General features: G+C 41.4%; 4 protein-coding genes across 12 annotated transcripts; 2 read left to right on the top strand and 2 right to left on the bottom strand.

Moving 5' to 3' along the window:
• Nucleotides 1-5,043: 5,043 nt before the first annotated feature.
• Nucleotides 5,044-6,017, bottom strand: LOC109413993 (vacuolar protein sorting-associated protein 29). Its single transcript, XM_019687720.3, has 2 exons — nt 5,856-6,017; nt 5,044-5,793 (listed from the first exon to the last, which is right to left on the bottom strand). Exon 2 carries the CDS (start codon nt 5,684-5,686, stop codon nt 5,138-5,140), a length of 549 nt encoding a protein of 182 aa, XP_019543265.1. The 5' UTR covers nt 5,687-5,793; nt 5,856-6,017; the 3' UTR covers nt 5,044-5,137.
• Nucleotides 6,018-7,037: 1,020 nt separating this feature from the next.
• Nucleotides 7,038-57,661, top strand: LOC109413961 (serine/threonine-protein phosphatase 6 regulatory subunit 3). 9 transcript variants are annotated; one of them, XM_062854098.1, is made up of 15 exons: nt 7,038-7,388; nt 17,911-18,034; nt 31,533-32,023; nt 43,249-43,328; nt 43,386-43,830; nt 43,896-44,043; nt 51,628-51,772; nt 51,829-51,970; nt 52,035-52,153; nt 52,214-52,379; nt 52,479-52,817; nt 52,878-52,969; nt 53,037-53,735; nt 53,795-54,217; nt 55,261-57,661. In XM_062854098.1, the coding sequence occupies exons 3-15, from the start codon at nt 31,967-31,969 to the stop codon at nt 55,604-55,606; spliced, it is 3,201 nt and encodes a 1,066-aa protein (XP_062710082.1). In that variant the 5' UTR covers nt 7,038-7,388; nt 17,911-18,034; nt 31,533-31,966; the 3' UTR covers nt 55,607-57,661. The 9 variants fall into 9 exon arrangements, with proteins under 9 accessions (XP_062710082.1, XP_019543240.2, XP_062710083.1 ...); XM_019687695.3 differs by having other exon boundaries at nt 17,914-18,034; XM_062854099.1 differs by having other exon boundaries at nt 17,914-18,034; nt 53,040-53,735.
• A 17,731-nt stretch (nt 57,662-75,392) lies between these two features.
• On the bottom strand, nt 75,393-87,198 carry LOC109413962 (all trans-polyprenyl-diphosphate synthase PDSS2). Its single transcript, XM_019687696.3, has 4 exons — nt 86,618-87,198; nt 76,409-76,735; nt 75,922-76,331; nt 75,393-75,861 (listed from the first exon to the last, which is right to left on the bottom strand). Exons 1-4 carry the CDS (start codon nt 86,959-86,961, stop codon nt 75,590-75,592), a joined length of 1,353 nt encoding a protein of 450 aa, XP_019543241.2. The 5' UTR covers nt 86,962-87,198; the 3' UTR covers nt 75,393-75,589.
• Nucleotides 87,199-111,711: 24,513 nt separating this feature from the next.
• LOC109413964 (all trans-polyprenyl-diphosphate synthase PDSS2) lies at nt 111,712-133,345 on the top strand. The gene is made up of 4 exons (XM_029870720.2): nt 111,712-112,418; nt 121,784-122,110; nt 122,225-123,668; nt 133,031-133,345. Exons 1-3 carry the CDS (start codon nt 112,075-112,077, stop codon nt 122,907-122,909), a joined length of 1,356 nt encoding a protein of 451 aa, XP_029726580.1. The 5' UTR covers nt 111,712-112,074; the 3' UTR covers nt 122,910-123,668; nt 133,031-133,345.
• Nucleotides 133,346-144,179: the final 10,834 nt, after the last annotated feature.

Genomic DNA, 144,179 nt, shown 5'->3' on the forward strand with positions numbered 1-144,179 from the left:
CCGCCATGGGGCCTGCTCATCCACTTGGACACGCTCGGTATGACTCTGTGAGTCCATCTACCGTTGCTCATCCCATTCGCTCTACCACTTCAGCATAGACGAGATTCTGGCGATACGCCTCGCGCCTCTTATGCCGCGTCGCTCGAAGCATTCTTCATCCTCTGCCACCACTAAAGCTATGGGCATCATGCCCGCTAGCACATATACCGCGTCCTTTGAGACCGTGCGGTATGCGCTCACCACCCTAAGCACATCAGCCTGTGGATACTCTCAAGTCGTTTCACGTTTCGACCACTAGCGCCTTCGACCATGCAGCGGCGCCATATCGTAGTATGGAGACCGCTACTGCCACGAGCAGCTTACGCTTACTCGAGACTATTGCCGAGCTATTTGACATTATCTTTGACAATGCCATTATCGTCATGCTTGCCCTTATGCAGGCATATTCTACGTGGCTTCCGAATTTCAGCTTATCGTCGATCATGACCCCCAATTGCTTCAGTGAGCGCTTAGAGTTGATCGCGCATCCACCTGTGGTGGTGACCACTGCCTGCTGTTCAGACTTGCGGTTGTTTACCACCACCACCTCCGTTTTGTGGTGCGCGAGTGCCAAGTGTCTCGACCTCATCCAGTCCTCCACTATGCCAATTGCATGAGTTGCCGTCAGTTCCACTTCCTCTATCGACTCGCCGTATACCACGAGGGTAATATCATCGGCGAAGCCGACCAGCTTTACGCCCGGTGGAAGTTTGAGCCTCAATATGCCATCATACGCCACGTTCCATAGTACCGGGCCCAGGATGGACCCCTGCGGTGATATTGTAGCTCCTCTCGCCTTCCTCGGTGTCATAGATTAGCACCCTATTCTGGAAGTAGCTCTCCAGTATCCGGCATAGGCTAACCGGAACTCCTAGGTGGTGTATTGCGCACTCAATTGCGGCCCAGCTGACGCTGTTGAACGCATTCTTAACGTCCAGCGTGACGACCGCGCAATAGCGGATTCCTGTTCGCTTCTTTTGGAGCGCTATCTCGGCCGTTTTGGTTACAGCCCTAATAGCGTCCACCGTCGATCGACCCTTCCGGAAGCCGAACTGGTTATCCGAGAGACCAGAGTCATCGGGTTTCTCGGTATAGACCATCAGCCTCGACAGAATAATCCGTTCCAACAGTTTTCCGGCAGTGTCCAGCAGACAGATAGGTCTGTACTGTATGCCGACGGATCGCCAGGTGGCTTCCCGGGTTTGGGCAGTAGAACCAAGCTTTGCCTTTTCCACCTCTCCGGAAATTCGCCTCTGTCTAGGCACATCTGCATAGCCATTCTGAACATGTCAGGCTTAGCCTCGATGGCCGTCTTGATGGCTAATGTCGGGATACCGTCCGGACCCGGAGCCTTGTTCAACTTAAGCGACTTCGCTACCGCAATGAGTTCGTCGTTCGTCACCGGGGCTACCTCGCTATGGCCGGTTTGGCTATTGGGAACGGGGGCCCAAGGCCTTGTATCGTGGCACGGAAACAGCGTTTCCACGATCTTTTGCAGCATCTCTGGGGAGCGTTCTGGGGGTGCTGACGCGCCCTTCGTTTTGGCCATGACTACTCTGTAGGCGTCACCCCATGGGGTCGTGTTGGCTGCCTGGCAGAGATTTTCGAAGCACGCCCGCTTACGTGCCTTAATCTCTTTGTTCAGTGCCAGTTTAGTCGCCCTGTAGGCCTCGCTTCGTTCAATTCTATCCTCATCGGTACGAGCCCTTTGCATCCTCTTTCTAGCTCTTAAACAGGATGCGCGGAGTTCTGCGATTTCTGGACACCACCAGTACACCGGTTTGCGTCCATTTCTGGGTAGGGATTGCCTTGGCATAGCTGCGTCACATGCACGGCTTAGGGTTCCGACTAGATCATCGCTGGATAGATCGTCGGTGTTACTCTCCATAAACAATCGCTCCACAAATGCCGGCTTATCGAATCGCGAAGTCAGCCATCCCCGATGACCTTCGGCTGTGGCCGTCTTCCTCCGTGTTCCACTCTGTATCGAATCGCCAGATGGTCACTATACGTGTATCCATCGTCGACCCTCCAGTCCGAGCTAGGGTTTAGACCCGGGCTCCAGAAGGTCACATCAATGATGGACTCTGCACCATTCCTACTGTAGGTTTTTTTGTCGCCTACGTTCGCGACATCCACGTTCAGTCTAGCCATAGCTTCGAGTAAGGCCCAACCTCTCGCGTTAGTCAAGCGGCTACCCCACTCAATCGCCCGGGCGTTGAAGTCTCCACCGATGACCACGGGACTCAATCCTACTATTGCGCTTGTTAACGATTCCAGCATAGACGAGAACTGGTCTATCGTCCACTTGGGAGGGGCATAACAACTGCAGTAGTACACCCCGTTGATCTTCGCTATTGCGAAGCCCTCGCGCGACGTGGAAATTATTTCCTGGACCGGAAAACTACCGGTTGTACAGATCGCCGCTAGCTTGGCCTTATCCGCTACCCAGTTTCCGTTATCGGGAGGGATGCGGTATGGGTCCGATAGTAGTGCGATGTCTGTACTTGGCTCCGAGACTGACTGACAGTCAGTCTCACAGACCTATCTGCCTTCTGGGCACCGTCGGGAAGCTGTTGGAAAGGATCATTCTGTCGAGGCTGATGGTCTGTAGAGAAACCCGATGACTCTGGCCTCTCGGGTAATCAGTTCGGCCTCCGGAAGGGTCGATTGACGTTGGACGCTATGAGGACGTTCATAAACCACGTAGACTTTTTGGGGGACGGTCTACGTCTACGCTCGTCTACGCTACGGGGCCAAAGTCAAATTTCAAATTTCAAAACTGTTGTATGGAAAAAAGTCTTCGAGGGGAGAGGGGGTCTGAGATGACCAAATTTTGGTCTCCGTGGTTTATGAATAGCCCCTAAGGGCTGTAAGCAAACCGGCCGAAATAGCGCTCCAAAAGAAGCGAATGGGAATCCGCTATTGCGTGGTCGTCACGCAGGACGTAAAGGGCACAGACAAACAGACGTAACACCTTGAACGATTTTCATGAAAATCCATCGCTCAGTTCACACTACCCTCACCTGGTGGAAAAGTTGCACGAATCACTGTGTTGTGCAATATCGTCAACAGAAGGCGCTAGTGTGAAATGTCAAACGCAGCCACAACTATGAAAATTTAAAAGCATCGTTAAAAGCGTGGTCGATGGAAATTTCGCAAGTGTTACGTCTGTTTGTCTGTGTAAAGGGCGTTCAGCAGCGTCAGTCATCGCATGACGAATGGCTGTTTAGAGCATAAAATGAGAAGCGTTTTGTATTTAGTAGTGCATAAATTACGTAACAAATAAAATAACAAACCACTGAGAAACTCTAGCACAAAGAATACGAACTGCTAACTTGTAATACCAATCTATTTACGCAGATCGCAAGAAATTTCTTGGGCTATCTCGATGCGTGTAAAATTCAGTCAAGAAAATGCGCAAATGTCGATTTATTCCGGACCTAGTACGGAGCTGAACCGAAACGTCAAATCAAATGGGGCTTGCTGTGTTAATTTTCTTGACCACTCCGGTCACGGAAAAATAATGCACTGAACGAAAATTACTTGAGCGATTCCGTTTGCAGTGCATACCTCGCATTATTTGGAGGGCATAACAGTTCCGCAGCTTTCAAACTTCCTGTCACGGTCGCCATGTAAAAACTTTAAAACTCATTCAAATTAACTGGGAAGAAATTCAACACGATTGTAGTAAAAGCAATCTTGAGTGCGGTACTACAATGATTTCAACCGTTGTCAAACCGTCACAACTTTGCAAGACAAAGTTTGCCGGAACAACTAATTGCATTACTAATCATAATAGTATACAGTCGAGTCTCTTACTAAACGAATTCCTATTAAACGGACTCCTATTAAACGAACTCCTACTAGACAGGGGTGAGCGTTATAGGAGACTAAGAGCTTATGGGATTTCGGCATTTTGGGGGTGTGGCCTATTATCTCGGGTGTGTTAAGAGTTAACGCAATACTTTCTTCGGCAAAGTTTTAGGGCTTGATAAGATCTACCATTTAGAACTTTGGTTCATATGATTAGTTGGCAATTTGGCCGCTAGAGGGACCATCAACAATTTGATGCTAAATTGCACTACGGGAGCCATATCAGGTTGTCAAGCAAACGTTACGATATGCGACAGCTCAAGACCCTGATAATTTGGAAGGATAGTGTCTTCGGGAAAGTTGTTGGGTACGCCAATAACTTACTGACGATGAGTTGTGAAGTTCGAAATTCCTCCACTGGGCGGCGCTAGTGAGCAAGTAAAATTTCAAAACCTCATATCTCAGAATCCCGATAACCTCGCCGATAACTTAGGAAGATGGTGTCTTCGGCAAAGTTGATCAGTATGACATGAAATAACATAAAAAGTGTTTATTTTTATGTAATTTCATGTCATACTGATCAACTTTGCCGAAGACACCATCTTCCTAAGTTATCGGGATTCTGAGATATGAGGTTTTGAAATTTTACTTGCTCACAAGCGCCGCCCAGTGGAGGAATTTCGAACTTGACAACTCATCGTCAGTAAGTTATTAGCGTACCCAACAACTTTCCCGAAGACACTATCCTTCCAAATTATCAGGGTTTTGAGCTGTCGTATATCGTAACGTTTGCTTGACAACCTGATATGGTTCCCGTAGTGCAATTTAGCATCAAATTGTTGATGGTCCCTCTAGCGGCCAAATTGCCAACTAATCATATGAACCAAAGTTCAAAATGGTAGATCTTATCAAGCCCAAAAATTTTGCCAAAGAAAGTATTGCGTTAACTCGTAACACACCCGAGATAATAGGCCACACCCCCAAAATGCCGAAATCCCATAAGCTCTTAGTCCTTGTCTTAGTCTCCTATTAAGCGGTTTCCTATTGCGCCCCCCGACCAGTGATCTTATAAGAGTCTCGACTGTATATAAATTGATTGTAGAAAGCAAGAAAACAAATTCTTCATACTTGATGCATTATTGCAATTTTAAAGACCATATCAGATCAAGCGGCCAATCATTCGTATCATTGTATCAGTTATAATCCATCGTTTATTCTTGGCGTATTAGGTCAAATACAGTAACATAGTTCAATAATAATATATACATAGATCATAAAGGCTTCAATTTTTCTTATACTCAATCCGCTCCACCTTGACATCGTCCCCAACGAGCTGATAGACGTACGTGACGACCGTCGTGCTCTGAATGTCCATCAAAACGAAAGAAGGAATTACGGCCGAGTCCAGAGCCGAGTAAGACCCCGTGGCCGAACCCGGATTGATGTAGAACTTGTTCTCGTGTTCGTACGCCTCGAACTTGTGGGTATGCCCGGAGATCAGTATATCCACATCCAACTGCCGCTGGATCAGAGCTAAGGCTTCCGGATCGCCCCACGGAACCACCTGATGGCCGTGAGTCAACCCCACCCGGAACTGGCCCACCGTTACGACCTTCTGCTCCGGATAGTTCATGTTTTCGTCGAAGTCGCCCCGCACGATGTGCACATCGTTGGCCAATGTTTTCAGATAGTCGAATGACTCCTTGCTGCACAGGTTTCCGGTGCACAGGATGTGATGGATTCGGCCCGGAACGAGTAGCTTCTTGAATTTGGCCGGCAAACTACTGCATCGCTGCGGAATGTGTAGATCGCCCAACACTAGCACCAGCATGATTGCTTTTGAGAATGGAAATGGGGCGTTTTGTTGGATTACACGGGCGGAATTATACCGAAATTCGGTCTCAGTGTCGCGAGAGATCCAATTTGAGATTTTCCAATCTGAAAGTTTCGCGGAGTAAATAAACGAACTTGGCTACGAAAACCATGAATTGAATACTCACCACTAGTCGAGAGTGATTGAGGACTGGCTCTGAGGATGCAATCAAACTGCTCAGTCCCTGAATCACAGAGCAAAATTAAAATTGTTTAGTGATAACAAAATGCAGCAAAATATTACTCCTCCGCCCTGAAACTTTTTCTTTTGCATCCAATCAGAACAGCAATGATGATTAATTTAATGATGACAGCTTGCCATCAGCGATCTGTCAAATTTAAAATGTTCCCAGTGGGGCTAGTTCAAAGAGTTTGAAATTGAAAATGGTTTCCGTCTTGGATATTTTTCATAGGTGGCGCTGTCATGCAATGTGGAACACCGAGAAAAAAAATTCTACTCAGTAACTGCACCGGGAAGAAAAAAAAACATAGGAAAAGATTTTTCTATTTCTGAGTAACTTCAACTCAGTCACTGAGTGAAAATTTTTCACTCTTCGTTTTAAATTAGTTGTCCCACTGTTAGGAGCAACTTACTGAGTAAGAAATCAAAAAAATAAATCGATTTCCGAGTTGGGTCAGCTCAGAGGTTGAGGATATTTTTTTCTCGGTGTACAAATCAAGCATAACTTTTCAATCCGACGTAACTCGAGAATGTAAACAAATCCGGGTTTACTGCTGCATGCATGATTCATAAAGCAAATTGAAGAATCCACATCACTGTTTGATGATTTATTGCTTAATTTGTTTAACTAAGCATATTTTTCGAAACGACGTATCTAACTATTTTGATGTTTACTTCTTTACTGATAGATACACCGTTTTGATATATGAGAAAACCAAACGACGTATCTAGCCAAAATCAAAAGTAACAGATACACCAAACTGGCACCATACAAAAGCGGCGTATCTGGCATGACGTATCTCTAACCAACCCGGTGTATGTGTATGTTTGTCAAAATTCATTGTGAAAATGATATGTAATGAGTAGGTTTTGTTTCTTACAAAGTATTTAAAATAACTATTTTAGTGAAATGGTCGTCAACATTGACCATGAATTTACTCAGATCAGTGAAAAAGTTAGATACGTCGATTTGAAAAATTATGCTTGAAATATTGTTTGTTTGCAATCCATCCAGGTGTCGCATCGATCGCAAAAGAGCAACGAATATTTTGACAGCTTATCTCACGCATACTAACGCAAAACTGACACGATGTCGAGAAGTGTGTGTGCGTCTTTCACCGCGAGATCTTTCTCTCATCAAACTGCGAAGTGAAACACGGACGGACGGACGACGGACAAACCTTGTGTCAGTTTTTGCAGCCAGTCAGTCAGTTTTTAGCTCGCCATCATCATTACATTATTCGATAGTACAGTAGCGCAGCAAAAGTACAAGCGAAAAAAATAAAATCCACACGGTCGGGAAAAAGACACACAGGAGAGCGATCCCCCCGCAATCCATCGACGACGGTTCGAAAGCTAGCTGCAGCCAGTGAAAGAGGTGAAAAAAGTGAATTTTCTTTCTCGAGTTTTTGTGGTTGCAATCGAACGAAGACGACGACGGAACGTGTTCCGGTCGAAGCAGCAGCAACAGCGGGACAAGGTAGAACCGTCACCGTTTCCGAGCCGCCCCCTAGCTGCTCTGTGTCGTGAATCACTGTTGCTCGTCGTCGCGTTTGCTGTGATCGATTTTGCGGTGTTTGTGCCTGTGCAGGAAGAAAGAGCTCCGCGGCGGAGAAAAGTTTTCTAGGATTTCGGATGTTACGGATGGACGGATTGTGGTGCATGCTGTGCAAATTACAGTTGAAACACATTGACTATGGGGGCAGAAGCTGAGCCGCCGCGTTTTGAACGTAGAAGTGGACCGTTTTGTGCTGTTACAAAGGAAAAATTTGCTAAATATTTTCTCGCATGCCAGCAGCACCTTGAGCAGTGGTTCCCAATTGTATCAGTTTCGATGAACAGTGATGTCTCCCTGTTTATTATACTGCGTATTATTTTGTTTAATTTTCTTGTGTTTTTAAGATATAGCTACAAAAAATCGTGTTTTATCTAGCTTTTACAATAAGTATTCTACGAGCTTCATTCATTTCCTCTTTTTTCTACTGAACTCTGCGTTGTATTGCTTTATAAAAGATATACTTATAGGTAATTACATATTACGGTCAAAAATTCGATTATGATGAACCAAATTTTACATAACTCAAGTATGTCGAATCATATAAAGTAGAGATTTGATATAGTGATTTCCTCTTAGCCATTTAATCAGTAAGAATCAATAATCGGCAACAACAAACAAAGTATTATACATCATATAGAAGAGTTATCCTGTAAAAATCACACATTTTCAAAAAATGTGATGAATTGTAACGATAATTCGAATCGTCTCTAATTTTCAAACTTAGCCCTCCTTGTGCATTAGGATCAATTTTAACCCAAACACCGCACTACGTTAGCGAGCTGTTCCCTTCCCAACGTGATGCGTTTAGAAAAGGTAATGAAAATTGGGAGCCATATGAGTTTACATGAATAGGCATGTTAGCCAGACGAACATCACAGATGTGAAAATCGACAAGCATTCCATAAAAAACGAGGTAACCACATAAATCTAAAACTCATTACTCTTTTATACAACGCACGCACGTAATTTCTCGCCCTGAAAATACCAGACAACTACAAGTGTTGAAAACATGTTTGAAATACTCAAATCCCTCTGGAGAAAAATAGAACAAACCCCCATTTGCTCCTGAAGATTTAAAGTATCTAAGCAGAGCTTTTTAGGGCCCACTAAATCGATTCTATATCTACAATCTTCGAGGCAAAAGCTAGAGATTTGTAGCTGTATAAAATACTGGTTTATCCGAAGATATTCTGAACTTGAATAGGTAAGAGTTCCATTTAGGAATATCTCTTGCGGTCCGCATAGACCACAGCAGGACAAGCTTATTTCAAAGCAATAGTTAACTATGGTATACGACAATGGAGGGCGTTGTAGTAACAAACCCACAATAAAACTCTCTTGGAGTAGCAAGTAAAAAAATGTGCGCTGCGAAAGAGACGAACCAGCCAAGAGCTGAAAGTCTTAAATAAAGACAAATCAATCAACCAAATATGGTCGCAACAAATTAGTACAGGTTCCCAAGTTTGTTAGGCAGGGACGCCTGAATACGCAAAGTTTTGCGAAGGAACACTCAAAAGGTCAAATGGAGACTTCTCATCTGACACATGCCAATCAATCAACTCATGACAAATTCTGTTCATGCAGAGTTGGGCTATGTGTACCGTGAGGTCGCCATTCACCGCTCATTTAACGGCATTTTCGTAAAGTATATGACATTAAAAATCGAAGTTTGCGAATATTGCACTTTAATTTACGTTAACAACTCAACAATGATATTGTTTTTATAGAAAAAATATAAAACGATTGTAAAATATGTTTACAGCCGAAAAAATAAAAATTCAAATGTGTAATCTCTTGGTTCCTATTACCGCTCATGCATCCATTCACCGCTCATAATGGATCCAATCACCGCTCACTGGATTATTTTTTCATGGAATCACAGAAACTATTAATTTATAAAAACAGAATAACTTTTATTTACCAATGTATTGATGATTCATGACGTTCAGTTCATCCTGTTTTGTCAAAATGGAATCTTTAACGGGTTTTACCTGTTGGATATTTTTTCCACTGCTTGCCCTGAACAGTTCCCATGTTGTCCTGCAGCGCAGTGTGAGAAATATTTTTTGAGAACGTGATTTCAGGTACACCCATATAAATACTTGGTGAAATGAAAGTTTTTTATTGTGGCAGCATGTTACATTCACTTTTGTTACGATACTTTACTAACATTTGAACATTTGTGTATGATTGACCCAAAATGAGCGGTGAATGGAGCATGAGCGGTGAATGGCGACCTCACGGTAGTTCTATGTTAAGTTATTCATGAACTGTACCTAAGACTTAGGTATTCCATCAAACTGAAGCATCTCAAATTAATGTTTGAGCTTCTTCAGATGATATAATCATCGTAGCAATACTGCCAAATATCAGCGAAAAGATGCTGAAAACAAGAGCTTGCTTGAAGACATTCATAAGGAAAGGTTGAAACATGCTGTTAACGTTATTCTAAGATATAGCGTGCTCGAGGCACGACACTTCTATTTATAATGAAAGAAGCAAAACTGGGTTCACTAGGTAACTTATACAGAAGTTACCCTACGAAAATGAACGAAGCCGCTTTGGCTACGCACGCTTTTTTCGCTGAAAAATGATCTGAGGCTTCCTAGTTGTTGCCACTAACCAAACTAGACAGGTTTAAACTCTTCACAAAAAGAAAACATCAACAACAAACCAAATCGGTGTCGATTGAAAAACGCAAATGGCGAATACGCATTAAGCGAACCCACATCCTAGGTGGTAATGTAAGCTAATTTACAACATTTGAATATCCTGCCCTTATTAAGCCTCAAATTTGCGACTTAAGAAGGGCAACTATCTCGGAGAAACACAAGGTCCACTGCACCATTGCTCCGGTTAGCGCAGTAAGGGCAAAATATTGTAGAGGACGCCCTAATTCTCCACAGGCTCCGCATAACACCATGAATTAGGGGTCACCTGTTTAGTGGAATCTTACCACTGGATCAGGCGGTCCGTAGTGTTATCCTTAGCCAATTGAGACAACCGCTACCGACACTACACAGCTTTTAAGGCTGATCGGGAAAAGAAATTAGCATTGATGGTCAACTTCCAAAACGAGCCCGAACAGCCCGAAGTAACAATCAATAATCGGTAACAACAAACAAAGCAATATGCATCAGATAGAGGGAGGAGTCATCTTGTAATAATAAACATTCATTTTCAAAGAAAGTGATTAATTGTAATTTAATCATTTTTAACCCAAATCCTGCTCTACGTCAGCGAGCTGTTCCCTTCCCAACGTGATGCGTTTAGAACTGGGCACAGCGGAGAGTTGTGGGATCTAAAGTAAAATCTAAATTTAACTTTTGACAGTATAGTTAAAGTGAAATTTGAACAATTGCACAATTAGTTTTTTAATTATGATCTCCAAATATTATCAGTGAGCGAAATTTGGACCCGCGCGAAATTAGGATATCCCACGGTACTTCTGTCTATCTTTTCTGCCACATTCTTTCGAAATTATGAAGATTAATACGTCGCACGGCATGTTTTGATTGCAAACCATAAATGTCCCCGTGGAACCTGTGCTAGATGTTCTGGGGTGGCCATATTAGTTGATACAAACTTCAGTCTATCGTTTCTGGCTCAGTCGTTCGAAATCTCGAAGATTGATATGTCGCACGGCATGTTTAGGTAGAATACCAGAAGTGTCCCCAATGAGGCCCGGCGGAACCTGTCACGGTGATCCGAATGGGTCAACTTATTCAAATCTGGTTATCGCAGCAGTTGTGTGTCACTGTTCGCAACAAAAATTTCGCTGAAAATCGATGGTTCAAACACAGTAACACACGAAATAATAACATTTAGTTATTATGGCAACCCCCTGGCCCCAGCACAATCCAGAATATCCCCGGAATGGTTCCGGATATTGCATGGCCACTTGAGTGTAATAAATTTACACCAAATTATAATCGATTGAAGGCAACTTCAAAACAAACGGATAAAAATTGACGAAATGTCATCATTTTGAGACCTTTATTAAGGGGAAACTGGACTATTCCTGAACTGTGTTGTATGAAACTCTGATCAAATTTCTGCAGGAACCTCTGGTGGTTCAAGAATCTCTCTTAAGAGAGATCCCTGCAGAAACCTCTGAAGAAGTCCCTGATTGGGATTTTAGAGGTATTCCGCAAAGAATTCTAGGTGAAATCCCCGAAATAATTCCACAGGAATTCCGAAGTTATCTCTGAAGAAATTCCAGGAAGAATCCTAAAGGAATTCCAGGAGGAATCCTCGATGGATTTCCAGGAGAAATATACGAAATAATTTCAGCAGTAATCTCCAAAGGAATTCCTAAAAGAAATTCGAGGGGTTTTCAGGAGCAATCATCGATAGATGTAGAAGAGGAATCCCCGAAGAAATTCCAGGAGGAATCCCCGAAGGATTTCCAGGAGGAATCCTCGATGGAATTTCAGGAGAAGTCTCCGAAGGAATTCCAGGAGCAGCCCCGAAAGAACTCCTGGCAGAATTCCTGATGGATTTCCAGGAGAAATCCCCGAAGGAATTCCAGGTAGAACCCTCTAAGGAATTCCAGGAGGAATCCCCGAAGGAATTCCAAGAGGAATCACAGTATGAAGTCCAGAAGAAATCTCCGAAGGAATTGTAGGAGGAATCCCCGAAAGAATGCCAGGAAGATGCCTCGGTAGAATTCTTGGAAGGATCCCCTAAGTAATGCCAGAAGGGATCCCTGAAAGAATTTCAGAAAGAATCACTGAAAGAATTCTAGAAGGTATCCCTGAAAGAATACTAGGAAAAATTCCTGAAACAATTGCAGGAGTGTTCCCCAAAGGAATTCCAGGAGGAAAATAAATTGGGATATGCAACTTTTTTCTCTCAGAAAAAATTTCAACGAGCTGTAATTTGTCATAGAGAGCATCAACAATTTTCAAATTTTGACAGTTTGTCAACCTATTATTATATGTGCATAACTGCTACAAATTTATTTTCAATTAGTTAATCTTTCGCGAAGCTAGATCCGCTCTAAAACTGAGGTCTTCAGCTAGTCTAGTGGTTAAGGCTAAAGATCGCCAATCCGGAGATGGCGGATGTCGGAAATCATCGTGAAATTCAATTAAAAGAACACAAGCATTCAATTATTATTTTTTCATTTATTACTCAACACACCACTAAACACAACATCACTTCACAACTTCATTCTCAAAACTGATTTTCTTTTCCGATTTGCTCAATCAACAACCCTATCATCATTCTCTTTCTTCCCTTCTTCCAAATGTCAGTCGTCTCTTTCTTGCCATCCACCGGCGCTCAATGGAGAGCTGGATTTCGAATGCTCGCTCACCATCAATCGTATGCGTTGGAGCGGGATTTCGTATGCACAGTTACACTCTAGGAAATTGTTAGGCTCATTTTTTTTACGTTACCTGAACCTATTTTTTTTTATTATTCCAAATGCTCTATTTCTATAGCGGGTTCGATTCCCGCTCCGGTCGGGAAAATTTTCTCGACGCTCTGGGCATAGTGTATCATTGTACTTCCCTCACAATATAGGAATTCGTGCAATGACAGGCAAAGAAAATCCTTCAATTAATATTGTCTATCCGGTTGGAATCAAGACAGACATTCAATCAAAAATTGCCATATTCTGTCGCAACTGTTTAGCATCTAGTGCGCTGTGCTGTTGACAACAACGGGAAGGATGCGCACTACTTTTGACATGATTAAAAAACGTCGCGAGTTGGGTCGCGTCGCGACTTGATTGTGCGAAGTCCGGTTTGGTGGCGGCCCGACAATAACTGTGGAAATGCTCAATGAACACGTGGAAGTGCTCAATGAGGACGTAAAGCCATAAAGAAGATGAAGAAGAAAACCCGCTCTCGTTAAACACTATTTTTCGTCAACTAGTTTTAGAACTGTAATATCTCGGAAACCAGTGAATCGAATCGAATTAACTTTTGAACGTTTATCAATGCTTCAAAAGTCTTCAAAAAATGGGCACTTTTTGGATCTTTCTCATGAAAATTTCAGTTTCTCACCTCAATGTTATTACAGTTTAACTTTGATATCCAAAGATTTTCTACTTCTGGGCCCTGTAGCATAATCGGGCTAATAATATTAGCTACAAGTTACAAGCTACAAGTACTAATATTACAAGTGCTAATAATTTGTGTTGCATAAAGGTTCGGTTTTCCACTAGTATTATTAGCACTTGTAATATTAGTGACCATGAAAATGCAAGTTATTTTGGTTCATTTACCTGTCAAAATTCATCCGACAGTTCACTATTAATTTGAAATGGCAGTTGTTTGCTTATTTTCTGCATTTTTCGAGTAACATCCGAAAGAAAAATGAAAAAAGTTAACAGAATGTTTGTTGAAAAATAACTTGTTGGGCACTATGTACAGTCATGACTCCGCTGGTTGGGGGCTTAATAGTTGGGTGACTTTTTAGTTGGGGCCCCGTTAGTTGAGCTGTCAGCCAACTAAAAAGTACCTGGATGTCATAATTCAATGTCAAACTGAACATGACAACCAATCTGTAATTCCGAGGGGCGAGCTAATGAATTTTTAGTTTCTTAAACTTTACTGATAATCGAAAATAATTTCTATTTCATATTTCTTAAAAAAAAAGAATATGTACAATTACTTCGAAACAAATGCAAAACATCGGTAATCTTTATTTTGTCGATCATTGAAAGCGTTTTGTGCTTGCTTTTGGTCCGGGTGGTTTCATAAACATCTATATTTTCACTTCACCGACTAAAAATGGGTGAAAATAATTATTTCTCGCATTGGCCATATATGTGTCTTGCAAAACGTATCAGTTTTGCTTTAAATGTGAAACAAATTGAAAAATTTTCCTTTTTGCTTCCAACCTAAATATGATTTAAAAAAAAAACAATGCGCATGCCCCTTGTGCTGCTGTCACTTCACCCAACTAGCGAATCGAATTCGTTAGTTGGGTGAAGGTTGTGGCTCAACGAGCGGGTTCCGACTGTATTATCATTAGTGTGACAACGAAGTAACAGTTTGTTTCAGTGTATATCAGTTTTCTTATATTTCACTAATACCATTGTATTCAGTACCAGTAGAATAAAGATTCATTTTGAGAGTGTCACTTGTCAGAGAAACACGATTGTTTCATTTACTCTGCTATCCGACATAACTTCATCGATTACGAAGTTTTGCATTCTCTATCTATACCATACATGAAGAAAAGCATGTGTGGTTTGGATCATTTTCGGCCGCTCTAACAATTTTTTTACAATTTCCAAAAAAAGTAACACATTTTTTATCATTTTACTATTATTGATTATTATGAGTTTTTTTTTTTTTTAATTTATTATGGCTTTTTCATAGACAAATAGACGATCATAGCGTCAAAGACAATATAAATACAAATGACAAATTTACACACCCAAACATGGAAAAACATTAGTGAATATGCTGAACAAAGTACCTAGATTTTGGAAAAATTTCTCAAAGTTACAAAAGTACCGGTTAAAAACAATGGATATAGATTTAGCAACAGGTATTATGCTTCTTGTTAAAATCCTAAGTGACCTGGGATGCGATAATGAGCTTTACCTACTTTTATATGTCGAAACTCGATTCGGATTAGTGTATATTTTAACTCTTAATTAGCTCAATGATGCGCAACAAAAACAATTGATTCAAATGTCCCGCATAATCACAAACTGTAAGTGCAACGTTTCTCATACTGTAGATGACTATTAGCAATTGACATTCAACCTTTTCTCAGACTGTCCGAGATAACAGTAAGATAACCATCCCATGTACAGATTCGCCACTTTGACAAATGGTAATCCGCCAAATTACAGTATGTGGAATAGGTGGTTAAGATTGGTTACCATAAAAAATTGCTCGTTTTCTCGAACAAATTTTTCGCAATACAGTAAAGGATATGGTCATTATATTATCCAGTTTTTCACACAGTTCACTGACTAGCATATGGTTAGAGAACAGTTTAACAATAAATCTAGAAGAATAACGTGCACTGTATGAGTTATTATTGATTTATGGTTTTCCATGGTAATTTAAGCTTATGATAAATGGTTCTGCTCTATTTGAACCGTTCAAACAAAAAGTCATTAGGCTTTCATCGGATTTTTTTATTTACAAATTCAATGCCCCATACTGGGCTCGGTAGCACCATGGCGATTATAGAACTGGATCTTCCTCCGGTGGGAGCGAATTTCTAATCGAAAGGGACACTCACTTTCCGCCGCTGCAGAACAAATCCTTCGCTACTTCCTACTCTTCTGCAGACGTAGTCAGGCCGGATCCAGGTTTCTGTAGTTGACTTCAAGAATTCTGAAAATTAATTTGCATCCTTTGAAATATAGCTCGGAAAACAAATTAATAAGTAATGCAAAACTTACCCTTGTTTCATCCAGACCGCTCCAAGCGCTTCGAACTGTTTATCGAGGCAAGTTTTCACCAGCTTGCAGACGAAAAAAATTGTTTTTTTTTCTACTAAATGAAAACTGCAAAGTTCGATCGCGGTACAGACACCAATGTAAGTTACTATTTGGCAAACTGTTGAATTCAAGTGACATACATTGAAATGCACATGTGCGCAAATAAAATTACAAACTGTTTGAGAAAAGGTTATTATATATTGCCACCATGTCTCTTGACCTTTCATCGCTATATTATTCGACAACTTCTGCACAATATAACATACTGTTACAACTGGATATGCGTTACATAGACCGTTCCTTATGATCGAATGCTTAGAGTTTCATAGATTTAACAGAAAAGCACCTGTTCGAGGAACAGTAACAGTAACAGATAAAGGAGACATACTGTTTGGAGATTAACACAAATTGTATTTTACTATGCGGGGTATCAAACGAATCTGCAACTACACGTGTGCTTCACGCGCCTTCGAATTGATGCAGTGACAATAATACATAACTTCACCAAGAACCACAAATCAAAGATGGGTATTGTAGATACTTTGGAGAACTTGAGAGACTCAGCAGAAATGATATGTTGTATACAAAATTACGTGCACATCAACGCAATTTTCTCTCAATGAATTTCTAATACATATTGCTAAAATTAATCGTCGAAAACTAGAATTAAGGTTGAAATGATAGATAAATAATATCTTTCGAGTTCATCAAAATGATAAATCAATGTATTTCAAACTAAATATAACTTTTGCAGTAATTTAAATTAACTTGTAAATTATTTTACAAGACCCTTGCGACTTGTAATCAAAAGTACTAATATTTTATACTTGTAGTTTGTTTATGCAACAGACACTTGTAAATTCTACTAGTATGTAGTATTAGTCCAACCAACTAATAATATTAGACTTGTAATTTGTACTTGTAGGATTTTTATGCAACAGGATATTACAAGTTACAAGCTACAAGACTAATATTATTAGTAAAATTTTCATTATGCTACAGGCCCATGGTCTCAAGATTGCTGTAATAAGATATATTAAAGCCTATTAACGATTAAAGGAAGAACACATTTAGTATTTTTGTGTGGTGTTAACGATACTACTCTGTTCGTCGTGAGAAAATATTTCATTTTATAACGTCGTATGAAGTATCAATATTTGCTAATAAATGCTCAACATTTCATTAAATTCGCGCCACTGGTTTCGGAGATATGGCAGTTAAAAAATTAGTCATGCCAGCTTCGTGGAAGATTTACCAATCCAGCACAAATTTGTACCAATGATGAACATAAATAGGTTGACAAACTGTCAAAACTTGAGATTTGTTTGTGCACTCTATAAAAAGTGACAGCTCGTTGAACTTTTTTGTGAGAGAAAAAAAAGTTGCCTATCCCAAACATTTTGACCGTCCCCTGTATGTTCATTTGTTTTAATGACTTTATTATGGGGATTTGCAGCCCGTGGCAGGTTCATGCCTGGATATATATACATATGTTCATTCTCATTTGTTACAAGAAACAAAGTTTTTGTTAGTTAAAAATCTAAAAACACAGACAGTAAGCGACAGTAAAGTATAATGTTTCAAACTGATCGTTGGGAACCCCTGTGCTGCGCTGCCAGAGAGACCAAAGTGAATCGCACATTTTTTTTTCGCCCATCAGCTCTGCCAACCAGCACAGCACAGCAGCACGCACATTCTCGAGGAAAACAGTGCATCAGTTGTGATTTTGCAAGTGTCGTGTCGAATGGTGTTGTGGTGGGACCGTCGTCGTCGCTGTCGTTATCAGCAACAGCAGCAGAAGAAGCATCATCATTCAGACCAAGACGACCAAGACGTCGAAATTTGAAAACGCCTTCTCTTTCGAATTCGGACGTGTCGTGTCGTAGCGGTGTGGTCGTCGTGATTCGCGAAGGATTTATTTTTTTTGTCGGTGGGAATTGTGGGGGAGTGTGTTGCTTTGATGGAGACGGGGTGGTGAAAGTGTCTCCTCCAGAACCGTGGAATCAGGTGTTTAATTTTTATTAGCAGCGGATGAAAAATCGACAGAAAGGAAGGAAAGCCTGAATCGGATAGTGTTTAATCATCGATTGTGGAGTCGGGAGAAGAATTAAGTTTTCCTTTTTTAGTGCTTATCTGTGATCCTTTAAAGGTAAGTGATAGTAGCTAGCTAATGTACACAAAGAAATCATTGAGCGAAAATTTAACTCTCTTGTGGCCTCATCCGTTCGGGTTGTCCAGTGGTTTACAACTTGTTGCCTTGTTTTATGCGATATTTCTTATGTGATATGATCTGGAGATTATGTACTTTTAAACAGATCTTGTACATTTTAGTTTTCTTTCAATATGCAAATTGTTCCAAAAATGCCAAACTTAAACCCAGTTCTGTTAAATTGACTAGTCGGTAATAAATTGTTTACAGAAGAACCAGTTTGACTCCAAATACTATCTACCATGAAATAAGGTCTGGTACGCTTGTCATAAGGCCATTCGGAATAAAGGTCGTTTGTCAAACGTCATTATGTCAAACGTAGCAGACCCCTAAATTTTAAAATGAACTCACCAATTGGAAACCACTGGACTAGTCAGTTAGTCTGTCCCGTGGCTTTGCCGGAGTGGAGTTTTTCTTCTGTTGTTGTGGGGCCAAATGCGACGACGGGCGACCCTCTCCCACACCCGTTCCCCTCCCGTCGTCGCAAGCCGTCAGAAGTTTTCACTGGTGGGTGGTTTCGTTGAGGGCTTGCTGGTTTTGTGTTGGCCCCCGTGCTGGTTGCTAAATAACAGAAAATTGGTTTGTTGTGCTTCTTTTGCGTATATGTACCTACAGTACAACAACACATTGCCTTGCATTGCACTCACTGACTGGTGGAAGTCAGCTGGACGTCTACAATAATGCATGATTATGGGTAGTTAGAAAGGGTCAAATTTCTGCGGCGAAATATCGTTGGTATCGATTTGGTAGTTTTGAGGCCTGAAAGCTACATGTTAGCTTCTTAGTTGTTACTTGTTGGACTGCAACTCGTTCCGTGGAATCTACGCTAAATAAATTCTTCTAAATTCTTCTCAACTTAATTCGACTGCGGGCGCCAATCAGTTCCAGTCCAGATTATATTTTCTTCAACTGCGAACAACCACCATCCACTCGGACATACTTCCCCTTTCACTAGAGAGTTTGTCAATGTCAAACTTTCTGCAACACATTTGTGATAACACATAATCAACAACATTACACCAAAATACTCGGTGAAGGAGACAACCTTTCATCGTTGTATCAATCGGATCGGATCGGATGATGAATAGGGTCTGGAATCGTTTCAGCAGGGGATCTAATTTGCTGCTATAGCTCAGTGAATTTTGAACCAATTCATATGATTCATATCATCCACCTACAACACCTATCGTTCTCCTGCACATCGCCAAAGATCGTCTTTAGCACGCGTTGCTCGAAAACTACGCGTGCTTGCAGGCCCTCCTCGAGCATCAGTAGGTCGGCTCCAGAGGCATGTTCTCCTCCATTTGGCAAATTTGTGTCCTCGAGCATGGTCCATGTTTCGTGTCCGTAGAGGACCACCGATCTTATTAGCGTTTTGTAAAGGGCGAACACGATAAAATTGCCACACAGAAAATATTGTATAACTTTTGATTGCGTTCATCAAAATAGCTATTTTTTACCATGAATAGTATATTATGTGTAGCTAATATCATAAAATTTTCATTAAAATCGGTTGAGTATTGGCGCATATATTGTCGATATCATAAAATGAGATTTTAGAAAACTTGTACATTCATTTCAAAAAATTACTTAGGCTATAACTTTTTTGTTACCTCATCAAAACGTTTGAAAATTTCACTCGATATTCTTAACATAGTATCAATTAAGTGGTAAATTTTTTAACGAAATCGGTTCAGTACTTTTTCTAGTAAATATCCAAAGCTCAAATCGCTTCAAGGTAAATTTTAGGTACTTTTTGACCATTTTTAGTTCCGCGTGCACTATTTTGACTGTAGAACTGGTAACACTGTCCCGATTTTCATAAAACTTTGACAGTGTAAAATTGTTGTGTTAAACTGTTTACAGTGAAAATTTCAGCCGTTTTTGTTGAGTACTTTCAAAGTAAGAGCAGTTTGAATTTCACTATACCAAAAACCACATCTGCTTATTGTGATATAGTGCGACATATATGGCTATAACTTTTTAACGGTATGATCAAATTGAATGAAATTTTGACAAACTACTTCTACATACATACTTTACGTACAAAAAAATTTTCATTGAAATCGGTTCAGTATTTTTGGCGCCAGCGTTGAAACGGCAAAAAAGTGATATTTTCCAAAATGTTTGTTTGCACAAGATTCTCAAGTGGCAATTTCCTTGTTTCAACGATATCTCCGCCATTACTCAACCGATTTTAATGAAAATTTTATGGTATTAGCTACACATAATATACTATTCATGGTAAAAAAATTAGCTATTTTGGCGAACGCAATCAAAAGTTATACAATATTTTCTGTGTGGCAATTTTATCGTGTTCGCCCTTTACATGGTGCATTTGGTGCGTTGGTGAATCTGTTTAGACCGCAGCTTCTTCTGGAGCCTGTACATGAATTCCTCCACTACCTCGAAGGCATCCCCGTCTATCCGAGCTCGGAGCGTTGTTATTACTTAGACGAATTTCTTTCGTGTTTTGTACTGCATACTAACATCTGAAGGCCGGCTTCAGGCGTTATCCTTAAGCATGTACTCTGTTTCCGATGCATTCGCCACTAATCCGCCCTTCGCCGTTTCGCGTTTCAGGCGGGTGTACATTGTACAGTTCTGCCACCGTTCCAAATGTTCTGGCGATAATGTCCATGCCGTCTGCAACGCACACAAATTGATCGGATTTTGTACAAATCCAATCCCGGCTGTTGAACCCGGCACGTTGCATTACACCTTCCAGCGTAATGTTGAAGAGTAGGCATGAGAGTCCGTCACCTTGATGTCCCGGCGAGATTCGAATGAACTGGATAATTCATCCGAAAACCTTACGCAATTTTGCACAGTGTCTATCGTTGCTGTAATCAGTGTAGTCATAGCTTCCTAGAAAATCTGTTTTCCTCCATGATTTTCCATAGTTCTGTGCGGTCAATACTGTACGGTGTGGAAAAACAGGGAAAACCAAGAATACTCAGGGAATTTTTCCGTAGTTCTGAATATTGTTACTGGAAGCTTAAGGTACCGTGAAATCGTTGTCAATTCCGGATGATTATTCGAAATGCCAGCTAAACCAAGAAGAAGTCTGGATAACCACGCTAGAGCAACAATAGGAGATCTGCTAGATCTAGCAGCTGTTTCCTACAAGGTGTCAAGCCGACGATTCCAATAAAAAATTACTAGTTACATGTGGTCGTGGATTATTCTGGAAATTAAAACCCAGATATAAATTCCGGTAGGGTAAATTGCCAATTGTTGCACGGCTAAAAACTCGCCAATTGTTGCACACCCCATAAGAAAAACATGGAGTGTGCAACAATAGGCGAGTTTTCAGCCGTGCAACAATTGGCAAATTATCCTACTCGAGATTTGATCCAAAATTACCAGAAATTCCGCCAGGATTTCTTTGTGGAAATTCTATAGAAATACCTCTTGGAGTGCCTTCCACGATTTCTCACAAGATTTCTTCCGTATTTTTTAAGGCAATTCTTTCGAAACCCCACCAGCACTTTTTTCCTTGATTCGAACAAATTTTTCCAGGAGTTTTCCTTATACATCTTTCAAGATTCTTAATTTTCGATCGATTTCTCCTGGAGTTTTTCACGAGGATAATATATAATTTCAAGAGGTTTTCTCGGTATTGCTTCCGAAGTTGTTCGTGGGATTTTTGAAGCCTGCGTTTTGTCCCAAACTCTACAAGAGTTTCTCTAAGGATATATCGCAGCTATTGTCGCGGAGTTATTCCTGGATTCGGTGTTGTTCTAGGGACTTTCCTAGCAGATCTTCCCAGAATTTCTCTCAAAGTTGCTACAAGATCCTTATTCTAGTAATTCATAATAGAGCTCCTCCAAGGATTTCTTCAGGAGTTTATCACGAATTTTCTGCAAGAGATTTTCCCGGGATTTCTTCAGATGTTTGTACCGTATTTTTTCAAGAATTTTCTGTGAGCTTTCTTCCTGAGTTTCTCTATTGATTTCTACTGGCGGTTTAACTGAGCCGCCGTTCACAAATTACGTAACGCTATAAGGGAAGGGGGAGTCCAGCTAAGCGTTACGGCCCATACAAAAATTTTATGGTTTTCATATAAGAAAAAACGTTACTGAGGGAGATGGGTCGAAAAATTCCGATTTTTGCGTTACGTAATAAATGGATGCTGCCTGAGATATGTCGAAAGGTCTTGCGGGACTTGTTTCGAAATATCACAAGAGATTTCTCTCGGAGTTTCTCACGGGACTTTTCTCAGCAGATTTTTCCCGGTGTTGGTCTTGGGATATCTCTCAGAGTTCACCCTGGAATTTCACTTATTCTCTTTTGGATTTGATTCCGGAAATTTCTTCTGCAGAAACTATTGTTGATATTTCTCATTAAGTTCTTCTGTGATTTCTTTTAGAGCGTTTCCCATACTTTTCCTTGTAGTTGCTACCGGGTTTCTTGCAGTGATCTACGTGAGATTTGTTTTTCAGATTTTCACTGGATTACTCTCAAAGCTCTTCCCGGAATTCCTACCAGAAATTGACCTTTGATTCAGGATGCTCCTTTTGGGATTTCTTTGATAGTTCCTGGAGTTCTTGCAGGGATTTTTTCTTCGGAATTTCTCCTAGGATATCTGAAGAAATTCAGGTGAATTATGGTAGAAACTTTGCAAAGACTTATTGATGAAATCTCGAAAGGAATTTTAGACGAATTTCGCCCTAAATCGTATTCGGAGTTGGCAGCACCCTCTCAGATTACAATGAAACTTTCTGGGTATGTACATCAAGACTAGATAAGCCACTTTGCATACTTAGTTTCTTCAAAATTTATCTGGACTGACTTTTGAAAAGGGCAAAACTTTTTTTATGGATTTTTTAAAAATGTTTTTAATCAAAAAATGACTACTCCTACAAAAAAGTGTTGTATGGGTGATAATCACAAAATAAGTCAAATTTTAAGAAAAAAATACTGAAAAAAAATCCAAAATGAGCCCTACACTGAAAAAAATCATTTCTAAAAATTCAAAGTTGATTTAAAAAAAACACCATTTTTGATTTTGATGAAATTTTGTCTCAAGACAGGTAATTATGTTCCCTACCAACCGTCCATACATCACAAGATGGGCACTTTTAAGGAAAAAAAGTTTTTTTAACAAAAAACTGTTTCATGTCCAAATTATTATTTTTTCAGTGTCTTTTTTTAAAAACAAACTAAACCAGTGAAGGTTATCTAGTAATCTTAAAATGCAATGAAACTTATTGTGTCATATGCGACAATGCAATGCACCCATATTCACGCAGCAGCACTCTAGAAGTACGAAACAATATACAATTAGAACACGCATTTCATACGTGCTGCTGTAATTTCTACCCAAACGTTTCTACCCCATGTTCTTACCTAATATTAGGTAAGGCTATTTATTAGATTCGAACTACCTAATCGAAAAAAAACAAATCAAGAGTTGTACCTAAAGCAAATATGAACAAAACAAGAAAATGAATCGGTATCATTCAACGTGTTACTTCTCTTTGGTTATTAAAGGCAGTTCTGAAAAGTAATGGATCAATCGTATAAATCAAAATTCAACAAATTCAAGTGCAGTGCAAAAATAAACAATCCAAAGTGCAACCGTCATAATCTACGGGGCATGTCATTAAGATTGATAGATAAAATTCATTCCATGGGATAAACACATGAAATCGACGAATCGATGAGTATTTGTGAGTCATGTCGTGGATTGATAAGTCACAACAGAAGCCCGAATACGAAAAAACGCCGATCGGATGGAAACGACGAAACTACGCAACCATCATTTAGTGGGCAGCAACATCATGATGTTCCAGAACCAGAACCGTCAACGAGTGGTCAACAAATCGAACATGAGCTGGGTAAGTAAGCCTTCAACGTGTTAGCTTCTTTTATATAACTCATTTTGCAGCTCGTTGCAAAACTACATTTTTCAGTATTCTTCGTATTTATCCAACCCGGCAAGCCTCGTTGGATAAATGTACTACTTGTTCGGAAAAAAAATTATTTTTGCAACTCGTTGCATAAATAACTATCATTAACTTTCCACTGCATTCATTATTATATTGTTAACCTTAACTTTTATCTTACAGATATGGTACCATCTATTCCATCATTGGAGTCAATTCCGTCAACAGATCAACTACAGGGTCCCCATAATATTGAGAAGTTTAATACCATTGCTGAAACATTGAGTTTATCGCCAATCTCATCTAGAAACATGAGAAGTATGGAATATCGCATAAACAAATCATTGCAGATTACGAAAGCAGTTCGAAAAAATATCTTCGGAATAGATTCAACGGATGTTGGCAAAGTGGAGGCGTATGACGAGATAATTATGCAGTTAAAGGATAAGTTCAATCACCCTACAACTGACAGAAGCGAACAGATTAAATTACTATTTGTACTTCCTAAGTCTTGGTCGGTAAATAAAATCACAAGAGAGTTTAACGCACCAATGTATATGGCGAGGCAGGTGAAGGATCTTGTTTATGAACAGGGTATTCTTTGTACCACCGAAAAAAGAAGGGGACATGGTATTGATGACGATACAAAACAAATAGTAAGAGAATTTTTTGATGATAATGATATCAGCAGGCCAATGCCAGGAACAAATGATTTTGTTTCTGAGGTTCGAAATGGAAAAAAAAACAACAAGTTCAAAAACGACTTTTGATGATGTCGCTCAAAGAGGCTTATATGATTTTTGTAGATATGTACAAAACTGTGAATATTGGTTTCACAGTATTTACACAGTTGCGACCAAAGCATTGTATTTTACTTGATTCTACTGGTATACATAATGTATGCATATGTACTATTCATGAAAATGTAAATTTAATGTTCAACAGTATAAGAATTGTGTCACAAGATGAAATAATACAAAAAATGCTTTGCGATATTTCCACCAGAACAGATAATTGTTTTTTCCGTGCTTGTGAAAAGTGTGCTTGTAATGAACACATTGAAGAGGAACTTACATTGATATTAGAATCAAATGACAAAGAAGAGATTATATTTCAGCAGTGGTTGAATACTGATCGCTGTAATTTAGAAACGATTATTAAACCTGTTGATGAATTTGTTCCCTATCTTGTTGATAAAATTGACAAACTTATAACACACGACTTTATTCATAAACAACAATCATCATTTCTCAGAAATAAAAAAGATACATTAAAGGATGATGAAATTCTTGCGATTTGTGATTTCTCTGAAAACTATTCATTCATAATTCAAAACGCTGCTCAAGGATATCATTGGAACAACTCGCAAGCAACAATACACCCATTTGAAATTTACTATATGAAAGATAATAAACTTGTAAATGTTAGCTTCATTATCATATCGGAAGTAATGGCTCACGATACAGTTGCGGTCCAGTTGTTCATCTCAAAAATGATAGATTTTATGAAACAATTAACGAACTTTTCTAAAATTTATTTTATGTCTGATGGGGCAGCATCACAATACAAAAATAAGAAGAACTTTGCTAGTCTATGTAGATTCCAGTCAAAGCATGCATTAAGAGCAGAATGGCATTTTTTTTGCAACGTCCCACGGTGAAGGTCCATGTGATGCTATTGGTGGCACTCTCAAGCGAATGGCAAAGAGATCAAGTCTTGCTCGAGATTATGGAAATACCATAACAACTCCACGAGAGTTATACACTGAAGTTTTTTTTACGCGGTTTTTTTTACGAGGTTTTTTTTACGCGGTCCGTCCTAAAAAAAACCGCGTTATTTCAAGACCCGTCGTAAAAAAAAAACCGCGTTATTTCAAAAACCGTCGTAAAAAAAATCCGCGTTTTTTCAAAAACACGCGTGAAATACTCAGCACCACATCTAACGTGACTTGATTTTTTTTTCGACGTTTTTTGAAATAACGCGGTTTTTTTTACGACGGGTCTTGAAATAACGCGGTTTTTTTTTACGACGGGTCTTGAAATAACGCGGTTTTTTTTTACGCGGTTTTTTTTTACGCGGGACCATTACCGTCGTAAAAAAAACTTCAGTGTATAACTGGGCAGTTGTACAGACAGATAAAAATATAACTAAATTAAATTTCTGTTACGTATCCACTGAACAGTACATTAAAATGTCAGAAGATCTCGAAGAAATATATAATAACGCCAAAACAATACCAGGCACTCAGAAATTCCATAGTTTTTTGCCTATTCCTGGCGACAAAGTAAAGGCAAACAGGTATTCTAATTCAGAAGATGAACCAAAAATATTTAGTATGATCGGAAAAAAATAGAAAAGAACATGTTTGAAATTGGCTCTAAGACATATATATATATATTTGAAAAATTCAATATTATAAATAATTGTATATTTAAAAGTGCACTTCAATACACATTGCGATCAAACATTACATTTCCTAAGAAAATACATTTGTAATATTTTGAAGTTGTTTATGTATAGGAAAACCCTTCCAAATGATTGAATAAATAACACAAAATCTCCCAGAAAATTGAGTTTCATTGGATTCTGGGATTGTTATGGCCTTCACTGGTTTTATTGTTGATAACAAAATACACTGAAAAAAAAATCATTCGAACAAGAAAAAGTTTTTGTTAGAAAAACTTTTTTTTCCTTAAAAGTGCCCATCTTGTGATGTATGGACGGTTGGTAGGGAACATAATTACCTGTCTTGAGACAAAATTTCATCAAAATCAAAAATAGTGTTTTTTTTAAATCTACTTTGAATTTTTAGAAATGATTTTTTTCAGTGTAGGGCTCATTTTGGATTTTTTTCAGTATTTTTTTCTTAAAATTTGACTTATTTTGTGATAATCACCCATACAACACTTTTTTGTAGGAGTAGTCATTTTTTGATTAAAAACATTTTTAAAAAAACCTTTATAAAAGTTTTGCCCTTTTCAAAAGTCAGTCGAGAAAAAAAAATAGAAAAATGAGTATGCAAAGTGGCTTATCTGGGCAAGGTCTACACACCAAGAAAGTTTCGTTGTAATCTGAGAGGGTGCTGCCAACATTTGTTCGAGTTGGCGCGAAATCCGTCTTTAGAAGAAATCCTGAGAAAAACTGGGATATCTCGGTAAAAAGTTCTTGGAGTAATTCCGGGAGATATTGAAGAAATTGCAGAAAGAACTCTGACAATCTCTAAAATGAATCATGAGAGGAACTACGAGGATATCCAAGCAAAATGCCGGAAAAATCTGGAAGAAAAACCTGGAAGAGCTTCTATAAAAAAAAATACGAGAAAAATTCTTGGAAAGCTATAACACTAATAGAAACTCCTGAAAGCACTTTGAATACATTTCGAGGCTATCTCCGGGAGGAATCCAGCGAGAAACTCTGGAAGCATATCGGAGAAACCTTATTGGAGGAAATCCCTGGTGGTACTCCATCAGGGATTCCGTGATAAACTCCTGCTGAAATCCTGGGAGGAACTCTGGTAGGAATCTAACCGTAAACATCTCGGAAGGTGCTATTTATGGGAGCAAATATGTAAAAGATCAGTGGGTGGAAACTTGGGATAACTGGAGAAAGCCAGAAAATACGGACGCCGAAAAAAACCTTTGATAAATTCAAGGAATGTGTCCAGTTGCGATTGAATTTGAAGTAGGAATAGCGATAGATATCCAAGGAAGAATGGTGAGTAAAAGTTTTAAATCTCAACATTACTACACCACCAGCACAGGAAGAGACATCTAAGTTCGGTTTCTAAACTGTGTAAGCAATTCAACGGTCATATACATAGTCTGTGGAATTACCTTGAACTCCTGAATGTTTTTTTCCTCATAATTTTCGAATGTTGTTTAATTTTAAAATAAATTTTCAGTGGAAATGTCAAAACTATTTCTTGCAATTGACCCAAATGAACTTTGAGAAAAATCTGAAACTATACCTTATCCGATTTTTGATTTATTTTTCGAATAATATGACGCATTCAGTGATGGAAATACTCTCATCATGAAGCAACTCGTGAGTGAAAACCCAACAAATGGTTTACTCACGGTTCCGACAGTAAGCCGTGTGTGAGTTTATTCGCACCCGCTTGCTTCATTGAGTTCTCCAAATTTTATCTCACGAAACCTATCACAAGCCTATCCATATACGGGAAAACAAAAGATGTTTACAAATTTCTTACCAGTGCTGCAATTTTTCGACAGGCCTTTATGATAGCGATATTTTTTTTTTTTTTTCTTCGTTTTGTTTTTCCTGTCAATGTTGCTTTTCGATCAGCAACACGGGAGCGAAATGAAATAGGTCGATGTTAGTGCCACGATAAAGTCAGAGAAGTACCGTCTATCAATAAGAATGTGGTCGAATTGCGATTCCGTCTGCTTTAATGATCTGTAAGCATGAAGTAGGTTGTGTTGTGAAATGGACCTGTGATGTTCTTGGAGGCGATGAAATCCTTGAGTTAGGCCGTTTTCGTTCGTCAGATAGTGAGCACTGATCTTTCTAACCGTTGGTCTGAATACCTCTTCCTAGCCTACCTGAGCATATAGACCTCTAGGCTAATATTGACGTCGCGACTTGGGCAGTGTTCGAGCTGCGCGAAGAATGCGTCCTTTTCATCATTGGTGCTTCCGGCGTGTGGACAGCGCACGTTGATTATGCTGAATTTGAGGAACCGGCCTATGATCCTCAACCTGCTAATTCTTTTGTCGATCGGCCACCAACTGATCACGCACCTATGCACAACACGATGAAAGCTGTTCCCAGCTTCCGTGTGTTGCTGCAGCTGTGGTAGATGATATGTATGATAACATCTAAACGTTCATACCATGGATCCTGTCCAATATGACTCCTGGAGCGCTACGATTTCGTACCCGTCTATCAGTAGATCGACGAGTATGCGGGTGCTCCCGGTAAAGTTAAGAGATCCACAGTTCCTCGTAACCAGCTAATTTTTGTTCGCTAAGGTCGTAGTCATTGGTTTTGATTCGTATCATTTGGTTTCTGAGTTTCCGTTGCTATGGCTTTGGCACCGACCATTTTGGAATAGGCTCTGTTCCTCCGCTCCTCCTGGAGAACAGATGCTCATGCTTGCAGAAGCAAACCCCTCCCCCTTCCCTGTCAGTCTTCGATCAAAGTTCCTACCGGGGTTGGCAACCCGATATTTCCTAAGATTGTTCCCAACCTGGCCGGCTAACCACCTCGATAGGATCTGTGTTACGCGTTACCGAGCCTTTAAAGTGCCTCAATATTCATTCTTTTTCAACACTTTCTTAACAATCGTGGTTTCGATGTGTCCGATTTTATCATCACCATGAGTACAGTATGCGGCAGGAAAAAATGCGAAAGTGTTTTTCAACTTCAAACCTCGTTTTCGTCCATTTGACGTTAACCAATCTATGTTTCAACGTTCCATGATCTCTAATAGGCTAGTTTTCTGAAAAGTTAATTAAAAATTTTCCCATTTTGGTCACTAACCTTTACAAGGTGGCGCCTGAAGCTGAAGACTATCAGAATTTTCAAACCGCAGAAAAGTACACAGGTCGCTAAATTTCGTATCTGATAAAACAAAATGTTTAATTTTCTCTACAGTATCATCAAATATATGTACTTATTTCATCTAGTATGTGAAACTACATGGCTCTCGATCAGTGTGTTCTGGTTGTTCATCGAATTTAAGCTAATTTTGTTACTGTTATAATCATTTTGTTTAATGACCATTGGGCGCGCAGTTTATTGATACCCGCTTATTAGGCTTACATTATCACATGTTAAACATCAAATATGTTCATTTTTATTTTTCAGTGCTAGAATATAGAAATTGACTGATACACTGTCATGAAAAAATAGTCATATATATCCCATATTTAGCGTGTAATAGCGCCTTGAACTTTTCGCATTTTTTCCTGCCGCACCCTGTATAATTTTCTTATCGCACTGATTTGTTATCGAAAACTGAAGCAAGCTCAATACTATTCATAACGTACAATTTCACCTACCAGCAAAGTCAGACGTAAGTCGCATCTCAGCAGAAATATTTATTTGGGAATTTCGAACATTCATCACTTCCTCCGACGATCCTCGACCAGGTCGAGGTCTTTCGTTATTTGCTCACACTTGTTCCATCCACACCACATCATATCTACATCTATACACCTGGCTAGGTGACACTGAAAATGCCATTCTGATTTCGCGACTTCTATCCGGGTCGCCGCTGGCCAACACGACGGTGGTTGCGGGGGGATTCTCCCGGTCAGGAAGAGTCGAGAGCAGTCACCACCGTGCACCGCCGCTGTTCGATAACGAAACGACACAACAACCGGTCGCGATTTTCGCTGAATGATTGATAAAAATGACGTCATTACGGGGAGAGCGCACTAACGAGCACAGTTTCAACGCCCGCCGCGCGCCGGTTTCATCGTTTTGCCTTTCTCTGTGCTCGCTCAATGCTCTTATTGTTGTGGTTGTGCTTGCTGTTGTGATTGTTAGCAGTACATGATAGTGTTATTTCTGTAATTTCATTCTTGACTGTTCGGGTTCGATTTTGTGATGTTTTAAAAATAAGCCCAGAAGGTATTTCTTTACGCTTTGTGGCCCCGCTTCCCGATCAGAAGTGGAGAGCTGAATACCAAGCGCTATTTGAAACTTGGTAGTAATGATAGATAAAATGCCAGAATTAAATATTGAACAACATACCTATATGTCAAATAATTAGCACATAACAGCATCTCTTATTACCATAACGAACAAATAACAAGTTTGTAATTGATTCAGATTTGACATAATCGATTATATTGTGGTATTCATTTTTGTTATATTATCCCTTCTTACTACCAAGTTCCTTGCAGATGTGAAAACCAATAATATGATTTGGTATGCTTGTAATATGGTCTTCTGATCAGGTTTTCCCATCGCACAGTGGATTACTTTAGTAAAAAAGTTTTTCCACGAGTAATATTTTAAAACAATAATTGATCAGCAATGTTACAGGTAGACTGAGGGTATTATAGGCAGGTTTGTTCTCTTCGTCATGAGGGGTTTTTGTCGGCCAAATCGCCTGAAAGTTGGTCAATAATTCAGCTTGCTTGGTAAGAATTTGAGGCCAACTCTGAGTTCTACAGACTTAAAAAAACCCCATGAGGAAGAGAACAACAAGTGTAATAATAACATTTTTTCTTTATTTTTGGAATCGTTTCGGATTCTTAGATTAAAATAAATAGCAATTCTTTTACGATTTTGGACCTACGGCGGTACTCTCTGTGCATCGCCACTTCCTTCAAGCATGGTTGAGATCCACTCATTAGCTCTGCTTGTGATCGGACTTCTATGTTGTTTTCTCAATTAGCAGTGTCAGACTATCAACTTGACGTAGTAATGTCTCTTTACTGTTTCCGCACCATCCCGACAACCCGACACGGAGTAAACGAACCTGGCCAATATGAGACGTGGAATCGCTCACTATCTCTGTTTAGTTCACCGATCAACTAATCCAACTATTTTCTGTTTTCTTTCTCTCCTTTCAGTGCTGTGTTATCACCATCAACGTGTTATATTGAATGAAATTAAAATTTAAACTAGTTATATCATCGCAAAGAAAGTGCGTGTGAGATAGTGTAAAGTAAGCAGAGAGCAGTCGTATAAAAATAAAGTTTGTGTGTGTTCAAAATAGTAGCTTAAAAGTGCGACGAGCGTATTGTAGATATAAATATTGGAAACGGTATCCTCTCTCTCTCTATCTCTCTGTGTCCATCCAACTCTTCCCTCGGGTTTTATTTTGGGGTGTCGTCGGAAAGAAGTGCAAGAACATCTGGACACCGACACCGAGCTAGGCCGTTCGAGACACCATCAGCGGCCAAAAGTCGTAGACATCACTTCTACTAGCATCAGCCAGCAGTCGACTGCTAGCGTCATCATCACTACCGCCGCCGGTTAGCCGGGAGGACACATAACAGTCGTCATGTTTTGGGACTCGGCAAACTCCGGCTCGAATATAGACAGCTTGCTCAGTAAAGAGGTGAGTAATGCTCGGGTATGGTGGGTGATTCAATTAGAATGAACAGTGATGTTCAACTCTGGTTGGTTTTGGGGGTTGATCATAATTCAAATTTAGTTAATCACAATATGAAGTAGGGTCTGGGACCATTTGGGCAGGGGGACCTATTTTGGGCACTTGCTGCTATAACTCAGTCAAATTCAATCCGATTGACTTGAATTTTTGATCATGGCTAGATACTGATCGTGTCTCAAAAATCAAGTCAATTGATTAAAAATTGACTGAGTTATAGCACCAAATGCCCAAAAAAGGCCCCCCTGCCCAAATGATCCTAGATCCTTTTGTATCTCCTCAAAAGCAACATTTCATCAGGAACCGATAACGCATCGATTTGTTTGTACAGCCACTGCGAAATGGTCACTTATTGTGATTAGTGACCAAAAAAATAAAGAATATCTGTTATAATTGATGAATTTTATACTCGAAAAACATAAAAGTAAAATTTATGAAATACTAAAATAATTACCATTTCAGTGCGCATTTGATTACATGAAAAGCTTTTGCTTACAAGAGCAATAAGACATTCTTTTTGGCTTGAGTTTATAATAATAACAGCGCCATTTGAATTAAGTTTACAGTGACGTTGTTGTTTCTGAAGAGTGAGGTTTCTGAAGTCAGTTTTACTTATTAAGTTTTTGGAAACTCAGTTGCGCAAAAACAGGACAGTTACTTATCAAATGACGCAAAGTTCCACAATTGGACTCAGTACGCTGTATATTTGTCATGCGATACATAGTTGAATCGGCAATGACAAGCTGGACAAAATCTGCTTGGGCAGATTTGTTAGGTACAGCACGACCCTTGGAGGTGGTTCTGTATAATTCGACATAATCCCAAACTCTCTCTCTCTCTCTTCTTGGCGTAACGTCCTCAGTGGGACAAAGCCTGCTTCTCAGCTTAGTGTTCTATGAGCACTTCCACAGTTTTTAACTGAGAGCTTCCTCTGCCAATGACCATTTTGCATGTGTATATCGTGTGACAGGCACGAAGATACTCTATGCCCAAGGAAGTCAAGGAAATTTACTTTACGAAAAGATCCTGGACCGACCGGGAATCGAACCCGGCACCCTCAGCATGGTCATGCTGAATACCCGTGCGTTTACCGCCTCGGCTATACGGGCCCTCAAACCAAACTATTCCAGTATTTATCGCAACAAATTGGCAAAGTCATAAGTAAACCGCTATTATTGACTTGCCTCAAAATCGTTTCTGCTACGAAATTCCACAAAAGAGACAATAAGTCCCCCACCCCCCTCTCCCCTTGGAGGAATTCAAACACACTCAATTTCCTAATCGCTGCTTGACATAATGACGAGAAGAGATGTTGATTTTGAAGAATTTGGCGAATAAATTTGGCAATCATTTGAGATATACCATAACTCCGTGCGGCAAATATATGCCATCAAAAGGCACGTTGTCAAAAGCACCCTCGATATTTAAGAAAACACCCAAGCAAGATTGTTGCGAATAAATGTTTTCTCGATATCGCAAACAATTTTGTGGAAAAGAGTCACAGTGGACTTACCAGATTGGTAGGCATGTTGGTCCACGTGAATGTTTTTTCAGCATTGTGAACGTGTTTCATGAGTTCCATGTGGGATACCCATGAGAGCGAAGGTGTATAGATAGCAACCATACGACAATGTAGTCGATCTAAATAAATATAAAGCAGTTGATTTGTAACAGCTGACTAAGCAACATGCCTTTGATTTATTTCCTCTTCTCCCTTTCGCTCAACGTTTATCGTTGTTGCCGATAATTCGGCAGTTATTTCAGTGAAGAGGAACGTTGGTCAAATAAGCGTCATAGATGTGGTGATCTATAATGCGTTCTAAGCAATTCAGAAGAAAAGAGGTCAAACTGATAGGCCTGAAACTCTTTGCTTCTCCATACAACACACGATCCACTCTCAGAATGACCTTTAGAGTAATATCCCGCCAAGATTTTGGATTATACCCTGTCGCAAAACTGCAAAAAAAAAATTATTTGGAACAATCACATCTCTTCTGAAGCGAAATATAATATAACCTATCTGCTCCAGGAGTTTTGAAAAGAGCGAAACTATATGTTGTGCCCACTCAATCGATTCTAAAGTTATGATACTCCAAGCCGAAGCCAGAGATTTAGAGCTAAAAGAAAAGACATCAGATTTATCCAAAGATGTTATATCCACACATCCAGGGAAGCGTGAAATGAATAAACATTCCAGAACTTCCTCATAAGAGGAAGCGAAATCGCCATTTGGTAAACGAAGTTAGTTCATTCGGAAATCCTTAGATTTCGCAGGAATTTTGTTCAACCGGCTGGCTTTACTCAATCTGGACAGATATGTACAAAGGTTTTTCCAGCCGAATCGTTCAGCAGACCGGAGAGCTTTTTGATAGTCTTTGCGAGGCTACCTGAAGGTCTTCGATCCAGCCGAACCAGTACTTAAAATGTCATTTTAACATATCTAAATTCAACAACATCCAGCTCACTTTAGAAGCTCAACTTGACACGGTCAACACACGATCGCATATGATGTTATATAGGATGCAAAAGTGTAGGCGGTATACGCACACTTTACACGCGGTTCAATGGGAGCATGTACGTATATGGCCTCCACTTTAGCATCCTATTCAACTTGATATAAGACTTAATGTTAGCTGGGGAGAATATGGTATATGAAAATTTTGTGCGGCTAGACCAGTTCTACAAAAACGTCACGGAAAACCGCTCTTTTTTGAATATTTAAGGTAAATGTCATGGACTACCTTCGAAAAATTCCATTTGATATTTGAAATGATTTCATATTCATTTGATATTGTAGAGCTGGTCTAGCCGCACAAGTTTTCCATATACCATATTCCCAGGTTGAGCTTCTAAAATGAGCCAGATGTGGTTGAATTTAGATATGTCGAAATGATCTTTTCAGCACTGAGCCGAAAGTCGTCTGTTCCAACTCTTTCTACCTTGTTTCCTGAGCTTGGCCACATCAGAGTTCCACCAAGGGGTTCTCCTTGTGGTCTTCACAGATCGTTGAGGGCAAGCTTCTTCAAAAGCTGCCATGATGAAGGACGTATTAACGGGATAGCCTAAATCACTTGGACTTTAGAGTATCAATTCGTGATTAATTCTGCTAATGCAAAGCATTATGTCTCGTCTAACACTTCCTCTCTAGCAAATACCGTGAAGGTTGAACGGTTGCCTATTTATGTTGACTATGTCTTTTTTTCTTCTAAACCATGGCGGGATAATCTGCTCAACAGACAACTGGACAGGGAGGTCCAGGTTGTGTGGGGTTAAGGACCGTCTTCTACAAAAAAAAAAGTAAAAAAGGACTACTCTTTCCTCGATCCACTAAACAACATTGGCATGGTCTCCAAACCCTCCGTCTTTTCGGAACCATCAAAAAGGTATTGCTTCAGAGTGACGGTAGCACACATCACACCCTCAACGTTAGCTGCGTAGCCTGCAGCAATGAACCAAAGCAGCATGCTGGCGCTTAGCCAGTTTCCCGAGTGGTCCTTACCACTCCCTTTGTCCTCGGAAGGCAGGCAGGGTCGACACCACGCGTATTTTCCAGACTTACACAGCAAGTATCATCAACTGCTATCGCGTACACAGCTATTTGATGTTCCCGTAAGGAAGGGGCCCTATCAGCCAGCACACAGAATGAAGTGCCGACATGGGGCCTTCACCTTCCTTGACCTTGCCGAGGACCCCTTTCCAACCGTGGGCTTGGATACAACCCAGTACACCGACGACAAGCCAGAAACGCTACCAGGATGTTTTCCCCGCGGTCACTTAATTGCTGTAAGGGTCTATTTCGACCGCAGGGCACCTATGACCTACGAAGCCGACTCCGAACTCTTGTACCACCTCTTGTACAGCATATAAACGCGCCAGCACCTCTGTAGCTACACGAAGATGTGAGTAGCCGTTGAAACGACATTTTCAGTTAAACTCATTCCTACACACCAAAATTTTATTGCTGTAAATCAGCAAAATTTTGCTGATTTTTTTTGTGCTGTAAGTTCAGCAATCCTTCCAGCAAAGAAAATATTGCTGGTCATCCAGCAAAATTGATTCTCAGGAAAGTGACAATTGTATTGCTGAATATTCAGCAATGCGTGATTCATGTTGCTGGTTGATCAGCAACTGATTGTTTATCAATTTTACTGATTTCCAGCGATTTTTCAATTACTAGGGCACCCGTATTGGAAAAAATAGGATTTTGTTTAAACTGAAAGCCAAGTATTGTTTGTGTAATGCATTTTTATTATGAAATTTGAAGACAGTTAACAAATTTACGCAGCTACTTGACTATTACGTCGCCGAGTCATTCCGCCGCGTTCATGTCACCACCGTCCTAAAAATAAATGATCACTAAGATTTATTCTCTTTGTTTCCAGCTAAAAAATCAATCATACTTACATGTAAGAGTGTTCAAAGATCCAGCTCGAGGCAAACAATCCCTTTATTAGCGTATAACACGCGGATTATCCCGATGAACTGATTGAAAACATGACACACAAAACTAAACCGAATGGGAGACATGCTGCTTGCTCATACTCCATGTATTTGACAGTTCAAATCGTTTGCTGATTATCAGCATTAAAAGTTATTGCTTATATATGTTCAGTAATAAGAATTGCTGATTTTCAGCGAATTCTAAAATCGATTGCTGGGGCTTCAACCATCTGTCAAATCGATTGCTGATAATCAGCAAAAATGGAAGCGATGACATATGTTCAGCAATCTACAGTGCTGAACTCCAGTATTTAATTTGATAAATGCTGTACTTCAGCAAACCGGTGTGTTGCTGAACTAGTTTCAGCAAATTTTATTGTTGGAACGTGAATCGAAAATTTGGTGTGTTCACATCCTCTGGACAAGATTGTCCGGAGTTGTGTCATCAACAAAAAGTGTTCCGTCGTTTCCTCTAAACCAGCACAAACCGGACATTCTGGAGAATCCGCATGACGCAAAACGATGTTGATACTGTAAGAAGCAACCACCGGCCCGAAAGTACCTGAGCCAGTTGGAATGTTACTTTTTCATGGCGCCTGTTAACGCAACTATCTACCCTCAGAATCAACCTGTGGGTGCACCTTTCTTTGGTGGAACTGTCCTACGCGCGCTTTCATTCGACTGCGTATGCCTCTTGTGCCGTGCATTTTGAGGCACTCTATATCCTCCCCGATAAGGATACTGAAAGGCACGGTACGGTACGCGCTCGCAACTTTCTGGCTTACTTACCGATCAGACTAAGGCCTGAATGTCTTCTGCTGTACGTAGAAGTCGTCTCCAGTCTACTCGGTCCATGGCTGTGTGCCTCCAGTTCCGCACTCTGCGAAGGGTTCGCAAATCGTCCTCCACTTGATCGACTCACCTAGCCCGCTGCGCACCACGTCTTCTTGTACCGGTCGGATGACTCCCGCCCGAGAACCATTTTAGTCGTCTTGCTATCCGACATCCTGATGACGTGACCCGCCCATCGTAGCTCGTGGTTCATTGACCTTCTCCAAGTCCCGTCTTCCATCTGCACTCAAATGATACGCAACACCTTCCGTTCGAAAACTCCAAGGGCGCGTTGGTCCTCTTCACGTAGGGCCCATGTTTCGTGCCCATAGAGGACTACCGGTCTAATCAGCGTTTTGTAGATAGTTAACTTCGTGCGACGGCGAACTTTGTTCAATCGTAGAGTTCTGTGGAGTCCAAAGTCAGCTCGATTTCCTGCCACAATGCATCTCTGAAATTCTCTGCTGGTGTCGTTGTCGGCGGTCACCAGTGAATCCAAGTAGGTTATATACTCGAATTCTTCAACCGCCTCGATTTCATCACCAACAGCCAGGCACATTAGCCTATAAGTATCAGCTCACCACGGTAGCATTTGGTACTTAGCGCTGTGCCTCAAGCAGAGCCAACATTTTTTTTTTCTCTCTGTTCGGGACATAACCACTGCCACCAATATTTGATCTATCTAACTAAGGCCACCATACCTTAGTATGGACGAAGCGAAACAGGTCAGAAGCTTGCGCTTGCTCCACATGTCACATGTTACATTTCGACATTTTTGAGGTTTTTAAGTCAAACATCATATTTTGATACGTATTTTTGAAATATTTTATCAACATATGAATTTATATGTTTTTTTATTAACCTTTATTAGTATATCAACCAATTTTTACATTCTCCAACTTAATCTAGGTGTTCTGCGTAATTAAACACACTATCATCCTAATTTGGTAAAAGAAATTTAAACTATTACCAATACTAATTAATAACACATTACATTTCATTTGTTGTAGCAGTTAAGATTTTTGCAGGCTTTAATTTTCACCTGCGTGTCGGAAATACATTTTTTTTAACTTATCCTAACCCTAACCTAACTTAAACTAATTATACAAAGAACTGATCGTAGCAATAGAAGACTGCAACAATTTTTGACGAAAGTTTGCAATGATTTTAGTTGACATCTGTTCCAACGTTTCAATATTAGAAACTTGATTATGAATTTATATGTGTTTCGATAGTTGAATTGCGTTGAAGCCAAACAAATGCGACAATAACCAAAGTTTATTGCGGACCTTCAAATGTGTTTTTCTCGTGATTTTATATTGTAACATGTGACATTTATGCGTCCGAGGGCAGTGAGCATCTCGGGAGCCTCTGCAATTGCTACTTTTTAGACCAGGTTCAGAACTCCATCTACATCGTTAACCCCAGTCCCCAGCTGTCCTACAAAAGGAGGCCAAGGGCTAGGATCATGACGCGGAAAGAGCTCCTCGATGATCCCCTCCAAAATCTCTGGCGAGATTGCTTTGTAGGAGCCATTACACATCTTGTCTTGGCCATCACAATCCTGTAGGCATCACCCCACGGATTCGCATCGCCACTCTGACAGAGAGTGATGATTGATCTGAGCTATTCTAACCGTAGGGTTAAGAAAAAATCCTCCCTTTCTTTTCTGTTCACGAACCTGGCTCTTTTCCAAACTATGCAAGACTAAACTTTTTACAAACACAGCACACGGTGTGTCTGGTAGAACAAATTTATTACAAAAAAATGGGCATCGCTAATTTTTACGCTACGTGAAAGTTGACGCTACCAGCTTTCATTCAAGCCCAACATCGAAATATTCCATCGGGGGAACTTTTTCATACAAAAATGGGGTATGTTTGTTAAGTAGAAATAGGGATTAATTTGGAACCGTGCATTTTGTATGGGGAAAAACAGTATTCTGAAAAAGTTGTACGGGATCCCTCGGTGGATTTTTTTTAGGGACCCTGCAAATAAAAGCTGAAAGCCTCTATTTTAGAATAGCGAAAAATTTAACGATGCCCATTTTTTTGTTATAAACTTTTCCCATACACACGCCGTGCAGCACAAAAGACTAAATAAGTTATCAATGTAGGACAAACAACTTGAAAACCTACGACAAATAGCTGACAACTTAACAAATACAAGGATCTTACTACAGAATCCATGTTTCGTCCTATCCAAGGACTAGTTTGGAGGTATCAAAGCAATTAGCGGCAATTAGCCTACTTTCAAAAAAAAACCATCTTTGGGAGCTTGCTTTTACACTAAGTTATGCCTGTTCTGCTTGTTTGCGAACTGTTTCAAATCCCACCTCTACTGATTTCAGTGCTAGCTGATCAATTCATTCATATATTCACTTCCCACTATCACTTAATGTTTGAGTCTCAAACTGTGTGTCTTACATCTGTCGTTATATACTAGCTCAATATGAAAACAAAACAAACTCTGCCAGACTTTTGTTTTGATTGTTTTCATCGCTGCACGATTCTAATTCGTGAGTCCTCTGTTGGATCGTTTTTTTGTGTGTTTTAAAGCAACAAATATCAAAAGAGGAAGCCGAAGCTATAAACCCCTCGGACATTCTGCAGGGCCGTGCTGAGGGTGTCTGGGTTTGATTCCTCATCGCTCCAGGATCTTTTTGTAATGTATGACTTTCTTAAAAATTGCGTATCTTCGCACCTGCTACAGGGTGCGGCAGGAAAAAAAGGCGAAAAGTTCAAGGCACTATTACACGCTAAATATGCGATATGTATGACTATTTTTTCATGACAGTGTATCAGTCAATGTCTATATTCTAGCACTGAAAAATAAAAATGAACATATTTGATGTTTAACATGTGATAATTAGGGACAATGGAAATTCGCGAAATTGGGCAATGCTCGCGAAATTTAAGAAATCCCGCGAAATGCCGCGAAATCTGACAAAATTCTGAAAATAATTGCAAAATTCCACTAATTTTAAATGTTCAAACATAAAAAAGCAAATAACTCTTTTCAATGTAAAGTTATTGACAATTTCGAATCCAGCATAATAAAAGTTTAATGCTATTTACATATGTTTTTTTTTCTGATTTTTCATCAAATTTGATACCTGTTCGGGGGGTTTATGATAACGCCTCACAAAATACAAGTAAATTATCCTATTTGCTTTCAAAATTGGTGTTTTTTAAACAATACGGTCAAAAATATGGAGCCGCGAAATCTCCGCGAAATTCACAATGTCCGTCCGCGAAATTTAAGAAAATTTGCCGCGAATTTCCATTGTCCCTAGTGATAATGTAAGCCTAATAAGCGGGTATCAAAAAACTGCGCGCCCAATGGTCATTAAACAAAATGACTATAACAGTAACAAAATTAGTTTAAATTCCATGAACAACCAGACCACACTGATCCAGAGTCATGTAGTTTCATATACTAGATGAAATAAGTACATATATTTGATGATATTGTAGAGAAAATTTAAAAAAAATGTTTTATCAGATACGAAATTTAGCGACCTGTGTACTTTTCTGCGGTTTAAAAATTCTGATTGTCTTCAGCTTCAGGCGCCGCCCTGGAAAGGTTAGTGACCAAAATGGGAAAATTTTTAAATAACTTTTCAGAAAACTAGCCTATTATAGATCATGGAACGTTAAAACATAGATTGGTTAATGTCAAATGGACGAAAACAAGGTTTGAAGTTGAAAAACACTTTCGCATTTTTTCCTGCCGCATACTGTACACGATATACTAATGTAAAAACAATCGCGTACCAAGTGCTGTGCTCTTTTAGAACACTAAGTTTAGTAGCAGAATTGGCCGCAATTGAGACGTTGCACAAGACACAAGAATTCCACTCCAAACACAATACCTTGATTCCACGATTTTTATTTATTCAAAACCCTATCTCTTAATTGATGAGTCAACCTGTATTCAAGTCATCAGAGCATCATTACTGGCGTCTCATTCGCAGATTATTATTGGTTGAACGAAACGGTATTCTATTTATGTGACCGCGAGGCGGTTTTTCATTTTCGTCATAACTGCTGATGTAGGGCGATAAGATATTTACAGTAAAGCCTGATAAGAACTCCCACCTGCCGTAGACCCACCTCAAGCCCATTCGTCCATTAGGAGTAAATGCATTAGAATCTAAGCGAAAATGAACGTTTATGGTTAATGCTTTTAGGTACCTACTACAGAGCACTTAAGATGCGCCAAATCAGCCGTCTATAACTAGCTAGAAACATTATGGACCCAACGAACTGAAACCAGCCATCACACACAGACAGACGACGTGAATTGCACCCAGTTTGTGCATTTTTCAAAAGTGAAGAGGAAGGCTATTTAATGTTGTGCCGGGCCCGGGCCGGGTGTTGTGATGCATGTGGTGATGCGGTGGGTTGTCACGGTTCGATTGGTAACCGAGTTTGGCTGGGCTGCTAAGCGGTTGGCCGAGTTCAGTGTGCGGTAGAGCACGCAGCGCAGAGCATTGTCGTCATCATCATCGTCCGTCAACACATGCAATCCGTACATATAGAACGTAGACGTAGAGCAATATTGTGCAGTTTCTTTTGGGAGCAGAGGCGTTCGTAGGGATATTTGAGAATAAATCTCAAATTCACTGTTTTGTTCATTGTTCATATCAGGAATTTTCCTCAAGTATGCCGGTATTGCAACAGTTAGAGTTAGCCTATACTGGGACAACAAACAACATGGCCAGTCTGAACATTTGTTTTTAAAATTTACATAAAGTCTAATTTTCTTATGCATGAATGTGTTGAAAACTGGACAAATTGAAACGGAAAAACTGCGAAAAACATCTACCTAGCTCCTGTGAGATTTGAACCAACCAACGACTCTCCACAGACAGAAATGGATCAATCGTTCATTTGTAGAATAATTTATGTTGTTAGAAACCTTCAGAGTTGCGGGTACGATTCATCTGCTGGATACATGCCCTAACAACTTTTTTACGGATAGGACAGCCCCAAGGTTTGACCTACTATTGCTCCCGCAGTTCGAACATTTTAATTTTCAGGTACCACTGGACAATCATCTTTGGCGTGAGAAGTACCTCAATAAGTAATGCATTTATCACCCATGTAGTAATATATTGTTCCATTGCAACACCTTTGGCACTTACTTAGTTATGCTCTGGGAATTTCACAATTGGTATGTCTCTTAAAGGTGATACGCTTTTTGGACATTTCCCAAAAAAAAGTCAATACAGTAGCCTGAGCCTAATAACATCTATATCAACGGCTTTATAATGTAATGTTGAGGGTTTGTTAATCGTTCAGATTAGCTTTATCACACTTCTGATTGGCTGTTGGTTTTGTAACCCCTAGAGCTAAGATGTACCTACCTGCGTCCATTGCATGGGCTCAGCATAACCATCATGCTTCTAGTAGCTGCAACTAAAAGTGAAACAAAACCAAAATGACTGGGAAGATCCAGTGCACACTTGAAGTGTTTGTTTGTGCAATAAAGCGTATCCTCCGAGTAGAAGTATGTAGGTAGGTTGCATTCTCTTTCTCTCACACCCAACATCACCATCGACGCTGACGACGAATGAGTGATTATGTCTGGCTGAGTTGTTGGCTTCTGGACGGCCGATGATGGTGTACCGGTTAGACGACACGAGAGCAATGTATGGACCGGCTTTATGATGCGTGGTCGTTTTGCTGCTGTGTGCTCACTGAGCCAACAACGTGTGTGGAAGAGCACACCTTTTTGGCACGATGCCCTACTGTCTGGGGTGGCCGGCAAATGTGCATCTCTTTCAGGTAGATAGAAGATGATGATGGCAATGATGATTAACTACAACGTGAATATAGATGTTATGCAAGGGATGTTATGACTAACAACATGTTATTTGCCTCTTTCTGATATTGCAGGGACTCACACTTCAAGATGTGTTGGACTACGAAGACGTGTTGCAGGAATGCAAATCCCAGAACACAAAATTACTTCAATAGTGAGTTCAATAGGTTGAAACTTTAGGAACCTGTTCATTCATTTATTTGCATTGCAGCTTAAACCGCACAGAGGTGTTCGATGAACTGATAGACCTCATCATCCTTGAACCTCCAGCCGATCTCGACGACAACGTTCGTTTCATGCATTCCAACATGGCGTGCGAGATACTTACCAGCGACGTGCCGTCCTTCAAAACGCACCTGGTCGAGAACCAGAACTTTCTGAACAAGCTGTACAGCTTCCTGCACCGGGAGCCGCCGCTCAACCCACTGCTGACGTCGTTCTTCTGCAAAACGTTCGGGATGCTCATATCAAAACGTAACGAACAAGATTATTTCTCTTATAAGTCAGTGTGCCTACAAGTATTAGAGTTTATCAAGTCTAAAAAAGGTTTCCTCACCACAATGCTGAAGCACTTTGGCAACCAGGTCATCACCGATCTGCTGCTGTGCTACATCACTGATATCGAAGACGCCGAGCTCAAATCGGAATTACTAGAGGTGAGAACCTACCTAGTTGACTGAATTTTTGTTCCTTACTAAAGTCTAACTTCATTCCTTTCCAGTGGCTTAACGAGCAAAATTTGGTTGCCGAAATCATTAACCTGCTAAAGTTACCAGGCGAAACGCAGAAACACTACAACGTCGCACAATTTTTAATTGAACTTATCAAAAAAGGAAGATGCAAACGACAGAACGAAAGACAAGACAAAGGTAAGTGGACGTTTCGACTGCTCAATCTCGTTTTGTTGCTTCGTATAATTGAGTGTTTTCGGTAACAGCAGTCAGCTGTTGCCTATTGTAAATTTGTGGCTATCATTGTTCAATTACCATTCCGTATATGTTAGTTACATCGAATGTATCAAAGCGTAAGAAAACTCGTACGTTTTGAATACTGTCATCCAGATTAGTCACAACAGAAAACGTATATGTTTGGTCAATTTGACTTTCGAAATACTAGGTTGTCAACATAAAGTTTTCAAATTACTCTTTTGAAATGCCTCTATTTTTACTTATAAAACACATAATCAATATTTTGCTTTATCAGAATGGTTGACGTTTTTGTGAAAATAGAGTCATTTGAAAACTTTATGTCGACTCCCAGTAGAGTATGCTTCAAAATTCCAAATTCCATCTACAGTTTCAAAGCGATACATAAGTTTTGGTTATTATTCTCTTATCTTCTTTTCCCCTTCTGTGTAATGATGTACATGAAATGATCATTTTATCGTCAAAATGTGAAAACAACAATACACTACATCTATCAAAATGATTCGCTGTTTTCGGTTCAATCGCGCAACCACTGAAATTCAAAACTGAACTTGTTGTAACCATAAACCGACCCGAAAGGCAACTACAAACTTCACTCCACCTTCAAACGGATCGACAATCTCAAGTCCAAGATCCTTCCCACCGTCGCCAATAATCCGAACAAGAAGACGAACGCACTGTTCAACTTTCGGCTGAGCAAAACGATTCCGTCCCTGCTCGGAAAGATCTCTTCCCACTTCCAAGGTAAATCGCGCAAAGCAAAACAAAAATCACAGACACCCACACGCGTTCTGGCTTTGTTCCTCCGTAAAACCAAAAAAAAAAAATCTGCTCTCGTTTTCATTATTGTCCTTCTTATTTGGTATCTACTACTTTCCCGTTGCATCATTACCTTTTTTGCTGTACCTATTTTCAATTATCTATTTTTCGATAATCTTATTCAGTAAGTACAACGTTTAAATTACGTCGTCTGGACGTTACTTTGTTGACTGTGGGATGCAGTTTGATTGGCTGTTTTATATTTTCAATTCATTAGAATGTTTACTTCAGTTTTATGTATAGTTACATATTTTATCATCAAAAGCATAACCAATTCTCAGGATTAAAATGGGGTCTGAATGCAAGTGGTAGAGGTATTCATAGCTTTTTACTTCGATAGAAATGGTTCCGGGTCATTTGGCCGATCGCCATTTGGCCGAACGCCGTTTGGCCGAACGCCATTTGGCCGAAAGGGTCATTTGGCCGAATGCCGTTTGGCCGAAAAATGAATTATGAACTTAAGTGACCATACCACTGTTCCCCGTCTCAGTATAACTCGATAGAACAGCCTATGATTCAAAGAAGGAAAAATCTTTGATAAAATATGGGCAGTTTCAACGCCAAATAATCCCTGAATATCAAAACTAGAAAGAATATCCTATGATTAATAGAAGCCAATTACATACCGTCTTCGACCTTGCGGCCTCTACAGACTGAACATTACAAATATACGAAGATTACATGCAAACATTAAAAAACATTAAAAGAAGGAAAAACTTCTGATGATCATATTGGCAGTTAGAATGTCAAAAAATTCATCTGAATACTTCTGATCTTGATTCGGCCAAACGGCATTCGGCCAAACGATCCTTTCGGCCAGATGGCATTCGGCCAAATGGCCGGACACCGATAGAAATATCCCGGGCAAAAGAGAATTACAAAGCAATGGCAAGTTTTACCATTAAGAAAAATTACTGAATGGTAAAATTTCTCATTGGTTTGTTTGAAATAAGTGACACAAGGGCAAACTATTAGAAGAAGAAAATTAATCATTAGCCTTAGTGTTTAGAGGCGAAACACACAGATTTCAATATTGTCATTTTTCATTCGCAGTTAAGGAAATAACAACGATAATGAAATCTATGTTTCGACTGACTATGATGACGATCCATTCGAAAACGTAGTAGCAATTATGAAACTTGATACCCTGATACCACAATTCATTATTGATTATGGCGTACTTAAGAGCAGAATATAATCAATGGGAACTATTCGATGTCAAGCACGTCTCAAAATGTTCCCCCGAGAACTGTACTAGGCTTTCTTTTCGGCGTTGACGATTTGATATATCTCTTTTGGAATGGAGCGCAAAAAAGTGAAATTTGCATACAAATGGCTCAACTTTGCCTCTCCAGAACTCATAGACTCCCCAACAAAACATTTTTTTTTCTTCATTTGAAAGAGCTATATATTCTTTATCTTTTGATTTCCACTTAGATAAATCGGAAATAAAAAATATGCGGCAAAAACAAAACTTTTTCATTTTTTACGGTTTTTGTACACTTTTTGTTTACCTTGTTATGGTAAATCTCACAGGCAACATAAACATAAGTTTGTTTGCACACATACAAGCATAAGTAATGGCTAAATTCAGTAACAAATTTTGAGAACGACGCGTAATCAATGCTACACCATTGATTATACGTCGTTTTCAAATTTTGTTACTGAATTATGGAAACAGCTTACATCACTTATAACAAAGTCTAAACAGATGAATAAAAATATGCAAAACTGATACCGCTCAACAGCACAATTGTGCTGGTTCGTCACGAAAGGGATATGAAACATCGCATGCCTCTTCTGTATTAAATATTTCCAGTACGGTATTCACCGAGATGGAACTCCTCATACCAGAGTAAATGAAAATATGTAAACATTTAATGTAAATAGGTCATTCTTAACTTCATGAAGCTTTAGTCACTCAGCTTGTATGAGAGAATATTTATTGTGTTGTTCTCAAATGGAATGGTAAATTCTATTGTGCCACAGCAGGCTCATTCCTATCTGCAGATAGCGAAATTATGCTGTTTTTTCCTCTCGATAATTCGCCATGAATTTCTCCTCGAATTCCTACCAGCTTTCTTCTGGTAATTCCTCCAGAGAATCCTGTTGGGATTTATCCCAGGATTTCATCTGGAATTCTCCGGTGACGTTTTTAGGAATTCCTTCTGGCTTTCTTTCAGGTTAATTCTCCCGGCATTCCATCAGGTATTTTCCCAAGATTTTTTCCGGGATCCTCCCAGGTATTCCACCCACGATTCCTTTATTGATTTTCACGCAATTCCTTTAGGATATTTTTTAATGTTTATTGATCAGAGATTTCTCGTGGAATTTCCTGAGATTCCTCCCGGGATTTTTCAGGGAATTTTTTTTGGTATTTTTCCAAGAAATACTTCATTGATTGCTCCCGGGATTCTCTCAGGAATATTTTCCGTTATTCCATCAGGGATTTCTTCCGCGATTTCTTAATTGATTCTTCTCTCTCAGGATTCCTTCAGAGATTTCAAGATTTTTTTAGAGGATTTCTTTATTGATTCCCTCGGGATTCCTTCAGAAATTTCTTCCGGCATAACTTTCAAGTTCTTTCACGGATTATCCCCGAGATTCCATCAGAGATTCCTCCATAATTCTTTCGGGGTTTTCTTCAGAGATTTCTTCTGGACTTCCTTTCTTCCATAAATCCCCCTTTGATACCTTCCTGAAATTCGTCATGTATTTTCATGTATCCTCCCAAAACTCATTTAGGAATTCTTTCTTCCGGGGATTTCTCCCGGGACTCCTTCCGGCATGCTTTCAGGTATTCCTTTCGAGATTCATTTAGTGGAATTTCTGCTGAGTATTTTCAGCGATTAGTTCAAAGTTTTTTTCCGGAATTTCTTTGGAAATTTTTCCTGAGTTTCCATTAAGTATTCTATCCGGGAGTCCAATTCCTTCCCGAAACTCTTCAATGGTTCCTCCCAAGGTTTCTTTTGGGAACACCCCGTGATTCCTTATGGGAATTTTTGGGGATTCCTTCAGGAATATTTCTCGACATTCTATCAGAGATTCCTTAATTGATTTCTCCCAGGTTTCTTTTAAAGATTCGTCCCCTCTAGATTTATCCAAAGATTCTTCTCGAAATTCATTAAGGGTTTTGTTTCGGGATTCCTTCCGAGATTCCCGCATTGATTTCTCCTGCCATTTTTTCAGCTATTGATCGCAAAGTTCATCCAAAAATCCTATAACGATTTGTCCAAAAATTTATTCTGGAATTTTTCACTTGAGGATCCTTTCATGGATTGGTCCTGAGATTCCTTCAAGCATTTGTGCTGGGATTGCTTCTGATTTCTTTCCGGAAGCTCCTTCCGGAAATCTTCCCAGGACTCCTGGATTTTTTCCCGGGTTTTCTCCTGGGATTTTTCCTGATACTGCATTCCGCCAGATAATATTCCCGCAATTCCTGCAAGAATTACTCAATGGGGGTAGTGAATGAGATTTGTTTTGGTATTACTCGATAGTATGAGCCATGCATCAATTGGAAATCAATGGGAAAATATGCTACAAGCGGCAGGAAAATGTAAAAAAAAAAAAATATTTAAAACAAATGCATCGCCATTTGTAGATTCTCCATAACGAAAAGATCCTGAACCAACCGTGAGTCGTATCTAGACCCTTTTACCATGGTCTTACTGAAAAAAAGTTTGAATTGGATCAAATAAAACGGGAAGCGTAAGGAAAATAAAATAAATGTTGGAGAATACTGGGAAAACTTGTAATTGGCTGACACAAATTTTGATTTTTTCTTATGTCACCAATTTTGGTCAAAATTCAACATTTTGAGGGGGGACAACAATAAATTATTCAAGAAATTTTAAAATTTGAAGGTGAAATTAGAGTTGCACAGAAAATTTCTTAACAAATTCGATGAGTTTATAGATTTTGCCAAATTGTTTGGGTATTTCTTCGTCAAATACATTTATTATTTATTGTCCTCCCCCTTAGCGAGCCAACGAGTATTGTGACAAAAGAAGAAAATGAGATTTGTTCCGGCCTTATATGGCACAAAATGTTGCTTCTTGGCTTTAACGGTGTTGAGATAATTCAATATTCTGAATCTGCATGCCCAAATGAGCCGAAATCCAAATTTTCATGAATTTTGGTGGCCGGGAACCTATTTAAAAATCAACTTGAAGTTTGTATGGGAGCGATTTGTCTAATCACCCCTCGTCGCATTTTGTACTGGACGGAGCTGTCAAACGGTTGTCCAGCTGTCAAAAGGTGATTTCAAAAAATCTCTTTGAAATTGATTTTAGGTACCAAAATAAAGTTCTAAAAATCTGAAAAAAATCATAGTGGCTCAGAAAAAGGTGCTCTTTCGTATAAAATCAAAAAATCAATACATTTTTCAAAATTTAAAAACCTAATTGACAAATTGGGAAATGAAATTTGTGAAAAAAATCGCGTTCTCGTGGGATTCGAGCCCACAACTCCGTATTTGCTAGACCGGCTCCTCAACCAACTAAGTCACAGAACGGGTAATGATTCTGCGAAATAGAAAGCAAAACTGACTCCGAAGCCACACCGTGAACACTCCTTTTTCACAAACACATCTCTCTTTCGGCTTAGATGCCAATCCACAGCACACTCGCGTTTGTGCCCACTGACTACAAGTGAGAGCGAATTGTTTTAGCAACATTTGTCAATTAACAGCATTTTGTGCCTTTACATTTAGGAGAATTTATTAATTTTTTGCACCTTTTTCTGGGCCACTGTGATTTTTTTTTCAGAGTTTTAGAACTTTATTGTAATACCACATATTTCAACATTTCGTACCTTCTAATTACATGTTTTTCCAGTATGTTTCAGCATACCAGCAAATCTAGTAAAATGCCAGTTGATAAGCAATAGTCATCATCTCTGTTCACTTGTGCTGAAATAGAACTTGAGAAAATTATCAGATGTTGAGGACCTATATTGAAGATTTGTTTGGAACTACATCATATATTTCCGATGTTTTCATAAAATCATGTTTGTTTTATATGAGCTTGACTATTGATAATAAGTAGGGGAGACCGAGGAGACTTGATCCCTGGGGAGACTTGTTCCCCCCATATTTGCTCGGAACCAAAAACATTTTTCTTCTAGCATATTTTTTCCAAAACTACTCCTGGACAAACGACTATGTTTTGGCAACAAGTGATTTCGATTGTACATTGCATTATTTTTTAACGGCTGATGGTTTGTTTTCAGTCCTTCAGAAATCTTTTAGGCGATTCCGAAAAATCTCAATAACTTTGTGAAAATTGAACCAAATGGTGTCAAAATTTCACAGCACATAGTTTTAATAAAGTACTTTCAAACTTATTTATCCAAATAGGGCTGTTATTAACATATTTTAATTAATTCAGCTTAGTATACACAACAGTGACATGGGGAGACTTGATCCCTCGAGGATTACACACACATTATACATGTGAAAAATATAATTCTATTCGGAAGCCTCTATTGACTTGGAATTGTAGTCTATTCAACGATAAAATGTGTCAGATAATTATAACTTGAGTATAAACCAAGAAAAGGGGGATCAAATCTCCCCATTTTTAAAATCCGGCATATCCTTAAAAATTTAAGGAAATATTACAATTTCAAACACTCCATATTCATCGGTAATACAAGAAAACTCGAAAAGAAAATGAATAGGAAGACTCTGGAATTATTTTCCCTTTAAATAAACCATGTGCTCAAAGGGGGATCAAGTGTCACCCATTTTTGAAAAATACATCATAAGACATGCCTCCATAAAAACACAGTTTTGAAAACTTTAACAATAATTTAAAGGCCTTCTGTTGTGTATAAACTTGCAATAGATGTTTACCTGCCATTTTGTACGGAAATCGGATCTAGTTTTGTGTTTTTTCTCAAAGTTTCAGGTAAATTAAGAAAAAGGGATCAAGTCTCCCCAGTCTCCCCTATGTATGAAGATTCAAATTGCGAGACACCTTGAGCGTTATCGTGTGAACTTAAACGTGGTCGACCGCCCATAGTTGCTACTTCAGTATCGCCATCAGCTATATTGACCTACACAAGGAAGTAATGAGATAGCTGCTTGGGACCAACAGGTATCTTCAGTGTATGAGTGTTGGCGATCTTCTATTTTTCAGTCTAGAATGACGCCGACTACGTCAAAATGTAAAGGGATAGGATTTCCCACCGCAGACTGTTAAGTCCTCTGCTTCTGCACAAGTTCTTACGTTTGATGGAGTGTTTTTTGGGAAATAGTTGTTTATTTTTCGGCAAAAGTAAGGGTTTGGTTAAGATGCGGTACAGTTTGCTTGGTTGCATACTAGTAGGAATTATATGATAGGTTAATCTGCGCTAGCCTAACCTTGAAAAATCTCTATCACAACAAATCATCATCTTCTGTAGCTCCATGATTTTATTAATTCAACTTATTTTGGTTGTTAATCTTCAATTCTACCAAAATCAATGTACTCAACTTAGCGTGTAAAATGAAATTGATTTATGTAGTGAATTGTTGCAAAACAAGAGCAAAAATCAGTTGCTTGAGCGAATGATTGTTAATCTTTTTTTAGTTTATTTTGTTTATTACCATTTGGTAGATAGCATATATTCTTTTCAACTGAATTTGTATGTTTAGCACCAAACATAGTCCCTCCCTAACTGCTGGTAGCGTATTGCATTTTTAAATGTCTTACTTTATCCCCTCAGTTACATCTGATCCTATCCTGGACACACTGGAAAACGAAGCCACCACCCAAATGCTGCTGGACATCATCCTGAAAGAGAACAGCGAAGAAAGCGCCATTGTCGGTGGTATTCGGATCATTCTGCGACTGCTGGAGAATACGATCATGTGAGTACCTTCTACGGACTCCCGGAGTTTCAATTTTTCAAGACAATCTGTTTCAGACAAGAGCCGGTCTCCGATACTGCTCTCCAGATGGTTATCGACGCTGAGAAAGAACACCATGACACGGTCGTGCTACGCTTAGTCAAGATCATACACCCGAGACTACTTGAGTTTATTCACATTTTAAAGAATCCGCCTCAGGTTGGTTTACTGCGTTTTCGGGATCAATCAATCCAATGTCTCAACGACTTCGCTATTTTTTCAGAAACCCGACATTATTACAACAGTCGGCGTACTTTCACCACCTCTAGGAAACGTGAGACTTCAGATTTGTAATTTATTTACAGTATTAATAGAAACCGAAAACAGTGATGTAATCAGGACGTAAGTGTTCGGCTGGGTGGTATTGCAGATCGTTATCAAATCTACTTCTTCTCTTCTCAGAATATGCGGAACAGATTTTTATAGTACATTGCTCAATCTTTTTAAGCAATATTGTTGGAACAATTTTTTGCATAATCAGGCCAAGGTGTGCGTCAACTATGCCATTCAATCGTTCGACCAAAGAGAGGGTGAAACCAAGTTGCTTACCTCGGATTTACAGCGACATGTAAGTTTCATCTGATGTTTTCAGAATTGTTTATTTCAACGTTTGACAAGTTCCTCCCATTGTTTTGTACAATTTCACTAATTCCTATCACTCATCCAGATTATCTGCGACTGCAAACTTGCCTCTCGGCTGGTGGACCTTTGGTACTACAACGAGGAGATGCAGACGCCTAAAGCGCCAGACAACGACGACGAGGAAACGGAGACGGAAGAACCGCCGCAAAAATCGCCGCCCCGCAAGTGCCGCCGGCTCGGTTACATGGGCCATCTGATTGAAATGTTCGAAGCCCTGGTCACGAACATGAACGTGTCGGAGGAGTTTTGTGCCTTAGTCGAATCGACCCTCGAAGGAGACTTCATGAAGGACCGCTGGCGGCGAGTGATTGAAACCGAGGAAGGCGAGCTGGCGAAAATATTGGCAGTGCAAAAGCGATTTTTGGTAGGGTTGCTGGTGCGTTCGACGGTGAACGATGTTTCTGACTAGCTGGTTCTTTTTCAGGCTGATCATGACCCATATCAGAAGAAAGACTTTTCGTCCGATGTTACAATATTCCCGAAAGATGTTGAAAACAACCTTAAGGATTACATGCAGTGAGTATTGTATTTATGGATATGGAATGGCTGTCAACATTCAGTAATTCTTGTTTTTCTCCATCAGTAGTACCGTGTTGGACCTGAGTAGCATGAACAACAGCTCCTCCTTTGAGTTGTTGGGTTTCACCAATACGGTAGAACACTTGACCAAATTGTTCGATGAGGCTGTGGGAACTGCCAATGCATTTATTATGCCTGGCATGGACACTGACATGTTCGGCGAGGATGATGACGAAGACGGGCAGGAGGGGAGTGCTGAGGAAGCGCGGAACTTTTATACGGGTCGTGGGAGGATTCCGGCGCAAAGTGATGACGATACCGAGGGTGGCGATGGTGGGGGCGGTGGGCACCGTCCGTACGACGATGATCTCAAAAATGCAATTGATTTGTTTATTAACAAGAGTGCCTGGCCGACGAATTCATCCGCAGTGGAAAATGCTGATCCATGGGGCTCCGGGGACGAACCCAGCGGGATGGAACAGCACGCCGACGGATTGTCCGATGCGTGGGCGAACTTTGGCTCGGACAGTTTTGCCGATTTTGATTCGCACTTTACGGATTTCCAAATGGCACCTGCGAGCACGTCCAATGACGACGATGATACGCCAAAACCTTTGTTCGATAATAACGAAAATATCGCATTCGATGGTTTTACCAACAAAAACAACGATGCATACGCAGCGACTGATGTCTTCGATGTCAGTACGACGCAACCTCCGCAGACTTTGCTTACGTCGACGAATGATTCCATCAGCAGCTCAAAGTATGTGACCGAACATTTCTATGAACTAGTAAATCATTAAACTACTTTTATATTTTCAGGACTTCAACCAACGATTGCACAGTGGTTGTAGATTCGCTAGCCACGAACACAACCGAAGCAATCAGTACCACCAATAGTGAAAGTGATGACACTAAAAATAGTAACATAGCAGCAGAAGTAGTAGCAAACAATGTGCCATTATCTGTAACAGATAAACAAAGTAGTTGTGATGAGGAGAAAACGTCACTAGAAGAACCCACAACAACTGTAACAACTACCGAAACTGAGAAAGTTGATGCCAGCAGTAGGTTACAACAGGACCAGGTGCTTCAGTCGAGTCTCGTGTCGACCACCGTAGCCGAAGAGATGCACACATCCGCTGGAGATAACCGGAATGGTCCTGTTGCAACCGTCGAAAGCGACGATGGTGCCGAGTTCGAAGATGCGAGAGAATCTTTCGCAGATATGGTGGTTGACGATGGGTAAGTTTCAAAGAGAGCTTTGTTATTTGATGATGGAAGCAAATTTAATAGAAAAATGCCAGTTTGAGTGAAACAGTGAAGTGCTGCACGCCATGTAACTTTTTGACATGCATGTGCACAACAAGAAAACGTATTTGCTGGGCAGATGAAAAAATATGTAAGAAAAATCACGGACTCCATTTAAACTCGAACTCAGAATTACCTATAGCTCTCCACTATTTCAAGCTTGTTTAGAATCTCTGTCGCCTGTATATGTAGTATAAATTCCGATCTTCACTATAATGTTTATATGGTTATATGGTTTGCTTTATACCGCTATCTAAATTTCCGGATAAAAAGAGATAATCATTTCACGCATGCGTTGTTCTGCACACTTCATAGAGACGAAGAACCTCAAGAAGAATTTCCTTCGGAGGTTCAACAGGTCGTTCCACAGTCGGCATATTACGGTTGAGTGACAGTACTACCTTTCAAATGTACATTTTTGTCATTCTACGACTGTACCCCGAGTCTTGTGAAAATACACGATCCATACGTTTTTACATTTATGTTTTCCCCCGCTTTGACGTATGAGCATTATAATGAAAATCAATTTAGTTATATACGTTCATACGACGGAGATATTCGGCAACTTCGTAGCTTGCAGGTTAAGAAGCGCCAATGTCGCAAATAAGAGGATTTGTGAGATTGATATTCTCGGACACGTCTTTCTGTCCGAGTTACAACGTGTTCTTTGCAATGTTGTGCTGATCAATTGCAAAACTGTTGACGGAATGTAATGCAATTCATAGAGGGTGAAACAGCACAAAGTAAAAGTTAATACTACGCTTTAAGATAATTTTGAAATGAGTATAACCGTAAACTATGCCAACAAAAACTGGAGACTATTAAAGCTTTCTCGTCATCAGAATGCATTATGAAAAATGCATCATTAGAAATAAAACAACTTATAACAACTTCGTCAAAAAACTGATATAAATTTTTGCACCGTAGTTAGGTAGTAATTGACTTCTTTACCAATAAATTCGGTCGTTTGTTTCTAGATCCAGCAGTGTTGTAACCGATTCCGTTCCTCAACCCGACAGTAGTTCAACCCAGGAGACCTGCCTTGAAAATAGCAACGAAGCCACAGCAGTAGCAGCAGCAGACGCATCAATAGAAGAAACGTCCACCACACCTACCAAGACGTCTGACCTCGTAGTAGAACCCGCGGTTGCAGTAGCGGAGACAGCATCCGCTAGCAACTGTCTCAAAAGCAGCACTGAGAGCGATTGCAGCACAGCGCCGACCCTTACCTCGTCGTCAATTGATTCATCGAAAGTCCCGATTCAGCCTCAACCACCTCAACCACCACCACCAACTGTGCCATTAGAGAATGGGTCAGTCTAAAGTAAGAGCAAGAGTGTGAATTTATCTAAATGCATGCGAATAAATTGTTGTTTTGGGAGTAAAATAATGAACCGCAACTTGTGTGGTGTCTTGTGAAAATTTGAAGCTTAAAAAGCACGACACGAGGATTCGGAATGAAAGCAGTTTTTGTTGAGGGGATTCGTGACATGGCGGAATCAATCGGGTTAAACTGGTTGTTTATACCAATTAGAAAAAAGCGCTTAGTAGCAGCGGAAAAAAGCCAAGGAAACATATTTTTATCACTCAGTATATTTTTATTATCTACTTCGAAAGAGACATACGTTTGTTACCCTCGTGCGTACATTGACTGGTATCTCTTTATGGCTAGATAAATATTAGTCTCTCAAGACTCAATTTAATCGCTTCTTGAAAAAATGATGATTCAAAGAACGGTGGTGCTGAAGTCTTATTATTTTCTGTGAAGGCTAAACAGTTGTAGGGGTGGGTAGCTTCGAAAGGTAACCGTCCATAATCATGAATGTGTTTAGTTTGCCGTTTGTCCGACTTTTGGAATAATTTCTTCTTATTTTGGAGAAACTATTTTCCAATCGCATCGGATTCGACTTCGAAGCTACAACCTTATGCTATCTCTACTACTACTACAATTGACTACTATACTAGCAAATGGTATAAGACTAATGAAATTATAGTTTAAGGATTGCAGCGCTGTGCTAGTGTTCCTGGCAGGGGAACCAACCCTCACCAGAAAGAATAAAAATAGCAATTTGGTTACACACAATTATCAAATCTTTTTTAATTATTATCCCTGTTTTATACTATTATTCTACTTAGATAAACAAAACGTAACGCTACAAAAACCAACAACTCAATGTATTTTTATGCATGATGAAGCCAAAAAGTGCAGGAACAGGAAGGAAAGGACGAGAAAGAGAGTGGAAGAGAAGTGCGAGTTGATAAAGAAAGCAATCAGATTTGTTTAGAGAATTGTGTGCAAACGTGAGAATGTGAGATAACAGTTAGAAAAACACACAAAGCTTCCGCCAAAACGAAAACAAAAACATCTACAATGAAATTACTGAATTTAGGTAGCACTATTTTTCCACTAAGCGTTAAGTTCTGGTATAGAGTAATAAAAAAGCGCCAGGATGAATGTGGAAGCAACGTAGAATGCAGTCCCTATGCTAGTGTTTATTTGTCACTGCACACATACAAAATCGTGACCGTTTGTTAGATTACTCCTTTGTTTCGTAGTAATGTTTGTGTTTATGTTTAGTAGTACGTTAAGTAATTGAGATGAATATTAATTTTAATATACTTATCATCAGTTCAAACTGCTACGTCTTCTTATTTGCATAATTATTTATAATGTTAAGTTACCGTAGTAAGTTTAATGTCTTTGATACGCTTAATTCAAATTTGTGTTTTTTTCATTATTGCCTCAAACGATATCATACGATGTCAAATATTGCTTTCGTCTTTTGATGATTACGAAATCATTGCTCAATGATGAAGGCCGTTCTACTTTGTGCAGCGTATGAATTAAATGACGTTCCTTTGAGCTGGTTCTCACCAAAAAACAGAGATCAAATGAATCGAACGAAAGTATGAACACATATCTCTTCACAGTGCATCTAAGGTTTATTTGTTGTTTTGCATTTTTTTTTTATATTGGTCCAATCATTCACGTGCCCCTTTTGCTGCAAGAATGTTTTGAAATAAACGGAATGGATGAAATAGAAAACCGGCTGGCTTTAGAACCAGAAAATAGAGCATATACCACAATACACACAAAAATTCACCTTCATTATATATCAAAGCAACACGCTCATCTATTCATGCATAAAATTAGATATTTAAACTTTCAACATTCAATTACACTCACCTACACAAATACAACAACAAGTACATTCACACGTGCAGCGTATCTCTCGCCCGGAAGAGACATGATAAACAGAAAAAAATGGTGCAATGTTCTGATACATATAATTGAAAAATGAATCAAATGTAAGCTAGTGCCACTTTCTAAAGTACCATGGAATATAGAACTAATAAAGGAATGTGAACGTCCCGAAATATTGCCTTGAGTTTTATTTTGTTTTGTCTTCTACCGCTTCGGATTGAAAGAAAGCATTTGTTTCAGTTTTTTTTTCTTATGGTTTGCCATTATGTTTTGTTTTGTCTGTAGGACTTTTGAACAATCACCTGAAAACATTGCACCATTTTTCGTTTCAATCTGCTGGTTTATGTAGTTCACTAAACTACTAAACTCAGAGGATTCTAAAAACCTCTAGGATATGCATAATTTTGATGAGCTGTAGAACGCTGTTGCCTTGATAAAAAATCATTAGATCTTATTTCCGGAAAAATTCCTGGACACATTTCTGAATAAATTCCTGAAGACTTTACTGGGATAATCCGTACAGACGTTACCAGAGAAAGCCCTGGAGGCGAAATTTATAAAACATTCCTGGAGGGATCCCAGGAGAAACCCATGGAGACATTGCCAAAGGATTCGCACAGACATTACAAGAAGCATCTTTGGGGACAATCTTTGGCAATCGTCATTAACATCTGTCCCAATTCAGTTACCAATTCTCATGGAAATCAATCCGAATCATTCGTGGATGAATCAGACATTTCCCAAGAATCCTTGGAACTTCCAAGGACAGTCCTTGGAGAAAATCGTGGGAGAATTTCTGAAGACGTTCTTGAAGGAATTCCTGGATACCTTTCTTGAACAATATCTGGAAGTACTTACTTACTACTTTCAGTCGTGAGTACCCACGGTGGTGCAGAAGGCCGAATTCAAAGATTTCCATCCTGGGCGATTGCCTGCCATCGCCTTGACCTGTGGCCAGGTCAAATTTCTGTCGACTTGCTTTATTTCGTTGTTGAGGCTGCGTCGCCATGAGCATCTGGGTCTGCCTCTGCCGCAATGTCCTGCTTGCAGATTTCGTTTCCGCCAATACGTAGAGTGTGGCCGACTTACCTCCGCTTTCGCTCCCGAATTTTTGTCGCTATTGGCTTTTGATGACATCGACGATGGAGATCCAATGTTGAGGCCACCATGCACAAATTATATACCGTAGGCATCTATTGACGAAAACCTGCAGCCTTTAAGTGTTCTCCGCTGATACATACCAGGTTTCACTGGCATACAGCGGCAAAGATTTCACGTTCAAGTTGAAAATCCGGATTTTGGTGCGTCGACTAATCTGGTTGTTTTTCCAAACACTCCCACACCTTCATGATCCGTGCACCTATGTCGATCTTGGTGCCGTAATCGGCTGCCATTTGGCTACCAAGATATTAAAAGCTTTCTTCATTCTCTACTGCTGACCCAGCTCCCGTGAAGCTGGAAATGATCGTGTTTACATCCAACGATTTGGTTTTGTTGACCTTGATGGTTAGATCTGCCCCCGAGGAGTGATCGAGAAGATCACTGAGCCTACTCTGCATATCAGAGCGCAGTTGAGCTAAGAGAGCAAAGTCATGAGTCAGTTCGAAGCCATTTGGGTGCTCCATGGTAATGGGCTGCCGCAGCAACTCGGCTAATATGCGTCCGACCCCTGGACCCTGTTCGATTTCATGCTACGGATGGCTGTTTTCATCTCCTGCAATGATGGAGCTTCACGGATAATGTGTCTTTGCGGCTCATGCTGAGGTGTTGATAGCGTGGCCGACACTTGAAAAAGGTTTCCAAAGTGCTCGAACCAGCGTTTCAACTAGTCGATCAGTAACTGTCTCACGGGCATCTTAGCATTCATCTTAGTCCCACTAAGGCGACGTAAGACATCGTAGAGGAGACGAATGTCGCCGGCATTTGTGGTTTTCTCGCTTTCGTCGGCTAGGGAGTTCGCTCACGCACTTTTGTCCCGCCTACATGAGCGTTTCACTTCCTTCTCGAGAGCCGAATAGCTGACGGGCTACGACTTTGGCTTCTCGTATTTTCGCTCGCTTCATCGCGGCTTTGGCGTTCCTTCGCTCCTCTATCTTGCTCCAGGTGTCATATATGATCCACTGCTTTCTCCAGGTGTGTAGCTCACCCAAATTATTCTCGCCGGTGCCGATGGAAGCGTTCTTGATGACGCTCCATTGATCTTTTACGCTTCCACCTTCTGGAATTCCCGCAGTACGGTTCTCTAGCTCCTCGACGAGGGACCTTTTCATCGCAGCGTCTTCAAGTCGGCGCCCGATTTTCTCCTCCTGTCGATGAATCCTCGCAATGTGCAGCCAGACCTCGCCGATTACGAGTTAATGGTCGGACGCAATGCTGGCGCTACGTTTGTTCCTTACATCTAGAAGGGTCCGTCTCCATTTTCGGATGATGCAGATGTGGCCGATTTGATTTTCCGTGTCGATATCACGTCATGTCATTTTGTGCACTGATGAATGAGGAAAGAACGATTCCCCAATCACTATGTCATTTGTTTCCACAAAACTCTGCAAACAGCTCTCCGTTCTCGTTCATTTTTCCAGGACCGTGGCGTTTCATGAGGTGTTCAAAGTCCGAGTTGTCGGAACCAACCTTCGCGCATGAGGATTTTGATATCACTTTTGGAATCTTATCAACGCCAGCATTCAGTTATCTGTGAAAGTTCTCTTTGTTTTGCATTTCGGCAGCATCGGATGGTGCGTAACATTGGATCATGTTAACGTTTCGAAAATCTGGCTACAATTATCCTTTCGCTAGGTTCCCACTTCATGAGCGAAGCGTGGGCGTTCCACGCCTTCTTGAACCAACCGGATAATTACTTAACATCAACTTTGTGGGGATCCGTATCCGTATCCGTCCAGCTGTGGCTACTTTCAGGACGATGGATTTGGTCCGGGTTCGTGCTACTCACTAGTTCACTTCTCAGTTTTCACTGATTATCCCTCACTGCATACCTCCCATTCCTCTCTTCTCCTCACATTCAATTACTCCTCAACCTTCATTATTTACTGCTCATTCATCATTACCCACTCTTTAATTCCTCACTTCTCACTTCTACAGTACCTATTCTTTACAGTTCACTTCTCACATTTCAATGCTCACTATTCACTCTTTACTGCTCACATCATGCTCATTTCTCACTGCGTCACCATACTTACTGTTCATTCGTCACTGTTTACTTCTTATTCTTCACTTTTCACTGTTCATTCCTCTCTACCCTCTTCCAGACGAGCTTGGTGCTCTAGTGGATACCGCTTCTTATTCGTATGCAGAAAGTCCTGGGTTCAATCCCTAACCCGTCCCTTTTCTCCTGCTTTGTATCTTTCTGCATAATTTTCCTCTCCTCTCTACATATACAACTCATATATAATATGTTCATAGCCATCGCTAAAATGGCTGAAATGGTTGAAAAGTCGTTTCCCACCAACGCTCACACACTGAAGATGTCTGTCAGTTCCCGGCAGAGACCCCATTGGTTCCCAGGTAACATTTTGATGGTCAATCAGTCTTGTAGAGGTTCTTAGAACCGTCATAAAACTTAATGCCTTTTATTTTGGTTTTAAGAGTGTGAAGACAAGGCTGTGGAGCAGTGAAGAACGAGGAGTGAGAAGTAGGAGTGAGTAATAATTACTAATTATTGATCAGTGGAGAGTGAGGAGTGCGATGTGAGCAATTCGGGAAGAGAAGTTATCAGTGAGGAGTGAGTAGTGAAAAGAGGGTAGAGAGGAATGAACTCCTGAAGCTACTCTATTTTCACCAGTTACACTCACACAACCCAAATAACTTTTTATTAGTCAAAAATACTAGAAGAGGGTTTTAGAACCATCTAAAACCCTCTTCTAGTATATTTGACTGAAAAAAAGTTACTTGGGTTGTGTGAGTGTAGCTGGACTGGTGAAACTGGAGTAGCATCCACGGGCGGTCAATCAAGCTCAAGTTCATTCCTCTCTACCCTCTTCTCACTACTCACTCTTTACTGATAGCTTCTCTTCCCGAATTGCTCACATCGCACTCCTCACTCTCTACTGATCAATAATTAGTAATTATTACTCACTCCTACTTCTCACTCCTCGTTCTTCACTGCTCCACAGCCTTGTCTTCACACTCTTAAAACCAAAATAAAAGGCATTAAGTTTTATGACGGTTCTAAGAACCTCTACAAGACTGATTGACCATCTGCTTACCCCTCACTTATCACAGTTTACTCTTCACTTGTCACTTGTAACTCCTCGCCTATCACTCTGCACTGCTCAATCATCACTCCTCATTGCCCCACTCTTCACAGGTTACTCCACACCACATAGTTAACTCAAACTTCTCATTGAACATCGCATCCTACATTCACACTTCATCATTTGTGGTATCGGTATGTACAGTTTTTTACTTGTCACATTTCATCATTTGTGGTACAGATTTTTATGCATTTATATTGAACATAGGATAACTTTTTGGACAGCTTATGATGACAAAACTGAACATGGGATAAATTGACTTGATGTTGTTTTCATAGACTTTCCGAAAAAAGTATATCAACCGAGAATGGTTTCTGGAAATATACGTAAAAAGAGCATTTGTATCGAAAGGAAGTTTCGAGCAACTGCGTAACATAGAAGTGGCTCAAGACTACGCGCAGCAGTTAGCAGTGGCGCTACTAACGGAAGAGCAGCTTGGCGCAGCTACAATTGAAGATGGCTGGAGGGACATCCGGTCCGCCATAGGTAGTACCTCGGCTACAGCACTAGGCTTCGCTACTCCGAATCACAGAAAAGACTGGTACGACGGCGAATGTGAACAGTTGAAAAACGAGAAGAATACAGCATGGGCGAGAATGCTGCAACACCACACGAGAGTGAATGAGGTAAGTTACAGACAGGTGCGGAACCGGCAGAACTCAGTCTTCCGGATGAAGAAGCGCCAGCAGGAAGAACGAGATCGCGAAGCGATGGAAGAGCTGTACCGCGCTAACGACACACGAAAGCTCTACGAGAAGCTGAACCGCTCGCGCAGAGGCTTTGTGCCACAAGCCGACATGTTCAATCACCCACGGGATAATCACGATAATATTCTCACGAGCGAGCGTGAGATGGTCGAGAGGTGGCAGTAGTATTACGATGAGCACCTCCATGGCGACGTTGCAAGTACCGAAGATGGCGTGGTAGCAGATCTTGGAGTATGTGCACAGAACGAAAGACTTCCGGCCCCTGACCTCCAAGAGATTGAGGAGGAAGTTGGCCGGTTTAAAAACAACAAAGCCGCTGGAGCAGATCAACTATCAAGCGAGCTTTTAAAATACGGTGGAGAAGCACTGGTGAGAGCGCTACACTGGGTCATTACCAAGATTTGGGAGGAGGAAGTATTACCGGAATGGGTGGAAGGTATCATGTGTCCCATCTACAAAAAGGGCGACAAGTTGGATTGCGGGAACTACACCGCGCGATTACACTACTGAGCGCTGCCTACAAGATACTCTCTCAAATCTTATGCCGCCGTCTATCACCGGTTGCAAGAGAGTTCGTGGGGCAATATCAGGCTTGATTTATGGGTGAACGCGCTACAACGGACCAGATGTTCGTCATCCGCCAGGTGTTGCAGAAATGCCGCGAATAGAACGTGCCCACACATCACTTGTTCGTCGATTCCAAATCGGCGTATGATACAATCGATCGAGAACAGCTATGGCAGACTATGCACGAATACGGATTTCCGGATAAACTGATACGATTGATCAAGGCGACGATGGATCGAGTGATGTGCGTAGTTCGAGTATCAGGGACACTCTCGAGTCCTTTCGAATCTCGCAGAGGGTTACGGCAAGGTGATGGTCTTTCGTGCTTGCTGTTCAATATTGCTTTAGCGAGGATAAACACGAGTGGAACGATTTTCACGAAGTCCGTTCAGCTGCTTGATTTCTCTGATGATATTAATATTATTGCTCGTAAATTTGAGACGATGGCGGAAACATACATCCGACTAAAGAGTGAAGCCAGGCGAATAGGATTAGTCATTAATATGTCGAAGACAAAGTACATGTTGAAAAATTCGTGTACTTGGGCTCACTGATGACCGCCGACGACGACACCAGCAGAGAAATTCAGAGGCGCATTGTGGCAGGAAATTGTGCTTATTTTGGACTCCGCAGATCTCTACGATCGAATAAAGTTCGCCGTAACACGAATTTAACTATCTACAAAACGCTGATTAGACCAGTCGTCTTCTATGGGCACGAAACATAAACCCTACGTGCAGAGGTCCAACGCGCCCTTGGAGTTTTCGAACGGAAGGTGTTGCGTACCATCTACGGCGGATTGCAGATGGAAGACGGGACTTGGAGAAGGCGAATGAACCACGAGCTGCATCAGCTGCTGAGAGAACCAACCATCGTTCATACCGCAAAAATCGGGAGGCTACGGTGGGCGGGTCACGTCATCAGGATGTCGGATAGCAACCCGACTAAAATGGTTCTCGAGAGTCATCCGACCGGTACAAGAAGACGTGGTGCACAGCGAGCTAGGTGGGTCGACCAAGTGGAGGACGATCTGCGGACCCTACGCAGAGTGCGGCTTTTTATCGAAAAAGTCGAATTGGCCGAAGAGGTTTTAGTTATTGAGGGGCACAACATCTTTTCAATTACCGATTGCTTGTGAGAAACACATGCAGTATGATCGCAAATGTGTCCACTCATCTTCTTTTTTCGTTTGGGTTTGCGATCGAAGGACACTTTTCGGGCGTACCTGACACCTGAAATTTTTTCTCGCATAATTCCAAAAATATGCTTGTTATAGTTTATTGTTTATGATTTTACTAGTGGTACACTCCCGATCAAAAGTTTGGGGTCATCCCCCCCAAACATGTCATTTTTTTCAGGCCCATATCTCCGCCAATTTGCGACCGATTTCAAAACCCTAGGTCCCATTCAAATGATAATAAGTCAAAGAAACTTTGAAAATGATTTAAAGGAAACTTTTTCAAAAAAAATTGTAACCCAAAGCTGCCAAATTTTCTTAAAAATGAATATAAACTTACGGCAGTGTCGCTGGAAATTGGGTCGATCAAATTTTAAGATGAGAGCGGTAATATAACACATTTTCTATTAGCTTTCAACTGATTTTTACAGAACTTAGCTAAAAAATTTAGAAAAAAATATTAAGTTAATTTATCCTGATCGATGATATGACCAAAAGTTTGGGGTCACCCCTCAAAATGATGTATCGGCCAAAAGTTTGGGGTCACTATCGTAAAACATGGAAAAGTTATTTGTTGATACCTTTGTCATCTTTCATTCAAATTTAATTCTTCTTGGCTTATTTGAAATATAATGAATGATACTTACTATGATTGAACCACACTTATTTGTTGAAGTTTACATACTAAAACTTAACGTAAAGTTGCCTCATTTGTTGAAATGTGGTGAAATGTGTTAACTTTACATAACATTTTTATATACAAAAATCGGTCAACACGTTAAGTTAAAGACATCAAACGTAAATTTAGTTAATCATCTTTGATGTGAGCCAAAAATAATTAAAACTGAACTATAGATGACGAAGATATCATCAAATCACTTTTCCATGTTTTTTTCCGAAAGTGACCCCAAAGTTTTGGTCGATGACATGAAGAGTTAATTTACTTAATAACTTTTTTTCTAGATTTTTAAGCTAAGTTCTGTAAAAAGCAGTTGAAAGCTAATAGAAAAAGGGTTATATTACCACTCTCATCCTAAAATTTAGTCGACCCAATTTCCAGCGACACTGCCGTAAGTTTATATTATTTTTTTAGACAATTTGGCAACTTTGGGTTAAGTTTACATACCATTTTTTTTTTTTTTTGAAAAAGTTTCTTTTAAATCATGTTCAAAGTTTCTTTGACTTATTATCTTTTGAATCAAACCTAGGACTTTGAAATCGGACGCAAATTGGCGGAGATATGGGCCTAAAAAAATGACATGTTTTTGAGGGGGTGACCCCAAACTTTTGATCGAGAGTGTATATTAAAAGGTTGTTGAACATTTTAGTCACCATTCGGATGTACCGCTAACCTGGAGCTACCCCAGGAAACTTGATAGGTAACCAAGTTAATAGCACAGACAAACAGACGTCTCGTTCTACCCACTTTCCATTGTTTCTCTTTTTAACGGACTATTCGTAGTTTGTAGTTCGCTAATCTATCGCTTATGGCGCTCGCATCGTTTTTGCTAATGTTTGACGTTTGCTCAATACCGACATCTACTCAGTGGCTTTGCGAAACACAGCGTATTTAGCATTGGGTGATTATACTTTTGTGACGATGATTTTAATCGCACTTTGATCGAAGTGATACGTCTGTATCTGTCTGTATGTCTGTGTTGATAGAGTTAACCAATGTCAATATTAAAACGAGTAAATGGGAACCCTAAAATCAATAAGGTAAGCATGATGAGATGAGATATCGATTATTTAACTACATGTATCAAATAATAGGGTCTTGTACGATTTGGATAGGTGTACACAGATCGAAAAAAGAGTGTAAAATTCTGTGACATATGATGCACATAATTGGAGCGTGGGATATCATGGAAGTTTACATGACATATCATGTAAAGTTCATGAAAGATCATGTAAACTTCCATTATATGTCATGTAATTCAGCATGACTCTGAGAGTTTACATGACATATAACACAAATTTACAAGATATATCATGTAAACCATCATAACATTAAGTTTACATGAGTAAAATGAAGTTTACATGACGTGTAAATCTCATTATTTTTATCTGTGTACCTTTTTTGGGCACTTTCCGCCAGAACTAAGTCAATTTCACAATAATTGGTTTGAATTTTTGTATAGGATTAGATACTGTACGTATCTCACCGTGTTCCAAAAATCGATTTAAATATCTATATATATAAAAATGCAGTGGCATACGTGGGACCGCGCATAACTTGCGAACGGCTGGTCCGATTTGGGTCGTCTAAGTTTTGTTCTGTTAGTTTTCACCCAAGGAAGGTTTATGAGGCCAAAAACATGGGAAAATTGAGAGTTTTTGAAAATCGGGTTTTCACACAGTTTGAACGGGGACTTGGGTGCTTGGCTAGGGACTTGAATCGTCAAAAAACGCAGTAGGCAAGACAAAGTTTGCCGGGGTCAGCTAGTTTAGTATAAAATAGATTTAGCTATTGCGGAAAGTGCCCCAAAAATGCTCAAGTGGTACAAGAACTCAATGAATTTCTTCTTCGCAAAAATCGTTCTATTATGTATGTGTTCTGTGCCGTGATCTTCTTGCACGTAGTAATTAAATCCACCCAATATCTCATCTTGTGAAGCATGTATTGATTACCCTTTCCTAAAACAGCCTAAATACAAAGTGTACCACTTGGATCAACGAATGCCAGTACAAAGCAAACCAATTAGTTTTCAAATTAAGTTTTTTTGTCATCGAAGCAAGAAGCATTCATAAATGCATTAGCCCATGGTCAACCGAGGACCACTTTTTGTAGCGCGCGAACGTGTCCGCATATATTACCTTGCTCACAACTGTTGGAATCGTGTTTGATCTGTTTGTTTTGTTTTGTTTTTTTTTTTTTTGCTCATTCATTGCTCGTGCGAATCACCACCGAAATTTCCTTGCATAAGCTAGACCCATTGAGTTGTTCGTTTTTGCTAGCACCGACTTGTGCGATATACATGAGAACCACTGAGTTTAAGTCAAGTGCCGAAGCAGTGTGTCACACTGATTGATGTTCACGCAAATGCGACTGTGTAATATAAATCAACTAACAATCCTTGCTATTGTGAAGAATGAATATCCTAAACCTTAACTGAAAAAAAAAACACATCCAAATCTATGATAAATCAATTGAATATTATAAATTACTGTCTTAACCGGCATCTAGTAATGGATCCAAATGAACAGAATTGTAGTAAACTATTTACAGAGCGCATCTTGGACACACACAAGGGTCTTCCGTGAAACTTTCACTATGATAGAGATAATTTAGCAAAATTTGAAATACGAATCAACTCATGGAAGCCGACGAAAACATCCTGAATGTCTATTCTACAGTATGAATGTTTTAATCACACCACTCTGGTCTTATCTCTGAAAAAAAAAATGATCAAACATTAAAACACTAGACCGATTTCCCTTCACGTGCAGCTTTTGTGAACAAACCTTATATCGATTGGTTATCATGCGCCGTAGGATTCGTGGATTCTACCTACCAATAGACCTAATAATATACATTCGGTCAACATGTGATAAATAATACAAGAAAAAATCTCAAACCAGTACAGGATTTCATTTATTCACGAGCAATATTTGTAAATGCCACAATGAAGTTTTGAAGTCGTCAAATAAATAAAAGCTATATATTGTGAAGACTGTAAACTAACATATACGGGAATGTGTTTCAGTTAGAAATCACTGCCCGCGTTGTAGTCGGACGCATCAAACGGTTGGAGTTCGTCGCTTTCACATCGCCATTGTCACCGCGGCCTCAACTCTAACCATTCACATCACCATCATCATCACCTGTGTTCCTACCTACATGCGTGCATTGTTTCGTTGGACGGCGGCAGAGAGCAAAGTTCCTGTTGAGCAGCATTTCCTCGCAGGCCACGCTGAGATGGCCGTTGCCCAGACGTCTTCAATCGTCTTACATCGAAAATTCACATTTCTTAGTGAATCCAACAACACCAGCCCAGTCGGACCGCAAGTTGATGTTCACTGCCTGCCCGGCTTTCAGCAGATGCAATCGGCCGGTGATGAGTTATAGCTTACTGTGTAATTTTCACGGCACTTGAGGTAGGTAGGTAAGCATACAATGATCTTATCTTCTCTAGAGACATCTACGATGGCTAGCTCTTCGGAGGTGCGCAATTCATAATGTCCGTGATCTGTGACTGCAGCGGCTGTCGATGTTGTGTCACCTTGTTTGACCCCACGTGTTCGTCTTACTGCTTGGGCTAATGAATTTAAAAAAGTTTGTATGTTGAAAAATGTATTGTATGTTGTATGTATTGTATGTTAACCATGAAATTTCTATCTTTAAGTTCATAGAGCTCAATCATGATTCATGTTTGATACATGATCTAGCCCAGGACTATTAGCTAGCCTATCTCTATTATTAGAACTTATTTCTAGCCAGATTTTCAGCCTTTATTTTCGTAACCATTTCTACTTATAAACATTGTCGCCCGAAGAAAAATTAAAACGTACAAAATAATATCGATCGGTTCAAAGAATTCCGGGAAAAATCCCTGAATGAATCCCGGAACGATGGAAATAATTCTAGGAATGAATCCTTGAGGAATCTATGACGGAATTCCGAAACATTTCCTGTAATGGTCATCAAGGCAAGGATAAACCCTTCAATTTATATCCGCGGAAGTGCTCAAAGAACTACAAGTTGGAGATAGTCAGGTCATTTACAACTGAAACGTTGAGCCAGAAGGAAGAAGAGAAGGGGTGAGATCCGTGAAGAAAATCAAGGAAAAATCAATGAAAAAAAAAAACAGGAGATAACGAAAAAAAAAGGAGATAAAGGAATCACAGGATGTACATCTGAACGAATCACGAAAGAAGCCTCGGAGAAATTCCAGCAGAAATCCCTGAAAAGATCATTGAAGGAATCATAAAAAGATACTGGGAAGGAATCGCTCATGAACCAGAGCAGCCAAATACGAATCCTGTCAATTGTATTCGGCTCTAGAAAAGGAAATCAAACGCTGCCGCAGAAGGGACAAGCGAGCGTGGGTGGACTCTCTGGCTGTCGAAGGGGAGAAAACCGTCACAACTGCGATATCCTCCTCTTCTACGATATCTCACGACGCTTGAGTTTAACAAGGATTAGTCCGAGGATGCCAATGGAAGACGCCTAGAGACGCTTGGACAGTTACTCACCGACCCCAGCTAGAGCGTTGGTGGTTTGAGCGCTTCGAACAACTTTTTCAAATTTCGACGTCCGACCAATCATCAACATCTCCACATGAACCGCCTAGGATATGGCGCATCACCCGTGTCAAGTCTGAGACACTATCACTGCGAGTAATTGAAACAGCCATCCGAAGGATGAAGTCCAGTAAAGCTCCAGCAGGGGTCGGTCGCATATCAGCAGAGATGGTCAAAGCTAGCCCCATGCTATCCATTGTATCAACTATTATGTAATATCTGGGACACCGTGACTTTTCCGGCCGACTGGATACCGAGTGTCTTAGTGAAGATTCCCAAAAAAGGGGATCTGACTGTGTACGACAACCAGCGTGGCATCATGTCACCATTGTGTGTATAGTTCTCAAAGTTCTGTGCAAAGTTTTCCTAAAAAAAAACTTTCGATTTTCTGAACCACGAAAATCTGAGTCCTTGGGACGCAAAGGAATTTCGGACGAAATTGTCAACCTCATCGAAGCGCAATACAAGGCTTTTATTTGCAGAGTCCTGCATAACGGAGCTTTGTACTACCCCATACAGGTACTGTTTCGATCGACGAGATCATGGTGGGGGCCACGGTGTACAGGAGGTGATATATTCCCGAAATCTGCCAGCTTTTTGATGACGTAATTCAAATCGTTGTCTTATTCATGTCGTGGTGGGGGCGATTGACCGTGCATCGAATCGTGGACTATTTTGGCAGCATCTGTGGACTATGGAGCATCTGAACAAATTCGATTTGGCCGATGATGTTGCTCTACTTACTAACCCAACGACGCTCTGACATGCAGACTAAGCTCAACGACCTTGCTCAACACTCCTCTACAACGGATCTAACCATCACGTCAGCAAGACCAAATCGTTGGATGTCAACACGGACAACCCCTTCAACTTTGCAGTGGCTGGGCAAGCAGTGGAGAAGTTCGAAAACTTTCAAATCGCATCAGATGGCGGTACCAAGATCGACAATGAGGCACGGATCAAGAAGGCCAGGGCTGTTCCTGCGAGTTTACAAAATATATGGAGTCTAAAATCTGAACAGTTAACTCAAATGTGAAATCTGTGCTGTTGTACGCCAGCGAAACGTGGTGCGCTTCAGCAGCGACCACAAAGAAGCTACAGGTTTTCATCAACCGATGTCTGCTGTTCATAACTCAGATCTGGTGGCCTCACGACTACATCTCGAATACTGAGCTCCATCGATGATACCATCAAAAAAACGACAAACAACAACAGAAATTCGAAAACGTAAATTGAGGAGGGCCGGCTACATACTACGAAAAAGCGGAGGTGAAATTTGCAAGCAAGCGCTGGATTGGAATCCGGCAGGTTATCGCAGCAGAGGCAGACCCAGGTGCTCGTGGTGTTAAGGCTTCGTGAGGAAATCAAGGAAATCGACAAGGGTCTGACCTGGGCCCAGGTCAACGCTGACGCGAGCAGCCGCCCAGGACAGAGATCTTCTACGTTGGCCCTATGTACCACCAGGGGTGCTCAGAATACATGAGTGAATGAGTGAGTGAGTGAATTCCGAAGAGATACCAAGATATATTCCTAAAGAAAACCCGAGCAGTATCAATCCCGGTTAAATCGGATACCTGAGAAAATCCAGGAGGAATTTCCAAAGGAATTCCAAAAGGAATCTGTAAAGGGATATCTAAAAAAATGCCAAAATGAATCTTGGAAGAAACCCATAAATTAATCTCAGAAGGAATCTGGAGCAAACTCTAAAGGAGGAATCTCTGGAAGAATCAATGAATGTGTTATAACCAACCTTAAAACGGGGTTTTTAAAGACGTTCTCTGAGGATGGAAATAAATAGTCCGCTCGGATCCATGGCCTACAACATACTCAATATATTTATTGTTTTAGTTACGTTACATGAGATCTCGTATATGAATACCCGCTCGTGGGTATAGATATTTTTCCGAGCGCGGAGTCACTACAGAATGAATCTCGGGAGAAATCTCTAAAGAAATATCGGGAGGAATCAATGATGGAATTTCTGAATAATACCCGGGAGGGATCAATGAGGGAACCCAGGAAATCCCAAGGGAACCGCTGAAGTAATCCCGAGAAAAATTCCAGAGGAAATTTCCTCTGTATTAATACATAAAATAATCTCTCCAGGGATTCTGAAGGAATCTCTTAAAAAATGCAGAAGGTATTTTCAAAAGAATCCCTAAATTCATCTTGCGAAGAATATCTAAACGAAACCCAAAAAAAAAAATAAAAAACGGAAGGAATTTCGGGTAAAAAAAACATTTAAAAAATCCTTGAAGTGATCTTACTTAGGAGGAGTATCTATAGGAAACCGAAAAAATAAACAAAGGAATCACTGAATGGAGTCCGATAGAAATCTCTGAATAAATTCAGGAAGAAAATCCAGGATGAATTGTGGAATAACTAGATAGAAATTCCGAGAGAAATCTCTAAATAAGTACCACTAAGAATCAATTAACGAATTCCGGGAATCCCTGATGGAATCCGGGAAATATTTCTGAAGAAATCCCGGGAGGAATCAAGGAAAGAAAGTCCAGGAAAAATCTTTGACGAATCCAGGAATCCAGGAACGAATCCCTACAGGATGCTCGGGAGAATAACAAGCTGAAACCTGGCGAAAATCCTAGGGAAAAGCAATGGAGAATTATCAGAAAAAAATATCATAAATAAATTCTTGCTGGAGGTCTTATATGTAGATAAAGATATTCGCAAATTCATTATACTAGGTAGATGTCAATGATGGAATATATATGCCACAAGTGCTGTCTACTGTGGTCGTAATCTTGACTGGACATTTTCGACTCTAAACGATTTTGTTGAAGACGCCGTCTTAGTATCCCGTCACTGAGTCGGGATAGAAGCAACAGTTGCAATAAACTCAAAACTAATCTTCTTTCGAGTCCACACACTAAGATCAGCTCGGTATTTTCCCCATCTTTTTACTGAGTTCTCAACAGCAGATTTAACTCGGTACGCTCGGTTATTTATTTTGCGGATATTCTGTAAATCAGTTACCGAGCTCAGCTCACAAACTGTCAAAAGTTACTGAAGCACGGTAAATATCGTTACTGGTGAACGGTAAATACGATTACCGAGTGTACCGAAATAAATCTGCTGTTGAAAACTCAGTAAAAAGATGAAAAAAATACTGAACTCAGTGAAAAAATTACTGAGCTGGAACATCTGAATCTTAGTGTGCATGGCTCTAAAAGACCAGGATATCAGCGAATGGCAACTCATAATGTATGAATGGAAACTCACTTATAGGTACTCAGATACACACATTTGCTATTCTCCCAGCTCAGACGCCTGCAATCAAAAAACAGTACATGTATGGAGGAGTTTTGCTTTGTAGTTGTATCTAAAAGTTTGTCGAACAAAGAAAGGCTCGCATATGTATACCAAAATCGTGGCAGAGTTATGAATGCGACTCTCCACGGAGTGAGTATAATTTGCATTTATCGTGTGGATAGTCGCCTTCATGGCTCTCTATGGCTTCACTATGCGTTTGTGACCCTTACTCTATTCGGCGAACTTTTGGATAAAACTGCAAGTTAAAAGTCCTCCATGCACGTTTATTTGTGTGCAGGCTTCTGAGCTGAGATAATAGCAAGTGAGTGTATCTGAGTACAAGTGAGTGTTTTCATCCCTGAACTTAGGGAAGAAATCTACTTCGTCATATGCGCTAATTTCCGTCAAATCAGATTACAGATTAATCCAGCTTACCTTTGCCAAAAGCTCAACAGATGGAAGCAAAAAAATGTAGACTATCAATAACCAACGCCCCCTAGCACTGAAAATTGAATAATTACACGAAATTTCACGTTTCAATTTCACTCCACAAACGAATTAAAATTTTGTCTCGTTTTGCGTGCGACAAAGGCAAGCACGCACCAAAGCAGCATCTAGCCGAATCATTCGTTATCACCGCTCAATTTTCACTTCGCCAGATTCACTTGTTCAACCAATCTTCAATTCACACCCCGTAAACACTCTTTGGCACAAAGTGTAGAATTAGCGTTATGTTAAAATACACATAAATGAAAACAAAAAAAAAAAAGAAAACTCTTTGGCACTTCAAAGTCGGAATTCACTGCAGGAGAATGCAGCAAAAGCGGTTCAAATAATCAGAAGAATCACTTTTTCCCGTCGGTTGAAGGTAAACAACAAGTTGTCTTCGCCTAATGAGGATGCAAGCAAATGTGTGCGTGGATTTTCTGCACACGAAACAATGTATTTCACAAACACAGAGAAAGACTTCTACCTTGCACTGTGATGGCACCGGGCAGTGGACGTATTTTGGCCCGGGGCATGTATTGGAAGTTCTAATAATAATTTGACAAGATTTTGTAGAGATTATATGATAAATGTTATAAAATTTCCAAGGTGGGCCAAAATACATACCCCGGGCCAAAATACGTCCACAGCCCTATTATTATCTGGTGGGCAAAAACAATAATTGAAATATTTAGGTCGTTATTCTAAAGTTACAACAATCTCAGTTTAAAATCTTTCTGCTAAATCGCACATTACGGTTGCGAAGAATTTAAACGACTTTTCGAATAAGCACCTACAATTGAATCATAATTTTTGACAATCCTATAGACTATAGTGTTGCCTAGAAGGTATGCTGGGAACTGAATTCAGATTGTGCTCTGAATAGATTAATCTTGTTATTTTAAGAAAATTATCAATCTTTCACAATAGTTTTACATAATATGGAAGCTAATGTATGAATTAGTAATCGACGCCAATTTCGCCATGAGACATAAAACGAGGTGCAAGAATAATCTCGAACATTATTGATTGATGCTTAGTTAGATGGGAATTATGTAGATATAAAAAAAAAATCTACTTTAAATATGACTAGAAAAGGAAGAACAACATCACACTAATATCATCGTGCTCATCATTCTACCATGGATAGAGTAGAAAAGCAAAAGCAGCACAAGGCAACCAGTTCGATATAGTAAAATAGCACACTTTTAGGCGTTGTACAAAGTATAAGCGCAGCTGTCAATTTTACACGATAACGTAGTGCTCTAGTGGACTACAAAGCTGTAAGTTAGTTTAAGCGATTAAAAATTTAAAATATAATAATACATTACCGAACTAAGTTTGGTCAGATAAACATATTTGTAGAATGTTGCAAGAATAAGATATATTACCAAACTAACTATTATTAATTATTATCTATAATTGCTACAGAGCCATTTAATGACAAAATCACTTTACTTAAGATCATTTGAGTAGAAGATTCACATGCGTATGAACAACTTCGCCGGTGAAGACATATCTGATATCATGAAAACCAATTTACTCCACATTTGAAATTATTGGACTCATAAAATGCGGCCTTATGTAATCTTTGCACCAACATTTGCGTCATCTAATGAGCCAATTCACAATGTTCACAATGTAAAAGGTATGAATCTTCTTAACAACTTCGCTGAAGACAGCCTATGCTGAAATATTGTGTAATTTTGAAGATATTCAGTTCAAAGGATATGTCATATAAAAAGGATGCTGGGCTGATATGTGTTAATTTAAGTTCTGTAGAATTTGACTCAAGTTTGTTTTTCACTTGACGTAAACCGTGTCGTCGTCGTCTTCCACTTCACGTTTTCGTTTGTACACAATAACAAAAGCCTCACGTCCCTTGCGACATTCCTACCCGTATTGAATTTGTCCAAACAGTTCAAACATTTTCTATTTGCCAAGCTCCAAAACAAGCCCATCATTGCTATGCGTGATGAATGACCATACGGACCATACGCTTTGCTTCCATGTGCTGCGTCCTCTTTTCAATGTGAAGCGAAAGGCCTTGAGTTGGAATATTAGCTCATACTTTACCCATCAAAGTGTTTCCGCTTGTTGTGGGGAGCCGCCGCATTCATCATATTTTTTCTTCTTTTCGAAGCAAGTGATTTCTTTTCAGCTACCATTCACGGATATTGTGGGATGACACCAAAAAAAGCAAGATTTATTCTTGTTAAAAATTAGTATGTTGATTTACTTATTTATACACAGGAATATATTATACACATCATTAATCTTAACACAACATTCGATGGACAGAAATGCCAAACGCTTACGAACTATTGCACAATTTGCATAATCACAAACAGATACATAAATTTAAAAACATAGCTTGCATTCTTACAGTTGCTGCATTGCCAGAATGATATTCTGCAGTGCCGTCTGGGCGTCGGTCGTCGGAAATCGATCCAGGACGTTCATCGCCGCAAGACTGTGCTTCTTCTGGAGGTTCCGGGTCTTTTCCAGGCCGGGTCCGCGAATGATCTCCCGATGCAGCGCAGCGTAGTCCACGTCTTCGATCGAGTTCTTGCCCGGTTCGATGAGTTCGTAGACGCTTGGATCGTACTCCAAGTGGAACAGAACCGGTGCCGAAACCAAACTGAAGTTGGCTCCTGTTGAAGGGGGAAGGGAATTGTTGAATGCAAGATGAGAGGATTCACAGACGATCTTACCTAGAGGTAGTTGATTGAGCAGGAACGGCTGCAACTCGATCGAAGCTTGCCAAGCCAGGGACATGTGCTTCCCGAAGAGGTAACCCTGTTTCTGGAGTTCCTCGGGATGTCCGGCAAGCATCAGAGCTCCGTGACAGCTCTTGCCCAGAAGGCTCCCTCCGCCGAGGACGTGTCTGAGGGACCACTCCTTTTCCGGATGTCCCATGACTCCTTCGACACGCATCGGTTCCATGTTGTCTCGAACATCTCCAAAGTCCAGTTCTTCGAGGGTGCATTCATGAGAGTTCGTACCGGCCGGAGTTTCCGGTTTCGAAGGCAGTGGATTGTTCTGATCGTCACTGTCACCTATGAAGGCGGACTCTGCCAAGTCCCGGTAGGCTGATGTCATCAACATGTTCAGATCTTGGTTCCTATAACAAGTGAAAAATCGTTGTATCAGCATTCGGAACCTTTACCAGATGAGTAGTTGATCGTTGATCACACAAACCTTAACGAAGCGATCTGCTTACTGGCATGGGCCAGCAGATAATCTCCGCCTAACAAAGCGATCTTGTTTCCGAAAACCATGTCGCTATCGCCGCTCAAATTGTTTCCGGCATTGTCCATCGATTGCAGATTGATTACGCCCTGGTGGATCAACTGGGAGCTGCGAATCATCTCCGTGACTTCGGCCAGGGCACGCTGTGAGTGCAGCACACCAACGCTCCGGTCCTGGTCCATTTCCGGCACGGAGGCTGTGTGCCCAGCTGCCTTGGAAATCAGCAAAATGATCAGTCCCCATGCCTGCTGGCTTTTGTCGTTGTAGATGAGTGACCTTGAATTGAAAACCGGAGATTGCTAAATGGCATGCGTGCTATAGAATATCAGCAAAGCTGTGATAATGATGCAACGCTCGAATGGACATCTGCTGAAGAAAGGCGAACCAATGCGAAGAGCAACCATTTGAATGCAAATTAATCCGGTTTTGTTAAATTTAAGCCATCTTCCAAAAACACATAAACTATTCTTAAGATTCGGAAGAGTCCCAAAATAACTCCAAACAAGTTTAGCGGATAACCTAAATGAAAGTGGCATTTTGCCGAAATGCAACCGAAATAAAAATCTGCACATGGATTCTCTACTATAACAAACACCCTACGATGCAGTCAGCCCTCATGAATATTCAAACCATTTAACCCATTCATTGAAATTCATTTATCAATCAAGGGTACCATTTGTGTCGGAATTCGAAATTTTATCGCTAGCTTAGCTTCACACAGGTGGCGCAGCGGCGTAGGGTTTCGAGTAGGTTTAATCGGTTTGGGAGGGGTTCGTCGCTTGTCCTAAAACATAAAACACCATCAATCATTCGCATAAACTGGCTTCGCGGTGGATGATGCTTTGATCGGAGACTAGTTTTATTGATAGATTTTATGCAATGCTGGCTGCATTTTCGATTGCTTTCTTCTTCACACGGGTGACAATATGTTGTGGCAGATCGTGATGCTTTAGGGCGAATAGTGGATGATTATGTTGGGCTTCGTTGATGATGGCTGGGATCCCGCAACTCAGGCAGTGGGAAGCAAGTCTGCAAGACCATGCTCACGATGTTCGAGCATAGCCAAATCATTGAACTAGGTGTCGGCCCTTTGGCCTGATGATCCATTCGGGGCCTAACGCACATATAGCACCGTCAACAAAATCAACCAAGGGTTCGTAAGTAGGGTGACAATGGGTATTATCGGCAGGTTTGTTCTCTTCGTCATAAGGGGTTTTTGTCAGCCAAATTACCTGAAACTTGGCCATATAATTCAGCTTAGTTGGGAAGGATTTAAGACCAACTCTGAGTTCTATAGTTTTCAAAAAACCCCCAAAGACGAAGAGAACAAAACGGCCGAGAATAGGTAATTTCCCCTATATTAGAATCCATCCTGGAACAAACTCCAACGATGTTCTGGAAGTATGTCAAGTCCCAACGATCTACACGGCAAACACACACGAGTAAGCAGCAAATCTGTTCTGCAGTTTTTATCAAAGTGTATACAACACGATGTCCCCGCAACTTCATCCAGAGTGCTATAGTTAAGTGACGTCTCTATAATGTGCATCTACCACCTTCAAATTTATCCTACGATGATGTAAATACTGCGAACATTGACAATGTTGTGCGCTACAAAAGATGCTGGCGTCAACGGACGGTCTGCCACCTGTTGAAGTATTATGGTGGTACATGTGGTGCTATTGTTCAGCCGTTCTTTAGACGGTAAAATCTTCCTATGTGACTCGCCTTCATGACACCCATTCACAACGCACTGGAACGTTGAAAACTGCCGTGGCATCTTGATCGGCTGGGGTAAGTTTACGAATGTTTATGATGTTATGGGCTGCAAAACGGTGAGTCGATAAAGAGAGCGTCCAACATAGCTCTGCTCCTCACAAGTTCCTACCTCATGCTTCCACGGGTCAAGCGATGACAAGGACCGCCAGCTAAGAGTTGTGTGGTTAGCTGGTAGTGTAGCCTTTGGAGGTTCCTTCAGTGATTGTTCAAATGCTGTTTTCGAGGTTTCCTTCAGGAGTTTCTCCAGAGATCCTTTAACGTATTTCTGCAGATATTACTTCAGAGATCAGTGACAAGCAAAGCGCGGAGGCTGAAACATGCCGCATTTCGTCTTTACCGCGTTTTTGCATTTTTCTTTGTGTTTACGTTCGTACTTGAGTGGAACGCTGGGAAGAGTGAACGGTCGTCGGTCGTCAGTGACAAGCAGGGCGCGGAGGCTGAAACATGCCGCATTTCGTCGTTCCCGCGTTTAGTATTTTTCTTTGTGTTTTTTGTTCGCACTTTGTGTAAACGATCGACGATGGCTCGGTGGCAAGATACCACATTGCCCGCATCATGGTGCTCGTGTTCGTCGTTATTCCGAGTTCGGAAATGCTAGTGTGGCCGACGGGGAAAGAAATTCATCAACGTCTCTTCAGCGAACAGTGCCTTTTATTTTAGATGTTGCTTTTAAGCTACAAATAAACAAGTGTTACCTATTTGCATGTTTCAGTAGAGGTAACTGTTACTTACAATTTCGGTGACTACTGGTTATTTAATTCCCCTCGCTATCCACTACAATCTTTGCCTGCGACCTTCTGTAGTTCGGACCTAAGTTAAGTATTATTATTCACTGATTGCATGTTACTAAATATTCAGTTACCTTAGAAATTCGTATAAGTGCTTCAAATGCAAATGAAAATCTTCTATGCCGTACTACAATTTTGATTTCCGTACTATTAGCTGTAAGAAATTAGGTTTACATTTTTAGGAAATAATCGAATTCAACTTTACTTACAGTAGGATACAAATTAACGTAAATATAAGTAGAAATCAATCCAAAATAAACTAAGTTATACTCGCAATCAACCTCGTAATCGAATCTCAAATCACATTCAATTTCTCCTCGTCATCTCATTTGACGTTTGCCCTATCGCTGCTCTGTTGATCTCCTACATCGCATACGGTCGAAGGGTGATCAAGATCGCCACCGTCTATCGTACACTTTGTCATGCGGCCGTCCGTGCTGCCAGTATCAACAGCTAGTATCCAAGAGATTGTTTTTCAGTGCGTCGGGTATTCTCGCTTATGTATTTTTTTCGGATTCTTCGATGGACGATCGGAGAATCAGCGAGTGGTGTGAACGAGTGAACATTTTATATGGTTTGGACCGTTTGCATGCTGAGACCAAAGCCAAATATAGAAAACCAGCTGGTCAGGATTACCCGGTGAGTTCGTTCCTTATTATTACTTTTTGAACATGACTTGTATGGGGATTTCGGAGGGGTAGCCTAAGGAAGTTAAATGAACTGGTTTCCGGGCAAATGTTCGTGGGGTGGCCAGACTTTTTCACGAGATAACAATTATCTTGTTGTTTTCCGAAGGTCTCCAGTGAATTTAGCTTACCCTGCTACAACAAACCATCAGGTAGATCATTCCGTTCCGGTATGACTCTGCAGCCATAGGTAATCCTTGCGCTGATGGTGGGTACACAATCATCATCATCATCATCATCATATTACTTCAGAGATTTCTTCAAGGATTTCTACATATATTTCTTCCAGAATTCTGCTGGAGATTGTTCCAATAATTCCAATTGGAATTATTCGAAGTATTTCTTCAGGAATTTCTTCTAGTAATTGTTTCAGAAAATGTTACTAGAGATCCATAACGCGCGCCATCAAGCAACCGAAACTGCACCGCGCTCGCGCTGTATACGAAAAGCGAGGTTTTTTGGTAGTGTTGTACTTTTTACAACAGCACGCGCGCTGAAGGTTTAAGGATTTTTGTTTAATAAGATCGTTAGTATTCCTTCAATAATTCATCCAGAAATTACTGCAGACATGGATTTCTTCAAATTTTTATCCAGGGATTCCTACAGAAATTATTCCAGGAATTCGCTAAGAAAGCTCTCGTGAGATTCCCTTAGCAATCCCTCATGGGATTGCTTCCGAGGTTCATCATGGGGTTTATTCACAGATTTTTCCAAGATGTTTCAAGAGATTCGCCTTGGAATTCCTTCTGTGATTCTTTCGAGAACAACTTCCAAGAATATTTTGAAAATGCCTACGAGAACTCTTCTTGGGATTCCTTTAGGAATTGATTCAAATTCAATACTGTTTTTTAAATCAAAGCAAAATAATATATGATTCTAATACTAAGGGCCCATATAGCCGAGGCGGTAAACGCACGGGTATTCAGCATGACCATGCTGAGGGTGACGGGTTCGATTCCCGGTCGGTCCAGGATCTTTTCGTAAAGGAAATTTCCTTGACTTCCTTGGACATAGAGTCGTGCCTGCCACACGCTATACACATGCAAAAATGGTCATTGGTAGAGGAAGCTCTCAGTTAAAAAACTGTGGAAATGCTCATTGAACACTAAGCTGAGAAGCAGGCTTTGTCCCAGTGAGGACGTTACGCCAAGAAGAAGAAGAAGACTAAGCGACTTTGATTCTAAAATAAATGTAATAGAAACAAAGTCATTGTGTCTTTGATTGAAAAAAATGACTACTTTGAAATAAATATAGAATTTCGCACAAGTGTATCCGCCGCCATTTTGTTTCCATTGGTTAAAAGTGGAAAATAAAAGACGACATTGTCGAAAAAGAGGTCGTAAAATATTTTTTAATCGTTCGCTGCCTTCATTGGTAAGTACAATAAAGTGAAACTTATTGTTTATTTCTAAAATTCATATTCTTCTAAATAACGACTACACAGCTAACCTGTTCAGGATAATCGAGCGCAAGGAACTTGAGGAACTCACTCTGTTGTCGTTCCTAGCGGATAGGAAGCAAGTGCATGTTGCCGTAATTGAGAAAAGACCTGGTAAGCATCTACTGTTCATAAAATTATGTTTTCTAAGGAAACCCTTTTTGATTTATAGAATCTTCCTCCGCTATCCATCGAACCTTCTGCCGAATCTGCGTCTGCAACTACGCCGCTTCCACCCACCTTCACCGGCTATTGCTGATGCAACAAAAGGCAACTGCAAAAATGTAAAACTGCAAAATTCTAAAATCTATTATTAAGATTATGATTATGATTTACCTAATTAAATATAGTAAATATTATCCTTAAAAAGTTGTATCCAATTCTATTGGATTATCTGCTTTGCATTTAGATCACATGCTCTTATTATTTACAAGATCGCAATCAATAAAAGCAGATAATCCATACATATTTGTCTGGACTTTTTGAAGTATATTACTATCAAATAGAGACGAACCAGCCAAGGGCTGAAAGTTCCTTAAATAAAGACAAATCAATCAATTACTATTAAATAGTATTATTTTTAAAACAAAAAAAACTGTATTTGATTTAAAAATAGGTGGTTTTTGATTCAAAAATAAATATTTTTGAAATAAAGTAGTAATATATTTGTTTCAATGAAAATGAATATTAGAATTAAATATTTTACACTTCCAGGCTTATGACAGCTGGACTTAAAAACAACAAAATAAATGCTTTGAAGCTAATACTCGCTGTTTTGATTCAATAAAAATTGCACTTAGGCCGTGGATCAATGCTATTTTATTTTTGTTTCAAAGTTGTTTATTTTAGAATTTAAAATATATTTTTCTGCGTGCAGCCAAAATTGCCCAATGCTAGTGCAGCCTGGGCACTGTTGTCCTTCTGACTTCAGCCGAATTGAGGAGGTACGACCCGAGCGTCTGTTCACCAAGGAAGTGCGGCTCAAACAGTGTCTGTTCTGGCATCCAGCTGCCGAGTAAGAAACGCTGCACCACGCTCAGGTAGATCCAAGGTGGTAGCCCCTTCAACGCGGTCGTCCCAGTGTTGGTTGGGACGTTGAACAGAACTGGCACTATGGCCCTCCGGCGAGACAACAGTGTTGGCGTAGGCCCAATAAGCCACCCGTAAAAATCCCCATTGTGAATAACATAGAAGAAAATACAACTCGATACAAACGGCAAAGACCCACGCGACGAAATAAGGACTACGATTGGAAACTTGGAACATGGAATTGCAAGTCACTAGGTTTCGCAGGATGTGACAGGATAATTTACGACGAACTACATACCCGCAACTTCGACATCGTGGCGTTGCAGGAACTTTGTTGGACTGGACAGAAAGTGAAAAAAAGCGGGCATCGAGCGGCTACCTTCTACCAAAGCTGTGGCACCACCATTGAACTGGGAACAAGATTTATAGTGTTGGGCAAGATGCGACAACGTGTGATCGGGGGGCAGCCGATCAACGCAAGGATGTGCATGTTGAGAGTTAAGGGCCGTTTCTTCAACTACAGCATCATCAACGTCCACTGCCCACACGAAGGGAGACCTGATGACAATATAGAAGCGTTCTACGCGCAGTTAGAGCAAACATACGATGGTTGCTCGCCGCGTGACGTGAAAATCGTTGTCGGCGACATGAACGCGCAGGTAGGAAGGGAGGAAATGTACAGACTGGTAACGGGCGAAACAGCCTGCATGCCGTATCGAATGATAACGGTCAGCGATGCGTAAACTTTGCAGCCTCCCGTGGTATGGTAGTCCGAAGCACCTTCTTCCCCCGCAAAGCCACCCGGAGATCACCCGACCATCAAACAGAAAACCAAATCGACCACGTTCTAATCGACGGTAAATTCTTCTCGGATATAACCGATGTCCGCACATACCACAGTGCGAATATAGACGCGGATCACTACTTAGTCGCTGTATGCATGCGCTCAAAACTTTCGACAGTTATCACCACGCGTCGAAGTCGAACGCCGTGGCTCAACATCGAGCAGCTGCGTAACGTAGAAGTGGTTCAAGACTACGCGCAGCAGTTAGCAGTTGCGCTACGAGAAGAATGCAGCATGGGCGAGAATGCTGCAACACCGTACGAGAGCAAATGAGGCACGTTACAAACAGGCGCGGAACAGGCAGAACTCAGTCTTCTGAATAAAGAAGCGCCAGCAGGAAGAACGAGATCACGAAGCGATGGAAGAGCTGTACCGCGCTAAGGACACACGAAAGTTCTACGAGAAGCAGAATCGCTCGCGCAGAGACTTTGTGCCACATGCCGACATGTGCTGAAATAATCCCGGGAATATTCTCACGAACGAGCGTGAGGTGGTCGAGAGGTGGCGGCAGCATTACATACGATGAGCACCTCAATGGTGACGTTGCGGCGTGGTAATAGATCTAAGAGTACGTGCGTAGGACAAAAGATTTCCAGCCCCCAACCTCCAGGAGATTGAAGAGGATGTTGGCCGGTTGAAAAACTACAAAGCCGCTGGAGCAGATCAACTACCAAGCGAGCTTCTAAAATACGGTGGAGAAGCACTGGTGAGAGCACTACACTGGGTCATTACCAAGATTTGGGAGGAGGAAGTATTACCGGAGGAATGGATGGAAGGTATCGTGTGTCCCATCTACAAAAAGGGCGACAAGTTGAATTGCGGGAACTACCGCGCGATCATACTACTGAGTGCTGCCTACAAGATACTCTCTCAAATCTTATGCCGCCGTCTATCACCGATTGCAAGTGAGTTCGTGGGGCAATATCAGGCTGGATTTATGGGTGCACGCGCTACAACGGACCAGATGTTCGCCATCCGCAAGGGGTTGCAGAAATGCCGCGAATACAACGTGCCCACCCATCATTTGTTCATCAATTTCAAATCGGCGTATGATACAATTGATCGAGATCAGCTATGGCAGATCATGCACGAATACGGATTCCCGGATAAACTGATACGATTGATCATGACGACGATGGACCGAGTCCGAGTGATGTGCGTAGTTCGAGTATCATGGACACTCTCGAGTCCCTTCCAATCTCGCAGAGGGCTACGGCAAGGTGATGGTCATTCGTACTTGCTTTAGAGGGTGTAATAAGGAGAGCGTGGGATAAACACGAGTGGAACGATTTTCACGAAGTCCGTTCAGCTGCTTGGTGTCGCTGATGATATTCGTATTAATGCTCTTAAATTTGAAACGATGGCGGAAACGTACACCCGACTAAAGAGATAAGCTAGGCGAATCGGATTAGTCAATAAGTGGTGGACGATTAGTGGACCCTTTGCAGAGTGCGAGATGCACAGCCAAAGGGACCGAGTCGAATGGAGACGACTCCTACAGCAGGACTCTTACGCCATAGTTTGATCGGTAAGGTAAGTGTCTAAACCCAACAAACATTTTTGCTGTATAAGAGTGGAAGAAACTACTTTCAAGCAAACTTCAGCTTAAGAAACTGCTATTCAGCTAGTTCTGTTACTTGGGAAGTTCTTCGAGGAAATATTTAAGACTCACTGTTTTTTAACGAAAAGTTATTCTGCGCCACAGAAGTTAAAGCAGCACTATAATGAATACTAGAACTATTAACTATCGTTTTCAATCTTTTGTCGGTTCAAGTCGGTTTTGCTGATGAACCAATAGATTAATTCGTTATATTATACCAGATCCCCGAAAACGGTTACGAATATTAAGCCTTATTCACAGATAAACAGACGTAACAGTCTAATCATTCTCATCGTACACCGATTAAACGACCAATTTTAAAATGTGATAGTTGGCCGACGGGCCACCCGTGGCGCTTCCATCGGTTTTGTTAGAGTTTGACGTTTGCGCACTACCGCCACCTAGTTCATGGTTGGCCAAACTCAGTCTTTTTAGCATTGGGCGAACATGTTACCGTGACTATATTTCTAATCGGAAAGTGTTGGAAGTGTTATTTCTGTTTGTCTGTGCCTTATTGTGCCTTTTTGTTTTAATTCCAAAAAAGAACCCTTTGACGAAATTAAGCGATGAACATTTTTTTTTTAGTACTGGACTAATTCAGCCGATGCCCGGATAGAGGCTAATGGCAAACAAAGGACAAAAAAATAACTGGTTTTGCCATCATATCTCATTTTGCCATTCTTCTGTTATTATGAAAAACTTAAAATGGCAAATCAATAGCAAAATATACATAGCAAATCTTGTCATTGATATGTTATTCATGAATATTGCTAAATAACACATCAATAACAAAAATTACTATCATGGCAAAACTTGCAATTTAGCATCTTTTATGATGAATTGTATAAAATATCAAAACAATAACATAATTTACATTCCTAGATAAATTTGCCATTATTTTGATATTGTGAGAAATTATTTATAAACATTAGGCACCATAACATATTTTACTCTTTTTTTTTTCTCCTGTTGGGGACATAGTACCACTGCGACCATTAATTTGATCTATTGTGGTGTCAAACATTCTATTTTAATGGTAAAATTTGCCATTCTTTTGCCATTAAGCTCTACTCGGGTGTGAATAACATTGCATAAATAAGGGCAAATGAAAATTGACCGTTCTTGAAGCACAAGGCAATCGTTAGTAAATGTTTCAATTTTGATGAAGCTGACATGGTATAAATTACACATTTAAAAGTTTCGCCGATGAAGCTTGATATCAGGCTTCATCTTTTTTTCATTTAAATAAAAACAAAGGATTTAAACATCGTTTGTTTTGGTTGTTATTTTTGTATTTTTGTTACAACTGAACACGTAGGATAACAAAAAGAATAAAATCAATCTGATCCGTACTCACTTGTTTTGGTAGTGTCAAATTAGTAATGGCACTGTGACTAAATTTCCGGAGTCAAGTTTTTATATTAATTTATCATATCTTGTTTGTTTCGCTATGCAGACTGCTACCCTGCAATACAACTCCATACTCGTTTATTGATCACATAGCTTACGTTTATTCTGGCTCCTATTCTAACAACCCAAGATCGACGCTTGCTCAAACAGTCCGCTCTCATTGCCTTTGCTGAAAGGTACATAGGAGCTCAATCAGGCTGTCCTTGCTAAAACGAGTTTAATGATGCTTGGTAATGGTGCACACACTCTGCCTAATAACCCGTCGATTGAACGTATAATTTGGTTGTTGTTCTTTGCAGACTCTAACGACGCAGTATAGAACCATTCTCTACAATTGCTGATCATGGTCGGTTCACTTCACTAACAATATTTTTCACAATTTTCAGGAACACCACCCCCTTCACTCAATGAATAACCAAAGCCTCGCACTTTCTTCACAGCACCTTCGCGGCGAGTTACCTAAGATCATCCAAACAACACCTCAATTATCCACACGATCAAACAGCCCATTCAAATGGCCATCGCGAAACAACCGAAATCCTCTCGATTCACACCGTCCAAAATCACCGTCCAAAAGCACTTACTTGGCGGACTTGAGCAACGGATGATTGCTTCCAATCAGTTTTCGTAGATGCAATGCCACATTGGCAATCTCGTCGCTGAGCAAAAACCGTAGATTCAGAAACGACGTCGGATAGCCCACGATCTGTTCCGCTTCACTAACGGCTCGATTCCAGTCGTGCTTCTGGACACCCTTGACTTCCGCTTTGGCCAGGGCCAACTTTTCTCCGGCTCTGGAACTGGCACTGATCCACCGACGCTCGCCGAGTACGGCCACCGCTGCTGGACCACTAGAACCGAGTGCGCCCAGAACCGAGCAGTTCCTGAGCAGCAGACACCGCGAGACGACCATCCTACTTAGAGCCATGATGCAGACTGTGCCGTGCCGAGTTTGAATTTGCCTACAGCCACACACGCTGGATGGGCGACCGAGAGCGCGCGCCTTCGATCATTTGCCCGCCAAGACCCAACAACGCAGCGCTTGTCGTTAACTTTTAGTGCTTGCTCACGAATTTTTCCGTTGACTCTTTGGTGCAACCGCAGATGGCGCGGCGCAGGAGCTATCATGGATGGTCCTACTTGAAAGGCCGAAGATCAAATCGAGCGTATAGTTTGTGGTATAGATGAGGTGGCTTGGTTTGTGTAGAGAAACCCCTTTGATAGACTTTTGGTTGACGCTACTTTGGGTGCAGTCGGCCGCGATGTAACTGGGGAAGATCGTGCAGGTGTAACAAACACCATGACGAAGCTGAACTTTGCTAAGGTCTTGGGTATGCCGTATTCGAAGGTAATTTATTTTTGTGTGTTGAAACTGGGTAAATAGCGTGGACCCGGCACTAAATTGGTGATCGATGAATAAGTATGGTTGAAGTAGTAGTCCACCGATGCTCCTTCCCACAGTTTTGAATCAAATTATTCAACTTATACTCAGGACTAGTTATTAGATTTTATGTTATTAATCTTATTAAACCTAAAACTGCTGAGTGAAATTTAAAGCACATAATTTATTATTATTTTCTAATGAATTTCACTTGTAATGTGTAAACACAATATTTAGCTTAACATTTAAGCATTTTTACATAGTACTAAGTTGTTTAAAATTATGTAAAAACATGCATGTATTGCATTTCTGTTATTTCTGTTTATTTTATTTTGATGATATTGATGGATTTGTTTTGTGAATTTTAACCTTATACTAATTGTTGTCGTGAGGGTGGATGTAGTTTTGGACTTCTGTGAGCAAACTCGATTCTTTGCTGCGATTAGCATTAAGATAGAAATTCAATTTAACCCTAGTAGGATGTTGGTGTCAATATAACCCAGGCAGGCACGTTGAACGTGCACTGCGCCATCGTGGAGCGGAAAACCTAACATCTTAAATTTATTACAATACAAATAGATACGTTATTCACTCTCTCACTCATGTATCCTGAGCACCCCTGCAGGTAAATAGGGCCTACGTATAACATCTCCATTATGGGCAGCTGCTGGTTTTAGCCTTGACTTGGGCCCAGGTCAGGTTCTTATCGACTTCCAAGGTTTCCTTGATGAGGCTCCGACGCCACGAACCCCTAGGTCTGTCTCTGCTGCAATGCCCTGCCGAATTTCAATCCAGTGCTTGTTTACAGATTACATCTCCTTCGTAGTGTATGACCGACCCACCTTCATTTACGTTCTCGAATTTCTGTTGATATCGGTTTCTGATGGCATCGTCGATGGAGCTTAGTATTCTAGAATCTGTTGTGAGGCCACAAGGCCTGAATTATATAAACCGCAGACATCGGTTGATGACAACCTGTAGCTTCTATGTGGTCTCTGCTGATACACACCACGTTTCGCTGGAGTACAGTAGCACAGATTATACGTTGGAATTGAAAATTCGAATTTTAGTGCGTTGATTGATCTGATTGGATCTCCATATATTTCGTTAACTCGTAAAAGGAGCCCTAGCCGCCTTAATCCGTGCTTCTATGTTGATCTTGGCACCGGCATCTATCGCGATCTGCCTGCCCAGATATTGAAAATTTTCTACCTTAACCACTGTTTGCCCAGTAACTGTAAAGTTGGCGGGGTTTTGTTGACATCCACCGATTTGGTCTTGCTGACGTTGATGGTTAAACCCGCCGTAGAGGAATGTTCGTCCGGGTCGTTGAGCTTATTCTGCATGCCAGAGCGCTGTTGGGCTAATAGAGCAACATCATCGGCCAAATCGAAGTCTTTCAGATGCTCCATAGTGATGGGCTGCCAGGGTTACATTATTAGTCTAATCAATAATCCACCGATCTCTCTCTCTTCTTGGCGTAACGTCCTCATTGGGACAATGCTTGCTTCTCAGCTTAGTGTTCTATGAGTACTTCCACAGTTATTAACTGAGAGCTTCCTCTGCCAATGACCATTTTGCATGCGTATATCGTGTGGCAGGCGCGAAGATACTCTATGCCCAAGGAAGTCAAGGAAATTTCTTTTACGAAAAGATCCTGGACGGACCAAAAATCGAACCCGTCACCCTTCAGCATGGTCATGCTGAATACCCGTGCGTTTACCGCCTCGGCTATATGGGCCCCTTTAATCCACCGATCTGCTGCAACTGAATGCATATTTCCATTCGTATTTTCTATTTTCGTCTTGCTTGCTTATATGTTTAGTTAGTATACATTAGGAAACGTACAAAACTAAAAAGTTAGGAGAATAATACATTTTAGTAACAACTTCGATCTGAATGGCGAAGAGAATGTAGGCACGGAGGACCAATGCAGCGGAGGAAATGACTATGTTGGTGCAGCAGAGGACGGGAACGAACCAACTCCCATGCTGAGGGAAGTTAAGGATGCGATCCACCAGCTCAAAAATAACAAAGCGGCTGGTAAGGATGGTATCGCAGCAGAACTCATCAAGATGGGCCCGGAAAAGTTGGCCACCTCTCTGCACCAGTTAGTAGTCAAGATCTGGGAAACCGAACAGCTACCGGAGGAGTGGAAGGAAGGGATAATCTGTCCCATCCACAAGAAAGGCGACAAGTTAATGTGTGAGAACTTTCGAGCGATCATCATTTTAAATGTCGCCTACAAAGTGCTATTCCAGATCATCTTCCGTCGTCTTTCACCTAAAGTAAATGAGTTCGTGGGAAGTTATCAAGCCGGTTTTATCGACGGCCGGTCGACAACGAACCAGATCTTCACCGTGCGGCAAATCCTCCAGAAATGCCGTGAATACCAGGTCCCAACGCATCACCTGTTCATCGACTTCAAAGCGGCATACGACAGTATCGACCGCACAGAGCTATGGAAAATTATGGACGAGAACAGCTTTCCCGGGAAGCAGACTAGACTGATAAGAGCAACGATGGACGGCGTGCAGAACAGCGTAAGGATTTCGGGTGAACTATCCAGTTCATTCGAATCTCGACGGGGACTACGACAAGGTGATGGACTTTCCTGCCTACCATTCAACATCGCACTGGAAGGTGTTATGCGACGAGCCGGGCTCAACAGCCGGGGTACGATCTTCACGAAATCCAGCCAATTTGTCTGTTTTGCGGATGACATGGAAATTATTGCTAGAATATTTGGAACGGTGGCAGAACAGTACACCCGCCTGAAACGTGAAGCAGCAAAGGTCGGACTGGTGGTGAATGCGGCTAAGATAAAGTACGTGCTGGTAGGTGGGACTGAGCGAGACAGGCCAAGCCTTGGCAGCAATGTTACGATAGACGGGGATACTTTCGAGGTGGTAGAAGAATTCGTCTACCTCGGTTCCTTGCTAACGGCTGACAATAACGTGAGCCGTGAAATACGAAGGCGCATCATCAGTGGAAGTCGTGCCTACTATGGGCTCCAGAAAAACTGCGGTCAAAAAAGATTCACCCCCGCACCAAATGTACCATGTACAAGACGTTAATAAGACCGGTGGTTCTCTACGGACACGAGACATGGACGATGCTCGAGGAGGACCTGCAAGCACTCGGAGTTTTCGAGTGACGGGTGCTAAGGACGATCTTCGGTGGCGTGCAGGAGAACGGTGTGTGGCGGAGAAGGATGAACCACGAGCTCGCTGCACTTTACGGCGAACCCAGCATCCAGAAAGCGGCCAAAGCCGGAAGGATACGATGGGCAGGGCATGTTGCAAGAATGCCGGACAACAACCCTGCAAAGTTGGTGTTTGCTAACCATCCGGTTGGTACAAGAAGGCGTGGAGCGCAGAGAGCACGATGGGCGGACCAGGTGGAGCATGATCTGGCGAGTGTTGGGCGTGACCGACGTTGGAGAGCTGCAGCTGCAAATCGAGTATTACGGCGACAAATTGTTGATTCAGTATTATCATGAATATGATGATGTTAACTAACTAAAATAATAAATAACAACTTCGATCCTTTGAGCTACAGCACGAAAGTTTCATCAATATTAAACAGCACTGGCGCAGTCTTGTTCCGTGTACTATTGACAGTTGCATAAAACCTCTGCATATCGTTCCAATCCATACTTTCCTGCACTTTACACTCTCTTCGTGCTACCGTTTCTAGCTGCATTGGATTCGTTTCTCTTCTGCTCCCTGTTGAGCCAGCCACTACCATCCGTCTTCCGGCGATATTCTTTTCGTTCGTCACTCGTTGCCTCTGGATAATTTCTTTCGAATTTTTACGACTGCACCAATAATGATCTGAGTCAATGTTCGGACTCCTGTTAGGACCTCACATCTATCTCGACCGAAAAAAGTCGGCCGTCGATTGCCATCCCTCTAGCAGTAGCGAATGCCACAAGCCGCAGACCATTATCGTTGGTAGCGGAATGAAGGCTTTCCGTTCCGATGACAGGTCGAAAGAACCTGTTTCTGCCGATCTGCGATTCGATAGGTGATTCTGCCTTATTGCCACCGCTGTAGAAGATATTGTATTAGAATAAAGTGTAGGCGATCTAGATTATCTAGGAGGTCTTAAGGAAGAGCAATGGGGGCTCTCACGGAGGATTTTACATGGGTTTTGAGGGGATCTCAGGGCCCAAGCAACACACATGTTATATATTAGTCACGACAGCGCAAGTTTTGGTTGTATAGAAGTTTATTTGACGTTATTCCAACACGATGTTAGAATTACTTAAAATAAACTTCTATACAACCAAAACTTGCGCTGTCGAAACTTTTATATAACATGTGTGTTGCTTGGGGGGTTTCAGAGAGTTTCAAAAGAGCTGGGGGGGGGGGGTGTCTGGTATGAAACTTACATGGGTGTATCATGAGTTTTCAGAAGGCTCACAGGTTTCATAAAAGGAGAGTTTCAAAATGGTTCCAAGAAATTTTAGGGGTTTCCGATGTTTGCAAGGAATTGTATGGGATTTCAGGAGTGCTTCCAGGTTTTGAGAAGTTTCGGGGATGTTCCAGGGATGTTTCAAAGGGTTTCGGGAAATATTCAATGGAGTTTCAGGGGGTTTCCTTCACGATTGTTCCAAGGGGTTTTTTTTCCCTGTAGGGGTACACAACCACTGCGACCATTAATTGATCTATTGTGGTAAGACCCAGTTGCTTTATGCAGTACATTAGTACACTCACTAGTATTAAGAACTAGCGATTATTTTTTTAGGCCTGCATTATACCCCAGTCTGAAATAGCTTCCAAAATGAAATCCACTACCTTCTTGGGATTTATATTCCACCAGATATCTCGGGGATGCATGATGCATCCACCGAAATAACGTTCTCTCTTCTTAAAGAGATAACTACACTCACAAAGTAGATGTTCCGAGGTTTCAGAGTTGAAACCACAGAACCGACATTCTTCTGATTGAATCTTCTTGAGCTTCAATAGAAAGTGTCGAGATGGGCAGTGCCCGGTTAACAATCCTGTGTACACACTTAATTCGCGTTTACTAAGTTTCAGTAGTGTGTTCGTGTTTTTCACGCTTGGTACGATGAATCTCTTTGACTGGGATATTCCAGGTGCAGTATGCCAGTTTGCTCCTACGCTCTGTTTCTCCCAATTTTTTAGCTCCATCTATAGAGCACTTGATGATACTCCACAGAAGGGTCCCGGTCCATACAAGGCACCCAGAGATTTCTCCCTAGCTAGCTGGTCCGCAATTTCGTTGCCTGCAATTCCACAATGACCTGGTACCCAGAATAATTTTACAGTATTCCTTCCAGCCAGTTCCTTCAGTAGTGTAATGCACACCCATACTAGCTTAGAATAACATTCAAATGTGCCAAAGGGCTTAGGGGCATTTCATGAGTTCTCAGAGGCGATTCAAAGGGGTCTCATTAGAATTTTGAAGGTATGATTTACTCTAATGGGTATCCTCTAGGAGGGTGGCTTTCCAGTCATGACAAAAATAAAAATACTACTAAAAATAAAATTCAACAGTCGAAAATTGTCAACTAATGGGTATCAGGGAGTATTTCAGAAATGCGTGACATTTTAGAGGGCTAAAAAAGGGGATTTCATGGTGTTTCAGGGCCGTTTCTGGGGATCTTAGGTGGATTTATGGGCACTCTAAGAGCCGTTTCAGGAGGTGTCAGGACGTTTTAGAATGCAGGTGATTTTAGGGGCGTTTCAGGAAGCCTCAGTGGGTTAAGGAGGGTTTCAGGGACTCTAAAGAGGGTTTCAGAGAGTCTCAGAAGGATTTAGGAAGGTTACATGGGTGTTCAGAGGCATTTTGGCGCGTCTCAAGAGGATTCAGGGGCTTTTAGGGGGATCCAGGGCTGTTTCAGGTAGTTTTATAGGATCCCAGGGGCATTTCAGATGGCCTCGGGAAAATACAGGGGCTTTCAGAGGATGTCAAAGAGTTTCAGAGGTTCTCCGAGGCGATTCATGCGGTCTCAAACGGTTTCAGAAAGTTCTAAGGGACTACAGGGGCGTTTCAGAGGCTTTCAGGGGGTTTCAAATAGCCAGGAAGTTTCAGGGGCAGAGAAGAGAATTGTCGGACAAAAGAAGCATAAAACAAGCAATAAAGAAGGCTCAATCTTTGAGCTTGACGACCTTGTGGCACGATAAAGGCTGGATATGCTGCGCATCCAGATCCCATTGTGATCCACTAGCCTCTGCCCAGCAACTCCTATCCCTACTCCGCGTGGTAACGGCCGGAAACTACGAGCTACCTTAAGGAAGATCGGGTAACCAACCCCGGTGGGAACTTTGGTCGTAGGCTGACAGCGAAACCTGCAAACCTGAGCATCTGTTCTCCAGGAAGAACGGCTCACAACAGCGTCTGATCCCCATGTTAGGGGCGGTTGATCAACGTCCGAGTGCCAGGGAAGGACTCTAAGCTCAACCGTGCACTATGGTCCTCCAGAAAGTACGGGGTTGGTGTCAGGCCCTACGAGCCAGCCGTAAAAACCATTGTTACGGAAAATCAGCAACAGAATAATACGAACCAAGACCAACGGCAACGACCCCAGCGAACAAAAAGAACTTGCGATTGGAAACTCGATACATGGAACGGCCGATCTCTCACCCCGCATAATCGCCGATCTACTGAAGGACCGCGGGTTCGGCATCGTAGCGCTGCAGGAGGTGTCTTGGATATGATCCATGATGCGAACGTTTAGAGGTACTCATGTTATCTACCAGAGCTGCGGCAACACACGCGAGCTGGGAACAGCTTCCATCGTGAAGGGTGATATGCAGAAGCGCGTGATCGGTTGCTGGCCGATCGACGAAAGAATGTGCAGGTTGAGGATCAAGGGTTGACTCTTCAACTACAGTATAATAAACGTGCACAGCCCACACTCCGGAAGCACTGAAGATGATAAGAATGCATTTTATGCGCAGCTCGAACGCGAGTACGACCGCTGGCCAAGCCACGACGTCAAGATCATCATAGGAGATTTAAACGCTCAGGTAGACCAGGAGGAGGAATTCAGACCTACGATTGGAAAGTTCAGCGCCCACCAGCCGACGAACGAATATGGACATATGTATGTACTTAGCACCTTTTTCCAGCACAGCCTCCCTTATCGTTACACCTGAAGATCACCACCTACAGACAGAATCGCAAATCGAGAGACCACGGCAACGACGACGCCAACGAAATGAACCAACTCTCACGCTGAGAAAAGTTAAGGATGCCATTCATTAGCTCAAATATAACAAAGCAGCTGGTAAGGATGGTATCGCAGCTGAACTCATCAAGATGACCCCAGCAAAGTTGGCCATCTTTCAGCACTGGTTAATAGTCAGTGATAATCAGGATCTGGGAAACCGAACAGTTACCGGAGGAGTGGAAGGAAGGGGTAATCTGCTCCATTCACAAGCAAGGCGATCATTTAAAATGTGAGAAGTTTTGAGCGACCACTATTTTGAATGCCGCCTACAAAGTCCTATCTCAGATCGTCTTCCGTTGTCTGTCACCTAAAACGAATGAGTTCGTGGGAATTTATCAAGCCGGCTTCATCGACGGCCGGTCGACAACGGACCAGATCTTCACCGTACGGCACAATCCTCCAGGAATGGCGTGAATACCAGGTCCCAACGCATCACCTGTTCATCGAATATAAAGTGGCATACGACAGTATCGACCGCACAGAACTATGGAAAATCATGGACGAAAGAGGCTTTCCTGGGAAGCTGACTAAATTGATTAAAGCAACGGTGTGCAAAACTACGTAAGGATTTCGGGTGAACTATCCAGTTTATTCAAATCTCGTCGAGGACTGCGATAAGTTGATGGACTATCATGCCTACTCTTAGACATCGCTCTTTTTGTTTCCTTCTAAACCATAGGGGGATAAATCTGCTCATCAGACACCCTAACAGGAAGGTTAGGGTAGTGTGGGGTTAAGGCCGTCTTCTGCAACGCCAGTAGAAGCCATTACTACTCTCTCCTCGACCCACTAAAACACATTCCTATGGTCGCCAAACCCTACGTCTCTCCGGAACCACCAAGAAGGTATTGCTTCAGAGAGGGGCTAGTGCATATCGCACCCTCAAGGTTAGCTGCCGTAGCCTAGCAGCAACGAACATCGATGACTCGCTCTGGAGAGTCCATCACAATAGCATGCTGGCGCTTATCCAGTTTCCCGAGTGGTCCTCGCCACTCCCTTTGTCCTCGGAAGGCAGGCAGGGTCAACCCCGCCCGCGCCCTACTGCTGAGCGGACATCATAGACATCGCTCTGGAAGGTGTGATGCGACGAACCGGGCTCAACAGCCGGGAAAAGATTTTCACATAATCTGGTCAATTTGTGTGCTTTGCGGACAACATGGACATTACCGTCAGAACATTTGAAACGGTGACAGAACTATACACCCGCCTGAAACGTGAAGCAGCAAAGGTTGGACTGTTCGTGAAAAAACAAAGTACATGTTGGCAGTCGGAACCGAACACGACCGGGTCCGCCTAGGTAGTAATATGACGATAGACGGGGATACTTTCGAGGTGGTGGAGGAATTCGTCTACCTCGGATCCTTACTGATGGCTGACAACAACGTGAGCCGTGAAATTCGGAGGCGCATCATCAGCGGAAGTCGGGCCTACTACGGGCTCCAGAAGAAACTGCGGTCGAAAAAGATACACCCGCGCATCAACTGCTCCATGTACATAACGCTAATAAGACCGGTGGTCCTCTACGGACACGAGACATGGACCATGCTCGAAGAGGACAAACAAGTACTCGAAGTTTTCGAGCGACGCGTGCTAGGGACGAACTTCGGCAGTGTGCAAAAGAACGGTGTGTGGCGGAGAAGGATGAACCACGAGCTCGCTGCACTTTCGGGCGAACCCAGCATCCAGAAGGTGGCCAAAGCTGGAAGGATACGATGGGCAGGACATGTTGCAGGAATGCCGGACAACAACCCTGCAAAGCTGGTGTTTGCAACTGATCCGGTTGGCACAAGAAGGGGTGGAGCGCAGAGAGCACGATGGGCGGACCAGGTGGAGCGTGACCTGGCGAGCATTGGGCGCGACCGAGGATAAAGAACGGCAGCCACAAACCGAATATTGTGGCGTACTATTGTTGATTATGTCTTGTCTTTAAATGTTATGTTGAGAAAATAAATGTATGTATGTATGCTCTTCATTGATAGCTGAACTGCCCAGAAATTGATGTTTGTTATATTTACATTTTTTTTGCTAGTTTCGAGATACTACCGGAAATAACCGCTTAATGAAGACTTCTTAAATAATATTTTCAAGTTTGTGATATAAAGTCGCTTTGTCTCAGTGTCAAAAGAACAGTTGTAGATTAGGTTGTAGAAGATTTCATGGCTAAACAGTTGAGTTCACGTAGAGCTTAAGCTTCTTAATGCATTACATTGGTAGTAACTCGCTGACGTAATGCACGGTTTTGAATGCACAAGGGTTAAGAATAAAAAGAATAATACAATTTATGAAACAACAATTCAACACTGACTGTTGCAGCATGAACTAGTTGCAATGGGGGAATGTTCGCTGCCATACACGCTAACGCCGCTCAGCACTAAAGTGCATAATTTCCAGACTACACCAAAAGTGTGTAACCCTTGCACATTTACAAAATCAGCTCCAGTGTCCGCAAAATCGTTAAATTCGCAAAAATTTTTGTACGCCAATCTAGCTAGGTTTACTAGTGACCTTGGAAAACAAAAAAAAAATCAACATTTCGCATCTAAACGAGTGTACGAGCTGTTTTCTGAGAATGTGTAACTGTCACACATTTTTGTGTGGTCTGGAAATTATGCACTTATGAGTAGGTCTTACACATTTTAGTGCTGAGCAGTTTTAGCGTGTAGCAAATTTTTGGGAGTACCTATCAGATGAACTGTTGGACCTCTCAACGTCGTCTCTTCTTTGAGCAAATTCTTAGTCTACGAACTACTCCAGTCCTTGGTTTGAGATTTTTGAAAGTCACTTACTCAGAAGTTCACAGTTACTTCAATTAAATGATGACTCATCTTCATGTGCAAAAAAGTGAAAGTCAGTACGTACCATGACATTCCTTGTGAAACTATTACATCTTTGAATAAGAAACAACTGATGGAAGTTGAACTTCATGGCACAACAGGCACTTTGTGAATGAGCGTTACGCTTACCCACCATTCTGCTTGGATCTCCATGTTCGCTGACTCCCAATTTTCAGCACGTTTGCCTTCTGGGCATCGTAAAATCAATTTCGAGCGCACGGAGGTGGTCCACTCACTCGTTGCTAGTCGTGATCTTACAAGACGCGAATCTCAAAACTGAATCTGACAAATGCAATAGTTTTTTGGCGGATTATATCCAAAATCCAACAACGGTAGCCATTTATCATGTGGATCCGCTACTGTTAACGTCAACGGGCTGTCACTTCAAAATTTGCACCTCGTTGATCATCGTCGAATTTAATTTGGTTGCGAACAAAATCAGTGATGAGATGTCTTATTTTAGTTGGCGCTACAGAAAACCATTGGAGACGTGCAGTCTGGTACTGTCGAGATGTTAATCCAGCTTTGATGTGCTCCCGAAACGTTTTATTGTTTCGTGAAACGTTCAGCAATAAACCAGTTTTATTGCGGCGAATCATCGGTCTATCAATGAATGGCCTGGAGCAAAGCCGATAGACGAACCATGTCGTACCATTCATTGATGCACGCACAGATGCTGGAATGCAACTGCCTGCAACTTGATCTCCGACCGCCGCCGTTGTGCATGTGGACACTATTGGACCCACCAGATGCCTACTCGATAAGGCTTGTCCTATTACCTGCCGGTGGCGGCTGCTCTATGTTACCGACTAACCAGCCTATTGAATACTTTCGGAACCGGTTACACACAGCTTTACCATTTTTCTAGGACTCACACGGAGACCCGGCTCCGGCGGGTTGTGTAACACAAACAAGTCATGAACGGTGGTGCTCGTAGTAGTCTACTCTCTACAAACAACAACCGTTGTTGGTGTAGTAAAAAGGTGGGAAGATTTATTATTAAATATTCATTTACACGCATACAGTTCGGAGCCAGGAGAGATGGCCAGGTCGGGTTGGCGGTCTTAGTTGGGTTTATGGGTTTGACACGAATGACGAATGCTGGAAAAGAAGTACGTTTTGCGGTTTCCTGAACGACTTAGTCTCCGTCGTCGCACTGCACTACCAAAGTCTTCCTTATGAGTATTTTGCATGTCAGGTCGGTAGAGGTATGTTGAGAAGCATTTATAAGCAGATAGGCAGACAGCATGAGAGTCAGAGTGGTATAAGTTCCTTGAATAATTTCTGTCTCCTGCTGTATTGGCGTAGTCTTTTCTTCCATAGCCGTTGTCTCCTGCACAGCATAAACAATCTTGTGAGATCATATAATTTTCGCTGCACATCAGTTGTGTTAAAGGGATTTACACAGTCTGTCTGTCTGTCTGTCTGTCTGTCTGTCTGTCTGTCTGTCTGTCTGTCTGTCTGTCTGTCTGTCTGTCTGTCTGTCTGTCTGTCTGTCTGTCTGTCTGTCTGTCTGTCTGTCTGTCTGTCTGTCTGTCTGTCTGTCTGTCTGTCTGTCTGTCTGTCTGTCTGTCTGTCTGTCTGTCTGTCTGTCTGTCTGTCTGTCTGTCTGTCTGTCTGTCTGTCTGTCTGTCTGTCTGTCTGTCTGTCTGTCTGTCTGTCTGTCTGTCTGTCTGTCTGTCTGTCTGTCTGTCTGTCTGTCTGTCTGTCTGTCTGTCTGTCTGTCTGTCTGTCTGTCTGTCTGTCTGTCTGTCTGTCTGTCTGTCTGTCTGTCTGTCTGTCTGTCTGTCTGTCTGTCTGTCTGTCTGTCTGTCTGTCTGTCTGTCTGTCTGTCTGTCTGTCTGTCTGTCTGTCTGTCTGTCTGTCTGTCTGTCTGTCTGTCTGTCTGTCTGTCTGTCTGTCTGTCTGTCTGTCTGTCTGTCTGTCTGTCTGTCTGTCTGTCTGTCTGTCTGTCTGTCTGTCTGTCTGTCTGTCTGTCTGTCTGTCTGTCTGTCTGTCTGTCTGTCTGTCTGTCTGTCTGTCTGTCTGTCTGTCTGTCTGTCTGTCTGTCTGTCTGTCTGTCTGTCTGTCTGTCTGTCTGTCTGTCTGTCTGTCTGTCTGTCTGTCTGTCTGTCTGTCTGTCTGTCTGTCTGTCTGTCTGTCTGTCTGTCTGTCTGTCTGTCTGTCTGTCTGTCTGTCTGTCTGTCTGTCTGTCTGTCTGTCTGTCTGTCTGTCTGTCTGTCTACCATTCAATATATGCCAACACTATTTTACACACAGCACATATTTTGAAAATAGTATCATTAGATTGAAGCATTTAAAGATATCATCAAAATATCATTAACACCTGTTTTGTGAAAAGCAAAAACTACAAATGTACCACATCGGCTTTCAATGGCCGGAATAATAGTGGTGCAATTTGCATTGAAATGCAAAAGATGTTCGGCTCAAACACGAATCAAGGCATACGAGCACGTATACGCAAACGGCATGATTTCCCTGCCATGACAGTTCCGCCATATGAAACCATTGTGTGATTGTCTCTATGAATTTATGAACAAATTGACACTGATCATATTATAAGCGTGTTATCAATTTACTCCTATGTTATGAATACAAACGAAAGCGTATCACGTTGCACGCATTTTAAATTAGCTGATTCCGGTGGTGGTGACCGTCAGTCAGTGTTTGCGAAGAGTATGGTGCTTTGAATCGAAATCCGATTCGTTGCCTACGCAGCGCAGCTCTCGAACGGTCGCACCTCTGGCTCTGGCATAATTAACCTTTTCGAGAGGCGTGCTGGATGGCTGTTTTTCTTCTGATTTGGCATTTCTCACCCATCGATGATGGTGAGCGAGTGAACCAACGGACAGACGAACGAATAGAACTCAAAAGTATTTATAAACTTTGAGTTTCATTTTCGTTTAGAGAAGTTAAACAAATTGATGTGGTAAACGACGGAGTCGTTTGATAAATGAATTCAATCGAAGGTGAGTACGCGAGCTAAGCCACTACCAAGCACAATTACCGCAGCACAAGGGTTGTTCATAAACCACATAAATCCAGCTTTGGTCATCACAAACAGCAGATTTTGTCTATGAGAACCACCCCCTGTCTACAAACAAGTTGCCATGGTTTGCGTACGGACCCAAATCTCTCGAACAGCTTTTGTGGAGACTTTTTAATACGCACCCCACCATGCTACCTTATGGCGACTTGGAGTGGAGACTTTACTCAGCAGCAGTGCATTTTCTCTGAGCTTGAACGTTTGCTACAAGTGAGCGGCTTGCCGGCTACCGGCTACATAATTAGATGGTCAAAATATTTAATGTGCTTCTGTGCAGCAAGCTCGCGCTTCCTGTGGATTGGTGGAGGAAGCGATTAAATTGCACTGAAGAGAATCTGTTGAAGGGTTGGGCTACTCCAAATAGCTGACGCGCTGGTATAGACCGTAGACGCAAGTTCGATGCATAAGCGCGGAATAGTTTGAACTGTGGCATTAGATGTGAGTAATGTGAGACTTTTGATTTATTTCAAAAGCAGTGATGTTAGTTTGTTTTCTATTTGACATCTCGTTTAAATCACAAATTACCGCATAGGCCAGGCATCAAGCTGCAGTAAATTACTCTCCAGGGAATAAGTTGCAGTAGGATAGAAGCTTCAGTTTTAGCCAGTCGGATGTTTTGGCCATAGTGTGTTATTCAGCCTGTTGCGATTTGAATCAGCAAAATTTTATTTTTACTACTAGATTCTAATATAAGGGTGCTTCTAATTCGGCCATTCCCATAAGAAATACACGTGATTGCCCAAAATAGAATCAAAGTTGAGAATATGGCCAAAACTGACGCAGTACTTCTATGCCAGTGTCACTTTTGATGCACAAAAAAAGCGCGGACACCGTCTTCAGCCAAAGGCTGCGCAGACTGAATGAAACTTAACACTATACAAGGGACACACGGAGCATGCACCAGTGGATACGGAGAAGATACTATTCTCACGAAAAGTCAGGGATTCCTCCAGGGATTCCTCCAGAAATTCCTCCAGGGGTTCCTCCAGGAATTCCTCCAGGGATTCCTCCAGGAATTCCTCCAGGGATTCCTCCAGGGATTCCTCCAGGGATTCATTCAGGGATTCCTCCAGGGATTCCTCCAGGGATTCCTCCAGGGATTCCTCCAGGGATTCCTCCAGGGATTCCTCCAGGGATTCCTCCAGGAACTCCTCCAGGGATTCCACCAGGGATTCCTCCAGGGATTCCTCCAGGAACTCCTCCAGGGATTCCTCCAGGAACTCCTCCAGGGATTCCTCCAGGAACTCCTCCAGGGATTCCTCCAGGAACTCCTCCAGGGATTCCTCCAGGAACTCCTCCAGGGATTCCTCCAGGAACTCCTCCAGGGATTCCTCCAGGAACTCCTCCAGGGATTCCTCCAGGAACTCCTCCAGGGATTCCTCCAGGAATTCCTCCAGGGATTCCTCCAGGAATTCCTCCAGGGATTCCTCCAGGAATTCCTCCAGGGATTCCTCCAGGAATTCCTCCAGGGATTCCTCCAGGAATTCCTCCAGGAATTCCTCCTGAGATTCCCTCAGGAATTCCTCCTGAGATTCCTTCAGGAATTTCTCCAGGGATTCCTTCAAGAATTCCTCCAGGGATTCCTTCAGAAACTTCCTCCAGGGATTCCTTCAGGAATGCCTCCAGGGATTCCTTCAGGAATTCCTCCAGGGATTCCATCAGGAATTCCTCCAGGGATTCCTTCAGGGATTCCTCCAGGAATTCCTCCAGGAATTCTTCTAGGGATTCCTTCAGGAATTCCTCCAGGGAATCCTTCAGGAATTCCTCCAGGGAATCCTTCAGGAATTCTTCCAGGGAATGATCCAGGGATTCCTCCAGGAATTCCTCCAGCGATTCCTCCAGGAATTCCTCCAGGGATTCCTCCAGGAATTCCTTCAGGAATTCCTCCAGGGATTCCTTCAGGAATTCCTCCAGGGGTTCATTCATTTCATTTCATTTATTTAGTATTACATCAAATTCAAGATAAAACTGAATCAACAATATTTCTCCATAATACACGGTTCGTGGCTGCCGCTCTCCATCCTCGGTCGCGCCCAATGCTCGCCAAGTCACGTTCCACCTGGTCCGCCCATCGTGCTCTCTGCGCTCCACGCCTTCTTGTGCCAACCGGATCAGTTGCAAACACCAGCTTGGCAGGGTTGTTGTCCGGCATTCTTGCAACATGCCCTGCCCACCGTATCCTTCCGGCTTTGGCCACCTTCTGGATGCTGGGTTCGCCGTAAAGTGCAGCGAGCTCGTGGTTCATTCTTCTCCGCCACACACCGTTCTCCTGCACACCGCCGATGATCGTTCTTAGCACGCGTCGCTCGAAAACTCCGAGTGCTTGCAGGTCCTCCTCGAGCATGGTCCATGTTTCGTGCCCGTAGAGGACCACCGGTCTTATTAGCGTTTTGTACATGGTGCATTTGGTGCGTGGGTGAATCTTTTTCGACCGCAGTTTCTTCTGGAGCCCGTAGTAGGTCCGACTTCCGCTGATGATGCGCCTCCGAATTTCACGGCTCACGTTGTTGTCAGCCGTCAGTAAGGATCCGAGGTAGACGAATTCCTCCACCACCTCGAAAGTATCCCCGTCTATCGTAACATTACTACCCAGACGGATCCGGTCGTTTTCGGTTCCGCCTACCAGCATGTACTTTGTTTTTGAGGCATTCACCACCAGTCCGACCTTTGCTGCTTCGCGTTTCAGGCGGGTGTACAGCTCTGCCACCGTTCCAAATGTTCTTGTAATAATGTCCATGTCGTCCGCAAAGCACACAAATTGACCGGATTTTGTGAAAATCGTTCCTCGGCTGTTGAGCCCGGCTCGTCGCATCACACCTTCCAAAGCGATGTTGAAGAGTAGGCATGAGAGTCCATCACTTTGTCTCAGTCCCCGGCGAGATTCAAATGAACTGGATAGTTCACCCGAAACCCTTACGCAGTTTTGCACACCGTCCATCGTTGCTTTAATCAGTCTAGTCAGCTTCCCAGGAAAGCCGTTTTCGTCCATGATTCTCCATAGCTCTGCGCGGTCGATACTGTCGTATGCCGCTTTGAAGTCGATGAACAGGTGATGCGTTGGGACCGGCATTTCTGGAGGATTTGCCGTACGGTAAAGATCTGGTCCGTTGTCGACCGGCCGTCGATGAAGCCGGCTTGATAACTTCCCACGAACTCATTTGTTTTAGGTGACAGGCGACGGAAGATGATCTGGGATAGCACTTTGTAGGCAGCATTCAAAATAGTGATCGCCCTGAAGTTCTCACATTCCAAATGGTCGCCTTTCTTGTGAATGGGGCAGATTACCCCTTCCTTGCACTCCTCCGGTAGCTGTTCGGTTTCCCAGATCCTGACTATCAGCCGATGCAAACAGGTGGCCAACTTTTCTGGGCCCATCTTGATGAGTTCAGCTGCGATACCATCCTTACCAGCTGCTTTGTTGGTTTTGAGCTGGTGAATGGCATCCTTAACTTCCCTCAGCGTGGGAGTTGGTTCGTTTCCGTCCTCCGCTGCACTGGCGTCGTCGTTTCCTCCGTTGCCGTGGGCTCCCGCGCCTACGTTCTCCACGCCGTTCAGGTGCTGATCGAAGTGCTGCTTCCACCTTTCGATCACCTCACGTCCGTCCGTCAAGAGGCCTCCGTCTTTATCCCTGCAGATTTCGGCTCGCGGCACGAAGCCGTTGCGGGATGCGTTGAGCTTCTGATAGAACTTCCGTGTTTCTTGGGAACGGCACAGCAGTTCCATTTCTTCACACTCCGCTTCTTCCAGGCGGCGCTTTTTCTCCCGAAAGAGGCGGGTCTGCTGTTTCCGCTTCTGTTTATAACGTTCCACGTTCTGTCGAGTCCCTTGCTGCAGCATTACCGCACTCGCTGCATTCTTTTCCTCCAAAACCGTTCTGCACTCTTCGTCGAACCATTCGTTCCGTCGATTCCGTTCCACGTATCCGATGGTGCTCTCGGCTGCGTCGTTGATGGCTGCTTTCACTGTACTCCAGCAGTCCTCTAGAGGGGCCTCATCGAGCTCGCCCTCGTCTGGCAACGCGGCTTCGAGATTCTGCGCGTATGCTGAGGCGACATCCGGTTGCTTCAGTCGCTCTAGGTTGTACCGTGACGGTCGCCGGTACCGTACATTGTTGATGACGGAGAGTTTTGGGCGCAGTTTGACCATCACCAGATAGTGGTCGGAGTCGATGTTGGCGCCACGATAGGTCCTGACGTCGATAATGTCGGAGAAGTGCCGTCCGTCAATCAGAACGTGGTCGATTTGAGATTCCGTCTGCTGTGGTGATCTCCAGGTGTAACGATAAGGGAGGCTGTGTTGGAAAAAGGTGCTACGTATGGCCATATTTTTGGAGGCGGCGAAATCAATGAGTCGTAGGCCGTTTTCGTTCGTTTGCTGGTGGGCGCTAAACTTACCAATCGTCGGTCTGAATTCCTCCTCCTGGCCTACCTGAGCGTTCAAATCTCCTATGATGATCTTGACGTCGTGGCTTGGGCAGCGATCGTACTCACGTTCGAGCTGCGCGTAAAATGCGTCCTTGTCATCATCAGTACTTCCGGAGTGTGGGCTGTGCACGTTTATTTCTCCAGGGATTCCTTCAGGAATTTCTCCAGGGAATTATCCAGGAATTCCTCCAGGGATTCCTCTAGGAATTCCTTCAGGAATTCCTCCAGGGGTTCCTTCAGGAATTCCTCCAGGAATTCCTTCAGGAATTCTTCCAGGGATTCCTTCGGGAATTCCTCCAGGGGTTCCTTCAGGAATTCCTCCAGGGATTCCTTCAGGAATTCCTCCAGGGATTCCTTCAGGAATTCCTTCAGGGATTCCTTCAGGAATTCCTCCAGGGATTCCTTCAGGAATTCCTCCAGGGATTCCTTCAGGAATTCCTCCAGGGATTCCTTCAGGAATTCCTCCAGGGATTCCTTCAGGAATTCCTCCAGGGATTCGTTCAGGAATTCCTCCAGGGATACCTTCAGGAATTCCTCCAGGGATACCTTCAGGAATTCCTCCAGGGATTCCTTCAGGAATTTCTTCAGGGATTCCTTCAGGAATTTCTCCAGGGATTCCTTCAGGAATTTCTCCAGGGATTCCTTCAGGAATTTCTCCAGGGATTCCTTCAGGAATTTCTCCAGGGAATTATCCAGGAATTCCTCCAGGGATTCCTCTAGGAATTCCTTCAGGAATTCCTCCAGGGGTTCCTTCAGGAATTCCTCCAGGAATTCCTTCAGGAATTCCTCCAGGGATTCCTTCAGGAATTCCTCCAGGGATTTCTTCAGGAATTCCTCCAGGGATTCCTACAGGAATTCCTCCAGGAATTCCTACAGGAATTCCTCCAGGAATTCCTTCAGGAATTCCTCCAGGGATACCTTCAGGAATTCCTCCAGGGATTCCTTCAGGAATTCCTCCAGGGATTCCTTCAGGAATTCCTCCAGGGATTCCTTCAGGAATTCCTCCAGGGATTCCTTCAAGAATTCCTCCAGGGATTCCTTCAGGAATTCCTCCAGGGATTCCTTCAGCAATTCCTCCAGGGGTTCCTTCAGGAATTCCTCCAGGGATTCCTTCAGGAATTTCTCCAGGGAATTATCCAGGGGTTCCTCCAGGGATTCCTCCAGGGGTTCCTTCAGGAATTCCTCCAGGGATTCCTTCAGGAATTCCTCCAGGGATTCCTTCAGGAATTCCTCCAGGGATTCCTTCAGGAATTCCTCCAGGGATTCCTTCAGGAATTCCTCCAGGGATTCCTTCAGGAATTTCTCCAGGGAATTATCCAGGGGTTCCTCCAGGGATTCCTCCAGGAATTCCTTCAGGAATTCCTCCAAGGATTCCTTCAGGAATTCCTCCAGGGGTTTCTTCAGGAATTCCTCCAGGTATTCCTTCAGGAATTCCTCCAGAGATTCCTTCATGAATTCCTCCAGGGATTTCTTCAGGAATTCCTCCAGGGATTCCTTCAGGAATTCCTCCAGGGATTCCTTCAGGAATTCCTCCAGGGATTCCTTCAGGAATTCCTCCAGGGATTCCTTCAGGAATTCCTCCAGGGATTCCTTCAGGAATTCCTCCAGGGATTCCTTCAGGAATTTCTCCAGGGAATTATCCAGGAATTCCTCCAGCGATTCTCCCAGGAATTCCTCCAGAGATTCCTCCAGGGATTTCTCTTGGAATTCCTCCAGGGATTTCTCTTGGAATTCCTCCAGGGATTTCTCTTGGAATTCCTCCAGGGATTTCTCTTGGAATTCCTCCAGGGATTTCTCTTGGAATTCCTCCAGGGATTTCTCTTGGAATTCATCCAGGGATTTCTCTTGGAATTCCTCCAGGGATTCCTCCAGGAATTCTCCTAGGGATTCCTCCAGGAATTCATTTAGGTATAATTCCAGGTAGGAATGAATTTGTCTTGGAGTTCCTCAAAGGATTTTTCAGAAATTTCTCCAAGGATTCCTCCCAGTATTCTCTCCAAGAAATCCTTCAAAAAGGTATCCATGGTTTTCTTCAGGAATTTCTCCAGAGATGTGTAAAGAACTAGAATAAGGGAAAACTTGACAAAAATAAAAATGTTTAAAAAATCCTTCTGAAATTCCAATAGGATTTTTTCCAGGGATGTTTCGAAAGTGTTCCTTTAGAAAATCCACATGGAATCATCCAAAACATTGTAAAGGGCCAAGTTCCAGAAATTTGCGGCCACCGTGTTCCCTTGGGAAAGTGGCTGGAATTTCTTCTACAATTTCTCCTGTATGTATTGTAAGTATTCGCAGTTCAGTGTGGGGTGTTTTTGAGGTTTTGTATGAATTGGACTCGTGTATTGTACAAAAAAAGTGTAGTTAAACAGTCTACCATACTACCCCACCAGTGTCCAAATCCTATCACCAGAAGGATAAGCAGATCCTGTTGATAGCCTGGAAGTAATGGTGATGAAGAGACAAAGATGGACGGATTAACGGACACGATGATGAGACAGGGACACGAATGGTCAAGGTTGCTAACCGAGTATGAGGGACAGTGACCCATTTGGACTCCATGATTCTTGACACTCGCAGAAGAACCATCAACCTGAGAGGTTTCAGTTAGTGGTCGTGTGGGTGGTTGTGCCCCCATAGAAAGTGTTGAAAATGGAGATGGAAATACAAGTGAAGCATAGAAGAACAACACGTAATTGGTTTTTCCTGTACCAATCTATTTGGTCCTAGTATTTCAACCCGAATTCGTAGTACCCCGCTGCGCTGTTTTGGAACATAACTTCGGTTCCGAATGGAAGTGCTCAAGATCCCCCCCCCCTACGTTGGAATAGTTCCGACAAGTCCCGTCTTGACCGAGTCCGTCAACATACTCGGCAGCCCGAAGATTACAAGGGCATATGGAAGCCACCGTCGCTACCCCGAAGACTACTGGAGCGCCGAGAACGTAATGCCACGAAGAATTGAAGAAAGGAAAGAGACAGGTTAGAGTAGGATATAAGAATGTGGGAAAGTGGAGGGTAAGGACGCCAGAAAATTCCGGGAATGAATGTGTAGAAATGTGAAATGACGTGAGTTTTTTCTGTACGACAGTGCTAATATTCAATGCCCGTGCCGCGATTACCTGGGTCGAAAAGCATGCCAACCCTGAGGTGTTGTTTCAGGGATTCTCGGGAAGGCTCCCCTATTGAGCTAGTCAGTAATTACAGTATCCTGCATTTCATTCAGTTTTTGATATCTCTTCTGGGAGTCACGGACAGATTCAGACATAACAGACAGGATAAACGATTCTTTAGAGGTACTATACAGATTTCTTTATAGGGTTTCTCCTGGATAGAATTCTGGAGTTCTGCAGCGATCTGCCTAAAATTCTTCAAGGAGCTCTGGAAGCTCGGTTTTCTTCCCGGAATTGTTTCTGGGAATATTTCAACGAATTTCTTCTGGGGTACCTACCTCGAGATATTTTTTCCCTGATCTCTGCAAAAAAATCCCACTGAATCTTCAAAATCCAGAGAGATTCTTCTACACTTGCAGATTCTGCTGGTAATCTTGTAGTAGTGTTTAGGCATATTGCTTCTGATTTTTTTTTCTGATATTTTTCTTCACGGATTATTTTGTGTGAGATTTCTCCAGAGACTTCTTCAGAGAACTTTTTCAAAGAGATCGTTTTTGGCTTTTTACTCGATGTTCCTTTGAAATGTCTGGAATTACTAAACTTTTTTTTCTAGGATTGCACCTGTAGATCCTTCGTGTGTTCTTCCTGAAGATCCCATTAAGATTCCAATAGTAATTTCTTGAGATATATCAGCAGGAGGCACTACTGAAGAAATTTCAGAAGGATCTTCAGGAAAAATTTTAGATGGAACTTGTTGAAAGATTTTCTTTGAAGGATCTGAGTAGGGACTTCTTGAGGAATCCCAAAAAATATGAATCTTAGATCGATTGATTGATTTAGCTATATTATAAAGACTTTCAGTCCTTGGATCTTAGAGAATATCTCACGAGAACCTCCAAGAGAAATAGTACTGGGAAGTGTTCACGTTGTAACGGTTTTCGGACACTATGTTAAAAACTCGCGACGGACTTGGATTGAAACACTTTATTTACGCGAACAGAAAACGACGAAAGATCTCTTGTCTTCGCGGCGGTATATTTCAATCTAATTTAATTATGTACAAATAACAGCGGACCGGCGATCGAGAGGCGATCGTACGTAGAACCTATCGAACTGCTACCTGCTAGGCCTGATCGTAGCCTAGACCGCAACGGACCAAGACAAAACGGGTGGCAGAACGAGATAACCAACAGTTCCACGACTGTGAAACATGTTTCGTCACTCATTCTCTTCTAATCTACCCCTTGCACGTCCAGGAAGTTTTGGAAAATCTCAGAAGAACCTTTTGACGGAATACTAGAATAAATATCTGGAGCTAGTTCTGGAGGAATACCAGAAGTGAATCTTGAAAAAAATGCACGAATAACTGCAGGAGGTACTCCAGAAAAATACTCACAAATACAAAGAAATTAAAAAAAAAAATACTCCAGAAAAGGATTCATAAATAATCAATAAAGATCCTCATGAAATATCCTCAGGAACTCTTTCAATAATCCTTTCAGAAGTTTCTTCAAAGACACAGTGCTACATTTTTAGTCTCAAGAGCAAACCTTTGTGTCTCTGACAGATTTTGGGCCGCTGAATTCGAATCTGGGCTCAGATTTGCTCTAGCATGTCACTATTATGAGCTATACCTCAGTTTATAGGGTAAAATATTCGATTTTGGAGTTTTTTGACTGCAAGTCATTAAGTATGCAAATATTTTTTTAAGCAATCAAAAGGTAAATTGGTCAATTAACATTTAAATTACTGACTCATGCAAAATATTTCATTTTACCAAGCCAAATGTGACAGATTTAAGCGCAAAACTTTTGGAGGGTGATTTGTATGGGAAATATCGTACCTAAAATGAATCGCTTAAAACTTTCAAATTCGATTGTGTAAAATGCATTTTGCATGAGTCGTGAATTTAGATATTAATTGACCAATAACCTTTTGATTCCTTAATTGCTTGCAGTCAAAAAAGCCCAAAACCACATATTTTGCCCTATAAATTGAGGTATAGCTCAAAATTGTAACGTGCTAAAGCAAATCTGAGCCCGGATTCGGATTCAGCGGCCCAAAATCTGTCAGAGACACATAAGCTTGCTCTTGAGACAGACCAATAGTTATTTTTTTGTCACGCTGTGATATTCTAGGTGTCCGGCCGTTTGGTCGAACGCCATTTGGCCGAATGCCATCTGGCCGAATAAGTAGTTTGGCCGAATTATAATCAAAGGATTCAGAGGAAGTTTTTGGCATTCTAACTACCAATATGATCATCAGAAATATTTACTTCATTCGAGCTGTTCTTTCGAGTTACACTGATGCGAGGAACAGTGGCATAGTCACTTAAGATCATTATTTATTTTTCGGCCAAACGGCATTCGGCCAAATAACCCTTTCGGCCAAATGGCGTGCGGCCAAACGGCATTCGGCCAATTGGCGTTCGGCCAAATGACCCGGAACCGATATTCTAGGGTTCCGGCATTTCTAATGGAGTTCCTTCTGTTAATTTTTGTTTCAGAATTTTCTTGTGGAATTCCACCAAAAATCTTCTATGATCCCTTTGAAAGTTTCTGCCAAAATTCCAGAAGGAACTCAACTAGAAATTATAAAATAAACATCTTGAGGGATTCCAAGAACTCCTTGAGGAATATGAGAAAAGATCTGTACAGATTTTTTCCCTAAATTTTCTGAATAACTCTCAGAGGGAATTTATTAGAAACACAACAATGTTTTATGTCAAGGACAAAATAGTTTTTAAATTGGAAAACATTAGGGGAACTAAGGCAGTGCAGTCTAGATATTCATGTGTAATTTCAGTGGGGCATTTTTGAGGAGCTCCACAAGATATCACAGAAGAAATGCCAAGAAAGAATAACCGGATACATTCTAGAAGTATCTCAAAAAGAAATCCCTGAAGAAATTCCCTGAAGAATCTCACAAAAAAATCTTTGAGGAATATGAGAAGAGAAGGAACTTTTGTACGAAACCCAAATAAAATATCTGGAAGAATTATACAGAAGGAATAACTAAAACATTTTCAGAACTATGCCGGAAGAAATAAATTCATGAAGCCTAAAATTTCCAATCCAATTCAGTAAAAATTGCTAATGAAATAACAAATAAACAAATGTCAATTAATTCAATAATCTGTTTCGTAAAATCATAAAATTTGACATGTCGCGAAACAAGCTTCTGCTCCGGGGAAACCAGGCGACTGGAAGATTCGTTAATGTGGTGAGTGTGACCAAAAATGTTCGAAATTGCTCTCAATGAAGTTGTCCCGTAAGTTCATGAAGTTTTACATACCACAAAGCAGGATTCTCAACTGATCAGAAATTGGCGACTTTCCCGGGGAACCAGGTGGCCGGAAGATCCGGGAATGTGGCTCCGGTTAAAAAAGGCTCCAAGTAGCTTCCAATGAATTTGTCTCATAAATTCACGAAGTTTGACATGTCGCACATGTCTTAACCTATGATGGAGATTTAAAAATGTTAATGTGTCGCTTCCTAGTCTGGTTCAGTGACTGGCTCTGCATAACATTATCGAACACAATTTATCATCAAATATAGAAACCTCGATATCGGCGCACAAAAAGGTTTGCCGATATTGTAAGACGAAACCTGTCTATCTGCCAACGCTGCAAAAAATGTGCTTTCGGTGCGAAGTTGGCTTGGCGCTCTATCACTTGAACCGTTGCCACTACGCACCTCGCGGGATAGTCCAGCGCGGGCAGTCCGACTGAGCGGTCCATTTGTTTGGCAAAGCTTCGCGCCTAGGCCGTTTCCATTGCCGAAATTAATTACGATAGGCACATTAAAAAACGAACGAAAAGCAAAACTCGTTACCAATCTACAAGGGACTCGGCGGCTACCGGTCGGCGGTTTCGAATTTCTTGGCGTAAGGTTGTGTACTTTCTATCGCGGTTCACCACTCGTTGGCGGTGATTTGAAACGAGATTGAAGAGGTGAGATTAGTGCGTGTCCAAAAATCTAGCGAGGTTAGCGTGTGTCCAAGTGAAGTGATATCGGGGTCAACGGTGACAGCGAACATACATGATGGCATTCCGGAGAGTGTACAGTGTCTGCTTGAGGCAACAGCTAGCGCTGGGAACTAGTTACAGTGTATCCAGAAGGATTTTGGCGGTTGGAGCTGGGAATCTTGTCGATGGTCGACGGCCGATCACATCCAGTACGATCACCGGGGAAAAGTTGGCCACGGCTACCAAGGCGGTCCAGAAGCACGACTGGAATCGGGCCGTTAGTGAGGCGGAGAAAATCGTTGGCTATCCGACGTCTTTCCTGAGTCTACGGTGGCTGCTGAGCGACGAGATAGCCAATGTGGCGCTTCATTTGCGAAAGTTGGTCGGCAGTAACCACCCGCTGCTGAAGACGGCCAAGTGAGTTAAGACTATTTTTATTATGTTTAATATTAACTGTAAAGCTGGAATGCTTACACTGCTTGAATTTTCATTAAAAATGGTTAAGGTTTTCAATTTCACAATTTATTTCTGTTTCAATGTGCTCAATTCTAACAGTTCAGAATTCCCCAGGGGGTTGGGTTTCTTCCGCCGGAAATTGATGTTGCATACTATCTATATATAGGTATAGGAAAATACGCTACCGAGGAGAGAGGGGGTGGCAAGAATTGGCCAAAAAATGCTTCGTCATTTCTGGATACTCCATTATCTAGTTTTCACTTTACTGATTCATCGCGGAAAAGTTCCGAAAATTGAAACCCTGCCAAAATGGTCTCACTATCCTCAAAGTTTGTAAAATTCTACGATCTTGAAGATACCTATTATTGAAATCTTTTAACAAATTCCCGAAGTTGTAAAACCATGAAAAAAGGTGAGGCTGCATGACTCAAAAATACGAAATACAAACGTTGGATAGTTTTGTGAGAATTTAAATCTTTATTCTCTGGTATCAATCCCGACACCCCGATTAAAATACGAGAAAAAATGTTTGGTATTGTCCACTCCAGCTAAAACCCACTAAAGAAAACTCGCAGTTTCGTCTCCCCTAATGAGTCTCTATTCAATCTACTCAACTATTCAACTTTGGCTCATCAACGCAAAGCGCAAAACGTGCCCGTCCAGCAACGGTAAATCGAAATATGAAATCGCGTTGCTGGTGGAGATCATAGCCTAGCACCAGGCACAGCAATTTTAAATATCTTCCACCGCTTCCACCCGGATCCGCAACCTTCCTCAATTTTCAGCACTTTCGCATAGGTAAGGCCAGCGCAGCGCAACCACGCTTTCGGTTCGGAGCTTTAAATTTCTTTCCTCCCGAAGTTCGCGCGCATGTTTGACCGCTTGTTCGCGGCGCGCGGGTCTTTGTTTTGGCCGGCCCATGTTGGACCGGCGGCGGCACGGCAGCATACATATTCGGCAAGTTTCGAGTATCATTGCGCAGCAATTTGCTCGAAGAAATGTGCGAAGGAGGATGGCAAATTGATAGAAGCAATTTGTTGCTTTATGAATCGTTTGTAGCACGTACACTTTCCATTTCTCGTATCATTTTGATTTTCGTATCGGTTTTGGTATGGTTTGATTTTTTTTTTGCTGTTGAACATATCTAGCTGCTTAGATTTCAAGTAGCACACAGCAAGAAGTGTTGTAAATTTGGCGCATAAAAAGTTGCAAAGCTTTGCGTGGCAAAACGAACTGGGTCTTCGGCTTAGTGGGTTAATCGATTGATTCATTCGGCGTCAAATGATTGCTATTACTTTCCGTTCACTACGTCGGTTGTTTGTTACTGCGTGCGTATTACGAAAGCTTAATCAATGAACTGCGTTGACATCGATTCACACCATTCTGTGATATTTTTTGTGTCAATCACGATTTTCTCACCTAGCGGTTATTCAACTGCTGTGTATATTCTATAATAAACGTTTCAATTTTCAACTCCTGTTTGTACAGTAATAAAAAGGACTATCCATTTGCTACGAAAAGAAATTTGCTTGTACCCAAATAGTTACTTGTTACTTTATTGCACTGTCTTTGTCATAACCCACATTGGTCAAGCATCCCATCAAGTTTCTTTTCATACATTTGCTTGATCAACGTCACATTAAGATAAGACATAATCAACAACAGTAACCCACACTACTCGGTATCCGTTCTCCATCCTCGGTCACGCCCAATGCTCGCCTGATCACGCTCCACTTGGTCCGCCCATCGCGTTCTATGCGCTCCACGCATTCTTGTGTTAACCGGACCAATAGTGGTTCTTGCACCATGCGCTGCCCAACGTATTCTTCCGGATTTGGCCATCTTCTGGATACTGGGTTCGTCGTAGAGGGCAGCGAGCTCGTGGTTCATCCTTCTTCGCCACACTCCGTTATCTTGCATTTTTTTTCCTCCTCTGTTGGGGAAATTAAGCCACTGCGTCCAATAGGCTGAACTTTTGTGGCATGTCCCGTTTTGATATTCGCATCTAGTCAGCTATTTACCATGTGTCATGTAATCAGCTACTGCCACGACGCGTCGTCTCCCAGTCAGATGCAATGGAATTGATAAACTCCAAGACCTTCCCAGGTTCTGCAGACCAGGGTTGCTAGCAACCACTATTTGCTTTACATGCCTGCGCATGTATAAAGCACCACAACTGCAAAGCAGATGTTCCGAGGTTTCACGTCCCTTATTACAAAAACGACAGATATCACTCTGAATCTAGCCAATATTTTCCAAGTGATACCTGCTCAGGCAGTGTCCAGTTACTAGGCCAGTGTATGTACATAGAGCTCTCTTGTTGAGCTCTAAGAGTTTTTTTTTGGTTTTATAAGCATTTGGTGTTATAAATCGTTTTGACTGATTGCAATTTTTGACATTCATCCAATTGGATATCACCCTCTGCTCAGCCCAGCATTTCAGGTCAATTTTTATTGTACAGTTTGATATACCGCAGAATGGTTCTGGGCCAGCAAACTGTAAATTAGAACCACTTTTAGCAAGCTCGTCTGCCATTTCATTCCCTTCAATGCCACAGTGACCTGGAACCCAGTATAAGTTTACTGAATTCCCTTGGCACAGCCTGCGCAGTGAAAGAATGCATTTCCATACAAGCTTTGAAGAACATTTGTTCTCTTGCATACCTGCATAGCTGCATAGATCTTCCTTAGCACGCGTCGTTCGAAAACTCACAAGTGCTTGCAGAATGCAGAAAATGCAGATCCTCCTCGAGCATGGTCCATGTCTCGTGTCCGTAAAGAATCACCGTTTTGTACATGGTGCATTTGATGCGGGGTGAATCAAATCAAGACACGACTTCCACTGATAATGTACCTTCGAATTTCACGACTCACATTGTTGTCAGCCGTAAGGACCCGATGCGGGATTCGTTGAGCTTTTGGTAGAACTTTCGTGTTTCTTGGGAACGGCACAGTAATTCAATTTCTTCGCATTCTGCTTCTTCCAGGCTTCCAAAAGAGGCGGGTCTGCTGTTTCCACTTCCGTTTGTAACGTTCCTCGTTCTGCCGGGTTCTGTGATGCAGCATTACCACCAGAAATGTGTTCTTCTCCAAAATTGCTCTGCTCTCACAAGTGCCCGATGGTGCTCTTGGCTACGTCGTTGATGGCTGTTATTACAGTAACAGTACTGTGAAGCCGGTGGGTAGATGGTTGCACTACATCTTTCCACAGGTTTCGAAGAAGCCATGGTTCAAAGCAAGGTAAGTATAGGGAAGGTAATCCAATATGCCAGATTATACAATCCGCCATATTGGAAAAGAGAACGACAGCTGGCAAGTTTGTTTTGGCTTGGGGCTAGTTGAAATGTAGCAAGCCATGATAGGAAATCTGTCAGAATTTCACCGGGGATTGCAAGCATGGCGTTGTTGCGGGCCAAGGCAATGAACGCTGATTTTGCAATGACGAAGCAAACACATAGATATTCGCCACCATTTCGTACGAGAACAAGTAGAACTGAAATCGATCCCATTGCAACACGTGTCATGAAACTTACAAACAGCAGACGTCCTCACTAAACCTGTTTCTGGACCAAAACTACTGGAAGCTAGGAGAAAAGTCTAAATTATGATACAAGTACATAGCCACAGCGCAACATTTTTTTGTCTCAAGAGCAAACTTATGTGTCTCCGAAGGATTTTGGGCCGCTGAATCCAAATCCGGGCTCAGATTTGCTCCAACACGTCACAATTTGAGCTATACCTCAAATTATAGGGTTAAATATGCGCTTTTGGTCTTTTTTGACTACAAGCCATTAAGCGTGGAAATATTTTTTTCTGCAATCAAAAGGTTAATTGGTCAATTAACATCTAAATTAAGGACTCATGCATAATATTTCGTTTTACTTAATCAAATTTGATAGATTTAAACATTTTATGTTAGTATGAAAACTTACATACAACTTTTGGAGGGTGACTTGTATAGGAAATATCGTACCTAACATAAATCGCTTAAAACTATCAAATTCGATTTGGTAAAACGAAATATTTTGCATTTGTCGTTAATTTAGATGTTAATTGGCCAATTAACCTTTTAATTGCTTAAAATAAATATTTCTATGCTTAATAACTTGCAGTCAAAAAAGCCCAAAATCGCATATTTTGCCCTATAAATTGAGGTATAGCACAAAATTGTGACGTGTTGGAGCAAATCTGAGCCCGGATTCGGATTCAGCGGCCCAAAATCTGTCAGAGACACATAAGTTTGCTCTTGAGACAGACCAAAAGCTAATTTTTGTTACGCTATAGTTACTATAGTTCATGCTAGAAATTTGAATACCCACACAGATCGAAAAAAGAGTGTAAAATTCTGTGACATATGATCAGGTATCAGGTATCAGAACATAGGCTCAGGCGGCACGTTCTCCATCGAATGGGAGATTTGTGCCTCGCACGTCATAGCCGATCATCACTTACCTGAGGGGAAAAAGGATGGGAAAAAGGGGAAAGGGAATTGGAAAGGGATGATTAACTTCCTACAAGCACCTCCGAAGAATTGCTCGCTAGAAAGAATACGTACACGTAGGAAAGATTCTACCAGAACATTCAAAGTTGAAATTCGAATTGAATCTTTACTACAGAATAATTCATTTCTGCACCCCCGGAGGGATACTGAGAATGATTTATGAACAAATTCTCACACCCTATTTTGACGTGTCATGTTTTACAGCAGCAGAACAGGACGCGCCTTTCTGAGCACGAGAATCAGCTTTATCAATAAAGATCAATAAATCACCAAATACTGAAAAAGAACAAATGTTGTCCATTTTCAGTTGGCATGACTTTGTTGATCTTTTAAAAGTTTGCCAGAATATGAAAAACTAATCGATTCAGAACATCGTTCTGATTTAAATCTTTAACTGCATTCCGTGGAACGCGCAAACACGTTATGTTCTGGTCAAGATTATGTTGCCTTATACGAGCTTAAAATCAACCACCGCCTTCTCATTAATCACTAACAAACACTGGTTCAGCCAGCTATGGCTCTCCTGATTTTCCGGAGAAGACCCGATTTTGCCATATCTGTGTCCAGAACCAAGGTTTTGGATGAATGAATTGGCTGGCATTTGATACAAGGTTGTTAAACACTTCAGCAGTTCATCCGTCAGTGCATTCGCAAAATAGCCTTTTTCCAACCTAAATTGCAAACGCAACGAGGATACTGAATTGCTCGCTTCCCCAGATGAAGTAGGCAGATCCGTCAAAGCAGCTTTGCGGATTTGCTTCTTTCTCGTTTTTTCATAGTATTTGCCCTTGGCGGCATAACTAGAATCACCACTATTTGTGACCAGTGGCTCCACGCTCAGTAGTTTTTGTCCAGCACATAGGGTTCCTCCTTTAGCACGTCCAGTTAATGCTTTCAAGGAGTTACCCGAATGCTGTGCACAACTACTAGAGAGAGACCTAACAGTTCGGTCATATTGTCCAAACAAAATAACCGCTTAGCTAGGAAAAAAAATCGAACCCCAACCGACCGAAAACGAATGACGTCCTAGATCAAGAATGATCAATTCCAGTCAAATCGCTCCGTAAGGTTTGATAGTAATTGTTGGCCGACCAACACATTAACTTTTGACTAGCAAAAGCAAAAAATAAGTTAAAACAAAATTAAGAACAAATTGCAATAACAGGGATATTTCAGTGGCGCACATATTATCATACACCCATAAGATACCCCATGTACGCAAAAGTTCTCAAAATGTATTCACTCTTTCATTATCGTAATAATAAGAAAGTTTATTTAACAATTCAAGCCAACAATGCTCATATTGCAAATAAATGAAAAGAATCCACTGCCACTTGTTTCCTTGTGGCAATGGTTCAATATTTAGGATAAAAATACCAAATAGTGGTTAATTTGTAATACAGATATATTTTCTGATGCACTAATGTCATACACCCAGAAAACACCTCATGCACAGCAAATGTCCACAAAAAGCATTTCACCCTTTTGACTCAATACAGAGATCAAATAATATGCAATACATACGCTAAATCGATCGATCGCACGATTATATTGCAATACAAAAGACCCCAAACAGCGTGTTCCTCTGCCGGTAGGTACACGTAATAGAGAAAGTGCACAGGCTAACACCACATAGCAGTATCTCATTATTGGTCTCATCACGGCCAAACTGGTACAGAACATTATTGCACAATCATGCAGTAATTGTTTGCTTACCAGCGACTATAACGGATGCCCGAATATATTGAGTTATTCTCGCACATTTAAAGTGGATATGAATAACTCAGACACTGCCATTCTACAAATAATTGTCCCATGTATATATGGGGTTCCCATATAACATAGGACAATCGTACGTTGAACGGCTGGACAGTACTCACCACCATTGCAAACAAAATCACTATACAAAAAGATGCGATAATCCCGCATACAAAGGTGGTCTCTCGTGATACCGCACTATCACATCGAACAACGGGGGATGCCATTGCACCGCACCGCATATAGAAGTAACACTTTATAAACAAGAAATATTGTTTCACTATATTCCTTCCTTTTACGGGTCAGAATCCTTTCACAATTCTTTTCCCATTAACACAGTGGTAATACACATTCTCTAATTAATTGCCTGAAGGGCAATTAATCCGATAACACCCAACTAAAATTAATTTAAGTGGGTCATTACCCAGAGCGTCCACTACCCAACAACACTACCACTACCAGATCGAAAAAAGAGTGTAAAATTCTGTGACATATGATGCACATAATTGGAGCGTGGGATATCACAGAAGTTTACATGAAATATCATGTAAAAGTAATAAAATATCATATAAACTTCCATTATATGTCATGTAATTCAGCATGACTCTGAGAGTTTACATGACATATAACACAAATTTACATGATATTTCATGTAAACCATCATAACAATAAGTTTACATGACTAAAATGAAGTTTACATGACGTGTAAATCTCATTATTTTTATCTGTGCAGGTAACCACTAAGCATTTGAATAAGCCATGTATCAGCCCGTATCACGCATTTCAACTGCTTGCTGCCCTACATAAGCAGTTCGAATGCATAGCTGCCTTGAGTTAGCATTAACTGTGCTGCTCAAAAGCTTTCGGCTGTTAATTAGCATTTCAACTGCTTGAAGAAGTTTCACTTGGAAGCATACAGAATGCTTTTCAACTGCTCTTTAAATGCTAGGAGCAAAAAGGTTGGGAGATATGTTACGCATTTGGCAACACATTTTGTCTCTCTCTTACAGAGCCTATGCTTCTGTTTACAAATTTGTGTATCTTATTTGTTTCTTCATTTTCCCCTACTCATCCAAAAGCACCAAAGAAAACATTACTGCAGCTGGATTGGATTGGGAACTTGTCCATCAAAAAATCACCAATTATTTATCTTTTCGTCGGAAAATATGTGCCGAATAGGTGGATGCTTTGGTGGATCATAGGATTGTTTGAAAGAGGGAAGAAACAATCTAATCCCACAGATATTTAAGGTGAAACGGGACGCCGTGTTATTTTTCCTATCTTGCCTCTCTTTCTAACAATTTGCCTCGCGATTTTGAAGATGGTAATCTCGAGTTCTATCGCACTGAAGCTGCTGAAAACCAATCAGCATATGCACTGCAAGTGAGCATACACAATGATAGGTTTTTGTTGCAAAATATGAAGTAGAATCTGAGATTACCATCTTAGTAGCCACAGAGCAATGGCGGGTATTTCCTCGACCGTCCCGTCCGCCCTTAAAAGAAGGGATCGTAATGCTCTACCACAATGAAATATCTCAATGAAAACAAGTTTTGGATGTTGAATCTGAAGCTGTTTTCAAATCATTCTTTATATTGGCGATTAAATCAATGCACGCCACCGGGACAGCTTTAGCATCGTGGATCAGGAGCAACACAATCCGAAGCAGATATGATTAATCAATCTCCGGATCGTAAGTTCAAACCTACATCACTACAAAAATCAGCAAAAAAGTACCACCTAGCACCGGCTGGAATATGGAAGGACGATGAAGCGGGGAAGCAGGCTGAGAGAACGAGAAGCAGACGTCAATCTATTTTTGTTTTTTTTTTGCTCGACGAGGCGTTACGCTTCTTTAACAATTCGTCACGACGTTCCTGAAGGGATAGCACTAAGACAGCCCATTATTTTGCCAAAACCTGCTGGTAGCACTATAGGCGCATATACGGCTAATTAGCATTAAACGCCTTGTCGTAAAGGCTACTATAATGCTGAAGGAATGCTATTTTAAATGCTTACTGGTTACTTAACTATGTTTTCTAGAGCAAAATAGCTCAAAATAGTGTGTTTCAATATGTTTTTGCCAATTATCTTTGAAACATGCGTAATAAATTAAAATTCTTTCCTAAAAAAGGTGTGGCCCCTGTTCCACTCTATAATTCGTTATTTGACACTAAACCTCTAGCTCTTATCGTTTTTTTGCAATTTTGATTTATTTGCGCGGCACGGTGCGCAAAAAAAGTCCTCACCTTGACAGTTGCAAAGTTATTATCTGAATTGCGATGTTTAAATCAAAATTGCAAGAAAACGATAAGAGATAGAAGTTTGATGTCAAAGAACGAATTGTAGAGTGAAACAGGAACCACAACTTTGCCGAAGAAAGAATTTTAAATTATTACACGTTTTTCAAAGATAATTGACAAAAACAAATTAAAACACACTATTGAGCTATTTGCTCTAGAAAACTTAATTATTTAACTTAGCTAATCGATTCAAAGATGCCATTTGTCAGGAAATTCAATAATCTTTCGAATAAGGATAAAAAAACTGCAATTAATTTGACCATCTTCAAGTTATAGCCAGTTAAGGCAATAAGAGTAAAAAACATGGGAAATTCAATAACTACGTAACGGTTGAGATTTGACCATATGCGTAGAACATTTTTTTTCACCATTTATGGTCTTCTATCACCCTTTAAAAAGTTTGCACTCAGGAACCTAACACCCTGTATACTGATATGATGAAGTGGTAAAATGTTCAGCCAAAAATATTAATAATTTCCAAAGTTACAGCAGATTGAACATGACGGTTTTTGGGAGAAAAAATCAGCTCGGCTTTTTTTTTGCTACTGAGTGTACAAGTAGTCCTTAACGAAATTCAGCACCTTAAGTGAAAATCTCTTTTTTGTTTACATAATATGTTACATACGGTCTTTGGTAAAGTTTGATTTTGCATATACCATGAGCATTCTTGAGATGAATAAACTTCAGCATTAGGTCCTCCGATTTCAGTCTATCATTGCCAAAAAAATCAACATTCTTACTGCTTTCTACGTTATTCCATTACAGAACGCTGATCTACAGCGACAAGAACCAGCAAGCATGGGGACTCATCGTGCTGTTGGTGTCGAAAGCCGCTGGCCATGCGGATACCATTCCGGAAATGGAGCAGGACAAAAGCGCCGGAGTGCTCCACTCGCAACGGGCTCTGGCCGAGGTAACCGAGATGATCCGAACTTCGCACTTGATTCACCAGGGCATGATCAATCTGCAATCGATGGACAATGCTGGCAACGATCTGAGCGGCGATAGCGAAATGATTTTCGGCAATAAAATGGCTCTGCTTGGTGGGGACTATCTGCTAGCGAACGCGTGTCAGCAAATTGCTAACTTTAGGTGAGATTCGGAGGAGTGTGTTTCGCTGGAATTAGGCAGCTGAGCTCGCAATTTCTATGTAACTTTACGAGAATGGCATTTTTTTTTAAATTAAACATCATTTTAATTTTTCAGAAACCAAGATTTGAACATGCTTATATCGTCCGCGTTTCGAGATTTGGCGGAATCAAATTTTATCGGCGATCGAGATGAACAAAATCTCCCACTTCCATCGAAACCAACATCGGCAGTAGCTGGAAAGTCATCGCCGGATTGTTCCTTGGAGGAGCTTGGATTTGGCGACCTCGAGGACAACACACAACCAATGAGCATGGAAAGCGCTATGGGCAATCCCGAGAAGGAATGGTCATTGCGCCACGTGCTCGGTGGAGGAAGTTTACTTGGAAAAAGTTGCCAAGGTGCACTGATGTTGGCGGGACAACCGGAAGAGCTACAGAAGCAAGGATATCTTTTTGGACGCCACCTGTCCCTGGCGTGGCAAGCGTGCATCGATCTGCAGCCGTTCCTACATAGTAACTTACCAGCCGGATCTCAATTCAGTCTGGTATCAGCCCCTGTGCTGTACCACCTAGAGTATGAACCCAGCATCTACGCGGAAATCGAAAAAGGTCGCAAATCGGTGGATGCGATCGATTACCCAAGCCTTCACCGAGCCATCGGTACCGGACCGGGTCTCGAAAGGACGAAAAATCTCATGAGGAAGCATAGTATTGCGGCAATGCAGGTGCTGGACCGATTGCCACCCACCGATGCTCGAACGGCCCTGCAGAACATCATCCTGGCCATGCAGGAGCTGTAACGGGCGTTTCGAACTTGCGTACGCAGGGGAAGTTTCTCGTTTCACGAGAAAGGTGTCGCTGCGAATCTGTGAAGGGGAAAATCCCGCTAATCGTATTAGAGTAGTGTGAGTGAGCGAAGCCGAACGAACGGTAGCATGCGTAAAAATAACGTAAACAAAACCTTGAAAATCGTGCGTGATGAAGGTGAAGATGAATGAATTGGAATAAAAAAGTGTGCGTGTGTTGAAACGTCAATCGAATCCGCTCTTGGTGATGGGATGAATGAACAACGCGTAAACGGTAAACACTTACATCACAGACAGACGACTAAAGGCAGAGACCAGAGCCAACTCAATCAAGTACAGAAAGACTAGTGGTCGTCGTCGTCGTTGTCGCCGTCTGCACAAAACGGGAGTAGAAATCTGTGGTCGCCGTGTGCCGGAATTTTCGTCAGGTGTTAATAATTTATGCTGGAAACTAGTTTTCGGTGATGCTACTACGGTGACAACGTGTGGTTTATCCGAGCAACGTGTCGTCTTCGTCGTCGTCATTCGACGGACAGTGATTGGGAAATTCGGACGTGCCAAAATCAAAGCTTACACGGTGCGGTGATAGTGAATGCAATTGTGCAATTGAATGGTGAATGGTGAAGAAGAAAGTGCATGCGGGACGTCGTGAATGAAAGAAGGATTGCAGTTTGTGATGTAAATAAAAGAAAAGAAACGCGTATTGGTGGCTATCGTATTGGAGATAGCAGTACTGAACCAGTGTAAATAAAGGTATGTAGCTGACAGTCAGGGAACATCATTCATTATCCAAGCGGTACATATTTCGATATCGCACTACCGTAAGCGGTTCAATTTATGGGACTACCTCTTCGTCGTGTTTTGTATTCATACATTTTTCTGCTTTCCTCATGATGAGTGGCTAAACCGACATCATTGTTTATAAAGTTACAATTACAATTGCAATTACCGTTACAATTGGCTTCTTTAGCGGTGTTGAGATAATTCCATATTCTGAATCTGCATGCAAAACTGAGCCGAAATCCAAATTTTCATCAATTTTGGTGCCCGGGAACCTATTTAAAAAAACAATTTGAAGTTTGTACGGGAGCAATTTGTCGAATCACCCCTCGTTGCATTTTGTACTGGGTGGAGCTGTCAAACAGTTACCCAGCTGTCAAAAGGTGATTTCAAAAAATCTCTTTGAAATTGATTTTAGGTACCAAAATAAAGTTCTAAAAATCTGAAAAAAATCATAGTGGCTCAGAAAAAAATGCTCTTTCGTATAAAATCAAAAAATCGATACATTTTTCTTAATTTAAAAACCCAATTACAATACCGTTACAATTACAATCAGGGTACGAAAAACGGATCATGTCGAAAAACAAACGCTTTGTCCTAAGCGGTGCATGTTGGTAACAAAGGCGCTCCGCAACAAACGCATGTCAAGCAATGAGAGCAATAAAACAAACATCGCTTGCCGTGCGTGTGCCGATATTTCGGCTTTTCTGCTGAAATTTTCGACCCACATCATCGAATTCATGAGCATTTGGACGAATTAAAACTCTTGTCATGCTCAGAGTCGAGTTTCAGTTGTAAAACAATGCGAAAATCACGATATGAATAGAACGAGACAAATATTCCTACCGTTTTTGTTGTGAACAAACTCGGGAGCGATTTTGTCATTATCTGCTAACGAAAAAACAAAGCGTTGTTACCGTGCCTTCCTTGTTGCCTATTTTTCGCTTGTGGTGCCATATTCTGCGTACACTGATTACAATACAAGTTACAATTACAGTTACAATTACAATTACCGTTAATAAAGTTACAATTACAATTTACCAGAGGCGTGCCCACGTTCAGCGGCGTGTGTGAGACATTTTATTTATTGACGTGATTGTAAATTAGTTAATAATCAATTTTAACATCTAAAATCATAGTCGCATATGTCTGATTTGGGTCGTCTTAGTTTTGTTACGTTAGTTTTCACCCAAGAAGGAAACTAAAACAGGTAAAATTAAGAGTTTTTGAAAATCGATTGTTCATACATTTTGAATTGGGACTTGGGGTTGTAACATCGAAAAACGCAGTAGGCAAGACAAAAATTAGGTAGTTAGGTAATAATGATCTACGTAATAATAATTCCTCATATACAAAATCGTTAGGGTATGGAAACATTGTTTAGATTGGGTTTGGCAGGGACATCTTTTTTGAGTCAATAATCTTTACTTGAAAGGTCCGAAAAATGATAACAATATTTCTCGGATTCTTTTCAAAAAGATATATTACTCATGCAAATCCCATGTTGATACGTCTACTTGGAAAAATATCCGAGATTTGGGGAGTTTTTTGATTCTCTAGAGAAGCACTTGTGTAACTGCTGCCGTGAATCGCAAGTCAGTCCCATCTGTATTTTGGACAAAAATGAGTTAATGGCCGTTTTCGACCTTTCTTGGGATGATCTTTCAGCTGCGTGAATAAAACTATATAGTTTGTTCAGTAAAATTAAAAAAACAATACCAAGTCAGATTGTCCCATAATAAAATGTACCGTGCCATGCCCCAATACCGTGTGCCTCCTAATACCGTGAAATTGACAAAAAACTCAAATATTTTACTAAGTGTATTATTTTTATAACTGAGTAACTAGTTCAATCATTAGCATAATAAACCTGCTCAAGTTAGGCGTGATAAATTTGGCACATATTTACAAAAACAAGCAATTAAAAATATTTACAGAATGTGAGTGCAAAGTACCAATACACGGTATTAGGGCGTGGTTCCTTTTGTGTTCCAAATACCGTGTTTCGGCTAAAACTTGCAAACTGAAAATATTATTGACTTTTTACTTTATGAATTAATTGCGCAAACCTCTAGGCAACGTTTGCCGCACAGGTTCTTTCAAGTATGAACTTAGTATGATTGATATAGTGATGATTCAAAGGACCACCAATATATGCTATGTTTTACAATTTTAATTTTAACAATGAATTAAACATTTGGAATTCCATTAATCATATTTATTATACATAATACACACAATAAGCAATAATATAGCGTTTGAAAAATCAAGAAACTTGGATTATATATTTTTCCAGGGCTCTTTGAAATAAAGAGCATCCTTAAGGTCACGGTATTAGAGCATGGCACGGTAATCGCAAGTCAGTCATAACGAACTTGTGTACCCTGCAATACAAAATGTAACACTATTTAGCCAGTTTTATATTTTTCACTGTTACGTTTACACATTTGAAACAATATGTGAAAGTTTCATGATGATCGCAGAAGTTTCCAATTCATGGCGATTTTTTTAAAGTTTCACATAGAAACCAAATTTGAAAACTTCAGAGTCCATTTTCTCAATGCCTACTTTTTGCAGATGGGACTGACTTGCGATTCACGGCAGATTGCTTCGAGCAAATCCTGAAGAAATGTGAAACTTTAAAGGATTTAAGGAAAAATCTCAATATTTTTTGGCATACCTTGAATAAATCGTTCTCTCGCTCTCCCTTTTCTATCTCACGTAGCTGAATAATGTATAGAAACGTTAATCTCCCTTCAAACATGTTTGATAAACGTGTTGCTCGTTAGGATTTTTGATATTTTTTTATGCCTTCTCCAGACCAACACTATACTAGCGCGTTGCATTTCAAGGACTTTCAATCATCCTCCCTTCTCTGATCCAACACGTGGCCAGCGAGTTAACGCTCGATAAGGGCTTCATTATTGCCTTCTCCGGACCAACGCCTCTCCGCGTTGTCCGTTAAGGACTTTATTATTGCCTTCTTCGAACTAACGTGTTGGCAGCACGTTGATCGTTAAGGACTTTGATACTTTTTTTACCTTCTCCGAGCCAACACGTTGATAACGTTTTGCTCGTTAGGTATTTTGACATGAACTTTTTTGCGCCTTCTCCGTACCAACGCATTGCTATCGCATTGCCTGTTAAGGACTTCATGCCTTCCTCTGACCAACGCTTCATTACGTTGTTCGTGTACCTATTCGGCCAGAGTATCGAGGTCCTATCCTGGACAATGCCTGTAGCCTGCATCGGTACCGTACATCAAGAAGGCACAGTCTTTATGTCCTGCTGATGCATTTTTTTTCTCTGTTCGGGACATAACCACTGCGACCAATATTTGATTTATTGTGGTATATCCCGTGTCCTTTGTATATTTATTTATTTATTTATTTATTTATTTATTGTTTCTCTTCATCTGATCTACTTGGATCTCAATGAAGTGTGGCTGGGAAAAGCCTTAACCAGGCATAAAAACCCGCATCTTTTGAAGTAGTACATGACAAACCATTACAATTAATTACATATACGGCACGACTTATCTAACTAATGCTAACATTATAAAAGAACAAAAAAAAATCTAACGAAACACATCAATGAAAGTCGAACTGTTCAAATACATTGTTAAAATTTAAAATCATAAACCTAATGGGATCATGTTGTCCGTATCGACTATTACGTGGATCCAAATGCAGGAAATTGCGGCGCCGTAGTGGTCGTTCTGGAACATATATTCGGAGCTCTGACAGTAAAGAAGGAGCATCAATCTCACTGTTCAAAAGTTTCCCAATGAAATTGGATTGCATTGACGATCTCCTACTCGCTAAAGTTTCCAAGCCTAACAGCATACACCGGTGCTCATACGGCGGAAGATGAACAGCGTCACGCCAGGGTCGACTCCGGAGCGCTAATCGCACAAATTTTCGTTGCACAGCCTCGAAACGGTCGATCCAATTCTGACTATATGGGCACCAAACTACTACTGCTGATTCCAGAATGGAACGAACTAAAGCGCAGTATAGCGATTTAAGGCATAAAGGATCACGAAAGCCATCAGCGATCTTAAACATGAAGCCCAGCTGTTTATTTGCTCTAGAAAGCACATCATCGTAGTGAGGCCTAAAAGTCATCTCCGTATCCAGAATCACTCCAAGATCCTTAATTTCATTTCTACGTTCCAGCGTTTCACCTGATAAGGAGTAGTCAAATAGAATTGGATTCCTTTTTCTGCAAAACGTTATAGCAATGCATTTTCCCACGCAGAGTTCTAAACCATTACGCCTGCTCCAGCATTCAAAAGAGCTTAACGCTGCTTGTAATGCCACACAGTCTTCAATGCAGGTGATCACGATGAAAATCTTCACGCGGTCCGAGGTTGCTCCCCTGTGGTACTCCAGAGGGAATGGTAATAGACTCCGAATGATTCAAGCCGATACGCACTTTCATAGACCGACCAGACAGATACGAGTTAAACCATCGGACAAAACCATCTGACATTCCAAGTTTTCTGAGCTTGTTGAGCAGTATGCAATGGTTCACACGATCAAACGCTGATTTGAAATTTGTATATATCACATCCACTTGTTTTCCAGCATCCATTGAACGAATACAGAGTGAAGTGAATTCGACGAGATTAGTAGCCACTGATCGTTTCGGGAAAAAGCCATGTTGAGCCGTGGAAATGTAGTTCTTGCAAGATTCGAAAAGCATGTTTTTCACGATAATCTCAAATACTTTCGAGCATGCAGTTAAAGATGTTATCCCTCTATAGTTGGCTATATTCCGCTTGTCGCCCTTCTTGAAGACAGGTGAAAGGAAGGAATACAAGGAAGGAATACGACATAGTGCATGTCGTATTACTTTATCTCCATCAGTGGCGTCTCGTAACCTCACTTTTTACCTGTTCAACGACCCTAAAAGTTGCATTTGCGGAGAATTCAGGATCCGAATCAAATTAAAAATGGGCGGAAACAGCTATACTTGTCATTTTCTACAAATTGCACGCCAATTTATTGAGAAAAATCACGAATTTGCGATCGTTGAACAGGTAGAGTTGAGGTTAGGGCATAGACTTAATACTTAATGTTGGTTAGGGAATCGCCACTGATCTCCATTGAGAAGTTATAAAGTACTCGGTTTTGTTACAGTAGTCATTTTCAAATAGTTCGCAAGGAAGGATTGTGATTGATAGGTTCCGCTTTTAACACGCTCCTTTTTCAGTCAACATTGGATCCCTTAATGAAAAAGTCAAGAAATGATACCGATATTGACCATGCATCGGAACCCTAGTCCCTACTGCCTCAAACCAATGAATACCGAATAAAAGATTTGGATTACTAATCCATTTTTTCCTTGGTGCAAGATCCATCTCGACCATAACCAAACAGAGACCTACACGGAGACAAATTTCGTTCGTTTGAAACAAAAATATTCATGTTTATTCGGTAAACTGATAAATTATTTAAAACTAAAATATTAATTTTTAAAACTAACTCAATTACATATTGATTTCTACAATACCCATTGAAGAGCCCCCCGTTCCGCCGTCGAGAACATAAACAAAACTCTCAAGTTCCAGCTGCAGCACCAAACAAGATTTCCTCTTGAAAAAAAAGTCAAGTTTCACCAAAAGTTTCCTCGAAATCCCATTGATTTCGAGAGCGTATGTTATCTACATGATGTTGGCATTGAAAGTGCCACGCGGGAAGTGGGTTTTCCTAGAGAAGGAAATGACTTTGTAAATTTAATTGGAAAACAAATATTTGCGTAGGGCCGTCTTGCCACAAAAAACAAAAATGTTCACATTTGTTTCTAACATAACCTGTCAGAAGAGGCATGTTTGTTTCAAAAATGGATTGAATTTGCTTCAAATGTGACGTTCGATTTGCTTCAAACAGTTTTATTTTTGTTGCCAGAACAAATTGACAATTTATTTGAGTTTACCTGAAATATTTTTGATTTTACCATGCTTTTTTCTGCGTGTATCACTTTTACCAAGGTATGAAATGTAATAAGGACCAAAGTTTTTCCTTTAATTACTAAAATAGATTAGGACTAGGGTTTGGTTCGGTAGATCTTTCTCCGCAACGCAACCCAAAAAGGTGATTCACCCACGCTACGGGCTCCGTTAAAGATCCAGCATGTTTTAAATCTCCTCAACTATTCATCCCTCACCACGGGTCGCTGACACCTTGGATTGGGGTTACCTGTTTGGTGGACTTTTACCATCGACGAACCGACGACGTGACATCTAGAACAAATAAATTCAAATTTGTTGTCCCGTACACCATGATGAAAAATAACCGAACACTACCGCCTCCTCTATAACGGCTCGCGTTGTTTTGATAGCTTGACTCCAAGCCCCCGTGTATTCATATAGGAAAAGGTTCGCGTCTACACTGATTTGACAGGGCGTTCGCTCGCTTCGCTGATCGACCGTTAAATTTAAAAAAATCGTTAAATCTTAGCTGTTGGTCTTTGTCATCGCTTGACCCGTGGAAGCATGAGGTAGAAACTTGTGAGGACCAGAGCTATGTTGGACGCTCTCCTTAACGACTCAACGTTTTGCGAGCCCAAGTGACTTAAGCTCATGAACATTACTTTTGTAAGGGGAATTTATATCTAGCTATCCTTGAGATCCCAGTGTTTGCAACTTTCTGTATAATGCCATGACAAACTCGCCTGTTATGCCTCGAGCATGTGTGCTTGTCAACAACGTATATGCTGTTACAATTGGAAAACTCAACAGAAAATACGTCCGTATTCCCTATAGATGATTACAAACAAGTCATCGCATGCTGCACTTCAAAAGGTCTTCTTTCTTCTTATTGGCAGTGACGCTTATGTTCACCATATAATCTGGGCAGACATTAACATCAGAGGCTCCAGTTTGATGAATATTAAGTTGTACAGATCTTCGATTATCTCACATACGCAACCACCCAACCTTCATGGTATCTGTCAGGGAAGAAGTATTATAGACATAACGCTCTGCTTTAGCACATTTAGTCACATAACCAATTGACATATGTCAGATCAAAAATCCTTACTTATTATTTCGAAAATTACCATCCATTGACACTCCAAGTGATTTAGATAACACCGTTGATGCTGGCCCTCTGTGGTCTTTGAAGTCCACAAACGATCTGGCAAAAGCAACCTTTGTACACATGTTCTCAGTTTGAGTAAAGTCAGTCGGGTGAACAAAATGATTGTGAAATTTAGGGTTGCCGAGTGAATGAACTTCGTTAGCCGTGGCGATTTCACTTGCTTTGAATGCTTTGAAAGTGACTCCATGGATTGAATGGAAAACTACATACACTTCGTGGAGAGTCGCTTTCATAGCCCTCTTATGACTTTGGTATTCATGTGTGACCCTTACTTTATTTGGTAAACTCTTAGATAAAACTGCAAGGTAAAAGTACTCCATCATACATAGTTTTTGATAGCATGCTTCTGAGCTGAGAGAATTTGTAAGTGAGTGTTCCCATCCCAATAATATCTTTCTAAATACAAGACTCTATGTGACCACCACCAATTTTCTCAAGAATTTATTGGTGACTGATTCGTGTACGGGTAACTGCTCTGAAGTGTGTTGTATAGCCCGTTTTACCCCAGTTCTCCCTAAAATTTGAGTATTTCCGCTATTTTACGGCATCTAATGATTTTAGTGAATATTTCACTAGAATCTCATCGCCCCGAATCCGTTGAGTAACGTTACACAAAAGACGTTATTTAAATGCTGGGATTTAAGGGTATTACGGGGTCAATTAGACAGAGGTATATTTTCAACGTAAATTTTCATTGGTACTGGGGTAAAATGGGCTCTATAACTCACTTCAGAGCAGTTGTCCGTACACGAATCAGTCACCAAACAATTCTTGAGAAAATTTGCTTCCAAATGAGCTTTTGGTGGTCACATAGAGCCTTGTAGGTATTTAGATAGATATTATTCTTTTCCACCTTTTGGAATGATTTTGCCCAATGTGCATCGTCGGCATCATAGGAGTCAAAGAAAGACAAAATCATCGACCGATGAAGAGCTAACCAATTTCAGCTTTGAATGTGATGAGATATATGGGGTCATCGGGCCTTTTGTAATCTTACGCTCCCAAATTCATCCTATTCGAAAACAAAGCGATTATGGCACTTGATTTGGTACTCTTTGTTATATTTCGTGCTCATTTCCAACAAAAATACAAAAAAAAAAGAAACAAACAGCGCTCCATTACTGTTCTTGAGTATGTACGATTAAAATCGGAGCGTATATGCATAATAAGGGAACTTACCGACTTACCCTTACTTACTTATTACTTACTTATTTTCGCTCTTTGCAAGCCAGATTTTCGCGGGAAACGGCGTGAGAGAAAATAATAGAAATACACTAGAACTCCAATGGCGCTGTAGTCACTTTTCTTATTTAATTAAATTATTAACTTTTATTGCAATAATTGATTGTTTCTAAGTGTCCAGATTTAAGAGCACCACTTGTTTTGGTAAACAAAATTTATTTGATAATTCTAGTACCGCTAATAGCGTGGCAAACTAGATGTTAGTCACACGAACAGTCGCGACATTGGGCTTCTGTGGCTAGTTATTCTAATAAGAAAATCGACAAGAATTTTAAAAAAATACAAGAATTCAACCAAAACAATTTCCATTGCCCTACAAACAATTTTTCAAGGAATCCTGCTGAAAATGATGCAAAGTTTTATATTGGAGTACATTTCCGTGGAAATGCTCGAGAAAACACAAAATTGATTTGGTACACTTCTAAACCTTTATCAATTTGGCTAGTTTTTGGACTGAAGACTTGTTTTTGTATGTGGATTGTTTATTTAAAGTAATACGGCGTGGAGCGGACCTGGTGTGATGGTTAGAACACTTGACTATCACGCCGAGGACCTGGGATCGAATCCCACTCCCGACATGCTCACAAAATGTGGGTTCTTCCTTCGGAAGGGAAGTAAAACGTGGGTCCCGAGATGAACTAGCCTAGGGTTAAAAATCTCGTTAATACAGACAAAAAAAAAAAAAGAGTGATACGGGTAGGTGAAAAAAGTGAACAGGTCTAACATATAATAAGTCGGAGATCGCTTCTGCTGTACCATTGAAAGTTGAAGGAACTCTCGAAATTCTTACTGCGATGAAGCTATCCGTCTCTCGCTGGTAGCAGCATTTACGTCACCACCTCCGGCAAAACCGGTTGTTACAAAAATAAATCTATTCGAAAATCATCACTTTTATCGCGAAATACGAAATACGTTCACCGAAGAACCGGTTCGACTGACTGTTTATGATCTTTTGTGACTAATTCCACATGTTCACATCTCTTCCAGACCACACCGCCAACAATCGGTACCGGACGGTACAAGGAAAGGAATTTTCACTTTTTCTCTTCGCACAACATTTCTGGAGCTCGATTTGAAAAGGTCGTATGTGCTTTTGTCGATTAAAAATTCGATCAGTTGTATTCGCTTATTATAGCAAAAACCGTTGAAATTGAACAAAGTTGATACATACAGCAGGATCATCACAAAACAGGCTTTCCGTTCCGCCAATAAAAGTCTCCAAAATATCTTCCATATTGCTACAATAACTAAAATAAACTGATCGAATTTTATATCGACAAATGTACATACGACCTATTCAAATCGAGCTCCAGATTTCTTGTGCTCGTTGGTGGTAGCCTAACCATCAGGGGGCTGTTCATAAACCACGTAGACCAAATTTTGGCCATCTCAGACCCCCCCCCCTCCCCCCTCGTAGACTTTTGTCCATACAAAAATTTTGAAATTTGTATGGAGCGTAGACTTTGGCCAGACCCCCCCCTCCCCCTAAAAAGTCTACGTGGTTTATGAACGGCCCCCAGCAGTACCGAACAGCCATCAGCCCAACATAGTCATTCCATACACGCTAGGAAGGCAACGTGTTAGTGCGCGCGCGCGTACGGAACTGTTCCACTTTCGCGCACAGTAGTGACGAACCCTCGCGAAATCCAGACTCTCTTCGGTCGCGAAAAGGACAGATTAGGAACCACCGACGAAAATGTCCCTGAGCCGTATCTGCTGCCTGCAGGCCCATCTACGGATGGCCAGCAGAACCACCGCAAACGCCGTGCTGCTGCCTCGTCATCGTCCAACGGCCCAGGCGGTCAACCTGCGCACAATCAGTTCCAGTTCGCTGGTTCGCGACAAACAAGCGACGGCCACGACGGCCAAACCCGTCCAAAAGCAGCACGACTGGAATCGGGCCGTGAGCGAAGCGGAAAAGATCGTCGGTTATCCGACGTCCTTCCTGAGCCTGCGCTGGCTGCTGAGCGACGAGATTGCCAATGTGGCACTGCACCTGCGGAAGTTGGTCGGCAGTAATCATCCGCTGCTGAAAACGGCCAAGTAAGTACCTACCTACTTGGGAGGTGATATTGTCTTCTTTGGGGGTTCGTTGGGCTGGAACTGGTTTTGTCGCGTCGTCGTCGTCGTCGTCATTTTACGCTGAACGACCTTGAGAGGAATAGTGGTTTGCTTGCGATGGGCAAGTGTAGGCAACGATGCGCTTTCTAGTTTTATCTTGAGTGTGTTTTGTATGCGTAAAGCGTGGCGCTTTCTGGGGGCTTTGTTTGTTTGATTTGTGTATGAGGAATCTGTGCAACTTTAGATACATTTTATCTACAGTTTACCTACAAAATGTTTATTGTAATTGTTTATACCGTGGGTACACAGTCATGGATCACTTAGTGGTATTTTTGACCTTCAAAATTCAATTAAAAATAAAAGAAAACAAAAACTACGACTTTGAAAGCATCGTTGGCTATGTTTTGATTCGAACTTTTCATTACCAATCCATTTGAATCGCAAGTCATTTCCGCGTAAAAAAGGAATATTTCACTGTTTACAAAATGCCCTATTATGGATCAGCTTCACAGAGTTCCACATATTATGGATCAATTTTTGCCATATTATGGATCAGTGCAAAATTACTCAAAATTCCAACTCTAATAATAAATTTGCGTTTGTAAGGCTAAACTACGCAGTATATTCATTATTTTACTGATGGAGTACCCGATTTTACAACAGGAATAAAGAGAAAACAATAAAAAGTCCCGAATCCATTTACTTCGATAGAGGTGCGCCACTAGGGTTCAGTGATGCTCTCCATTTCAAGTGTTATTATTACAACTCTGGGTTTCAAGACACCTGGTTTTCAAGGTTACATGTTTTTTAATGATACTTTTGATACTTTAAGGTAAGAATATTGTTTCAAGAGCGTTGAGTGGAACAAAAATCTATATTTGTTTAAAGTGATGCATAATAGCGTCTAACGATCAGTTTTTTGGGTTACATTATGGATCACTGTTGAAAGCCACATTATTATAGTATTTGTATCCCAGAATGAAACAAAACTTGTTTTAATAGATACATACACATCTTATCCAACGTGTATGAGCGATTTTTATATCAAAATTGATGGATTTTGACACTTTTAGAGCTTACCGCTGCAGGAGTAGCTACTTATGGAATTCGGCTGTTTACTGGCAGATGTGAGAGGACAACACTATCGTTGCATTAAAATACATTTTATTTTTAGATTGAACTTATGTAAATGACTTTTTATCTCAGAAAACAAATAGGAACATGCTACAAAAATGAATTTCGTGCCGAAATATATGTTTTGAGCAAGATATTCGACTTTAAACATCAAAGTGATCCGTAACTGTGTGTGATCCATAACTGTGTAGGGACGGTAACAAGTAAAATTCCATTGAGTGATTACTCATGGAATAATCATTTCTATCAGAATTTTCTTCAAGCATTCAAAAAGTAATTGCTTCTGAAATTTAATTACAAATTCCTTCGGTAATCATATCGTGAATTCAGGGATTCTACGAGGATTTCTTCCAATGATTCCCTTCAGCCATTGATTTCATGGAGCATTCGCCTGAAGTGAGCTAACCCTGGATTTTTCCAGTAGCTTCAACAAAATAAATCCAAACTATTTTTTGAAAGGATTGTTTCTTTCCCAGGAAACTAGTTCCCCGGAGATCCCTTCAATATTTTGTTTAGACAAACTTGGTCGAGAACGTACAACAAATATCTTTAAAACTGTCCATAAATCTTAGCTGTTTATTTTATTTAAAAATTTCACCAAGTTTTCATTTAACTTTCCTACTACTCCAATGCTTAATGCATAATCTATCAGAGACATTTATTCTAGGTATTGTCCAGAGGATCCACATAATAATAATTCAATAAATAATTAAGCGTGAACTAAGAGCTTTGTCATGGCTTACCTACCTTGATACCTGTTTTTCTTAACCGTTCAAGCTAATTTACAGCTTTTTTATCCACAATGGCACTACGAGAGCGATTACAAATGACAGCTGAACTTACAGTTTGTACAGCGCCATTCTACAAAAGGGTAACTCTCGCTGAGACCGGCCCACTATTTACATCTTGTCTTGACCAAGCAGCAGCGCCATACCGTAGTATAGACAAGACACCGCTACTGTCGCTAGCAGCTTATTGAGCCTCTTCGACAATGCCATTTTGCAGGCATATTCCATTTGGCTACCGAAGTTTAGCTTGCCATCGATCATGATTACCAGTGCTTCAGTATGTGCTTTAAGTTGATCGTGTATTCGCCTTTGGTGCTTGATGGTGAGACTTGCGGTTGTTCATCACTACCTCAATACTATGTACTACCAATCATCGCCGATCGCATGGGCCATTATTATCAGTTCCATTTCCTCTATCGATTCATCGTGTACTATTGTCGGCAAAGCCCACCATCTTTACGCCCATTATTGAAAGAGTTAGCCTGAATACGTCGTCATACACCGCGTTCCATAGTATTGTGTCCAGTCTTGACCCCTGGGGCACTATAACATTTTGAAAAAGTCATTTTTGCGTGACATAATTTGTGTATCATCCCTTACAGGGTTGCCTGATGGGCCAATTACAAATATGAAACCTCGTTATCCTGGGCTAGGATGTTGTATGGCGCTCTAGATGGCGGCCGAGCTGGAACTGTTGAACGCCTTCTTGCTTCTTCACTACTGTGCAGTAGCGGATTACCCTTTGCCTCTTATGGAGTGCTATCTCGGTCATTTCGGTCACTGATCTAATAGCATTCACCGTCGATCAACCCTTTTGGAAGCCGGCTTCCGGCGTGTTTGAGTAGTGTAACCAATCTTTGTATTTTCAACCTCTCCGGAAATACGCCTTCGTCCAAACACATATGTATAAGTGAAACATCAAGAAATCCCATGGCAATTTTGCATACAAACAGGCACAAATCTGACGATCGAAGCATCGAACCAAGCCGCATTTGTTTATCCTGCCTTTGCTCACTTGCAAAAAGAAAGAGCTTTTCCAAATCGAACGCATTTGTTTACGAATGGTGTTCTTGAAAACGTGAGTAGGGGTCCAAATCGGCCATTGTGGCAGCCATATTTGTATTCACTGATGTTTCTCTTTAAATGGCTAATGTCTACACATGTGATACAAGAATCACTTTTTTTTTCCTGTTGGGGACATAGTACCACTGCGACCATTAATTTGATCTATTGTGGTGTCATCCTCTTTACTTTTGCCATACTGAAAAGACTCATCACTATGGAGAAATGATCATCCTCACAGCTATTTTCGTGTTTCCCAATCAGGTACTGCATTTCGTATGAAATCCAATACCTGCTTGGGATGAGAGGCCCAGATTTCCCAAGGCTCCATCAAGCCTTTATCAAGGTAACCGCGGCGCTTTTGATAAAGTGCAGCACACTCACACAATAAGTGTTCAGAGCTTTCGCTCTCAAATTTACAGAAACGACATTTGTTATCTTGTAATTTCCCAATTATATTTAGGTAATATTTGCAAGGGCAGTGGCCTGTTACTAGTCCAGTATAAATGCTTAAATCATGTTTGTTCAGGTTCATTAACCTTAATGTTTTAGATGCATCTGGTTCAATAAATCGCTTAGATTGACGACAATCTGTAGTGTTCGACCAGATAAGTTTTATTTTTACTTTTTCTAAATTCTTTAGTTCCATTTTGAGGGCACAAGGAGCTATTCCAAAAAATGGCTCAGGCCCGTTAAACTGAGTAGATGACCCTATTTTTGCTAACTGATCAGCTTTTTCATTTCCTTCTATTCCGCAATGACCAGGAACCCAATACAGGTTAACCTTATTGCGACAGGGCAATTGCTGCAGAAGCTCGGTACATTCCCAGACAAGTTTAGATGTGTACACCTTGGACTTCAAAGCATTCAGTGCAGCTTTGCTATCCGAGCAAATACATATATTAGCGTTTTTGTAGCGCCTTTTGAGACAAATGTCAGCACATTCTAAAATGGCGTAAATTTCAGCCTGAAAAACTGTCGGCCAGCTACCTAATGGTAATGAAACGTTGACTCCAGGGCCGAATATTCCAGCCCCTACATTGTTATCTTGTTTCGAACCATCAGTGAAAAAAACTATTGAGCCAGATCGAAAATCTGGTTCTCTGTTTTCCCAATCATGACGGGACACATCAGGAACTCTAAAGAGATGATCAAAAAAATGACGCTTCACTATGAAATCGTCATTCATAGAGAATATTGGACTTACTCTAAAAGTTTTTAATATGCTCATATGTCCTCTTAGGTCACCTGCAGTGGCCATTGAGGACCTTTTGAGTCTCAGAGCACATTTAACAGCGTTCATGTGTATGAAATCGTGTAGTGGTAGAAGATTTAACATAGCAAAGTGAAAAGATTTAACATAGCGTCTAAGGCTTTAGATGGGGTACTATACATTGCCCCTGTTACTGATGCAGTAGCAAGCCTTTGAAGCTTTGTTAACTTCATTTGCGTGGAAGTTTGTTTGGTTTTTTCCCACCAAACAATAGATGAATAGGTAATAATAGGTTTTACAATGGCAGTATAAATCCATAGTATCATCTGTGGTTTTAGACCCCATTTCTTACCAAAAGTTCTTTTGCAGCCCCAGAAAGCATTTCTTGCTTTTTCTATCTGTTGTTCAATATGTTTGTTCCAACAGAGCTTGCTATCCAATATAATTCCTAGAAATTTTACATCTCTAGATAAAGACAGCTTAACATCTCCTAGTTTTAAATCTAATATGGAGATTTTGCGTCTTTTAGTAAACGGTACAATTGTTGTCTTTATAGGGTTTATATTTAACCCTTCATTTTTACACCACGTTAAAGTAAAATTTAACGCAGCTTGCATTCGATCAGATATAATCTTATCGAATTTACCACGGACAATAATGACAATGTCATCCGCAAATCCAATTACTTCGAATCCTTGATGCTGTAATTTTACAAGAAGATCATCAACAATCAGGGACCAGAGGAGAGGAGAAATTACTCCTCCTTGGGGACAGCCCTGAACAGCTGTTACCTTTACAACTGAATTCCCAAGAAATGCAGATATTTCCCTTCTTGAAAGCATCACTTCAATCCAATCGATTATGTTTTTAGAAAAACCCCTTTGTGTCATGGCTCTTTTCATCGACGCAAAGCTAGCGTTGTCGAACGCGCCTTCTACGTCGAGTACTGCTGCCAAAAGTATTTCTTTATGTTCAAATGTTTTTTCAATTTTTGTAACTAATGAATGTAGAGCTAATGTAGTCGATTTGCCAGTCTGATAGGCAAATTGAGCTCCATTTAATGGTTTATCTTTAAGTACGTTCGATTTAATGTACTCATCTATAAGAATCACTTACAATTGCGCTTGAAATGAGTGCCACACTGATAATTCTCTGTATTCAAGACAGTCTTGTTAGAATTTTGATTTCACTGTGTACCGTTGTACGAGAATCACACTCGTATCACATGTCTGTCTGGGGTATAAGATATCATCTAGACCCGCTACATTGTTTACCTTGATGGACTTCGCTATCGCGATGAGTTCCTCGTTTGTCACCGGCACAACCTGGCTTTATCTTCTACAGCATCTCGAGAGAGCATTCCGGTGCGGTGGTACTGACGCGCCCTTCGTTTTGACCATAACTACCCTGTAGGCGTCACCCACGAGGCTCGTGTTGGCTGCCCCGCAGAGATTAACTTTCACATACCCGACCCCCGACAACTCATTTTGAAAATGCTGGCATTTCGTAAATTTTCATCCGATTTTTTTTTGAAGTCGCCCTTAATCGATCATAAATTGGTGCTAGTTTATTATACTCAAGTGCAGGGATGCCAGATGATTTTTTGAAAAATCTGTATTACTTTTTTCAAAAATCTGTATCCCATACAAAATTTGGGAGAAAAATCTGTATCCCATATAAAAATAAAATGGCCGCTCTAGCTCAAAAATCTGTATTTCATATAAAACGTAATCTGTACGGGTGCTCAAAAATCTGTATAATACAGATAAATCTGTATATATGGCATCCCTGCTCAAGTGGTCATGTAACATCCGGAATCATTCCGGATATATTCCTGATTGTACTGGGGTCAGGGGGTGGGGAAGGTCTCTGTTTTGCCAAATGATCAAAAGTGGTTATTTCGTGTGTTATTGTGTTTGAGAGACCCCCGCGAAATCTGTTTCAGGTGTTCCGGAGAGACTATATCAGTTGCTTCATACTGCAGGATTTTTTTCTGCCCCGTTCTCTTGAAATCATGAAGTTTGATACGTCGCAAGACATGTTTAGGTTGCAGACCAAAAATGTCTCCGATGTCACCCCCGTGGAACCTATGCTAGATGTTCCGGGGTGGCCATATTAGTTGATACGAACTTCAGGGTATCATTTCTGACTCACTTATTCGAAATCATGAAGCTTGATATGTCGCACGACATGTTTTGGATGAAAACCAAAAGTGTCCCCAATGAGGCCCCCGCGGAACCTGTTACAGTGATCCGGATGTATCAACTTATTCAAATCTGATTATCGCAGATGTGTTTTATTGTTTGCAATGAAAATTCCGCTGAAAGTCGATGGTTCAAACACAATAATACACGAAATAATCATTTTTTGCCACTTCAACACCCTCCCTGACCCCAGTACAATCCGGAATATCTCCGGAATGGTTCCGGATATTGCATGGCCACTTGGGTGTAATAAACTAGCATCAATTTATGATCGATTGAGGGCGACTTCAAAAAAGTTGGATGAAAATTGACGAAATGCCAGCATTTTGAAAATGAGATGTTGGAGGTCGGGTACGTGAAGGTTAACCAAACAGGCCCGCTTTTGGGGCTTATCTTTGTCTCGGTTTGCCCAGCGCGCTTAACAGTTGGTTTAGGTACTTGGCTACTCGCGATGGTTGTCCCCTATCTTCGGCGGTCAGACGTCCTCTGTCGGGCGTTTCTTGACCCCACGGCCCGCGCTTCTTCGACAGGTTTAAGCCATGTAGGTCGAGCCGTAGAGCGGTTTGCCCTCTCCCCTATACGGCTCCGCTGAACTGCACGGTTTCGTGTACCTCGTTGAGCTTCCACCATCGACTTGCGGAGTTTCAGCAGATTTGGCTTAACCTGGGAGCGAGCGGCCGCGTCGTGTACTGCGTACACGCATCATGAAAAATGCACGCTTGTGGTACACAGCAAGAGAGTGGTGTCGCTGAAGGTGGTCGAAGATGCTGCTCGAGGGTTAAGGCTCTGTTGACGCTGTTCTGCTTCTCGAAAACGGATTACAAAGCTCGTGCCCGCTTTTGAGTTCGATTTATAAGAAGTTATGAATCCAGCAGACGTTATTCCTCTCTATCAATGATGAAGTCATCAATTATTTCTCCGTTTCAGGCCAGAATGCCGTCGCTATTAACTCACCTGTAAATGATTACTTAAGCGTGTACCATGTGGTTGCCAATTATATTGCATTAACCAGTATACCATAACCAGGAACTTACTGACCTAGTTTCTGACATGCCCGACCGAGGCACTCCTAGCTGGGCACTTTTGAGAGCGATGTCATGTTGCTTGTACAGATTTGCTTCCAGATGTGTGGGATTTCTGAAGGGGCTAGGCAGGGCCCATTGTGGAGCCCTTGCTACGCCTAGACTTACTCCGCTACCTCTGTAGCTCGGCACTTCTTCTTCGTCTTGGCGTATCTTCCAATCTGGGAAAAGCCTGTTTCTCAGCTTAGAATTCTATGAGCAATGCCCGGGCCCATATAGCCATTAGCCACAGCTGTTAAGGCGTCAATATCCGGTATGTAGGCTTTCCGCACTAAGCGCAAGAAAATTCTGCTCTTTGGATTTACACCATCAAGCACATCATAAATTATAAATCTTTTCATCTTATCAGATAGAAGGATGCTGAAATATTCTAAATGTCATTCCGAACTGTCAAAAAACCGCACCGCAGCGCCGCACGGGCAGCTCAAGGTGAAATTCACTGGAGTGTTTTCACCCGGGTGAAAATCACCTGATCTGACTGTCTGACAGTTCAGCGAGCTTGTTTACAAGGTGTTTTTAACGAGCAGCGAAAATTGAATTTACGTTTTCCGTTCCGAAGCCATTATGATACGGAAATATCGATTATATTCAACCTTACTAGCAGAGATGCCAGATTATTTTATCAAAAACCTGTATCTATACAGATTTTTCTGTATCGCCGTTTTTGAGGATATAGCAGATACCGCAAGTCCTTGATTTAAAAAAAAAACTAAAAAAAAATGTGCTAATTTTTAACGGTTTTTAATTTTTACTGGAATTTTTTTAAACATGTGTGAAGTTCTTCAAATTTCAAGCAGCAATTTACAAAGTTTTTATTAAATTTATTGAAAATAACTTCAAATTTTATAATTTCTGGAGAAATCTGTATCAGCTTTTCAAAATCTGTATTTTTCTGTACTCTGTATCTTGTCTCTATAGAGGGTCAAAAATCTGTATAATACAGAAAATTCTGTATATCTGGCATCTCTGCTTACTAGTACAAAACCAATCGTCTAATTACCGTTTTACTGAAATTGTAACGGAAAACAGTTTTGCCGGATCTCCGTCAGAGACTAAGTCCATGTAAACTAGCTCGCTGAACTGTCAGTGCACGGCTTCGTGACGTCATCTTGCAGTATCCTTGTTGCGAAGAGGCATTGGTGGCACCGACTCTTTCAGCAGATTACTGTGAAGCAAACAAATGATTACTGTTGGACCTGCTACAAAGCTGCAAGTGTGATTTTATTAGGCTTATTTGAATTATTGTAAAATATATTAAAAACTTACAAATTTGATAAAGCTATGGTAGAAACATTTGGTTTCCGACCGTCACCTCCTTACTACATGTTACACTGCCGTTCCTTTGTTATTATCAGTCAAGCATTGTCATTTAGGAAATTCTAGGGATGTTCATTTAATTGAAATCTAAAGAGCGCACTTATGCGCACCAATCCTATTGCCCGCTCCGTGTGGCTCTGCGGTGCGGTTTTTTGGCAGTTCGAAATGACATTTAGAATATTTCAACATGCTTCTATCTGATAAGATGAAAAGATTTCTAATTTATGATGTGCTTGCTGGTGTAAATCCAAAGAGTAGAATTTTCATGCGTTCAGTGCGGACAAGCCTGGGCATGACTATACTGGGGGTGACGAGTTCGATTCTCGGTCGGTCCAGGAACATTTTGTAAAGAAAATATCCTTTAATACCTTGGGCATAGAGTATCTTCGTACCTGACATATACACATTCAAAATGGTCATTGACAGAGGAAGCTCTCAGTTAATAGCTGTTGAAGTGCTCATAGAACACTAAGCTCTATTGCAGGTTTTGTCCCAGTGGGGACGTTACGACAAGAAGGAGAAAAGGATGATCACTACTCGGCTCATCTATGACTATGTTGCATGCGTTAATCGTGTGGCAAACACGAAAATACTATATGCCCAAGGAAGTCCAGGAAATTTCATTTACGAACATTTCCTAGGCCGACCGGGAATCGAATCTGCCACTCTCAGCATGGTCTTGCTGAACTGTGGAGTTTAGGATTTATCCGGGAAAGAAATCACCCCTCACATGTAGCGCGCACAACTTACCCAGGCCGGCGTCGGTTCGCAAGTGACGAGAGCAAATGCGGTTGGTTGTCATGAGCGGTGGTTGCTATACACACACACACACACACACTGATGCCAACGTTGTGAACTGGACAGAACATGGCACAGATAAAGGGGCTGTTCATAAACCACGTAGATCAAAATTTGGTAGACCCCTGGTAGGTAGACTTTTGTCAATACAATTTTTTTTAATTTGTATGGCAGAATTTGGCCAGACCCCCCTCCCCCCAAAAAGTCTACGTTATGAACGGCGCCATAGAACGAATTACAGTGCAAGGAACCATCGAACAATTGAATTTTTAAACTGATAAAAGTATCAATTGTGTATGCTTTTATCAGTTTAAAAAATCGATTTTCAATACATTGAACGGCTTGTTTACTTAGTTAAATAAGAGTGTGTGACTAGGAGATTTAAAGGAGGGTCTTGTGCGGTATCAGAATTTCAAGGTAGTTCAGGAAGGGTGGGTGAGGAGAACTGGGTGTTTCAGTGGGGCGATCTAAGGGATC

This window comes from Aedes albopictus, chromosome 2, assembly GCF_035046485.1.
Source record: "Aedes albopictus strain Foshan chromosome 2, AalbF5, whole genome shotgun sequence".
In the NCBI taxonomy this organism is placed as follows: domain Eukaryota; kingdom Metazoa; phylum Arthropoda; class Insecta; order Diptera; family Culicidae; genus Aedes; species Aedes albopictus.

Excerpts from the sequence above, each read along its gene's own strand:
- LOC109413964 (XM_029870720.2), top strand. The coding sequence starts at position 112,075 with ATGATGGCATTCCGGAGAGTGTACAGTGTCTGCTTGAGGCAACAGCTA. Across the intron at positions 112,419-121,783 it reads CCGCTGCTGAAGACGGCCAA|AACGCTGATCTACAGCGACA; the intron begins GTGAGTTAAGAC and ends ATTCCATTACAG. Across the intron at positions 122,111-122,224 it reads CAGCAAATTGCTAACTTTAG|AAACCAAGATTTGAACATGC; the intron begins GTGAGATTCGGA and ends TTAATTTTTCAG.
- LOC109413962 (XM_019687696.3), bottom strand. The coding sequence starts at position 86,961 with ATGGCTCTAAGTAGGATGGTCGTCTCGCGGTGTCTGCTGCTCAGGAAC. Across the intron at positions 76,332-76,408 it reads AAGCAGATCGCTTCGTTAAG|GAACCAAGATCTGAACATGT; the intron begins GTTTGTGTGATC and ends CACTTGTTATAG. Across the intron at positions 75,862-75,921 it reads GCTCAATCAACTACCTCTAG|GAGCCAACTTCAGTTTGGTT; the intron begins GTAAGATCGTCT and ends CCCCTTCAACAG.
- LOC109413993 (XM_019687720.3), bottom strand. The coding sequence starts at position 5,686 with ATGCTGGTGCTAGTGTTGGGCGATCTACACATTCCGCAGCGATGCAGT.
- LOC109413961 (XM_062854098.1), top strand. The coding sequence starts at position 31,967 with ATGTTTTGGGACTCGGCAAACTCCGGCTCGAATATAGACAGCTTGCTC. Across the intron at positions 43,831-43,895 it reads TCAAATCGGAATTACTAGAG|TGGCTTAACGAGCAAAATTT; the intron begins GTGAGAACCTAC and ends ATTCCTTTCCAG. Across the intron at positions 52,970-53,036 it reads AACCTTAAGGATTACATGCA|TAGTACCGTGTTGGACCTGA; the intron begins GTGAGTATTGTA and ends TTTCTCCATCAG.